The sequence below is a fragment of the Scomber japonicus genome, chromosome 1, assembly GCF_027409825.1.
Source record: "Scomber japonicus isolate fScoJap1 chromosome 1, fScoJap1.pri, whole genome shotgun sequence".
Taxonomy (NCBI): Eukaryota; Metazoa; Chordata; class Actinopteri; order Scombriformes; family Scombridae; genus Scomber; species Scomber japonicus.
In genome coordinates this window covers 41,650,226-41,794,404 of record NC_070578.1, presented here as the reverse complement: position 1 = coordinate 41,794,404, position 144,179 = coordinate 41,650,226, and the positions used below count along the sequence as shown (strand labels likewise).

The following is a 144,179-nucleotide window of genomic DNA, read 5'->3' as shown; positions in this document are numbered from 1 at the left end:
GATACGTCTCAACTGATGAAAACCCAGCAGACCACGCATCAAGGGGCCTGAGGGCAAGTGAGCTGCTGTCATCAAATTGGTTCACAGGACCCAAATTCTTGTGGGCGAAAGACATTGCACCCCCAGCAGAGAATATCCCTCAGTTGTCCATTGGAGACCCAGAAGTAAAAAGGGCCCAAGCACTAAACACTGGAACCTCAAAAAGGTTCAGCCTAGCAGAACGGTTGTCTGCCTTTTCTTCCTGGTCTCTTGCAGTTCGAGCTGTGGCACGCATTCAACGGAGGATTAACAACGACAAGTCAAGCGGCCATACAATAGTAATAGAACGAGAGGAAGCAGAGCGCTTCATAATAAAGGATTTGCAAAGGCACTTTTACAGTGATGATTTGACGGCACTGAGCAGGGGAACCAAACCACAAATCCACAGAGAGTTGTGCAAACTTGACGCCTTCATGGATAAGGATGGTGTGCTGAAGGTGGGAGGAAGGCTGTGTGAGTCGTCCTTTCCTTATGCATTCAAGCATCCCACAATAATTCCAAAAAATCAACACATCACTAAATTAATCATTGCACACTTTCATGAGAAGGTTAAGCACCAAGGAAAGGGACTTACCATCAATGAAATACGGTCAAATGGTTACTGGATTCCTGGGATGAACAGAGCAGTGGCATCCTATATTTGGCATTGTGTCACATGTCGAAAGTTGAGGAGACCTACAGAGATGCAAAGAATGTCTGATCTACCACCGGCGCGCGTTGAGCCATCACCACCCTTTGCATACTCTGGAATGGATTGTTTTGGCCCATTTTTCAGTAAACACGGAAGGAAGGAGCAGAAACGATATGGGCTGCTCTTCACCTGTTTCTGCTCAAGGGCAATCCATATTGAAATGTTGAATGATCTTTCTACAGATTCCTTCATAAATGGTCTAAGGTGTTTCATCGCTATACGTGGTGTAGTCAGACAAATCAAATCAGATCAAGGAACTAATTTTGTCGGAGCGAAAAATGCATTCAACGAAGCTCTAAAAGAAATGGACACAGACCGATTGACTGCCTTTCTTGCTGAAAAACAATGTGACTTCATTATGAATGCCCCACATTCGAGTCATGTTGGTGGAGTATGGGAGAGACAAATAAGAACAGTCAGAAATATTCTCAGCTCCACCCTCTCCCTCTCTTCCAGCAGGTTAGATGATGCTTCTCTGAGAACCTTCTTTTATGAAGCAATGGCAATAGTAAACAGCCGCCCACTGTCTGTGGATAACCTAAATGATCCCAAAAGCCTTCTGCCTCTCACTCCAAACCATTTGCTTACTATGAAGCCTGTCACTGCCCTCCCACCACCTGGCAAGTTCATAAGAGAGGATATGTATGCCCGAAAAAGGTGGCGCCACGTTCAATACCTTGCAGAGCAGTTTTGGAGTCGTTGGCACAAGGAATACCTCTCAAACATAGCCATCAGACAGCGTTGGCATGAAACGAGGAGAAACCTCAAGATTGGTGATATAGTGTTGGAAAGGAGTGATGATCTGCCCAGGAACGAGTGGAAATTAGGAAGAGTCACTGAGACCACTGTTGGCAGAGACGGACTTGTTAGGAAGGTTAAACTGTGTATTGGGGATCGCAACCTTAACGAGAAGGGTAAACGTTGCAACAAGGTTACTGTAATAGAGCGCCCAGTTCAGAAATTGATATTATTGTTGGAGGCCTGTTAAAGTGATTTGGTCTGTATACAAATACTAATGGTGTACAGTATTAATTCATGCATTTCATAGATTGATTCATGTATACTTGTTATTTCATTGAGTCCAACTCTTAAGTTTTATTCAAGGTGTAGAAATCATTCGTAACTAATAGTATTTTGTTGATAACTCATGATTTGGTGGGAGTGTAAATAACAGTGTATATCAATGCACATGATTTAGTTTATTAATATAACACGATTTTCTTATTTTTGCATATAAAGCATAGAAGGTATTTTATTTTGTAATTGAGACTTTTATTTTGAAACTTCCGGCGGAAGTAAACAATGCATTTTTGCGCCAATACAGTCTACCTGACCCACCAGAAACGAGTGAGAAACTTATGATAACTGTCATCAAATAAGCTAAATATGTCGCTGCAATTACTATAGAGATGTCCACACACAAATAAGGATTTAGCACCTCAGTTGGAGAGAGAACAAGGTACATTTTTATGACTTTCTTTGAAGTTTAAATGTTAAACGGCCGCTAGCATGAATACTACTAATTGTAACAAGGATTCAAGGCCAGTTTGTTTTGTTAACATGTATTATGCACTTTTAGTTCCTACATATGTAAATGTGCTGTCATTGTGATTGTGTATATTAGTGCATAAGAAAGCATTTAAAGGACATTCAAGCTGTTTTCTTTAATAGAAATATCGTTGTAAATGCGTAGTGAATTCATGTTTATTTTTGTTTCACTCAGCTCTTACGGTGTGGAATGGATTTGAATAAATTCACAAAACATCAGTCAAAGAGTCCGACCATCTTCTTCCTGGGGATGCTACACCTCTCCTCTCCTCCTCTCCTCTCCCCTCTCTTCCTCCCCCTCTCCTCTCCTTCTCTTCTCCTCCTCTTCTCTCCTCTCCTTTCCTTTCCTCTCCTTCATCCTCTCCTCTCCTTCTCCTCTCCTCCTCCTCTCCTCCTCTCTTCCTTTCCTCTCCTCTCCTCCTTCTCTCATCTGCTCTCCTTCTGTCCTCTCCTCCCCTCCCCTCCCCTCTCCTCCCTCCTTCCTATCCTCCTCTTGTCTCTCCTCTACTCTCTTCTCTTCTCTCGTCCTCCTCTCCTCTCTCCTCTCCTCCTCCTCCTCTCCTCTTTCCTCTCCTTCTCTCCTCTCCTCTCCTCCATCCTCTCCTCTCCTCTCCTCCTTCTCTCATCCTCCTCTCCTCTCTCCTCTTTTCTCCTCTCCTTCCTCTCCTCTCCTCCTCTCCTCTCCTCCTCCTCTCCTCTTTCCTCTCCTTCTCTCCTCTCCTCCTCCTCTCTTCTCCTCTCCTCTCCTCTCTCCTTCCTATCCTTCTCTCCTCTCTCCTTCCTATCCTCTCCTCTCCTCTCCTCTCTCCTTCCTATCCTCCTCCTCTCCTCTCCTCTCATCTCCTCCTCTCCTCTCCTCTCCTCTCCTCTCCTCTCCTCTCCTCTTAATACGTGTGTGTTTTCAGTCACTTTCACCTCAGTAAACATTTGAATGCAGGACTGTTTCTTCCTTCTTCTGAGCAGGAATGTCAATAACGGCAGGCGAGAGTTTTCCCTCTTTACATGTCATTTGTTTTACTTGTGTGTGGTCACAAAGCTCAGAGGGGGGGTGAGAGGGGGGGGTTAGTGGAGGGTGTTCACAAACTGACATTTTTACGGTAACAGTGGCCGTCTCTCAGCAACACACTCAAAGACCTATACGCATTGACCACTCACAATTGTGTTTGGCACCAGGGAAGTGTTAACTGGATAATCCCTTACAGCCGTCCAGACGCTGCCTGCTGCTAATTCACCGCTCGCTCTCCACAAACCGGCCAGTGTTTACACACCAGACCTCCGTCCGTCCTCCGCTGGAAGAATGAAAAGCTCTTCAGATGAGCTTTTTCCTCCCTTCAGGAGAAGAAGAAGAGCTGTCTGTCGTCTTTCAGCGTTTAGAGAGAGAGAAACTGCAGCAGGAGAGAGTCGATTAAACTCAACAGAGACGGACTGCCACACACACACACACACACACGCACGAACACACACACACACACACACACACATGCACGACCACACACACACACACACACACACACACACACACACACACACACACACATTAACCTCTGAAGCTCCTCAGATTAAATTCAGCACTCAACAGGGTCACAAACCTGCTTTAAAATGAGCTGATTCTGATTTTTACAGCTTTTTTCGGCACTTTTCGCTGCTTTACTTCATATATTTATTAAATATTTAATAATAGATTAAAGGACTGTTTGTTAAAAGGTGTTTATAATCATTTTTAGCTCCTAGTTTAGTTTGTTTTTTGGCACATTTCCATCAGTTTCTTTGCTTGTTCACTACAGCAGACACACACAGTTAACAATGTGATTACATGGGATCGATCAACCAATCAATCAATCAATCAGCCGAGCTTTAACTACAGCAGCTTCCATTCAGGTTCATTAAGTTCAAAGTGCTTCACAGTTTGATTGACAAGCTGATAATCAGACAGAAGAAGTGACGACATAAAGAAAAAAGGAACAAAGAACAAATTAAAAGACAAAAAACTGAGACTAATGGTTTATAAATACGATGCGTTCAAGTTTTAACCAAAAATATAAAAGGACCCTGAAGAAGTTTCTTTGTAAACTTATAAAATAGATTCAGCTTGTTGTTTTCCCCCAAAAGTGAATAAAAACCATCAGTAAACTTTAACTGAGTAGTTTAAGTCTAAAGCCTAAACTGAATTAAACCGTTAGCATAGAAGTGTCAGATCAGGAAACACTCATGACAGCAATGGTTTCATATCTTTAAGGGATTTAAAACTTGTCTCCTTTCCTCCCTCCTTTCCTTCCTTCCTTCTTTTCTTAATCCTGTCCTTCCTTCCTTCGTTTTTTCCTTCCTCTCTCCTTTCCTTCCTTCCTCCTTCCTTGACTCAAGGACAACATGAAGGTTAAAACATCTTTATTTTCACTCCCTAAAGATCCTCATGTGTGAGGGCAGCAGTGGAAAATACTAAACCAAACAATCATAGTTCATGAAAGGAGGAGATAATCCTTCATTAATCATAATCCAGGTTAAGAGTTCAATTAATGGTGATTTAGATTTTTGCCATAATCACCCAACCCTACAGCAGCCACAAACACAAAGATGTTCAGTTTATTATGATGGAAAACTGGAAACTAGTATTTTAGTGTTAAATAATGACAACCAATGAATCATTTATATCTAGATGTATGTCTCATACATCAGCTGTTAGGTTCAACCATCGCGGCGGTGCTTTGATTTTTATATTACACCGTTAATAAGAGAAAACATCTTCCTTTAGTACTGTATTAAACTACCTGTGTGTCAGTGTGAGACTGGAGACTTCCTTTACTGGTTACCTTCAGATGACCAACAGCTTGATTAACCCTAACCCCAGCTGGAGGTTCAGCAGGGTTAATAAAGGTGTTGGGCTATCACTTCATACCTTTAATGTATCGACTGAAATAAAGTGATATCAAGTAATATGAAAAAGTTTCCCATCAGTTTTCTTCTAAACACATTAAATAGGTCATAAATGTATTTCTAAAAAAGGTGTAAAAAGCATTTCAACCATTTAGATTTGAATTGTGGAGCTAGGATTAGCATAAACCCGCCCCTGCTGCTGTAGAGGTATAAATACATTCAGCACACACTACTACTACTACAGTCTACAGTTAGCCAGTTAGCTGAGTTAGCACTACTACTACTACAGTCTACAGTTAGCCAGTTAGCTGAGTTAGCACTACTACTACTACAGTCTACAGTTAGCCAGTTAGCTGAGTTAGCACTACTACTACTACAGTCTACACTTAGCCAGTTAGCTGAGTTAGCACTACTACTACTACAGTCTACAGTTAGCCTGTTAGCTGAGTTAGCAGCCGAGCTAGCAGCCGAGCTAGCCACCGAGTTAGCCGCCAAGCTAGCAGCCGAGCTAGCCAACGAGTTAGCCACGGAACTAGCAGCAGAGTTAGCAGCAGAAAGCTCTCAGATGTAGCATCCATGTTTCTGGTAGAGGTGGTGACTTTGATTGACAGGTGACACTTGGTAGGGGGCGGGGCTTCAGCGTTTGGGAGCAGAGAAAGAGGCTGATTTTTACACAACTTTGAAGCCTAATTTCATATATTTGGTGATTTTTTTAATCATTCAAATTTGGCAGGGTGGTTAACAACACACTTTTCTGTGGTATGTCAAACTCAGAACACATATTTATTCTTACTTTACAGACTTTAAGGTTTTATCAAGTATAAAACAACATGTTAGCTACTAGCTATTATACTTTATAAAGTTATAAGACATCAGATGTGTTTATATTAAAGCAGGTTTAAGGTCAAATACAGAGTGTGTGAATAGTTTGAATTAAGAGGAAATGAACTGTGAGTCAGATAAAGTTAAATTCAAACACTGGACTGTGAGGATGAGAACGTGAGGAAGTGGAGAACGTGAGAACGGTTCTCTGATGTGTGAGAAGGAACCTGCTGAAGCTTTAATAATGACTTCAGTTCCAGGTGAGACGAGTCTACAAGAATCTAAGTTAAATAAATATAAAATAAGTCTGTTAATGTTAAAACTGCTCAGTAATAAATATATAAAATGCATCTTTTCTCCATGTTGAATGTGTCGTTGTGTCATTTAAAAACAGATCAGCACATTAAATTAAACTCTTTCAGTTTTTAACTATAGAGATTATATTACACAATCAGTTTTTAAGGTTTTATATAAAATGTATTTCTTTGTGATCTGAAGCTCTAATGTTGATTTTATTAGTTTTCAGCAGCATTTAAAGTCATTGAGTGATTTCTAGTTAATGTATCATCATCCTTAAAATCAGTAAAAAAGCATAAAATAAAGAAATATGTTGAATAATAAATAAATAAAAACTAACATACAGGAAAGATAAAGAGAGTCGACTTCTGCTTTTATCTGTTTGATGCTTTTTACTCTTTTTAAAAAATTGTGATAAATGTATAAATAAATCTTTACGTTTAGTTTTGTGTGATGAATCATTTACTGTAAATTAAACTGAAATATTTATTTATTTATTTAATAAAAGCCGTAGTTTCCTCTCATATCTCTGTTAGTTTGAAGGATTTAAACACATCACATGACGAGCTGCTGCAGATAAAAATGTCTGTTCATGTTTTTAACTCAGAAATATTCAAATATATTTTAATATGTGAGAAATGTTATTAATGTCAACTTTAATTTATAGTCTTTATTTTAATTAATAAACAGGAAGTTAACCATCATTATAAGTAATTTGATTTAAGTGTTGAGCTGAAATGACTTTGATGTTGATTTTATTTCCTTTGTTTCATATTTCTGTAAAATATTTTTAATTATTTTTAATCTCTTTGATTTTCTCTGTTATTCAGAGTTTAGAGGAATTAGCCGACGTCTCTTTAGGAAACTATGAGGAACATCTTTCACACATTTTCTGACATTTTTAAAAAAGATTCTCCTTCAATAAAGAAAATAATCATAAAGTTTCAGATCTGCTTTAATACAACTAAATATTATTTAGTCTAAAAATTTTATTTAAATGATGATTTTAGTCAAATTTCACTTGTTGTCTTCTACTTTTAGAGACGAGCTGCAAACCAACACATATAACTCTGTATTTAGATGTTAAATATTATAAATAATTATAATCTAAATGTTTCTGTTTCATATTGTTTAAATCTCTTTGCTTGTAGTTTGTTCGTCAGACTCAACGAGAGAAACTATATTTAACATTTTTCACAGTTTTCTGACATTTTTGTAGATTTAATAAAAAATAAAAATTAAAGCTGCAACCTGATAAAAACCATGAAAACTCAACTTTTAAACTTTTAAGGCTGATTTTAATATATTATAGAAATTAAAGATTGTTACCCGTGTGTGTGTGTCTCTGTGTGTGTGTGTGCGTGTGTGCATGTGTGTGTGTGTGTGTGTGCGTGTGTCTCTCTGTGTGTGTGTGTGTGTGTGTGTCTCTGTGTGTGTGTGTGTGTGTGTGTGTGTGTGTGTGAGTGTGTGTGTGTGTGTGTGTCTCTCTGTGTGTGTGTGTGTGCGTGTGTCTCTCTGTGTGTGTGTGTGTGTGTCTCTGTGTGTGTGTGTGTCTCTGTGTGTGTGTGTGTGTGTGTGTGTGTGTGTGTGTGTGTGAATAAAAAGCTTCACTGCTGTTTTTTGTTTTTTTTTTAAACTGTATTTTTTCTCCATGAAGGTTTTTTTTTTTTTAGACAGATCAGCTGTTCATGTTCATGCTTTACGCTTTCAGCCCAAATTATAATAATAATAATAATAATAATAAACTTACAAACACTGAATTATATTTCTCTTTTCTTTTCTTCAGACAGGAGAAGCATGCAGCAGATACAAATACAACACACGGTGCTTTTATTTTGACACCACAGCTTAAAAAAAAAAAAAAAAAAAACCCAAAAAACAACCAAACAGGCTTTCAGAATAAAAAACATCTAGATCTCATTATTTTAAAAAGTGCATCAGAGACAGCAGATCGTTGCATTCATGGTCAAATATCTCCAGTAGGGTTTTTATTTTTATTTTTTACTTTTCTGACATAAATATATGATTTCAAGTCTTATTTCTTCTTCTTCTTCTTCTTCTTCTACTTCATCTCTGCGATTGTTCATATCCACAAAAAATAAAAGGTTTTAAAAAATAAGGAGGAAAAAAGACAAAGTGGAAGTGGAATTATTTGGTTTTTCATTTTGACTTTTGTTGTAATAATAATAATAATGTTCTTTTTTTAATTTTAGTTTTCTTTAAAGATAAAAATCCTGCATGTGAGAAAATGAAACTTCCTTTCAGAGGTTTTTTTTTTGAACTGAAGAAACAACAGAGAGGAAAAATAAAAGAAGTTAAAAAGTCATTAATCTGCAGAGTTTTCTTTCAGTTTGAGAAGAAAAGGCTTCAGACACAAAAGATCCTTTTAATTTATCACCAACACATCCGAGCTGCTCGACTCCAGCTCAGACTGGAGGAATGTGGAGGAAAAGGTTCAAATGATTTTTAGTTTCTGGCAGAAATTAAAATTATAAAATTATTCTAACAGGAAAAAGAAAGGAAGGATTTTACTGGAGATAAAATAATGTGTGTTGTGTGGCTAAAGGTCAAAGGTCAACTGGCTGCTTTTTCTGAACATGATGGATGAAAATTGTTTAGCTGAAAATGAGACAAACAAATAAAAAGCTTTAAAACAGGAGCGACTCTAAAGATCAGAGCTCAGTAATAAACATTAACACATAGCAGAGTGGTTTATTATAATGTGTAATAATTATAATAATGATGGTTTCTATATGAGGAGCTTCAGATAGTTAATTAACCCTGAAAGAAAGATTATATATTAATAACTGAATTATCCAAACTACATTAAACCTGTTCAAATAAAACCATTTAAACCTTCAGCTGCAAAATAATTAAATGTGTTTGTTGAAGAAAAAAATATATAATAGTGATTTATTTGATTTTTAGGGGATGAGATCAGATGTCGGGTTGTTGTTTAAAGTCGCTTCTGTTTCAAAATAAAATGACACGCGCATCCTCGCGACGTTTGTCCAGGAGATAAAAGCTTTGGAGGTGATGAAGAAGTCTTTTCCACTCTTTTAGTTTTTTGTTCATTTTTTTTAAATCGAGTTTGTTTGTTTTTTGTTTTAATATAAAAAGATTAAAGTCAGGTTCCGGTCAGTGCACCGCCACCACGGACTGCAGCGTGTTGGAGGCCGAGGAGGGCAGCGCCTCTCCGGGCCCGGCCGGGCTGCTCTGCCCGGTGGCTGTCTGCGGGGATGTGGGGCTCAGAGAGCGGGGAGAGCTGGCCAGGAAAGCCGGGAGGTGTGTGTGGAGCCCCGGCAGGCCCGGCAGCGAGGCGGGGGTGGGTTTGATGGGCACCGGGATGGCGGGAAGAGTCTGGCCGCCGTGGCAGATGGATTTGAACGGCATGCCGTAGGGAGAGTAGTCGCTGGTTGCCATGGAGATGGGGGCCGAGGGGTCCATCATCCCGGAGCCGTACATGTGCGGCCAGGCCGGGGTCAGCTGGTTGTGCAGCGGGTATCCGGCGGTGGAGAAGGCCGCCAGCCCGCCGGGCATCTTGTACTCTCTGGCGATGATGTTCTCGATGGCGAACGGGTGTTTGAAGCTGGAGGGCTGAGACACGGAGCTCAGGTTGTATCCGTGCAGCGCGCTCAGCCGCAGCTTGGCCTGCTGCTGCTGCAGGTAGGACGCTGCGTCCTGAGGCTTGGTGGGAACCAGCGGGTCCGCGGACTGCATGCCGCCCACTTTGAAGCGTTTCCTCCTGCGCAGAAAACTCCCGTTCTCAAACATGTCTCCGCAGCTCGGGTGCAGAGCCCAGAAGCTGCCCTTCCCCGGCTGGTCCGGTCTGCGCGGGATCTTGATGAAGCAGTCGTTGAAGGAGAGATTGTGGCGCAGAGAGTTCTGCCACCGCTGCGTGTTCTCCCGGTAGTACGGGAACCGGTCCATGATGAACTTGTAAATCTCACTGAGGGGAAGCATCTTCTCCGGGCAGCTCTGGATGGCCATGGCCGTGAGGGAGATGTAGGAGTAGGGAGGCTTCTGGTCGCTGTACGTGTTCCTCCCGGGGCGAGGCATTATTCTGCTGAACCGGGTCCGGGACCGGGACCGGGATCAGTTGAGTCTCAGTCTGCAGAGAGCAGCAAAGACTCTCCTCACTCTGTGCAAACTTTGTCGGAGCTGTTCCAACTCTTCAAAGCAGCTTTACGCACGAAAAGAAACTCGCCTGGTGTTTGGCACGCATGGCTCTTTACGCACAAAGCTGGAGCCGAAACTCCGACAGCGAGTTGAGTAAAAGTTTCCTCTCCTGTGAGCGTGCCTGCTGCGCGTCCCCGGCAGGTGCACCGTGCTGTCCCGTCCTCCTGCTCCGATCCTGAGCTGCGTTAAGCGGCTGCTGCCTCCTCCATGTCCCGGTCTGTCCCGTGTGTGAGCTGGACGGTGACAGGAGCAGAAAAGACCCCCGGAGAGGAGCTTCATTAATGGGCCACTTCTTCACTATCACATGATCACATCCAGGGAGGAGGAGGAGGAGGAGGGAGGGAGGAGGGAGGGAGGGAGGGGGGTTCAGAGAGGAGGAGGAGGGGGGGTCGGAGGCATGATGTGGTTTCATTTACACGTATTTACATGGACGCACTGAGCCAACACGAGTCACTTCCATCTGAAGCCGCGGCGGGAAAAAGAGGCGAGAAAAGCCGCGAAGAGGAGCTCGATGGTCGGATGCGTGTGGAGCTGCGAGGCGCTCTGTGTGGAGGTATGTTTGACAAGACTTTACGCACAGTGTGTGTGTGTGTGTGTGTGTGTGTGTGTGTGTGTGTGTGTGTGTGTTTGAGGCTACTTTTGGGGACACATTTCAGACTCTGAACAAGTTAATTGGAGGCAGAAGTTAAGGTTAAGGTCTCCAGAAAATGAATGTAAGTCTATGTAACGTCCCCAAATGTGACCATGGGCTGGTGTGTGTGTGTGTGTGTGTGTGTGTGTGTGTGTGTGTGTGATGAGGGGGGGTGTGTGTGGGGGGGGGGGGGGTCAGGGTGCCCCTCTCCAATTTGCATTGACAAATAGAGCCGCTGAGCTGCTGTTTGAGAAGCTTTAATGGTAATTTGTTTTCTTTCTGTTTTATGTCTTTCTTCTTCTTTTCTTTTTTTTTTCTTTCTGCAGCGCGCGCGAGCCGGAAGCTGCAGACTCCTCTCCTCCATATAAACGACTTCATCATTTAGGATGAGATCAAAGAGATGAAGATGAGGAACATATTGAGGGAAGATAACACATTTAATAAGCTTTAATAACACGATTTTATGATCTTTGATTTTTCGTACATCCGGATTTAAATTTAACGCTTTATCTGATTTTTACGTTTTATTTCCGGTTTTGAATTTTTAAATTGATCCTAAATCATAAATCATAAATGTTAAATGTTAAAGGATTTAATGTCACAAAATATTACAAAACTAGAAAACTTTAAACTGTCATAATTATCTCTTTATTTTTGCGCACGTGCTCGTCTTTTCTTCTCACGCGCTGATTTTATAGATCATGAGATTTTATAACAGATTAATTAATTAAACCTTAAATTTAAAGCTTTAATCACCACGAGGAGCTTTTAAACGATGAAAACACTTTTATATTTATTCTCTTATTATTTATTAATCCTTTAAAAGGTTTATTCAGATTTTGATGGTTTTAAATTACGAAGAACGATTCTGTTAATTCACAAACGACATTTTAAACATTTTAATTGTTTTTTTAATGTTAACAAGCAAAATAAAAATGAGTTTAATGAATTTAGTTTATTGGATTTTTCTGTTGTGGAGATATTTAAATGTTAAAATGTTAAAGTGGACCCCGGTCGTCTGATAATTGATTAAACTGTGACGTCATTCCAATTAATCATTTATAATTAGGCTATTATTACTATTATCATTATTGTTGCATTATTGTTATCATATTTAAAAAAAACAACTTTATTAATATTAACAATTCAACACATTTGAAATTACATCTTTATTTAATTCATTATTATAATACACAGTAATATTAACATTGTCATAATAATGATAATAATATATAATATAATAATAATAATGATAATAATGATAATAACAGTAATAATTAGAATAATAGTAATAATAATAATTTAATTAAAAAAGGTTGTTTCAGTATTTATAATTATGAGTTATTAATTATAATGAAATCTTAAGTATTTTAATTATTATGTGTGAGTCAGTTGATTGTTTAAATGAGTTTTATAGATTTACAATAATCAATAAACTATAATAGATAAAGTGTAACAGACAGAAAGGCTTCATTAAATAAATGAAATGTTGTTTCTGTGTTTTTATCTCAGCTGATTTTCTTTGTCATGTTTTTATCAGATCAGACGAGTCAAAGCACCGAGGGAGGATTTAAAGTGGAGGAGCTGACGGCTTTAATGCTCCCTGAGGAGAGGGGGGGGGGGGCAGAGGGGGAGGGGGGGGGTGAAGGGGGGGTGGGGGGGCTGTGACACCAAACAGCCACTTTCACACGTCTGACCTTTGACCTCAGAGCTGATAATCTGACTGAGAGCGCTCAGGATGCAAAGACACGCTCCGAACACACACACACACACGGAGACACACACACACACACACGGAGACACACACACACACACACACACACACACGGAGACACACACACACACACACACAGAGAGAGAGACACACACACACACACACAGAGAGAGACACACACACACACACACACACTCTGAACACACACACAGAGACACACACACACACACTCTGAACACACACACAAACACACACACACGCAGAGAGAGAGAGAGACACACACACACACACACACACACACAGAGAGAGACACACACACACACACACACACACAGAGAGAGAGACACACACACACACACACACACACACACACACACACACAGAGACAGACACACACACTGTTTAAATATATATATATTGTAATTTTTATTTTAATAATGTTTCATATTTGTCATTTAAAGGTTTTAAACTGATTTATGTTTATTGTTCATTTATATTTATTTATTTTATTGATCTCAACATGATTTTAGATTTTTCTGATAAATAAGAAAACTAAAATAATCAATAATATGAGTTTGTCTTTCAGCACTGATGGGTTAGGGGTTTTATTTAATGTGTAATTTAAGAGTTTAATTTACAGAATGAAAGTATTTACATTTATTTATTTTATATACTCTCTATACTATTTATGTTTTCTGAGGTTTGCAGCTGTTTGGTTTCAGTATTATTATATTATTATTAATTTAGTCTTTATTAGATAATGTGTGATGGAGTCTGGTAAGTTTATTATTATTATTATTATTGTAGTAAAAGTGTTTAATCAGTTTAATGAGATTCAGTTTTATTATTTATTAAGTTTATAAGAGGAATTTGACTCTGGTGTAAATAATGAAACTTTAAATATGTAAAAGCAAGCAGATGAAATATAGAAATCATACATGTACGAGTAGTTAGAATAATATATAATATATGTAATGTTAGTTTATATATAATTATAATATATATATATAAAAGCCTTTACAGACAGACTGGAATAACATTATAATCTTTATTATATAACCTTCATATTAAACTATTATAAATGTATTTATTGTTTGTATTAATAAAGAAATAAGTTTGACTGATGTTAACTCTACTACCACTTCTATTAAAACTATTATTACTTAAAGGTTAAATAAAATAAAACAGCAAACTAATGAAAGACTTAAACAATTAGTATTTAAACATTTAATAAATAACTTATAAAACACTTTAATGGAGTTATGAGGAGATGATTATAATAAAACTCAGCTGTAATAATATAAAATATTATAATTATTTAACTCTCGTGTCGTCCTCCCTCCTCTTATTCTTCTTTCCTCCCTTCCGTCTGTACTTCCTCCATCCCCCTTTCTTCCCTCCTTCTTTCCTTTCCTTTCCTCCCTCCCTTCCTCCCTCCTTTTCTTCCCTCCTTTCCTTCCTTCTTCCTCCTTTTCATTCCTTTCTCCTTTCCTTCCTTATTCCTTCCTCCCTTCCTTTTTTCCTCCCTCCCTCCTTCTATCTTTCTTTCCTCTGTCCTTCTTTCCTACCTTTCTTCCTTCCCTCCTTCCTTCCTCCCTCCTTTCCTTCCCTCCTTCCTTTCCTCCCTCCCTTCCTTCCCTTCTTTCATTCCCTCTTTCCTTTCCTCCCTCCCTCCTTTTCTTCCTTCTTTCCTTCCTCCCTTCCTCCTTCTATCTTTCTTTCCTCTGTCCTTCTTTCCTACCATTCTCCCTTCCCTCCTTCCTTCCCTCTTTCCTTCCCTCCTTTCCTCCCTCCCTTCCTTCCCTTCTTTCATTCCCTCTTTCCTTTCCTCCCTCCCTTCCTTCCTCCCTCCTTTTCTTCCTTCTTTCCTTCCTTATTCCTTCCTCCCTTCCTTTTTTCCTCCCTCTCTCCTCTCTTTCTTTCCTCTGTCCTTCTTTCCTGCCTTTCTTCCTTCCCTCCTTCCTTCCTCCCTCCTTTCCTTCCCTCTTTCCTTTCCTCCCTCTCTTCCTCCCTCCTTTCCTTCCTTCTTACTTCCTCCTTTCCTCCCTCCCTTCCTTCCTCCCTCCCTCCCTCCTTTCCTTCCCTCTTTCCTTTCCTCCCTCCCTTCCTTCCTTTCTTCCTCCCTCCTTTCCTTCCCTCTTTCTTTTCCTCTCTCCCTTCCTTCCTTCCTCCCTCCTTTCCTTCCTTCTTACTTCCTCCCTCCTTTCCTCCCTCCCTCCTTTCCTTCCTCCCTTCCTTTTTCCTCCCTCCCTCTTTCTCTCTTTCTTTCCTCTGTCCTTCTTTCCTAACTTTCTTCCTTCCCTCCTTCCTTCCTCCTTTCCTCCCTCCTTTCCTTCCTCCTTTCCTCCCTCCTTTCCTTCCTTCTTCCTTCCTTCCTCCCTCCCTTCCTTGACTCGAGGACGACAGGAGGGTTAACACATTAAATGTCCTTATATCTGCTTATAACTGTATTACAGTGTGTTATAAACATCTATCAGCTGATTATATATTTATTATTTTAATGTTTTATATTAATTAATAAACAGCAGCATTATAACGATGATAATAATAATCAGCAGGTTGGAACATTAAACTTTAACAGTAATGAATATTTAATAAGCTGTCAATTAATTAGCAGGATTCTCATTAACATGCCGCGTGTGTGTTTCATTCATTAGTCAGCGGCTTTATTAATAAAACAGGAAGTGTGACGTCAGCTCGTTAATGAAGATGAGACTCGTTCTCGTTATCAGGGTTTACGGGGACCTCCAGGGATATCACAGCACAGTGAGGACATCAGAGTTTACAGGGACCTCCAGGAATATAACAGCACTGTGAGGACATCAGGGTTTACAGGACATCAGGGTTTACGGGGACCTCCAGGGAAATGACAGCACTGTGAGGACATCAGAGTTTACGGGGACCTCCAGGGAAATGACAGCACTGTGAGGACATCAGGGTTTATGGGGACATCAGGGTTTACAGCACTGTGAGGACATCAGGGTTTACAGGGACATCAGGGTTTACGGGGACCTCCAGGAATATAACAGCACTGTGAGGACATCAGGGTTTACAGGGACCTCCAGGAATATAACAGCATTATGAGGACATCAGGGTTTACAGCACTGTGAGGACATCAGAGTTTACAGGGACATCAGGTGAGGACATTAGGATTTACGGGGACGTCAGGGTGTACAGGGACATCAGGGTTTACAGGGATGTCAGGGTTTACGGGGACGTCCAGTAATATAACAGCACTGTTAGCCCTTTTCCACCAAAACAGTTCCAGTGCTGGTTCTGGTTTTGGGCCAATGCTTAATTTGGAACCGGTTTTCCTGTTTCGACCGACAAAGAACCAGCTCTCGGCCAGAAAAAACGGTTCCAGAGTGGCACCGGTTCTTTGCTGGACTAGAAGAAAGAACCGCTTACAAGACTGCATAGTGGTGAATAGATAAGGAGTGAATTATCCCTTCAACATTTGACTGATGGTGAAATTCAGACACATTTGCGTTGTGAGTTAGCTGTGCTCTGCCAGCTAACGTTAGCTTACAACAAAGGCTAACGTAACTATCTCAATCATGTCGAGCAGCAGAAACGTATCTGCTGTGTTCGGATGCTAATGAAGCTTCGTAGAGCGAGGAGCAACAGCTGTACAAACGCTAGTCTGCCATCGTTGTTGTTGCTGTTTCTTCTTCTTCTTTGTATTATTGTTGCTTCGATGTTGGCGCTAGTCTTTATGGGAAAGCAGCGACGTAACTGACGTATACGGTGACGTAATGACGTGGCTCCCTAAACACAGAGCCGTGGAAAAGCAAATCAACTGGTTCACAGTTTTAGTGTAATGTTTATATAGTTGTAGTCTTAGTTTTCTTGTTTCAGGTATTAGGAGGAAAACCTTGATTAGTAGAAGCTGTAAAGGATGAAATAATGCTGACACTGTGTTTGTGGTACTAGCCCATTATCTCAACAAGTCACACTGAACACTATACAGTTACCATGGAAACGATGAATAGAAAACTACAACTAACATCATTTTAACTGCTGGTCACTTTAGTTTTAATTTGAAGGAATTGACTAGTTTTAATTTAGTTATATTTTGAAGGAATTGACTAGTTTTAATTTGAACACTATACAGTTACCATGGAGACGATGAAAAGAAAACTACAACTAAGATCATTTTATCTGTTGTTCAGTTTGTTTGAAAGACAGAGAGAGAGAGAGAGAGAGAGAGAGAGAGAGAGAGAGACACACAGAGAGAGAGACAGAGAGAGAGAGAGAGAGAGAGAGACACACAGAGAGAGAGACAGAGAGAGAGAGAGAGAGAGAGACACAGATAGAGAGAGACAGAGACAGAGAGAGAGAGAGAGAGAGAGAGAGAGAGAGACAGAGACAGAGAGAGAGAGAGAGAGAGAGAGAGAAAGAGAGTGTGTGATATGGAGAAATGTTCAAAATTGTACTTTTGTCAGCTTCATTGTTAAACTGAAGCAGAGATTTCTTTAGGAGTGATTCTCTGAGTGATTCTCTGAAGAGCAGCAAACACAGTGAACACGTCGCTGTAGTTAAAATGCAGAGCAGCAGCGACGGTGCTTCAGCACGCTCCTCATCATCCCCCAACACTTCAGCTGCATTCAGAGTGTGAGAGGAGGCAGACCACACACACACACACACACACACACACACACACACTCTCAACACACACACACACACACACACTCAACGCTGCGGAAACACACTTGAGCTGGAGGCAGATGAAGAGCCGATCAGCTGGTAGGTTTGCCGTCGCTCTTTCTCTGAGGACTGGGAATGTAAATGTGACAGTAGAAGAAGAAGAAGAAGAAGAAGAAGAAGAGAACAACATCTCCATTCGTAGATTTATAAATAGAGATTTCTCATTTCACTCGTACAACGCTGTCAGACTCTCGACAGGAAGTATTAAAAAAAAGGATGAAAAATCGATGCAGCAGAAACAAAGATATCAGGAGGTCTCTTTTTTTTATTCCTCACATTCTTTCTTTCTTTCTTTGTCAGAAAACACTGGGCCTACATTACCCACAATGCAACTGGACTGGTGACAGATGAGTGGGAGGTTTGAGTGTGTTATACTCAGGCTGAAGTACATTAAAGTCTTCTTTGACTGACTGACTGACTGATTGACTGACTGATTGACTGATTGATTGATTGATTGATTGATCGTCACCTGATCCTGAAGCAACTAGCAGCTACTCACATTTTTTGTTAAACTCGGATGAAAACAGCTTTGTAATTATTTTAAAATATAAGAGAAGAAATAAAAGTTCAAATTTATACTTATAGGCTGGATTGTTGTTTGTTGGTAACCATTGGCAACCACACACACACCCACACCCACACCCACACCCACACCCACACACACACACAGTGACGATGCGTTCAGGTACCAAACATCAAACTAATTAACCTGTGTGTGTATGCGTGTGTGTGTGTGTGTGTGTTTCCTCTGTTGCTGACATCATCGAGAGCAGCCGAGCCTCCAATTTGTGACGGATTAACTACCAACGCCCCCCCCCGCCCCCATACTAGTCAGACCCTTATGATGAACCAAATGAAAGTGAAATGTTGCCACCTAGCACGCCTCCTCCATCGCCTCCTCCATCGCCTCCTCCGTCGCCTCCACCTGGAGGTGGAGAGAATTCAAACTAGAGTAAATCAGTGCGTTACTCTGTCTGAATACAGAGGAGCAGATTTGGGAAGTTTCTCAGATCATCAGACACAGAAACACTGAGCTGGATTTAACCGCTGTGAGCTTCAGTGCAAAAATCAGATTTAGGTTTTTAACCCTTGTGTCGTCCTCCCGGGTCAATTTGACCACATCCCTTTTGACTTCCTTCCTTGAGTTCCTTCCTTCCTTCCTTCCTTCCTTCTGCCCTCTTTCTTTAATTTTTCCTTCCTTCTTCCCCTCCTCCCCTCTTTCTTTGCTCCTTCCTCCTTCCATCCTTCCTTGCTTGCTTCCTTCCTTCCTTCCTCTTTTCGTCCTCACTCCTTTTCTTCCTTCCTTCCTTCTCTCCTTACTTCCTTCCTCTTTTCCTCCCTACTCCTTTCCTTCCTTCCTTTCTTCGTCCCTTCCTTCTCTCCTTACTTCCTTCCTCTTTTCCTCCTTACTCCTTTCCTTCCTTCCTTCCTTCGTCCCTTCCTTCTCTGCTTACTTCCTTCCTCTTTTCCTCCTTACTCCTTTCCTTCCTTCCTTAACCTGAGGACAACAGGAGGGTTAAGCATTTATCACGAGACAATGGAGCCACATGATGTTTGACTAGTCGTCTTTAAGGCTGCGTTCAGACTGCAGCAAATCTGATTCTAATCTGATTTATAGGCCTGACTCGCCACACTGCTTTTAGCTCTGTTCAGACTGGACCACATTAATGACCAAGCTGACAGGTTGTGGAGTCGGAGTGGAGGATCTAGTGTGTATTGTATGATGTCATATAATTGCGACAGAACCAAGTCATCTCCCCAAAGATTAAGAATATGGTTTGGTCCTCTGTCCATGGACTGATGTTTTCAACGTCCTCTGTTGCCTCCAGTGATGTCACCTAGCAACAACTGGAATAAGCAGGTCTGGTGTCGCATAGAGTGACGTAGCATAGAGATGTAGAGAGACAGAGTGTTTGGAGCTGTTCAGACTCAGACACATCTGTCCAAACTTCCTCCCAAAGCTGGTTTCACTCTGGTTTCATGTGATTTATGACTATTCAGACTTCATAAGAGCATCTGGTTCCAATCTAGATTGGCTAAAACTCGGATTTTGGCTTGCATTTGTTTTTAAAAAAGGTAAAAATATCAGTTCCCAGTCACAGCTGAATGGACTCAGCTTTGTATCACAGAGTAGCATCATTAAAATCTCTGCCATATAAACATATAACCAAGGTTCTAATCAGCTTTTCATAAATATGTGCATATACGTATCATGCATCACATGATATGCAAAGCTGGAAAGCACAGCGAGGTCGTTGGATGAAAGCAGAGGTAATTATGGAGATTCATCCTCGTATTTAAAGAAAGTTCCATCTAAAGTTTACCAGCTGTAAATAACAGACAGACATGTAAATACAGTCCAGACAGTATCTGAGCAGGTTCAATGATTATGGATCCTTCATTGAAGTGTCTCTTTACTTTTCATATTGACAGACAACTCCACTGAGAAGGAAAGGTCAAAGGTTAAACACACACTGCTGACCTCCTGCTGTCTGGAGCCACAGATCAGAGCCGTGTTACTGTGTCCATGTTTAAATGTTAAAGGGTTAAAATGTGAAAATAAACGTATGAATACCTTCACACTCTCCTTCTACTTCTTGTTCTTTCTCCTCTCTCTTTCTTTCTTTCTTTCTCCACTTCTTCCTTTCTTTCTCCTTTCTCCTTTATCTTTCGTTCTTTCTTTCTTCTTTTCTTCCTTCCTTCTTACCTCCTTTATCTTTCTTTCTAGGTGGATCAAATATTTAATATGTATCATTCTTTTGTGGTTACACCATTTGACATTGTCTTACTTTTGGTAAAAAATGGTGCAAATGTCATTTAAATGATATAAAACCAACAAAAATACTAAATGTACATTTTAACAAACCTGATGCTGCTTTTAAATCTACACACACACACACAGAGAGCCTTCACACACATTTAAACACTGCAGCCTTTAAGATGTATTACTTCAATATACTTAGACTACAAACACTGGATGAATTAAACAGAGTGTGGGGTCAAAGGTCAGCTGATCCTCACACACTGACACCAGGAGCTTTGTTGTCTCTGAGCATCGCTGCTCTCGGCTCCCAGCAGGGTTTCCAGGTTCAGCGGGTCTGCGGCTCTGAGCTCTCACGCTCGAGTGGCTCTCCGTTCAGGAGGCGATTACTCCAATTAAACCGCTGATTAAGCTAATTGGAGGCTGATTAGTAAACGAGAGGCGGCCTTTAGGAGCGCTGCTAATTAGCGGGGCGATTAGCGTCTGTGAAGAGCGGCGAATGAAGCGTCAGCACTCGTTAAAGAGCCACTCTGACAGATTATTACTGCAGCAGGCTGCCAATACACAGAGAGGCAGCAGAGAGGCAGCAGGGACACAAGCTCAACCTTAAAGAGGACGGATCTGCTCATCTCAGCTCTATATTAATATTCTGAGTCTCTATATTAATATTCTGAGTCTCTACTGGTATAAAAACTCCTTATTTATCTTCTACTGGTCCTTTATGCAGCTGCTCAGTTAGGGCTGAACGATTTATCGTTTTCTGATCGAAATTGCGATTTCAGACAGCGCGATCATGTGATCGCCAAAGCTGCTGTTTTTGCAGCGCTCCTGACTGACCCAGGATCTGTTGTGTCAACTATTTTACACATACATGCCGTCTCCCTACCATCCTGCCAAGCTCACCAATCAGAAGCGGCATGCTACTCGTGGACAGGTCACGCTAACCAATCAGTATTAACCGGCTCCTTAATTATAATTATTCAGAAATAGCTTCAGCTGGACCTGAAGTGGAGTTAGGGGATATAACCCCCAAGAAAACCAGCACGTCGGTCATTTGGGAGTGTTTCGGGTTTGAGGCTGCAGACGTGCACCTGAAACAGGTACTGTGCAAAACCTGTCGCGCTAAAGTTGCAACATCCAGCGGAAATACAACCAATTTGTACCGGCACTTGAAAAATCAACACAAGCATTTGCATGACGAAAAAGTCCGGTGAAAAGTCCGGTGAAAATGATACTCAGGCCCACTGTAGCAAACACACTACAATTACAGCATGTTCTGCCAGTGTAACTCTGTATGATAAGAGCAGCGGAGACACCGAGAGATTTAAAAACCTCCTCCGCACGCTGGACAGAAGATATATGATTCCCTCCCGCACCTACTTCAACCAGGTTGCCATCCCACAGCTGTACGCAGAGTGTAAATGCTGAGTGATGTAAAGATGTCAGGGAAGCGAGTATTATTGTTGATTTAAGTATTTTTGGGATTTTATTTGTTCTGCACTTCACCCTGACGTGTGGTTTTTTGGAATTGTTTTGTATTCTATTTAGCTTTTTTTTTTTAATTAATACAATTAAGGATTTTTTGCCATACTTTTTTTAAGTACTCTTTTAGTTCTTCATTTGTAATAACTGCCATTGGTCTTTAGTTTTTATCCTTGCATTGGAGTAATAGCATTTAATGTTTTAATGTTACTGTACATTGTGAATATTGCACTGAAGCTTGATTTGAAGGAAATCGTGAATCAAATCGAAATCGCAATATCTGCCAGAAAAATCGCAATTAGATCTTTTCCTAAAATCGTTCAGCCCTACGCTCAGTTCAGCCTCTGTCTATTAACAGGCCGTTTTAGCTCCTGTCTCTTTAAGACCCCCCCCCTCCCCCCACTCTAACTATAGTAGCAGGATTTCACTTCTTTTTCTCCTTCTTTACTCCAAATGTTCAACTTCTCAAATCACATCCGTACATGTTGGAACCACAGACTGTATAGAAGAAATGGACGTAATATCTGTGACGTCACCCATTGGTTTGTGGACTACTGCTCAGAAGCCAATAGTTTCTAATCTAGGCAGCGCCATCTTGAAAATGTCAGGTGCATGCTGGGAAAAATAAAAACACGGATTCTACTTATATGGGCATGAGGCGGGGCCATGGGCGGAGCGGGGAGGTTGCTATGGTTGCGAGGGCTGGATCTCGAGGACATTGGTCAATCAACCTGTCAATCAGGACGTAGCCACGCCCTAATGCATACCCTGCTTTATCGTCACATATAAAATCAGGGAGGCCAAAATGTCCCAAATGAACATCATACTGCATTGAAGAAGGCTTTAAACTAGCGATTGAGACCATAAACACATTTTGAAAACATTTACTGAGGTTAGAAATCAAGTGAGAAGTTGGTGAATTCTCCATTGACTTGTATAGAGACGGTCGCCCCCTGGTGGCCTTTTGATAGAATGCAGCTCTAAGTTACTTCCTGGTTGGCCTCATTTCAGAGGACCAGAACTCCACACCTGAGATTGGAGACACCTTAGCAACAACCACCTTAGCAACCAAAGATTCCGGAACATCCTACTTACGTTCAGCTCTAGTTCCAGACCGTGTTTATTATCTGACATCAGAAAAAAATATAAAATTACTGACTTTAATACAGAAAACAGTCATTTAGCTAAAACTACAATGTTTTACTGACTTTTTGCTTCTGGAATCTGATCGCAGATGGAAATCAAGAAACTCTGGTTTGAAAGTTTTCTCCATTTTTCACACTGTCAGCTCTGTGAACATAAATCCAAATCTTCAAGGTTTTGACCTTTGACACACGTTTAATATCCAACATCAGAACAGAATATAATGAAAAGAAAAGAATTTGTCTCCTTTAAAGGTTTATCAGATATTAACACACTGCAGAGAGATTTATAACACTCAGAGATTTAACAATGATCTCGCAGCAATGTGTGCTTGTAGGTTTCTGATTGGCCGGATGATGATGATGATGATGATGATGTCACATTTTAGCTAGTTTCACATTTTGTACATTGATTACATTTCATTTAAATATGCATCTCCTGTCAGTACTACTGTAATACTTTGATACTGTGAAGCAAATGAAATCAATCTTTGCATCCAAACTCACACAAACATGATTAGTAATAAACTGAGGTAACAAAATAAAGTTTAAATATTGATTAAAATGAAACATGCAACCACCATTAATCACATGAAAACAGAAAAAGAGTTGAGTTTCTATATTTAGACTAAAATAAAAAGGATTGTAATCTATCTTTAGCTTATTTACTCTTCCTTAAAAATGAAGCTGATACCTGGACTTTAACTTACAGGTTTTAAAGGAGAACAATGAGCCTTTAGTCTCAATAATTTAATGCTTTGTAGTTTTATCGGCTGAAGAAATCCACTAAAAACTGAACTAGAGTCTGAAGAGTTTAAAGCCTCTAACGTCTCGTATGTGTCGTCTCTTCGTGTCAGCAGCCGTTTTTATTTCCAGCGTCTCGACTCTAAACTCTAAACTGCTCCCTGCTCGCTCCTGTTATCTGATGCTTCTCTTATAAATTCAACCAATCGAGTGAACATCAGCGGCCTCGCATCACTCGGGGAAAAACACTCCGTAACATTTTAGCCTAATTATTCCATTTGCCCGGACCTGGATGCCATTTAGATGCGAGGTAATTCAGCGTGGTATAACTCAATTAAATTTCTCCTGACTGGGATTTATAGAACATCAATAGCTCCTCAGTGGGACCAATGGGAACGCTGCTTATTTATCCCCAAGTCCTCCTGATATTGCATTTCTGCAGCTCAATTAAATACACGAGCAATGAGAATGTTTCACAAATCGGTAATGAGAAAAAGCAGATCTCCTCCTCCTCCTCCTCCTCCTCCTCCTCCTCCTCCTCCTGGATCTCGGAGCGATGCTGAATTAGCGGGAGCTCAGCACTCATTACCTCCGAAATTAACTTTTAAAAATGGCAGAGGGAGGTTTTTGCTCTGATTGGACCTCCGAGCTTGTGACTCCTGACATCTGACGACACATAATGACCCAAACTAAACACTGCAGAGATCTAAAGCTGCAATAATTAGCTGATTGATTGATTAAAAGGAAATTAATCTGTAATAAATTTAATTAAGGAATCGTTTAAGGTTTTTTTTCTGAGCAAAAAAAAAGCCAAAAATTCTGTGTAGATGTGTTTTAACGTTAAAGCTCAACAGGAAACACTAAGAGGTTCTCCTTGATCTGAAACTAATATGAAGCTTCAGCCGAAAGAATGAAAGGAAATAAAGAAAGAAAGAACATGAAGGAAGAAGAAGGAGGATGAGAAAGAGAGGAAGAAAGAAGGAAGAAAGAAAGAAAGAAAGAAAGAAAGAAAGAAAGAAAGAGAGAAAGAAAGAAAGAACCAGAAGGAAGAGGAAGAAAGAAAGAAAGAAAGAAAGAAAGAAAGAAAGAAAGAACCAGAAGGAAGAGGAAGAAAGAAAGAAAGAAAGAAAGAAAGAAAGAAAGAAAGAAAGAGAGAACCAGAAGGAAGAGGAAGAAAGAAAGAAAGAAAGAAAGAAAGAAAGAAAGAGAGAACCAGAAGGAAGAGGAAGAAAGAAAGAAAGAACATGAAGGAAGAGGAAGGAAGGAAGAAAGAAAGAGAGAACCAGAAGGAAGAGGAAGAAAGAAAGAAAGAAAGAACATGAAGGAAAAGGAAGGAAGGAAGAAAGAAAGAAAGAGAGAACCAGAAGGAAGAGGAAGAAAGAAAGAAAGAAAGAAAGAGAGAACCAGAAGGAAGAGGAAGAAAGAAAGAACATGAAGGAAGAGGAAGGAAGGAAGAAAGAAAGAGAGAACCAGAAGGAAGAGGAAGAAAGAAAGAAAGAAAGAAAGAAAGAAAGAAAGAAAGAAAGGGAACAAGAAGGATGAGAAAGAAAGGAAGAAAGAAAGAAAGAAAGAACCAGAAAGAAGGGAAAGAAAGAAAGAAAAGAAAAGAAAGAGAACAAGAAGTCAAAGAAAGAAAGAACAATGAGGAAAGAAGAAAAGAAAGAAAAATTAGAAATAAAAAAATCAAGCAAAAGGAGGACAATGAGGAAAGAAAGAACTAAAAAGAAAAAAGAAAATGGAGAAAGAAGAAAGAATGAACAAGAAAGAAAGAAAGAAAGGAGGAGAGTAAATGAGTCTTTTCGTTACTATACTTGGACTTCATACTTCATTCTGCTGAACTTTGACCTTATTTGTGCCACCTAGTGGTAGAAAAAGCACATTACATCCTCAACAACAAGAAGAAACAAGAAAGTTAAAGACGTAGAAAATATTCAGCTTTAAATATTAATAATAATTTGTGTTTTATTTGTTTCCTGCACAGTAAAGTTCAGTTGTGACTTTAAAATCCTTAAATCATCGTTTCCTCTGTAAATATTGTTGATTTATTGAAGTTTTGTCTCCTTCACTGTAAAGTTTCAAGTTTCCATATTACACTGTAAAAAACAGGAAATGAGCTGCCAGCGTGAGTTAATCCTCCTGCTTCAGAAGAGTTTGAGTTTAATTTACTTTTACTTTCATTTTATTTTGGTTTGATTCTTGTGAGTTTTGTTATTATGACCCAAACTCAGCAGCACTGTACATTAATAAATAATGATCAGCTCTTCGTCGTGGTGAAGATTTACCAGTCCATCTTGGTTCCTACCCTCACCTCTGGTCATGAGCTTTGGGTTCCTACCCTCACCTCTGGTCATGAGCTTTGGGTTCCTACCCTCACCTCTGGTCATGAGCTTTGGGTTCCTACCCTCACCTCTGGTCATGAGCTTTGGGTTCCTACCCTCACCTCTGGTCATGAGCTTTGGGTTCCTACCCTCACCTATGGTCATGAGCTTTGGGTTCCTACCCTCACCTCTGGTCATGAGCTTTGGGTAGTGACCCAAAGAACAAGATGGCGGGTACAAGCGGCTGAAATGAGCTTCCTCCGTAGGCTGGCTGGGCTCTCCCTTAGAGATAGGGTGAGAAGCTCAGTTATCCGGAGGGAGCTCGGAGTAGACCCGCTGCTCCTCCACGTCGAGAGGAGCCAGATGAGGAGGCTCGGGCATCTAGTCAGGATGCCTCCCGGACGCCTCCCTGGTGAGGTGTTCAGGGCCCGTCCCACCGGTAGGAGACCCAGGACACGCTGGAGAGACTATGTCTCTCGGCTGGCCTGGGAACGCCTCGGGATCCCCCGGGAAGAGCTGGACGAAGTGGCTGGGGAGAGGGAAGTCTGGGCTTCCTGCTTAGGCTGCTGCCCCCGAGACCCGACCCCGGATAAAGTGGAAAAGGACGGTACGGTACGGTACAGCTCTAATATGTTCATTTCTCCTCACATGTCAGGGAAGTTCTTCTTATTGAGTCACTTTATGAATCACACAAATACAAAAAGACTCTTCACATTTGATTTTCTTTGATGAAACATTTCACAGTTTGTATTATTTCACTTAATAAATCACATTTCAAACAGACTGAACGATCAGATGATTTCTGTCTCCTCCTTGAACACAATCAGCAGTCTGCCTCTGACATCACATCGCCACAACGACGACCAATTACAGCCTGTTTTTGTTTTAGGACTCGTTATAATTAATGAAAGCTCCGTTACGATCCTCTCAAGTCCTTCACAGATAAAAGCCGTTTGGCGTCTGAGCTCCGCCGGCGTCGATCGGCTGCTTACAGCGAGACGCTGCCGCCACCGCCGCTGCTCGATACTCGATGCTATGAATATTTAATTAATAATTAGTCATGTAATTCCTCCTCAGGAGTTATTATCCCTCAAACTGGTTTGTGAATTTAATTATTAGCAGCCTTTTTGTTTCCACGTCCCCCTCATTACTGTCAGGATTGATGTAACATAAACTTAATTAAAAATTAAAGTGGGATTCTTTAATTACGAGGCCGCCCTCGCTGAAACCAGAATTAGCCAACTCAGTGATGTGCAAATGAGAGCATTATTTAAGAAACATGCTGGAAGTAGTTATGCTAATTCGACGGGGTTCACAGTGGCAGACCTTTCCACTCGCGCTTGCATATTCATTAAATGCACTATGCAAATTTAATGTAGCAGCTTTAGTAATGCCTTGTTAATTTATTCAGATTTATTGAGTAAGACTTGTAAAAAGTACCAATTTAATTAGCCCATCTCCTCGGATGGAGAGCGGTGATCGCTGAGCTTTCTCTAAAAAAAAAAAAAAAGAAAAAGCAGAAAGGAGACATCACAGAGCTTCATGTTTTACTATTCACAGCCTTTAAAGGAGGAGACGCTCAGAGAGAAATCACTTAAATGGCTCCGCGTCCTCCCAGAAGGAAGCAGGAGGAGGAGACGGAGGCCGAGTCGCAGCGTTTTAATGGCTGATGTGAAGCCGTTACCGCGGCGATCGGGTCGACCCCGGAGGTATTTACTGACGGGAGGATCGTCCCAAAAACACCGCCAGAGGAAACATCAGATACACCGGGGGGGAGGTGATGGGATGGGGGGGGGGGCTTCTTCTCTGAACACGACTCACAGGAGAGAAGAGGTCAGGAGGTCAACAAGAGAAGAAGAAGAAGAAGAAGAAGAAGAAGAAGAAGAAGAAGAAGAAGGAGAAGAAGGAGAAGGGGAAGAAAAAGGATAAGAGGAAGGAGAAGAAGAAGAAGAAGAAGAAGAAGAAGAAGAAGAAGAAGAAGAAGAAGAAGAAGAGTTCAAGTGTCAAGTAAAAACTATCTCCAGTTAGATTCTCATTTAAAACACGTGAAGAAGAAAAAAGAAAGACTGCAGAAATAAAGAGACAGGAGGGGAAGGAAAGAGTGAAAAAGGGAAGTAAATAAAGGGAGGAATGAGGGAAAGAAAAGAGAGGAACACGACTCAGAGGAGAGAAGAGGTCAAGAGGTCAACAAGAGAAGAAGAAGAAGAAGAGTTCAGGTGTCTCCAGTTAGATTCTCATTTAAAACACCTGAAGAAGAGAAAAGAAAGAATGTAGAAATAAAGAGGCAGGAGGAGAAGGAAAGAAAAAGGAAGTAAATAAAGGGAGGAATGAGGGAAAGAAAAGAGTGTACTGTGCAGTACTTTTACTCATATTGGAGTATTGTTACGTTGGTTCTGGTACTTTTACTCTAATCCAGAGGAGTCAAACTCATTTTTATTCAAGGGCCACATACAGACCAGTTTGATCTCATGTGGGCCGGATCAATAAAAAGATGGAGGGAAGGAGGGAAGGAAGGGAGCAAGGAAGGAAGGGAAGACAGATGGAAGGAAGGAAGAAAAAAAGGAAGGAAATAAGAAGGGAAGGAAGGGAGGGAGGAAGGAAGAACAGAAGGAAGAAAGGAAGGAAGGAACAAAGAAAGGAAAAAAGAAAGGACAGAAGGAAGAAAGGAAGGAAGGACAGATGGAAGGAAGGAAGGAAGGAAGAAAGGAAGGAAAGAATGAAGGAAGGAAGGAAGGACAGAAGGAAGAAAGGAAGGAAGGAACAAAGAAAGGAAAAAAGAAAGGACAGAAGGAAGAAAGGAAGGAAGGACAGATGGAAGGAAGAGAAGACGAGAAGGAAGGAAGGGAAGAAGGACAGATGGAAGGAAAAGAGGGAGGAGAAGAACGAGAATACAGGAAGGAAAGATGGAAGGAAGGAAGAAAAGAAAAGAAAAGAAAAGAAGAATGGGGAGGAAGAAAGGTAGGAAGGAAAGAAAAGAGGAAGAAGGAAACTGGGCCAGATTGAACCTCACGGCGGGCCGGATCTGGCCCACGGGCCGCATGTTTGACACCCCTGCTCTAATCGGTAAAGGTTCTGAGCTCTGGGTTTGTTGGCTTTTACTTTATCATGAGGTGGGAACAGACGGGAGGAGGAGGGGGGGGGGGGGGGGGGCTCTAGACTGTGGGGGGGGGGGGGGGGGGGGGGGGGGGGGGGGGGGGGGGGGGGGGTGACTGTAGAAAAACATTTACTTTTCTTTTTTTTTTCCTCTCTCAGAGAAACAAAGACATCTTTTCTATTAGCGTCTCTTCTGGACTCATTCATCAGAGTCGACAGCTGATTAATTAAACTCAGACGCTGAATTATCCTCCTGTCCCTGAACACATCGCTCGTACTGGTGGGAGACTGCAGCTCAGACTGGGAGCTGTGGGACCAGCTGACTACCTGTGTGATGATGATGATGATGAGGAGGAGACTGTAACCTTCCTCACATCAATACATTAAACTTCATATTTAATGATCATAATTCTGGTTTAACTTCAACATCTCTGCTTCTTTATAACCTTCCTGTCATCCTCCCGTCAGTTTTGACTGTTCCTTCCTTCCTTCCTTCCTTTTTCCTTCCATCCTTCTCTCTTTCTTTCCTTCCTCCGTCCCCCTTTCTTCCTTCCTTCCTCCCTCCTTCTTTCCACCCCTCCTTCTCTTTCTCCCCCTTACCTTCCTACCTTCCTCCCTTCCTTCTTTCCTCTGTCCTCCCTCCTTTCCTCCCTTCCTTCCTTCCATCCATCCTTCTTCCCTTCTCTCCCTCCTTCTGTTCATCCTTCCTCCCCTCCCTCCCTCCCTCCATCTCTCTCCCCCCTCCTTCTTTCCTCCCTTCCTTCCTTCTTTCTGTCCACCCTTCCTCCATCCCTCCTTCTCTCTTTCTTCCCCTCTACCTTCCTTCTTTCCTCTGTCCTCCCTCCCTTCCTCTCTCCCTCCTTCTTTCCTCCCTTCCCTCCCTCCATCTCTCTTTCTCCCTCACTACCTTCCTCCCTTCCTTCTTTCCTCTGTCCTCCCTCCCTTCCTCTCTCCCTCCCTTCCCTCCATCCCTCTGTCTCTTTCCCCCCTACCTTCCTCTCTCCCTCCCTCCTTCCTCCTTCTTTCCTTCCTTCCTTCCTTCCTTCCTTCCTTTTTCCTTCCATCCTTCTCTCTTTCTTTCCTTCCTCCGTCCCCCTTTCTTCCTTCCTTCCTCCCTCCTTCTTTCCACCCCTCCTTCTCTTTCTCCCCCTTACCTTCCTACCTTCCTCCCTTCCTTCTTTCCTCTGTCCTCCCTCCTTTCCTCCCTTCCTTCCTTCCATCCATCCTTCTTCCCTTCTCTCCCTCCTTCTGTTCATCCTTCCTCCCCTCCCTCCCTCCCTCCATCTCTCTCCCCCCTCCTTCTTTCCTCCCTTCCTTCCTTCTTTCTGTCCACCCTTCCTCCATCCCTCCTTCTCTCTTTCTTCCCCTCTACCTTCCTTCTTTCCTCTGTCCTCCCTCCCTTCCTCTCTCCCTCCTTCTTTCCTCCCTTCCCTCCCTCCATCTCTCTTTCTCCCTCACTACCTTCCTCCCTTCCTTCTTTCCTCTGTCCTCCCTCCCTTCCTCTCTCCCTCCCTTCCCTCCATCCCTCTGTCTCTTTCCCCCCTACCTTCCTCTCTCCCTCCCTCCTTCCTCCTTCTTTCCTTCCTTCCTTCCTTCCTTCCTTCTCTCTTTGTTCCCCCTACCTTCCTTCTTTCCTTCCATCCATCCTTCCTCCCTTCCCTCCATCCCTCAGTCTCTTTCTCCCCCTCTACCTTCCTTCTTTCCTCAGTCCTCCCTGCCTTCCTCTCTCCCTCCTTCTTTCCTCCCTTCCCTCCCTCCATATCTCTTTCTCCCTCACTACCTTCCTCCCTTCCTTCTTTCCTTCTGTCCAACCTTCCTTCCTTCTCTTCCTCTTTCTGTCCATCCTTCCTCACTTCCCTCCCTCCCTTCCTCCTTCCTTCCTTCCATCCATCCTTCCTCCCTTCATCTCTCTTTCTCCCCCCCCCCCCTTCTGTCCTCCCTAACTCCTTCCTCCCTTTCCTCCCTCCATCCCTTCATATCTCTTTCTCCCCCCTACCTTTCTCCCTCCTTCTTTCCTCCCTTCCTTCCTTCCTTCCTTCTGTCCATCCTTCCTCCCTTCCCTCCTTCCTCCCTCCCTCCATCCCTCCTTCTCTCTTTCTTCCCCTTACCTTCCTTTTTTCCTTCCTTCCTTTCTTCCTTCCGTCCATCCTTCCCTCCTTCCTCCCTCCCTCCTTCTCTCTTTCTTCCCTCTACCTTCCTTCTTTCCTCCCTTCCTCCTTCCTTTTTTCCTTCCTGAAACTGAATGTAACTTTTAAAAGAAGCTCGTCTGCTTCATGTGTTTCTACATATTTGTGTTTTGGATCAGATCCTTCCTGCTGCTGTCTGATCAGACTCTCACTGTGTTTCCATGTTTGATCCACAGTTCACTTTACTCACTTTTTACATTTACCTGAGCAGCTGTGTCTGATCTCTGAGTATTTACTCTGAAAAACAGAAGCTCTGCTGTATCGTATATCAACATGTCAGAGTCTCTTCCTCCCTCCTTCCTTCCATCCATCCATCCTTCCTCCCTTCCCTCCCTCCGTCTCTCTTTCTCCCCCCTACCTTCCTTCTTTCCTCTGTCCTCCCTACCTTCCTCTCTCCCTCCTTCTTTCCTCCCTTCCCTCCTTCTTTCTTTCCTTCCCTCCTTCGCTCCTCCCTCCATCCCTCCTTCTCTCTTTCTTCACCCTACCTTCCTTCCTCCCTTCCCTCCCCTCTTTCCTTCCTCTCTCCATCCCTCCTTCTCTCTTTCTTCCCCCTACCTTCCTTCTTTCCTTCCTCCCTTCCTTCCTTCCTTCCTTCCTCATAAAAGAAACTGAAAGTAACTTTTAAAAGAAGCTCGTCTGCTTCATGTGTTTCTACATATTTGTGTTTTGGATCAAATCCTTCCTGCTGCTGTCTGAAGGTCTGATCAGATCCGTCACACAGAAGACTCTCACTGTGTTTCCATGTTTGATCCACAGTTCACTTTACTCACTTTTTACATTTACCTGAGCAGCTGTGTCTGATCTCTGAGTATTTACTCTGAAAAACAGAAGCTCTGCTGTATCGTATATCAACATGTCAGAGTCTCTTCCTCCCTCCTTCTTCCTTCCTTCCATCCATCCATCCTTCCTCCCTTCCCTCCCTCCGTCTCTCTTTCTCCCCCCTCCCTTCCTCTCTCCCTCCTTCTTTCCTCTCTCCCTCCTTCTTTCCTCCCTCCATCCTTCTCTCTTTCTTCCCCCTACCTCCCTACCTCCCTTCCTTCCTCCCTTCCTTCCCTCCTTCCTTCCTCCATCCCCCCCTTCTCTCTTTCTTCCCCCTACCTCCCTTCCTTCCTTCCTTCCTTCCTTCCTAGTAAAAGAAACTGAAAGTAACTTTTAAAATATGTGTTTTGGATCAGATCATTCCTGCTGCTGTCTGATCAGACTCTCACAGTGTTTCCAGGTCTGATCCACAGTTCACTTTACTCACTTTTTACATTTACCTGAGCAGCTGTGTCTGATCTCTGAGTATTTACTCTGAAAAACAGAAGCTCTGCTGTATCATATATCAACATGTCAGAGTCTCTGCTCGTGTTTCCTCTCCGTGTCTCTGCTGCTCGTCCTCGGCAGCATTAGGAAGGAAACAGATTGGCGAATCAGTGAATTAAACCCACACATAACCTGCAGGAAATCCCCTCCGGGCGCCGCTCTTACGGGGAGTTACTGAGTCGTCTGAAAGAAAAATGGAATGACGTTCTTCTTTAAGGTCAAGATTTGCAGTGGCGGGTCTCGGCTCAGACATAAATGCTCGGTAATACCGCGGCCGCTGATTGCTTTGCTCTCCAGACGGTGTCAATTCTTTTGTGGGAGGAGCGGCGGGTGCGGTTGGTATTAAGGCGGCGGCGTGTGGAGGGCCCTTGTCGGCGGCGATGTGTTGGCTCTATTATCAGCCGAGCCCAGAGGAAGCCGGCTGGCAGCTCACAGACTGATAGCACATTACAGCCTTAATGTCTCTCATACGCCAGACGCTCCTTGTTCAATTCTCTCGTGATCTCTCTACAACCTTTTTGTTTTCTTGCTGTTGTTGTTTTGGTCTTCCAGCTCCCCCCGCACTACAACCCCTCCCATCCCCTCCCCTCCCGCCGGTGCTTCGGCTCGGACTCGCCGCGCCAAGCCGCATTCATCAAACCGGAGCGGCGTGTCGAGGGAGCGGCGGCCGGCGAGGAAGTCATTAGAGAGGATGAATCTGTTGTATTTACTCCTCTGTTATGCAATAATAAAGACAGAATACGGCGCAGGACAAAAGGAAATGATGGTCTTTACACAGCGCAGTCGTTTGGCTTCCAGTCAGAGCCGCTTGTAAAGACATGCTGTTACACTCTCATCTGTTGCCGTCGGTTACCATGGCGAGCAGACGCTGTGAGGCCTCCAGTGTTTGTTTTTAACTTGTTTGTACATTAAAAATACGATTTAACAAACATACTAACCTACATTTACTCTGCTGTACATGCATGTTTGTGCTGGAGAGACAGGAAGCTGGAAATTAATAAAAAGTGCCAGAATTACCTCATGAAATAAACATGCTGAGGAGGAAAGGCCTCTATAAAGAGAGAGAGAAGAAGGCTAAAAAATAAACTCAACTCTACATTGAATGTTTAGTAACGTCATCATTGATAGGGTTTAGGGTTATTGTTCTGCTTGGTTCAGCTCTTCAAAATAAAAGGAACAATCTATACATAATGAGGGAACAAAATCTTCAAAATAAAGGAACTCACTCTTCAAAATAAAGCAACAAACTCTTCAAAATAAATTAACAAAACTCTTCAAAGTAAAGGAACAAAACTCTTCAAAGTAAAGGACAAACTCTTCATGACGAAGAAGCAAACGTTTCAAAATAAAAAGGAATAAACTTGTCATAATGAGAGAACATACTCTTCAAAATAAAGGACAACACTCTACATAATAAAAGAACAAACTCTTCAAAATAAAAGGAACAAACTCTTCATAATGAGAGAACATACTCTTCAAAATAAAGGACAAAATTCTAAATTCTACATAATAAAAGAACAAACTCTTCATAATGAGGGAACATGTCACCCAGTGCAGTTTGGTCCTTTATTTTGAAGAGTTTGGTAATGTAAGTTTGTTTAAAAAGGTAAAAGTATAAATAAATTAGTAAGTATAAAACTTGTGTTTCTAACTTATTAATGAGTTTAGTCACTTCTGGGCCTCCGTACAGCTCGCTCTCTGTCTACTTGTATACTTTCTTTAACTCTTATTGGTTCATTTCCTTTTTAAAGTCAAAGAACATGAGGTTTGATGTTCTTCCTGTCTGCATATATTTGCAGTCGAACTTCATTTCCATTGAAGTGATTAAACAAATAAAAGCCGTCGGATGATAAATAAAGAATTCAATAATGAAAAGATTAGAGTGTGATTTTGTTTAGATATTAACTTTGACTTAAAAAGCAGCACAGCTCCGTCCGCTGATAATTAAATCAAAATCCTCTTCAAACACATCACCGAACCTCTCTGCTGTCACAGATTTGGGAATCTCGAGGTTCGTCCGGCAAAAACTCGGAGACTCCGTGTTTCAAAGTGTTTTTCCAGGGCTTAACCAGCACACAGTTTCAATTAATTCAGAGGGAACTTCAATGGAAACTGCAGCCGGAAAACAATCTGAGCCTCTAATCCATCCATCAGAGAGGGTTTTTTTTTTTTTTCTTTTCTTTAAATGGACCCTGAATGCAGCACGGCTCCCCGGACTAACAGCTTATCAGCCTCCTCGTCTGCTTCACTCTGATTAAAAACTTTACAAAATTTCTCTTCGAGCTTTTTGGTCTTAAAGTCTCTGAGTGGAGCTCCATGTCTGATCGCATCGACCGGGAACAGAGTTTGATAGTTGACGACTTTTTTTTCTAAAGTTTCTTCAAAGAAACAAATAAAAACAGAATAAATACGAAGAAGATATGAAGCTGCTGCAGGTATCTCTAATGTAGAATACCAATGATAGATAGATGGATGGATGGATGGATGGATGGATGGATAGATGGATAGATGATTCTTTCTTTCCTCCCCCCTACCTTCCTCCGTTCCTTATTTTCTGTCCTTCTTTCCTTCCTTCTTCCCTTCCTCCCTCCTTTCCTTCTTTCCATCCTTCCATCCTTCCTTCCTCCCTCCCGTCCTTCTTCCTCCCTTCCTTCCTTGACTCGAGGACAACAGGAGGGTTAATGCAATAACAGCTGTTTTTTGAGAACCTCCAACTGAAGAAATGCTCCTCTATCTATCTATGGTACATCAAGTTGAGCCATTGATGATGTTTTTTGTAGAGATGCAGTAGGAGAAGATAAAACTCTAACTGCTGAATTTAAGATAACAATGGGAAAAGTAGAACTTTGTTCTACAGGGAACTGAAATCTGGAGCATTTAGCATTTAATATATGGAGAGAATGAGATCGTCTATTGCTGCTTGATACTGCAAACTAAACCAAAATGATCTGCATGGAGAGGGAATGTGTTTCTGTTTCAGACCCTTTAAACTGACCAGACAGAGAGACAGTGGTGTAAAAAAAACCCTTACATTTCTGTGTTTCTTAACTAAACAGCAACTCTTGTAGTATATAGAACAACTTTATTGTTTGATTGATTTGTTTCAGCTTGCAGCCTTCATCATTCTTCATCAGGTCAAAGAAAGCAAAGATGTTAAAAAGCCTCCTGAGCTGAAGTTGTTCCTGCTGTCAGTGAAACTTCCTGCAGTTCATCTCTTGATTCTTTGTGTTTGTCTTGAACTGAAACTGTTTGATTTGACGTTATATTCGTGCTGTAAACGTGACAGCCGTGTTTACTGCTCATCAATCCGTCTCTGTTTGATCTGCAGCAGCTCCAAGTTGTGCAGAAATAAAGAGTCAGAAACGACACTTTTATCATCATTATTCATCAGAAAAGCACAAGCAGGTTCTTTCTCTTATAAATCTACAGAAGCTCGGCAGCGTTTGATGTATTTTTGCAGGTGTAAAGCAAAATAAGTGCGAGTCCATGCAGAATCAAGATGAATGTTGAGCGCAGACAGACGGCGGCTGATGAAGGCGCGGCGGGAGGCCACTCCATCTTAACATGGCCGTCCTGTGTCTTATGATATCTTATCATTAGTTTGTGTGACAGTGATGGAGCAGCCGGCGTCGCCCCCCCTCGGCGCCGCGAGCCGTGTATAAAAGTAACCTTCTTTCCATAATAATGGCCATTCGTCACTTCTTTAACTGTCAGAGGACGACAAAGTGGGATTTAACAAGCTGAGTGTGGAGCCGGCGGAGAGGAGGCCATTCAAATGGTCCCGAGCAGTTAGCGACACGATCTGCCAGCATTACTGCTCTGATGTGTTCAGGGAGCGTGGGACCAAAGGGCCCTGCGCCAGTGGAGTCGGACACTGGAGGAAGTTGTTCATTATTGTGCAGCGACGGGACGACGGATCCCTGAAGACCAGTTTGTGACGCTGCAGCACGAAACAGCTTCACATGTTCAAACCAAACCAGTCAAATAAATAAATCAGGCTAATATAAACTAATCCCGTTCATTCTCATCAGTGTTGGGTTACTGTAATCACATTACATTTATCTGTAAGGGTTAGGGTTAATCACATCACAGCTACTAAACAAACAAATATGGCCTTACTTATCTGTAGGTATGTTGGGCGGATAAAAGAAGAATCAAAAGGTGCTTTTCATGCCTGACCGCTCAGACACTTACGGACCCTCAGTGATGCTGAAGCTGAGTGTATGCAGACTCCAACCAAACACCCAAAACACGTTACGCTCTTTTGTACTGAGGAGTCTTTCAGAAACAAACTCAGCAAAATACTGATAATAGTGACTTTATATTATATTTTAAGTTGTTTGTTTTTATGGTATGTCTGTCTGTCTTTTAATGTGAGGACTATGGGTGGAAATTAGCCTTGAGCTAAACCCGCTATATTTACAAGACGTCATTGCACCAATTGTCCATTAATATGTATTGTCACAAACAATATAACTGGACTATATAATATAATATATAATAGTGAATGGACAGCCGTCATCAGCTTTGGTGAGCCATCTGGTTGTTATGTTTGGATGGACACACCATCTAGTGCAGAGGCTCTTTAGCTCGGTCAGTCTGGTGCTGAGAAACAGGTTGTCTACGTATTATTTTAAGGCAGATAATATTTATACAACATGGTGTTATGATGGTGAAGACTCATATTATTTTATCTGTTGATATATTAATTTTACACAACATCATCGGTGTTGCAAAGGAATAACGCAAAAGTAATGTAACTAGTACTGTAATTACTTTCCACAGGGAGGAATTAAGTAACGTGACACATGACTTTTGTAATAATACATGTTTTGAGTGACAACCCCAACACTGATTCTCATTCAGCTAATCTGCTTGTTTTAACCTTCCTGTCGTCCTCCTGGGTCAAATTGACCCGTCTGTTTTCACTCTTCCTTCTTTCCTTCCTTCCTTCCTTCCATCCTTCCTTCCTCGTTCTCTCTTTCTTTCCTACCCATTACATTCCTCCCTTCCTTCTGTCCTTCCTTTCCTCCCTTCCCTTCTTCCCTTTTCTTCCTCCCTTCCATCCTTTCCTTCCTCCCTTCCATCCTTGACTCGAGGACAACAGGAGGGTTAAGGCAGTTTTTTGGTTAATTTGTTCATTTGTGTTTCTATAAAAATGAAAAGTTATTTAAAACATCTCAAAAAGCTGTTTTATTTCTGTAAACCTATTCAAAGAAAATTAGGTTGTGCAGTTCTAATTAATCACATTAGAGTTAGTGGTTATATGATGAATCTCATTAAACTGCCTCATGATCAGGGTCTCTGGTCTTTAACAGTCAGAAATGTCTTCTTACTCAAAGCATCTCAAACTAAATATGGATTGGTTTATCTGTTATAATACATCATCTTCAAACCCACAATCAGCCAGCCAGTCAGTCTTCTCCACTCGACTGGCCCCAAACTGCTGACCTTTAACCTGCAGTGGTGCAAGGGCTTCTGGGAAATGGTGTTTTATAAAAGCTACTGAAACCTGAAACCGGATATTATATTACTACGTTTTTAAAAAGGTTTGACTTCGACTGTTCAGGTCAAAAATAAACGGAGATCAGCTCCAGATGGATCCTGGGATCAAGTGTCTGCATCCCACACACACTCAGCCTGTGTGTGTGTGTGTGTGTGTGTGTGTGTGTGTGTGTGTGTGTGTGTGTGTGTGTGTGTGTGTGTGTGTGTGTGTGTGTGTGTGTGTGTGTGTGTGTGTGTGGCAGACAGATGGCAGGTTAATGAAAGCCTCGGTGTGGCTGACACTTCAGTCGATACAGTATTGGCGTTCCAGTTAAGCCGACAGACGAGCAGATTATTGTGTCGCCTCGTGTTAGTGAACAGATCGTTCAACGCTGCGTCCGTCCATCCATCAACACACACACACACACACACACACACACACACACACACACACACACACACTCAGCCCGACACTCAGCATGTTTACCTTGTTAGTCTTCTGTTAAGTTTCTCTGTTTTCTAATGTGAGTAATGAGTTAAACACACTTATGTAGGATGGACTGAGACAGATATATGGACTACACACACACACATACACACACACACGCACACACACACACACACACACGTATTTACTTTAGTTTCTTAATTTAATCTGGAAGGATCTACTTTTTTCCTCAGATGTGGTGGAAATGCAAACAGATTAGTTCCTCTGGTTCAGAAGTCAGTAGATTTTATTCACCATGCTAACATTAGCACAGCACCTAATAATTAACTCCTTATCAAACCCTTTGACGAGCTTCAGCTGCTTTCAGTTCAAGTTCATTATTAGGATCATCGAATGTCAACTTTCACCAGAACACAGTCAGGAGAAAAGCAGCACTCCATTATTTTAAAGAGAAAGAAAAAAAGGAATTACATCATATAAAAGTAAATTCATCCAAAAGATACATGAGTAGTACGACTCGGCCTCGGGGGGAAACCCTGGGGCGACACGAAAATGAGACTCTCCTCCTCCCAGCTCAGACAAACTACCACCAGCAACAGTAGTAGCAGTAGGAGGGATTACAGCCTTTAAATGTTGGTTTCATATGTTTGGCTTCAGCATTGATTAAACAGCAAAGGAAGTAAAGCTAAATCAACCTGAACTGAACTTACTCAAACAGAAAGTAACCACTGACTGAACAGAAACACGAGAAAACAGATTAAACAATAAAAAACGATTATATTATATTGTGTACTTGCCGGTGAGAAGTGAGTCTGCTGGAGCTGAAGTTTAGACTACCAGCTGTTAGGCTCGGACCAATCAGCTTCCAATCAGAGAAGCTCACCTGCAGCCAATTTTACCCACACAGCTTCAGAGAGAGAGAGAGAGCGATTCACAAGCATGCACTCAGGGGGGTATTCCAGAGGTTCAACAAACTCTGAGTCTAACCCTGAACTCTGAGTTGACTTACTCTGAGATGGAAACTGAGTATCCGGTTCAAGAACAGCTGATCTGAATTAGTTCAATGAATTCTGAGTATGTCAACTTTGAGTTTGGCGCGTGGGCGACCGCTACAAAAAGCCAACATCAATGGAGCCCCGATACCTTGATTCACCATAGCAACTACTGAGAAAACAAGCTCAAGTTATGTAACCTCACTGTAACTGGAGCTCCCCCTGCAGGCCTGTGGTGAATATGATCATATATTTAGCAAAAAGTAACACCGCTGCAGACGCTAAGGAGAGAGAAGCAGCTGCTGCCCGAGTCGATGCTTAAGTTTTAATGCACTTACGTCACTTAAAAATTGTAGAATACAGGTGAAAAAGTGGCGTAACGTATTTGGAAGCAGCTAAAAATGAAATAAAAAAAACATAATTCAGAAAAGTAATGCACATTTTGCTGGGCCATGATTGTACCTCACTTTGGTTTTATTCATAGTTGACGTCGGCTATTAAACAACAAGTAAATATTAATTCAGTGGCTATTTCAACATGTAGTCATTTAACACATATGTCCTCTCATCTAATATCCTGCTTAGTAGATTAACATTTCACACTATTCTGCCTCGATATCTATCAGATTGCGAAGAAACAGATCATCCATGTCTGGTAGCTTGCTTCAGTGGGAGGAGACAGGTAGAAACTCAGAGTTTCTTATAGAAAACCTGCCAGTGAGCAGGTTATGTTCACAGAGTCAGTTATCAATATGAAGTGATTCTTTGTGCTGCTGATCTTCTCCTGGAGATAATAGACTCTGTTTCTTCTAAAGTCAGAGCAGATGAAGACCCTCTGTTTCTTCTCATGAAACTGAAATGAACCCAACTAATACAGTCAGAGCTGCGTGGAGTTATTGTTTATATTACATTCAGACTTCTTTCTGGGTTTGTTTATTCTGAAAACACCTTCATGCCCATCAGGTTGGGTGCAGGTGTTTCTCTCTCCGCTCTATTTCGGGACCTTGTGAAGACCTCCACCATCAGCCTTCAGTCGGTCTGCAGTCAGCAACCAATCAGATGTTTCCTGTTCCTCAGATGAGTGTGATCCCGGCGGGGTTCGCTCGGAGCTCGTCTCCTCCGCTCGATGAAAGATGAGCGGGGCTTTAGATAAAGACGGATAGTGTGAGGCTGATGACATGTCTGCCGCAGCCCACAGTTCAATGAGAGCACTCGCTCAACACGACAGGCGTGACAGAGGCCGCCGCCGCCGCCGCCATCATCACACTCTGACTGCTGATGATACCTGAGAGCCATTTAAATAAAGAGCAGGTTTCAGATCAGACAGCTGAGTGTTGGACAAACATGATGAGTGTTTGTGAGAGTTAACTGAGAGGAAGATGTGTGTTTATGTGATGGGAGTCATTTACTGTCTCTGGGAGGTTTGGAAAAGCTGCAGCTGCATTTAAAATGACTGTTCCTACCTACCTCCCTTCTTTACTTCCTTCCTTCCTTCTTTATTTCCTTCCTTCCTTCTCCCTTCCTCCCTTCCTTCCATCCTTATGTCCTTCTTTCCTCTCTCCCTCCCTCCTTCCTCCTTTCCTCCCTCCCTCCTTCCTTACACCTTTCTTTTTCTTTCTTTCCTTCCTTCCTTCCTTCCTTCCTTCCTTCCTTCCTTCCTTCCATCCAGACTGTCAAACACTAAAAATGCAGAGCAGGTTAAGACTCAAAGCTGCAGAACAATGTGTTTATTACTGGGAAACGTACAGAGACCAAACTTGAACTAAAACTTGACAAAGACTGAAGAGAAAACCAAAGCTTGCTTATCAACAGAGATGATGAGGGAATGGAGAGCAGGAGACCAGACAGCAGGGCTAACGAGGAAGATGCAGGACAAGTGAGGAGGGAAAAGCAGAAAAGACAGAAACAAACCCACCAGATCAACCAACAAAAACCAAAGTAATAATTCAGTACTTCAGTGAATAGAAACCTGAAACATGCAGGACGGTAGATCTACAGGAGCTTATTGGGTCAAACTAACAGAGAAGTCTACTCTGTGTCCTAAGATGCATTTCTGTCAGACACATCCAAACATTTCCTCTCACACAGCTGACAGCAGGTCAAAGGTTACAGTGCTGACCAAACTGGCAGTACAAACAGTCTACTGGTAATATTTTGGGTACCTAAAGTCTTTCTTTAAAAGGAGCTGTTAAAGCAGGAGAAGCTCAGCTGTCATTAATGACATTAACGATGGCTGAAATCAGGTGAGTCAGCTGCAGCTCATTCAGTGACTGAACACACATAGCCGGATCTGGAGAAACGGATATACTGTCATGGGTTTTTGTCTTTCATCCACATGAAAACTCAGCTTTATGTCACTGAAAATGATTATTTCTGAAAAACTTTGGCTAAAATGGAGATTTGTTTTCGTGCTTATGTGTGTTCAGCTGAGGTGAGCTTTTAGGTTCCCGAACGTCACAGTATGAGACAGAAAATTGGTGGAGATGAAGGTGTGTACATGGCCTCAGTACTTTACATTTACCCTCAAATATTCCACAATGCAACAAAAACATTAGAGTCCATGTTATAACACTTTTTTTACTGGACTATCAAAGCTGTTACTGCTGCTTGACTTTTAACTAAAAACATGAAGAGTGATGGTATTACTCCAGTTTTAGCAGCACTTCACTGGCTCAGTATCTTTTAGAATAGATTTTAAGCTGCTGACTACTGAATTAACTATTTAGTGTTTATTATACGAGGAGTTATGATGTCGTCATGTTTTCACACGCAGGTCATGAATCAAGCTGCAAAAAGTCAGAAATGAGATGATTATGTGGATTTACGTTGCTGATCTTAAACAGAAACACACATCTTTGTAAAGTGGAGGCTCGGCTGAGTTATACGATGTGTGTTTGATGTGTGTGTTCTGGTTTGATTTGAGTTCAACATCAACTCCTTAAACTCCAGCAACTGTTTTAACCCTCCTGGAAGGAAGGGAGGGAGAGAGGAAGAAGGAAGGAAGGAAGGAAGGTAGGAAGGTAGGAGGGGGGGAGGGAAGAAGGAAGGAAGGAGGGAGAAAGGGAGGAAAGAAGGAAGGAAGGACGGAGGGAGGAAAGAAGGAAAGAAGGTAGGGAGGGAGGAAGGACAGAAGGAAGGAAGGAAGGAAAGCAGGAAGAGTCAAAACAGACGGGGTCAATTTGACCCTTTAGGACGACACGAAGGGTTAAAAGACCCAAAATGAACTCAGTATTTTAGATGTTAGTAACTTTATAAACTGCTGTACTGAAATATGTTTTTTCCTCCACTGATTCCCAGAATATTAAAGGAATATTATCACATTTTTCCTTGTTGGGAGCTTATTGCTTTCAGCTGGGTAACCTTTCTTGCAAATGGGTTCTAAGTTGAAATAGCGATGTAATTTTTGAGCTGAATGATTGGTCTCTCTGCTCAACACTGACTGAGCAGTGACAGAGGAGATTAATCCCTCACGCTGGCGGAGTAAAGCTCAGTTTGCTCTTTCATTAGTCTTTAGGGCCATTTAACTCCAAACTGAGAGGATGAGCGCAGGCCTCGCCGCCTCGCCGTGATTGATGCGTCTGATTACTTTCATAAAATACTTTGAGGGGAGGTCGGTCGTGTCATGTACGGAGGAAGAAATGACTGGTTATCTTTTTTAAAGAGGAAGTCTGACTGCCGCCGTGAAGTCCGTGCAATTACGGAGACAAAAGGCGAGCGTAGTGGAAAAGAAAGTTAATATGTAATTTGCTGCGGTTTGTTAGGTGACCAGATCGATGACAGCAGAGAGATACAGTCACTGTGTCCTTTAAACCTGAGATCATATTTACAGATCCATCATGTCAGGGGCTGAAAACACATTAAACTATTGATTACTGATGTTAAACTCATATTTGACTGATTTTAAACTGGTTTTATGGCATTTTCACCAATTTCTCATGAATCTAGAGTCTATTTTAAACATATATTTTTGAGCGCTGGACAAAAGTCTAAATTTCAAACATCACATTGACTATCTCTCAAAGAAATTCAAACTTTCTGTACAGGCTTACTGTGTCAAAAAAGCAAACCAAACCAACCAAACCAGAACAGTCTTCTATCAGCTTAAGAACATATCCAGAGTGAAGGGTTTCATGTCTCAAACAGACCAAGAGAAGTTGGTTCATGCTTTCATCTCAAGTAGACTCGACTACTGTAACGGTCTTCTGACTGGACTCCCACAAAAAAGCATTAAACAGCTGCAGCTCGAGTTTTAACCAGGTGGGGAGCTTCGGTCCTCTGAAATGAGGCCAACGTGGAAGTAACTTAGAGCTGCAGTCTATCAAAAGGCCACCAGGGGGCGACCGTCTCTATACAAGTCAATGGAGAATTCACCAACTTCTCACTTGATTTCTAACCTCAGTAAACGTTTTCAAAATGTGTTTATGGTCTCAATCGCTAGTTTAAAGCCTTCTTCAATGCAGTATGATGTTCATTTGGGACATTTTGGCCTCCCTGATTTTATATGTGACGATAAAGCAGGGTATGCATTAGGGCGTGGCTACGTCCTGATTGACAGGTTGATTGTCCTCCAGATCCAGCCCTCGCAACCATAGCAACCTCCCCGCCCCGCCCATGGCTCGGCCTCATGCCCATATAAGTAGAATCCGTGTTTTTATTTTTCCCAGCATGCACCTGAAATTTTCAAGATGGCGCTGCCTAGATTAGAAACTATTGGCTTCTGAGCAGCAGTCCACAAACCAATGGGTGACGTCACGGATGTTACGTCTGTTTCTTCTATACAGTCTATGATTCTCACCAGAACAAAGAGATCAGAGCACATTACTCCAGTTCTAAAGTCTTTACACTGGCTCCCAGTCAGCTATAGAGTAGATTTTAAAGTTCTGCTACTGGTCTATAAATCACTGAATGGTTGTTGTATGTTTTAATGTTCCTCAAATTACATGTTTTTCTGTTTTATATAAAGCACATTGAGTTGCCATTGTGTATGAAATGCGCTATATAAATAAAACTGCCTTGCCTTATTTCTGCATTCAGAAATAAACAGTACAAGAACATCTGGAGATTCTGACACACTACTGACTGTGTACTATAACGAAGGAAATGCATAAAGATAAGAGGATGCTTTATTCGCTTTACACAAACATAAAAATATGAGAAATAAGAGAATAACCTGCAGGATTTACCCAACAATAACAAAATTAGTGAAAACAGGAAAAGGCTAACACTCATTTGGCTGCCGTGTGTGTGTGTGTGTGTGTGTGTGTGTGTGTTCCTTCCATCCATCACGCTTTTTATGTTTTAACTCTCAAGGTCGCTCGGCTGCAAATTTAATTATGTCTCAGCTTTTATTAACAGACACGTTTTAACAAAACTGGATCACTGTAATTAATTTTTTTTTGGACACCTGCTCTCTGCTAGTATCAGAGCACCGGGCGGATGGATACGTGGTGGTTGTTTGTCAAGAAGTAGTTCCAGCTCCTCACATTGTGTTTAACTTCAGATTACTGTTGGATAATTAACAGTAAAGCTGCTAATTAGAGTCCCGATGTTTGTTCTGTGAGATCAGAGAGACACATGATTAAAGGAGTAATCCACCAAAATTACATAGACTCCAGTCTGTTTGTCTTCCTCTGAGGAAATATTGGAGGTTTCTGTCAGTAAACACACGTTCAGCGAGGTGGAAAACATCTCAACTCACACACACATCAGTCATTTTTAATTATTCAGCAGGTTTAGGGACGACGGGCATCACAGCGAAGACTAAAGAGGGAGAGATTTACATTATTAGCTCAAATAATATCTAAATCATCAGGATGCTGTTTGTTCTGTAGCTGTAAAGTTCATTTTGGGATTTCTGCAGTTTGAAAATGTTCAGTTAGCGACTCGGCTAACTATCACACATCATGCCCTGTGTGTCAGGTCACACCTACATCATGCTTGAAACACCAGTGAAGCTGAACCACTGACCATGGAGCAGTGGGTGAGCACTGTGGAAGAAATATTTGTAATGGAAAAAATTACTGCGATTACAAGAGACACAATTTCAGGATAAATGGGAGAAATGGACAAATGATAGAACACAGCAAGAGGACGGCACCATCACCACTGGACAACAAGGACACTGATGTGAGAATAATTGCTTTGTGAAGTAAAACCTGACACTGTAGTTGTTGAAAGAAAATTTCAATAAAATAAATAAAATGAGTTTAAAAAAAAAAACACGAGTGAAGCTGAAATAAGTTCATTTACATGACACACTATCCTGGTTTTTGAAGCACTTCCTGTCTCCTAGAAATGATGTTTAATTACAACAGAAACTATAATGCTGCTGAATGATGTTTTCTTTTAACATACAGTAAGGAGAAAAGGTTCATTCATGCTTTCTGCATCTACATGGCTGCGAGGGTCCATGTTATAATAATAATAATTAAAGCTGCAAGCAGCGATGAACGGGCCCTAGCCACCCCATGCATGTGGGTTACAGATACAATAGGTCAGCACTCGGGCCCTAATAATAATAATAATGCATTTTATTTAAAGGCGCCTTTCAAAGCACTCAAGGACTCCTTACAAGGCACATAACACAACAACAGTACATCAAACTATATAAATCAGGTGACATTTAGAGCAAAGATAAAGAATAAATATGAATGTGACTATAAAGTGAATTAGTACAATAAATAAACAAGAATGAAGATTACATAGTTAGTGTGAGACAGAGTAGGCCACTCTGAATAGATGCGTTTACAGGCGGGATTTAAAGGTGGAGACAGAGTCTAAAGTGCGAATGTCTGGTGGGAGAGAGTTCCATGGGGGGGGCAGATCGGCTGAAGGCTCTTGACCCCCATGGTGGTTAAGTTGGCAGATGGGGCAAAGAGCTGGTTGGTAGAGGAGGATCGGAGAGTTCGAGAAGTTAGGGTTGGGGGGCTGCTGCAGGAGTGATGTGTTCAATAGAGGGAGTTCCTGAGGCGGGGGGTGGGGGGGCAGTTAGGGTTAGAGTTGGGGGGGGCTGCTGCAGGAGTGATGTGTTCAATAAAGGGAGTTCTGGTTATGATACGAGCAGCTGCGTTCTGGACCAGTTGGAGTTTGTGGAAAGATTTCAGAGGAAGACCAAAGAGGAGAGAGTTACAGTAGTCCAGACGGGAGGGTTAGGGTTAGGGTAGGGTTAACTCTAACCCCCGCCCCCCCCAACCCTAACCCTGATCAGGGTGTTTACCAGGATAGTAGTGAGGGATGGAGACGATTGATTTTACGAAGATGGAAGTATATGTTGCTCTGTATGATGTAAATGTCATCATCTTATGCCTACGATGGTCCATGTGGAGCCTAGTTTTAGTTTTAGTTTTTCAGGTATTAAGAGAAAGTCTTGACTTGTAGAAGCTGAATAGGATGAAAGAATGAGTGACACCAAATATGTTTTATCATCAAGTCCTTTTAATTCATTCTTTAACCACGGCTGCTGCAGGACAGGAAGTAACCGTTTATCTGCAATTCAGTTTAGTTTTACATTGTTCATTGTAGTTTTTATTTTAATTTCAGTTAACTAAATTATTTTTTCATTGCTAGTTTTAGTTTTAGTGAACTATAATAACCCTGATCTGGACGCACAGAGATGAAACTGAAACACTCTGCAGAACATTTACATGTTTACATGTACATGAGTGTTTTGTTGCTGCGTCACATGATCAGATGTTACATTACTTGTGCAGCAGGTTTGGTTACATAACACACACACACACACACACACACACAAATCATGTAGCATTGACATTTTCTAAATCTCCAAATTAAATCCGCAAACAAATAATTACTCGAGTCAATGAGAACAATTAATTCTTCGGCCTCTGAGGACTGAATCTGCATATTGAATGAGCTCATTATCATAACGCTGAGAGACGAGCCGAGCTGCAGGAAGGAGCTGCACGCTTCTTAGTCTCGTGTTAGAGTAGAATAGATCCTTTATTGTCATCGTCACCAGTACAACGACATTTAAAGTGCTCAGCAGTCAGAGCGTCGTTCATTATTACTCAGCAGTTTAACATCCTGCACAATGACACACAGAAAAAGACTCTGGACTGTCTGACATCCGTCCTACCTGTGAAGTCTGGAAGGTTTTACTGGTCAAAAGTTTGTCTGCTTTGATTCACATTTGCACACACACACACAAACACACAGACACACACTCACTCACTCACATATACACAGTGCTTAATTTGTAAATCATAAACACCGGAACATATACAGACAACGTGCTGAGAACAACATGAAGATGCCCACTCACCACGCTGTGGGACTTACAAGCCTCAATTTCAAATAATATCCATGATATAAATGTTATGACGATAATTTACAATTATTTTAGGCTATACTCCTCACAGCACAGGCCAATGCCCACATCACCACAGGTGGGACTTACAGTAGTATACAGTCAACAGGTCTAACGTGTAAAACAAAGCTTTTACTAAATCACACATAATAATATCTTCCATTATTATTATTCAAAGATTGGCACGGCGGCCTATTAATAGACAGTGTACTCACCATATTTAGTTGTCCAAAACACCCCACTTCACGAGCATGTCGCTGGACGTCCCACACTCCTCTCCGTTCAATGCCTCCCTTCCCCTTCTCAATCTTCCTGCTGTAAGCCAGCTGATGTCGCGGTTCCCGCCTCTTGCTCCGGTTGTTGTACCGGGCTAGCTGATGCCAGGGTACCCGCCTGTTGCTCCGGCTGTTGTACCGGGCTAGCTGTTGCCACGGTGCCAGCCTCCTGCCCCGGCTTGGCTAGCTGTCGGTGAACCGGGCTAGCTGTTGCCACGGTGCCAGCCTCCTGCCCCGGCTTGGCTAGCTGTCGGTGAACCGGGCTAGCTGTTGCCATGGTGCCAGCCTCCTGCCCCGGCTTGGCTAGCTGTCGGTGAACCGGGCTAGCTGTTGCCATGGTGCCAGCCTCCTGCCCCGGCTTGGCTAGCCGTTGGTGAACCCGGCGAGCTGTTGCCACGGTGCCAGCCTCCTGCCCCGGCTTGGCTAGCTGTCGGTGAACCGGGCTAGCTGTTGCCACGGTGCCAGCCTCCTGCCCCGGCTTGGCTAGCTGTCGGTGAACCGGGCTACCTGTTGCCATGGTGCCAGCCTCTTGCCCCGGCTTGGCTAGCCGTTGGTGAACCCGGCTAGCCGTAGGTGAACCCGGCTAGCTGTTGCGGCGCTAGCCTCCTGCTGCAGCCGGTTTTGACCATCTACATGACCGCCGCTTGTGGAGGCTTTTCTGACTCGTTTTGAAGTGTCATGCAACTCTTCCTTCTTTTTGAAAAAAGACAGTAAATTTAACCTCTTAATTCACGCTGTTCCGCCTACGGGACGGGAGGAGGTAGCGACACGTTCTTCTGAATGTCTTTTTGACATGTTTGCGTTGAAATGGCAACAGTTTTTTCCTCTCTGCTTGCTCTAGTGTTGTGTCGTTCGAACGAACGAATCTTTTGAGTGAACGAAGTGAACCGAATCACTTCATGAACTGATTCGTTCCTTTCTCAGTTCAGTTCAGTTTTGAGCTCAGCCGCGAGCATGGCTGCCGGTCGGGAGTGGAACTGCCGCGACTCACTCACTCGTTCACTGCGAACTGCGAACGAATCACTCAGTGAACGACAACACTGACACAGCGCCACTTTCAGCACAGTACGTGAACGAGATTCACGTCCTCAGCATGTCGTTCAATGAATCGTTCGCGAACGAATCACGTTCGCAAACTGCTGAAAGTGGCGCTGTGTCAGTCACTCACTGACTCAGGGCACTGAGGGCTGAGGAGTTGATTCACGTTCAGTACATGTACTGCTAACATTAGCGCTGTGTTGCTAACATCAGTGTAGCATTACGTTATGTTATTTTACTGTGCACAGAGGACACTTTCACTGTGTAATATGTTTAGTGCATGTATAAGCAGCGCTGCGTCTCCCGCGAATGATTGTATAATATAGTCCTTGAACGCACCGTCCCTCAGTAAGTGAACGTGAACCTCAGGGCTGAATCATGAACTGAATGACGGATTATCTGGCTGTTTATCAGTTCAGGGAGTTGGAGAGCACTGAACGATTCGGTGAACGAATCTTTTGAACGAATCATTTTAATGAACGGATTCTAAAGATTCAGTACAGCAAAAAGAACTGCCGTTCCCATCACTAGCTTGCTCCTCAGATGCAGCTAATTTCATTTTTTTTTTTTTGTGTGTCAGGGGCGTTGAGTTTGTTGGCCCAGCTTTTCAGTGCGTCAACAGATCTCCGACTCTTTCTTGGGATTTGTTCTGTAAATTAATGTATGCATATTATTATTTTATTTTAAACATTTTTATATGTGTTTTTTTTTTTTTTTTTTTTTTTTTTTTAATGAGAGGTATCGGATCTGCCCAAATAAGTACCGGAACACAGGGAGGCCAAAATTGAGACACACACACACACACATCTACACTCACTCACTCACTCACTCACTCACACACATACTTTTCATCCCTACCTTCGGTCCGTCTTTCCTTCCTTCCTTCCTTCCTTCTTTCCTCCCTCCCCTCTCTCCCTCCCTCCTGCCTTCCTTCCTTCCTTCTTTCCTCTGTCCTTCTTTCCTTCCTTCCTCCCTTTCTTCTTACCTTTCCTCCCTCCCTCCTTCTTTCCTTCCTTCCTCCCTTTCTTCTTACCTTTCCTCCCTCCCTCCTTCTTTCCTTCTTTCCTTCCTCCCTCCCTTTCTTCTTACCTTTCCTCCCTCCTTCCTTCCTTCCTTCCTTCCTTCCTTCCAGGACAACAGGAGGGTTACTAAGCAGATTCAGAATTCTGAAGAAAAATGTTTATGTTGTGTGTTTATTATAAGAAATGAAATGTTGATTATGGAACTCAAAAATTCATCTGGTTAGACAACAATCTGCAAATCCAGTTTAAGGAAGACAGGAAGACAAAAAGAGGAGGAAGAGCAAAAGAAAAAGAAGGAAAAGAGAAGTCACAGAAATGAAGAAGGAAAGGAAGAATAATATGTGTAAATGAAGCTGATTGGTTGTTTTTCTTCTTGCTGTAATTCAGACTCTGATTAAGTGGAGGAAGCACTTCCTGTTTGGTGCATCCATCATCATCAGTCCTTCCTGTTCTCCTCACTTTTTCTTCCTCCAACGCTCCAAATCCCTGAATCATTTTTAATCATTTCTCTTTCTGTCGAGCCGACACTCCTCCCCAATAATTGCGTTTTTCTCCAGCTCGTCCATATTTACCGAGCCGATGTTTGCCTTCAGCGTGGAGGCTGAGCGGGGGGTCAGAGGTCAGAGGAGCGGCTGGCTAAACAGATCTGTTCATTAGCAAACAGCCGTTCACAACGCTCAGCGACATCATCCATCACACAGAAACGCTTACAGCAGCAGCAACGAGAGCAGAGCCTTCAGACACACTAAGACACGCTGTTTAAAATCATCTTTAAATGAATCACACAATTTAAAACACAATTAACTAATTCAAATTGAAATTAAGTAGATTAATAACTGTAACAAACTGTTGTAATAAAGGAGAGTCTTCAGTTAAAGCAGAAACAACACGATATAAAAATACTCTATTATTTAAAATCCTACAGGAACATTTGCACACACGTATATAATCTGAGGGAATTTCTGCATATTGCACCATATTTATTTACACAGAGATTGTTATATTTCTGTATATAGTGATTTATTTTATTTATTTTATCATTACGGTGCTACTTTTCCCCCACTGTATATATTAAGGTACATCTTATCTCATCTTAGAAGATAAGATAGAAGATAAGATATGATAAGATAAGATATCTTATCTTAAGTACATAAGCAAGATCAATGTTTTTGTACTGTGCATCAGATTATTGGAAGATTCTTTAATTTATATATTATTCTTTATATTTCAACAAATCTCATAGCTCAGAGTCTGATATATCTTATTCCTCTGTGCTGTAGACATGTTGTCCAAAAACTACTAAAGACTTGTCGAAAGAAAGAAAGGTTTTAATTTCTGAAATCAACCTTGTGCTGTCAAATCTTCTTCTGAAGATCAAGAAAGATTAAGATCAGATTAATGACGCGCGTACAAAGGTTTGACAGAGGCCAAAAAAGAAAAAAACTTACTCTCAATAAGCTGGAAAGTCTTATTTAGTGTATTTATGTATTAATTTATTTATTTGTCCATCCAACTTCTTCCTCCATGAGCTGCTGTAAAAACAGAAACATCAGTGAAGAAGAAGCTGAGAGGAACTTGTGTAAAGGAGGATTTAGAGGTGATGGAGCTTTTATTGCGTGTTGTTATTCTGCCATCTAGTGGAGATTATTTATTTCATGACATTTCTCATCAACTGCAGATTATGTGTGAATTTAATGAATAGATGAGGAAGAGATGAGGTATCCATGGAAACTGTTTGGAAAAAGGCAGGTTGTTTAAAAAAGTGCTTGGCAGATGATTGTATTAACCTTATCATTATCTCACCTTGTGAAGCAGCAGCATTTATGACAATGAGTGGTCTGAACCATTGGTGGTTTGGACACAAGAACATAACTTAAAACCTGACACGATGGACTCTCATGTGATGTTGGGATCTTGCAAATCCTGCTGCCTCACAAGATAAAGAAAGTCTGATTGATACTAACAGCAGCTGATGATGCTGAGCTGATCTTTAGCTCATTAGATGTTCAGTTGGCTCCATCTAGCGGACAGATGGTAGAACTACATCATGTGTTATATATCTGACACTGACTGGGTTTCTGCTACAGGTTAGACTGGTTTTGACGTCACTGATGTTGTTTAGATGTGGACTCTGAAGTTATGAGGATGTGACAGCGTCTTCAGATAAAAGGAGAGCAGTTTGAGAATGATTTCCGTGTTTTACTGTTAGTGGTTCTCAGGTTGAATCAACAGCATTGTGCCATAATTAAAAAATGCAGGAAGTGTAAAAACTGGTTAAACAACTATGATCAACTGGGCAGTGGTACATTTTAATCCAAAACAACCATCTTCTAACACTGAGACAGACTTGGTTCAACTTAAAGCTCTTTTACAGTCCATGTTGTGAACTGTCCCAGAGGCTGCAGAGTCCAAAGCTCAGAGGTGAAATGAGGATCTCTAACTGTCCATCATTGTTCTCACTGGTTTCTGGTTTCTCATCCGTGTAAAGTAAGAATAAATATGTGTTCTGAGTTTGACAAACAACAGAAAAGTGTGTTGTTAACCACCCTGCCAAATTTGAATGATTAAAAAAATCACCAAATATATGAAATTAGGCTTCAAAGTAAAAATCAGCCTATGGCTGTGTTCGAAACCACATACCCCATACTACATCCTACACACTAAAGGACCAGATAGTAAGCAGACCGTTTACACTGTAGTAAACTACAAGATAACCCACAATGCATTTGGTTCCTACCCGAGCTGAAATCATCAGGCTGAAGCTGATTTCATTTTAGCTTTTAACTTTATCCACATTTCTAAGCTTTTTAGGAAGAAAGTAAAGTAGCCCTTTAGATCCACAATGTGACGCTAATTTGTCCAAATAACACCTGTTTAAAGTTTTGTTCCTGAGAATTAGCCATAGCGAGTAACGTACTTCCGGTCGTTTTCACAAAATAAAACACCTGTTACCTTTTATTATAAAGAAAACCATAACGATAGAATTGGTGCTTTTATTTTGAAAACAAGAAGGGAACATACCCTTGCTGTAGCTAACTTGAAACCACTGTTTTTTTTTCAGAAGTTGCGTTGCATCTTGGGTAATGTGAGTGTGAGTCGTCAGCTCTTGATGCATACTCTGCATTTCTGGAGAATCTAGTAAACCATCCAGGAACTTCTCACATACTCTAAATCACTACGCAGTTAAACACACTACATACTTCAAATGATGTCAGAGTTAGTACGAGTAGTAGGAAAGTATGAGGTTTAGAACAGACCTTTTGGCTCTGCTCCCAAATGCTGAAACCCCGCCCCCTACCAAGTGTCACCTGTCAATCAAGGTCAGCCACCTCTACCAAAAACTTGGACGCTACGTCTGAGAGCTTTCTGCAGGTTCTACAGGTTAGACTGGTTTTCACGTCACTCTGATGGTTTTTTTAGATGTGGACTCTAAAGTTATGAGGATGTGACAGCGTCTTCAGATCAAATGAACACAGACAGCGGGACTGACGAGGGAGAATGAGCAGCTTCTTCTCTCCTGATGTTTCTCTACACATGAAGGTGGAAAGTGTCTGTAAGTTGACCTGAAGAGACTTCAGCAGGTGAGAATCCTACCAGAGAAATTTGTAAATGTCAGTTTGATCACATTGTGTTGAATCACTGTTTGACTGGACAGTAGAAATGTTTCTGATGATGATTGTCTGTTTCACTATATTTATTTAATCCCTCAGGTTTAACAGAAATTTATATTCATGATGATTTGTTTCTTTATGAGTTAAAGGAGAGCAGTTTGAGAATGATTTCCGTGTTTTACTGTTAGTGATTCTCAGGTTGAATCAACAGCATCATGCCATAATTAAAAAATGCAGGGAGTGTCAAAACTGGTCGGACAGCTCTGATCAACTTGGCAGTGGTACATTTTAATCCAAAACACAACCATCCTCCAACACTGAGACAGACTTGGTTTGACTGAAAGCTCTTTTACAGTCCATGTTGTGAACTGTCCCAGAGGCTGCAGAGTCCTCAGATGGACCTGCTCAGTGTGTCTGATGGGAAGAGCTGCTGCTTCTCTGTTTTCTACAGTATTTGTGAAATGTTAGAGCGATGAATGAGAACTAATGTGTCCTGTGATGAAACCTTGTTGTAGTGAGTGAGTGCAGCTCTCCCACCAGCTGTTTCTCTGCTATGGATCAGTGTGAGGACAGAGAGGAGGGAGTCCCTCCCTCTAAAAGCTCTCTGTGTGGGGAACATGACAGCCAGACCAAAGCTCAGAGGTGAGATGAGGATCTCTAACTGTCCATCACTGTTCTCCACTCACATCACTCCACTGCAGACTTTTGAGCAGACTGCTGACTCAAAATTCATCTTTTTAAACTCTTTGATTTGTTAACTATTTGTGTGTATCAGGATGCAGCAGCAGAGAGCAGACTCTCCTGAACCCAGCTGTGTGTCCATGAAGAGTGACTGGTCTATGGGTCATCCTTTTAAGTTTAAAGATGGACAACCTGCTGATGGAAGGTAAGAATTTAAAAGTTTCTAGAACGCAGGCCCGATAATTGCAGTGTCTCTGGTTTGAATCTCTCCCTGTTTCTATATAAATAAAAACCCAAAAATAAATTGTTAAAAAAAGAGAAGTATTATTGTTCCATTTTTAGTTATTGAGGTTAACACAGATTGTTACTGAGCCATAGAACTCCTGTTGAACATCCTCACTTCTTTCTTCTTCTGTTGACTCATGACCAAGTCGCTGCCATCCTCTTTTCATCACTGGAGGAATTTGAACTCATCAGTCACTCTGTTCTGAAACATTTCTGTTTAATTCTGGGATTTAAACTGATGATTAATCCTTAATATAAATGGTTTTAACTTCATGATTTTTGTCACTCTTGTATTTGTATCAGGTTTTGGCTGAAGAGAGCAGACTCTCCTGAACCCAGCTGTGTGTCCATGAAGAGTGACTGGTCTATGGGTCATCCTTTTAAGTTTAATATTGGACAACCTGCTGATCACAGGTAAGACATCCACTAATTCATAACAGAACATCTTTAACATGACAGAAATTATATAATAAGATGCAGATTCGAGTCATTAAATGTCCTTAAACGTGATGTTTTCTCCACAGAGTTCAACAGCAGAGCTCAAAGGTTCCCAGTGATCAGTCTGCACAGCAGCATCAAACACAGCTGGACTCCATATTTATGGTGTGTACATGTACAAACACACCTTTTACTGTTAACTCCATCAACCACAGATGAAATACTAAAGTAGCATTCAGGTCCTAACAGTGTCCATGCTGCTCTGTTTAGACCAGCAGGCCTTCAGACTGACACATGACTCACATGTTGTGTTCTACCAGTTCAAATGAAATGTTCACTTTATCTTTCTGTTCCAGCTGCTGGAGGAGAACATCTTCACTTTTGTGAAGAACGAGCTGAAGAGAGTCCAGAGGGGTCTGAGCCCAGATGACCCAGAATGCTTAGAGAGTCAGAGTGAGGATGAGGAGGTGTTGGACGGTGAGGAGGAAGAGCAGAGGAGGAGCAGCAGAGAGGCATTTCTGAAGATCACAGTGCACTTCCTGAGGAGAATGAAGCAGGAGGAGCTGGCTGAGCGTCTGCAGAGCAGTAAGAGGATTTTAACAGATTTAACATGATGGAGAGGAAATGGAGGCAACATGGGAGAGGTTTATATTTCAAACTCTGCTGTAAATATGCTGCACACATCTGCATCAGATCAGACGCTGTTTGTCGTCCACTGATGAGCTGAATAAAACTGATGGAGGAGGAAAAACTACACAGACACACTTACATGTTCAGATTTCTAGACTTTCTGTAGGATCCACTCACTGATTTCATTTGTTGTTTGTTCATTCAGGAGCTCGTGCTGCAAAGTGTCGACATGAACTCAAGTCTAACCTGGAGAAGAAGTTCCAGTGTCTGTTTGAGGGGATCGCTAAAGCAGGAAACCCAACCCTTCTGAATCAGATCTACACACCGCTCTACATCACAGAGGGAGGGACTGCAGAGGTCAATGATGAACATGAGGTCAGACAGATTGAAACAGCATCCAGGAAACCAGTCAGACCAGAAACAACAATCAGACAAGAAGACATCTTTAAAGCCTCACCTGGAAGAGATGAACCAATCAGAACAGTGATGACAAAGGGAGTGGCTGGCATTGGGAAAACAGTCTTAACACAGAAGTTCACTCTGGACTGGGCTGAAGACAAAGCCAACCAGGACATACACTTCACATTTCCATTCACTTTCAGAGAGCTGAATGTGCTGAAAGAGAAAAAGTACAGCTTGGTGGAACTTGTTCATCACTTCTTTACTGAAACCAAAGAAGCAGGAATCTGCAGGTTTGAAGAGTTCCAGGTTGTGTTCATCTTTGACGGTCTGGATGAGTGTCGACTTCCTCTGGACTTCCACAACACTGAGATCCTGACGGATGTTACAGAGTCCACCTCAGTGGATGTGCTGCTGACAAACCTCATCAGGGGGAAACTGCTTCCCTCTGCTCACCTCTGGATAACCACACGACCTGCAGCAGCCAATCAGATCCCTCCTGAGTGTGTCGGCATGGTGACAGAGGTCAGAGGGTTCACTGACCCACAGAAGGAGGAGTACTTCAGGAAGAGATTCAGAGATGAGGAGCAGGCCAGCACCATCATCTCCCACATCAAGACATCACGAAGCCTCCACATCATGTGCCACATCCCAGTCTTCTGCTGGATCACTGCCACAGTTCTGGAGGATGTGTTGAAAAGCAGAGAGGGAGGAGAGCTGCCCAAGACCCTGACTGAGATGTACATCCACTTCCTGGTGGTTCAGTCCAAACTGAAGAACGTCAAATATGATGGAGGAGCTGGGACAGATCCACACTGGAGTCCAGAGAACAGGAAGATGATTGAGTCTCTGGGAAAACTGGCTTTTGAGCAGCTGCAGAAAGGCAACCTGATCTTCTATGAATCAGACCTGACAGAGTGTGGCATCGATATCAGAGCAGCCTCAGTGTACTCAGGAGTGTTGACACAAGTCTTTAAAGAGGAGAGAGGGCTGGACCAGGACAAGGTGTTCTGCTTCGTCCATCTGAGCGTTCAGGAGTTTCTGGCTGCTCTTCATGTCCATCTGACATTCATCAAGTCTGGAGTCAATCTGCTGGCAGAAGAACAAACAACATCCAGATGGTCTAAAGTGATCAGAGACAAATCCACCCATTTCTACCAGAGTGCTGTAGACGAGGCCTTAAAGAGTCCAAATGGACACCTGGACTTGTTCCTCCGCTTCTTCCTGGGTCTTTCACTCCAGACCAATCAGACTCTCCTACAAGGTCTGCTGACACAGACAGGAAGACAATCACAGACCAATCAGAAAACAGTTGAGTACATCAAGAAGAAGATCAGTGAGAATGTGTCTGCAGAGAGAAGCATCAATCTGTTCCACTGTCTGAATGAACTGAATGATCGGTCTCTAGTGGAGGAGATCCAACAGTCCCTGAGATCAGGAAGTCTCTCCACAGATAAACTGTCTCCTGCTCAGTGGTCAGCTCTGGGCTTCATCTTACTGTCATCAGAAAAAGATCTGGACGTGTTTGACCTGAAGAAATACTCTGCTTCAGAGGAGGCTCTTCTGAGGCTGCTGCCAGTGGTCAAAATCTCCAACAAAGCTCTGTAGGTGCACACAGAACTATCCAGATTAATGTAGTTTAATTTATGCTCAAAGAAGAAAACTAATGTTTCAAATTGTTTTCCTGTGTTCTGCTGATTCTTCTTAAGGTTGGGTGACTGTAACCTCGCAGAGAGAAGCTGTACAGCTCTGTCCTCAGTTCTCAGCTCCCAGTCCTCTAGTCTGAGAGATCTGGACCTGAGTAACAACAACCTGCAGGATTCAGGAGTTAAGCAACTGTCTGCTGGACTGGAGAATCTACATTGCACACTGGAAACTCTCAGGTTCTCATTTCTATGACTGTATTTAAAGTAATATTTTGGCTTCCCCATATGTTCTACTTTTTGATATAGATTGTTTTAGTATTGAGTTTTGTGTGATAAATATATTTTGTGTGCTATCTGACCTGAAGTATTATAATATCATGTATATAGTAAAGTAAGTAAAACTGCCAACTTGTGAGTGAGAATATCTGCATCATTCAAATGTAAATATATTATATATTTAAGTTATTTCAAGTCTCAGTGTGCATGAAGTCAAGGAATTATAGCACAAATAATTACTATCATGTCTTCTACAATGAGAGGAAAATCCAAAGTAGAAATACTACTAAGAACTGATTTAACTGTTGTTTAGTCTGTCAGGATGTCTGATCACAGAGGAAGGCTGTGCTTCTCTGGCCTCAGCTCTGAACGCCAACCCCTCCCATCTGAGAGAGCTGGACCTGAGCTACAATCATCCAGGAGACTCAGGAGAGAAGCTTCTATCTGCTGGACTGAAGGATCCACACTGGAGACTGGACACTCTCAGGTATGGACAGACAGATGGACACTCTCAGGTATGGACAGACAGGTGGGCACTCCCAGATATGAACAGACAGGTGCACACTCTCAGTTATGGACAGACAGGTGGACACTCTCAGGTATGGACAGACTGGTAGACACTCTCAGGTATGGACAGACTGGTAGACACTCTCAGGTATGGACAGATGGACAGACACTCCGACTAACTGAGGGACTCTGGTTCATGTTTAATGGTGGATATGAGTGAAGGTGTATAAAGCTGATTGTCTCTTTGTCTCTTCCTTCAGGATGGACCATGGTGGACTGCACACACTGAAACCTGGTGTGAGGAAGTGTGAGTGTGTTTTCAGTTTGATTCATGAGAACTTTGAGAAAAACTGGATGAAATATGTAAAAGAAGTGAAAAAAGTTCAAAATGATGGAAAATGTGTTTTGGCAGACATGGGCGTGGCCTAAACGGACATTTATCTTGAACCAATGAATCTATGAAACAGAAATTTCCTTCTGTTCGTCACAGTTCAGGAGTTAAAAGAGAAATGTTTTATAAATGTCCACATGGTGGCGCTACCTGCTCCAAAATGTCCCTCATGTCTCTCCTGCAGATAAAGTTCATTCATTCATACTGACTTCAGCTGTTTGGACAAAAAACCTTGATGTGCAAAGACCTTCACTTTACACCAAATTTCATGAGAAAACATGAATATTACTGAATCTCACTGTCATGTTGACTGTTAATGTTCAAACCGAACTGTTGAAATTACATTCAGACAAATATCAGACAGCTGGAATGAAGGTCCACATACTCTGTATCTCCAAAGTTTTCAATCACATCTCATGATCTTCCTCAGTGATGGAGTGTCTCAGTTGTCATGGAGACAGTTTAAGTTTGAATAGTTTAATTTCAGTGATTGTCAGTAAAGTTGTTAATAAATCAACAGATGATAAATTGCAGCTGTATTGTGTCTCGTTCTCTCCATCAGATGCCTGTGAACTGGAACTGGATCCAAACACAATGTACAGAGAACTCAAACTGTCTGACAACAACAGGAAGGTGACATGTGTGTGGGAGGATCAGTCATATCTTGATCATCCAGACAGATTTGATCACTGGCCTCAGCTGCTGTGTAGAAATGTTCTGACTGGTTGCTGTTACTGGGAGGTCGAGTGGAAAGGAACAGTTTATATATCAGTGAGTTACAGAGGAATCAGCAGGAAAGGAGGCAGAGATGACTGTTGGTTTGGATGGAATGATCAGTCCTGGAGTCTGAGGTGCTCTGATAATGGTTACTATGTCTGGCACAATAACAGAGAAATATCCATCTCCTCCTCTGTCTCTAACAGAGTAGCAGTGTATGTGGACTGTCCCGCTGGCACTCTGTCCTTCTACAGAGTCTCCTCTGACACACTGATCCACCTCCACACCTTCAACACCACATTCACTGAACCTCTGTATGCTGGGTTTGCAGTATGGTCTGGTTCAGTCTCTCTGTGTCCTCTGTAGGAGGGAGAGTCTCTCTGTACCCTAACCCTAACCCTAACCCATCAATAAAAAGTATTTATGGCATTATAGTTGAAAGCATTCTCACTTTACTGACACAATGGATAATATAACAAGCTTTTAAAATACAACACATTGTTAAAGATGAAACCACTTTCAATCTATTTGGCTTCATGTTTTGTGTCAATTTAAGGATAAAATAAAAAATTATGATTTGTAAAAATTATGAATATTTTCTGGTCTCTCCTGGATCATATCAGCTGTCACTAATTCAATCTGTGACTTGATGACTAAATGAAATTCGTCTGTTGTTATTTTGTCTCTGTACTCGACCAAAGATCATCTGTGAAGGAAGACGCTCCACTTTGTAACATCACTTTACAATCAGAGTGTTTCTATAGTCCCAACACGTCCAACAGAGTGAGTCATTTTCTCTCTGACAGAGCTCTCTGTGACACGGCTGCAGTGTGTTTTATCTGCTTTATTTATACCTCAATCAGATATTTAATTTTAATCTTTTCTTTATTCATTTTATACTGCATTGGTTTGTGTTAAGACATTAGGTACTGGTGCATGTAAGATTCTGGCTTATTATTTCAAATTGAATATAAACTTAATTGTTATTCTAAATTATTTTGAGGCACATTTGATTAAACTCTTAAGCTGCTATTGTTATGGTGTGCTAAATTACTTTTGGGATATTTGTAAGAAACACTTTATTTTATACAGGGATAATTTGGGATATTATTTTGATTTCTATCAATAAAAATGTTTAATGTAGAAAGTGTGTCTGTTTGGTCTTTTAACAGTGGAATTATTTTTTGTTGGTATGAAAAGAAATTCACTCATACACCATCTAATGTAACTGAAGCGAGGAATGAAATAAAGAAGGAGAAAAAGAAAAGACAGCAGAAAGGTTGGAAACAAGATAAAACACAAAGTATAAAAATCTATAATGAATATTACAGTAAACTACAATTGAGTAACATATTGAAGTTTAATTTCAGCTCTCCAAACGTCAAACACCCGATACTAACAGCAGCTGATGATGCTGAGCTGATCTTGAGCTCATTAGATGTTCAGTTGGCTCCATCTAGTGGACAGATATTAGAACTACATCATGTGAAGTGTGATATCTGACACTGACTGGGTTTCTGCTGGTGTTAATTGTGTCAGCTATTTTTTAAATGTAGTATTAGTATTGTGTCAAATGCCCTCGTTAGTTTTGTGATATTTAATCCACCTTATACTATTTTTTTGTCACACTTTAGTCGACTAAAAGTCTTGGTATTTTAGTCTGATATTAGTCAAAACGAAACCCAAAGTGTTTTAGTCCATGAAACTTATTTTAGTCTTTGATAGTCTTTTTTAGTATTTGAAAGCATATTAATTTTAATTAACATTTAATTCAATCTATTCTAACCACAGGACGTCATTTTAGTCTTTTCCTCACTCATCTAACAAGATTAATGTTATCATTACCTGATGAAGTACACATGATGAATGATTAGGAATGCAACAGGTTCCTAGAGCTATGGGTGGCAGAGTGGAAGTAGGCTTAGTGGAAAGGTAGAGTTGGGTATCATCAGCGTAACAGTGGAATTATATCAAATTTCCTGAGAATGTGACCAAGAGGAAGAAGATAAATAATGAACAGGAGGGGGACAAGGACAGTGAACGGATGTTAAATAACCCAAGGGTTAGATTGCTGATGTGAGGTTTGGTGTTAGCTGACCTGGCTGGATTAACTAGGACACTATGATCAACAGTTCGTCCACACCTGTGCCTGTGCATTGATTTGCAATGTGAAATAAAAACAGGAATTGGGAACCAGTTAATCACATCAATGGAAGTAGCTTTATGACAGCCATTAGGAGACAGTGGACCATGGTAAGGGCGATGGACCAGGGAAAGTGTCAGTACCTGGGTTGGTCACCAGGGGGAGCTTGTGAGAGACACGGTACTGTGTGATACCGGAGTAGAAGGAGAAGAAGAAGGTTCTAGGTGGGGAGCAATCTGAATTCCTCCCAAGTGGGATCACTAAAGGTACATCATATCTTATCTTATCTTATGTACATAAGCAATATCAATGTTCTTGTACCGTGCATCAGTGTATTGGAAGATTCTTTTATATATGTTTCTTTATATTTCAACAAATCTCATGTTTAGATCCAAACCAACAATGTGTATCAGAGTCTGATATATCTTATTCCTCTGTGCTGTAGACATGTTGTCCAAAAACTACTAAGAACTTGTCACAACAAAGAAAGAAAGAAAGGCTTTAATTTCTGAAATCAACCTTGTGTAGTCAAATCTTCTTCTGAAGATTAAGAAAGAATGATAGCCAGATTAATGACATGTGTACAAAGGTTTGAAGACAGAAGCCAAAGAAGAAAAAAAACTTACTCTCAATGAGCTGGAGTGTTTTATTTAGTGTATTGATGTATTTGTTCATCCAGAATTTGAACACAACTCATTCAATCCTAAAACACAATGTGAGCTGCTGTAAAAACAGAAACATCAGTGAAGAAGAAACTGAGAGGAACTTGTGTAAAGGAGGATTTAGAGAGGTGATGGAGATTTTAATATGTGCTGTTGTGATGCCATCTAGTGGAGATTATGTTCATGTGATGTGTGATATCTGATACTGACTGTGTTTCTGCTACAGGTTAGACTGGTTTTCACGTCACTCTGATGTGTTTTTTAGATGTGGACTCTGAAGTTATGAGGATGTGACAGCGTCTTCAGATCAAATGAACACAGACAGCAGGACTGATGAGGGAGAATGAGCAGCTTCTTCTCTCCTCATGTTTCTCTACACATGAAGGTGGAAAGTGTCTGTAAATTGACTTGAAGAGACTTCAGCAGGTGAGAATCCTACCAGAGAAATCTGTAAATGTCTGATGAACCATCAGTTTGATCACATTGTGTTGAATCACTGTTTGACTGGATAGTAGAAATGTTTCTGATGATGATTATCTGTTTCACTAGATTTATATTTATACTTCAGATTTGACAGAGGATTTGATTCTTGATTATGTGTGTCTTTATGAGTAAAAGGAGAGCAGTTTAACAATGATTTCCTTGTTTTATTGTTAGTGGCTCTCAGGTTGAATCAACAGCATTGTGCCATAATTAAAAAATGCAGGGAGTGTCAGAACTGGTTCAACAGCTTTGATCAACTTGGCAGTGGTACATTTTAATCCAAAACAACCATCCTCCAACATTGAGACAGACTTGGTTTGACTGAAAGCTCTTTTACAGTCCATGTTGTGAACTGTCCCAGAGGCTGAGGGTGGGGGTGGGATTCAATAAGTTTTTACTTCTTCCCACTCCATTTCGAATGTAGTTGACAGTGCATTATATTTTCTGTCGGATGTAGGTTCGCTATTTTCGGTGAGAACACTGTGCTTTCATTTTTTATGTGCTGTTTTTGTTTTGTTTTTTGTCACGCATTCGAAATAAAAATAATCTAATCTAATCTAATCTAAAGGCTGCAGAGTCCAAAGCTCAGAGGTGAGATGAGGATCTCTAACTCTCCATCATTGTTCTCACTGGTTTCTCATGCACTTGTCTTAAAGTATGTGTAAAGTAAGAATAAATAAGTGTTCTGAGTTTGACATACAACAGAAAAGTGTGTTGTTAACCACCCTGCCAAATTTGAATGATTAAAATTATTTAAATGATTTAAAAAATCGCCAAATATATGAAATTAGGCTTCAAAGTAAAAATCAGCCTATGACTGTGTTCGAAACCACATACCTCATACTACATTCTACACACTAAAGAACCAAATAGTAAGCAGACCGTTTACACTGTAGTAAACTACAAGATAACCCACAATGCATTTGGTTCCTACCCGAGCTGAAATCATCAGGCTGAAGCTGATTTAATTTTAGCTCTAACTCTGTAAATATACCACTTTATCCACATTTCTAAGCTTTTTAGGAAGAAAGTAAAGTAGCCCTTTAGATCCACAATGTGACGCTAATTTTTTCAAATAACACCTGTTTAAAGTTTTGTTCCTGAGAATTCGCCGTAGCGAGTAACGCACTTCCGGTCATTTTCACAAAATAAAACACCCGTTACCTTTTATTATAAAGAAAACCATAACGATAGAATTGGTGCTTTTATTTTGAAAACAAGAAGGGAACATACCCTCTCTGTAGCTAACTTCAAACCACTGTTTTTTTTTCAGAACATTGCGTTGCATCTTGGGTAATGTGAGTGTGAGTAGTCAGCTCTTGATGCATACTCTGCATTTCTGGAGAATCTAGTAAACCATCCAGGAACTTCTCACATACTCTAAATCACTACGCAGTTAAACACCCTACATACTTCAAATGATGTCAGAGTTAGTACGAGTAGTAGGAAAGTATGCGGTTTAGAACAGACCTTTTGTCTCTGCTCCCAAATGCTGAAACCCCGCCCCCTACCACGTGTCACCTGTCAATCAAGGTCAGCCACCTCTACCAAAAACTTGGACGCTACATCTGAGCTTTCTGTAGGTTCTACAGGTTAGACTGGTTTTCACGTCACTCTGATGTTTTTTTTTAGATGTGGACTTTATAGTTTTGAGGATGTGACAGCGTCTTCAGATCAAATGAACACAGACAGCAGGACTGACGAGGGAGAATGAGCAGCTTCTTCTCTCCTGATGTTTCCTCTACACATGAAGGTGGAAAGTGTCTGTAAGTTGACCTGAAGAGACTTCAGCAGGTGAGAATCCTACCAGAGAAATCTGTAAATGTCTGATGAACCATCAGTTTGATCACATTGTGTTGAATCACTGTTTGTCTGGGCAGTAGAAATGTTTCTGATGATGATTGTCTGTTTTACTATATTTAAAGGAGAGCAGTTTGACAATGATTTCCTTCTTTTATTGTTAGTGGTTCTCAGGTTGAATCAACAGCACTTTGATTGTAATCTAAGATCATCAGTGAAAAATGCAGGGAGTGTCAGAACTGGTTCAACAGCTATGATCAACTTGGCAGTGGTGCATTTTAATCCAAAACACACCCATCCTCCAACACTGAAACAGACTTGGTTTGACTGAAAGCTCTTTTACAGTCCATGTTGTGAACTGTCCCAGAGGCTGCAGAGTCCTCAGATGGACCTGCTCAGTGTGTCTGATGGGAAGAGCTCCTGCTTCTCCGTTTTCTACAGTATTTGTGACATGTTAGAGAGATGAATGAGAACTAATGTGTCCTGTGATGAAACCTTGTTGTAGTGAGTGAGTGCAGCTCTCCCAGCAGCTGTTTCTCTGCTATGGATCAGTGTGAGGACAGAGAGGAGGGAGTCCCTCCCTCTAAAAGCTCTCTGTGTGGGGAACATGACAGCCAGACCAAAGCTCAGAGGTGAGATGAGGATCTCTAACTGTCCATCACTATTCTCCACTCACATCACTCCACCATCATTATTCACACTCACTGTCACATCTGACACTCAACTACTGAATAATAAGTCACAATAACTCAGAATGAACTACTAACTTTGTGAGTTAACAAAGAGCTCAACCACTGATTAGTCAACTAATCAACTAAGATGAGACAGCATCTTTCATCAGATGACATTTTGATGAACAGGAGAACGTTTCTCATCCACTGTCTTCTTACTGATTTTCATTCTGCTTCTAAAACTTCAGCTGCTGACAGTCTGCTCAAAATTCATCTTTTTAAACTCTTTGATTTGTTAATTGTTTGTTTCTATCAGGATGCAGCAGCAGAGAGCAGACTCTCCTGAACCCAGCTGTGTGTCAATGAAGAGTGACGACTCTATGGGTCGTCCTTTTCACTTTAAAGATGGACAACCTGCTGATGGAAGGTAAGAATTTAAAAGTGAAGTTTGTTATTATCTGACTCTCCTGAGAAGAGGAATCAATATATAGTTTCAGCAGTGACATCACAGTGTACACCTGTGCAACAGTCACATGTCAAAGAGTTCAGTGTTATAAGACACCAACATGGTCACTATATCAATATGTGTGTGTAACTTTGAAAACATCACATCAATAATCAGAGCAGCAGCTAACTTGGATGTGTCTGTCTTGAGCTAACTTCAAAGATGGACCCTGCTGAGCAAAGGTGAGAATATTGATCTCAGGATTGATAAACTGACTGAACACATTTATAATCAACAGAAAGGATTTTTAAAAAGGTTGTTTTTAACGTCAAACATAGTAAATTAACATGCGGTTCTCACACTGATGTTGTCCATTTTTATATAAACATCAATCCTTGAAATTTGATTGATGGTTGGTAAACCAGCTTAAGGTGCATTACCACCGCGTACCGGACTAGAGTGTAGGTGTCGCAAAAACTTAGGGTCTTAGAAATGTGGTCCTGGAACTGCAGCCTCCAGTATTTCATGAATCCTCTATGTGTTTTCTGTGGTGTGATTTATTTTTTATGTTTTCATGTATTTAATCTACATTTAACAAACAATGCATTAATATAATTTCAAATAGCAAGTTCAATCATGTAGATCCATCTTTAGTTATTGAGCTTAATACAGTTACTGAGCCATGAACATCCTCACTTCCTTCTTCTCCTGTTGACTCATGACCAAGTCGCTGCCATCCTCTTTTCATCACTGGAGGAATTTGAACTCATCAGTCACTGAGAGGAAATGGAGGCAACATGGGAGAGGTTTATATTTCAAACTCTGCTGTAAATATGCTCCACACATCTGCATCAGATCAGAGGCTGTTTGTCCTCCACTGATGAGCTGAATAAAACTGATGGAGGAGGAAAAACTACACAGACACACTTACATGTTCAGATTTCTAGACTTTAAACTGATTTCTTTGGTTTGTCACTGTTTTATTAGTATCAGGATGCAGCAGCAGAGAGGACAACCTGCTGATGGAAGGTAAGAGTTTGATTACCAGTAAACAGACCAACATCTACAGGAGTTCATTTTGTCATTGTGACAGAACATCTTTAATAAGCTGAGTGCAGATTTTAGTCATTAAATGTCCTTAAACGTGATGTTTTCTCCACAGAGTTCAGCAGCAGAGCTCAGAGGTTCCCAGTGATCAGTCTGCACAGCAGCATCAAACACAGCTGGACTCCATATTTATGGTGTGTACATGTACAAACACACCTTTTACTATTAACTCCATCAACCACAGATGAAATAGTAAAGTAGCATTCAGGTCCTAACAGTGTCCATGCTGCTCTGTTTAGACCAGCAGGCCTTCAGACTGACACATGAATCACATGTTGTGTTCTACCAGTATAAATGAAATGTTCACTTTATCTTTCTGTTCCAGCTGCTGGAGGAGAACATCGTCACTTTTATGAAGAACGAGCTGAAGAGAGTCCAGAGGGGTCTTAGTCCAGATTATCCAGAATGCTTAGAGAGTCAGAGTGAGGATGAGGAGGTGTTGGACATTGAGGAGAAAGAGCAGAGGAGGAGCAGCAGAGACGCATTTCTGAAGATCACAGTGCACTTCCTGAGGAGAATGAAGCAGGAGGAGCTGGCTGAGCGTCTGCAGAGCAGTAAGAGGATTTTAACAGATTTAACATGATGGAGAGGAAATGGAGGCAACATGGGAGAGGTTTATATTTCAAACTCTGCTGTAAATATGCTGCACACATCTGCATCAGATCAGAGGCTGTTTGTCCTCCACTGATGAGCTGAATAAAACTGATGGAGGAGGAAAAAACACACAGACACACTTACATGTTCAGATTTCTAGACTTTCTGTAGGATCCACTCACTGATTTCATTTGTTGTTTGTTCATTCAGGAGCTCGTACTGCAAAGTGTCGACGTAAACTCAAGTCTAACCTGGAGAAGAAGTTCCAGTGTCTGTTTGAGGGGATCGCTAAAGCAGGAAACCCAACCCTTCTGAATCAGATCTACACACCGCTCTACATCACAGAGGGAGGGACTGCAGAGGTCAATGATGAACATGAGGTCAGACAGATTGAAACAGCATCCAGGAAACCAGACAGACCAGAAACAACAATCAGACAAGAAGACATCTTTAAAGCCTCACCTGGAAGAGATGAACCAATCAGAACAGTGATGACAAAGGGAGTGGCTGGCATTGGGAAAACAGTCTTAACACAGAAGTTCACTCTGGACTGGGCTGAAGACAAAGCCAACCAGGACATACACTTCACATTTCCATTCACTTTCAGAGAGCTGAATGTGCTGAAAGGGAAAAGGTACAGCTTGGTGGAACTTGTTCATCACTTCTTTACTGAAACCAAAGAAGCAGGAATCTGCAGGTTTGAAGAGTTCCAGGTTGTGTTCATCTTTGACGGTCTGGATGAGTGTCGACTTCCTCTGGACTTCCACAACACTGAGATCCTGACTGATGTTACAGAGTCCACCTCAGTGGATGTGCTGCTGACAAACCTCATCAGGGGGAAACTGCTTCCCTCTGCTCGCCTCTGGATAACCACACGACCTGCAGCAGCCAATCAGATCCCTCCTGAGTGTGTCGGCATGTTGACAGAGGTCAGAGGGTTCACTGACCCACAGAAGGAGGAGTACTTCAGGAAGAGATTCAGAGATGAGGAGCAGGCCAGCACCATCATCTCCCACATCAAGACATCACGAAGCCTCCACATCATGTGCCACATCCCAGTGTTCTGCTGGATCACTGCTACAGTTCTGGAGGATGTGTTGAAAAGCAGAGAGGGAGGAGAGCTGCCCAAGTCCCTGACTGAGATGTACATCCACTTCCTGGTGGTTCAGTCCAAGCTGAAGAACATCAAGTATGATGGAGGAGCTGAGACAGATCCACACTGGAGTCCAGAGAGCAGGACGATGATTGAGTCTCTGGGAAAACTGGCTTTTGAGCAGCTGCAGAAAGGAAACCTGATCTTCTATGAATCAGACCTGACAGAGTGTGGCATCGATATCAGAGCAGCCTCAGTGTGCTCAGGAGTGTTCACACAGGTCTTTAAAGAGGAGAGAGGGCTGTATCAGGACAAGGTGTTCTGCTTCGTCCATCTGAGTGTTCAGGAGTTTCTAGCTGCTCTTCATGTCCATCTGACATTCATCAAGTCTGGAGTCAATCTGCTGGCAGACGAACAAACAACATCCTGGTGGTATGAAGTGATCAGAGGCAAATCAACATGTTTCTACCAGAGTGCTGTGGACGAGGCCTTAAAGAGTCCAAATGGACACTTGGACTTGTTCCTCCGCTTCCTCCTGGGTCTTTCACTGCAGACCAATCAGACTCTCCTACGAGGTCTTCTGACACAGACAGGAAGTAGCTCACAGACCAATCAGAAAACAGTTGAGTACATCAAGAAGAAGATCAGTGAGAATGTGTCTGCAGAGAGAAGCATCAATCTGTTCCACTGTCTGAATGAACTGAATGATCGTTCTCTGGTGGAGGAGATCCAACGGTACCTGAGATCAGGAAGTCTCTCCACAGATAAACTGTCTCCTGCTCAGTGGTCTGCTCTGGTCTTCATCTTACTGTCATCAGAAAAAGATCTGGACGTGTTTGACCTGAAGAAATACTCTGCTTCAGAGGAGGCCCTTCTGAGGCTGCTGCCAGTGGTCAAAGCCTCCAACAAAGCTCTGTAGGTGCACACAGAACTATCCAGATTAATGTAGTTTAATATTTGCTCAGTTAAGAAAAGTAATGTTTGGAATTTGCTTCTTTTTTTGCTGTTTCTTATTCAGGTTGACTGACTGTAACCTCTCAGAGAGAAGCTGTGCAGCTCTGTCCTCAGTTCTCAGCTCCCAGTCCTCTAGTCTGAGAGATCTGGACCTGAGTAACAACAACTTGCAGGATTCAGGAGTGAAGCAGCTTTCTGCTGGACTGGAGAACCTACATTGCACACTGGAAACTCTAAGGTCATTTTTATTACTGTGTATTTAAAGTAATATGTTGACTTCCACCCAGTTTATAGGTTACATGAAGAATTTTTGATAATAAAAATATTTGCATATTCCCTGGGCTGATTATATAAACAGAAATTAGAACTGAAATACTAAATAACTAAATACTGAGTGATATGAAATCAGAAATATGATGAAAGTAAATTTATAATAAATCTTTTTTTTCATATATGCCATAACAATAAAGCTTTAAAGATATTTCTTCTTTCAAAGTAAAAACAGAATGGTATCAGATTAAACTCCGAGCTTCAGCAGTTGCAGCTTCCAGCATGAACATGTGCTTTCTCTCCAACATACAACAGGGGGCGCTGAGTGTATCCATTAAGGCCTGAAGCTAATTAGATTAGGTGTTATGTGTGTTCAGTCTGTCAGGATGTCTGATCACAGAGGAAGGCTGTGCTTCTCTGGCCTCAGCTCTGAGCTCCAACCCCTCCCATCTGAGAGAGCTGGACCTGAGCTACAATCATCCAGGAGACTCAGGAGAGAAGCTGTCTGCTAGACTGAAGGATCCACACTGGAGACTGGACACTCTCAGGTATGGACAGACAGGTGGACACTCTCAGGTATGGACAGATAGATGGACACTCTCAGGTATGGACAGACAGGTGGACACTCAGGTATGGACAGATGGACACTTTCAGGTAATACAGACAGGTGGAGATCCTCAGGTATGTACAGACAGATGGACACTCTCAGCTACCGACAGATGAACAGACACTCACCTGACTAACTGAGGGACTCTGGTTCATGTTTAATGGTGGATATGAGTAAAGGTCTATGAAATGATTGTGTCTTTGTCTCTTCCTCCAGGATGGACCATGGTGGACTGCAGAGACTGAAACCTGGTCTGAGGAAGTGTGAGTGTGTTTTCAGTTTGATTCATGAGAACTTTGAGAAAAACTGGATGAAATATGTAAAAGAAGTGAAAAAAGTTCAAAATAATGGAAAATGTGTTTTGGCAGAAATGGGCGTGGCCTAAACTGACATTTATCTTGAACCAATGAATCCATGAAACAGGAATTTCCTTCTGTTCGTCACAGTTCAGGAGTTAAAAGAGAAATGTTTTATTAATGTCCACATGGTGGCGCTACCTACTCCAAAATGTCCCTCATGTCTCTCCTGCAGATAAAGTTCATTCATTCATACTGACTTCAGCTGTTTGGAGCATTTGGACAAAAATGTGCTTCTAACTGAACTGTTGAATGTACATTGAGACAAATATCAGATGCAGCTGGGATTAAATTCAATTTTGAATTTGGCAAAATAAAATACATCCAAACGTCCACTTACTCTGTAAGTTACTCTACTCTCCAAAGCTTTCAGTCACATCTCATGGTCTTCCTCAGTGATGGAGGGTCTCCGTTGTCATGGAGATGGTTTAAGTTTGAATGGTTTAATTTCAGTGATTGTCAGTAAAGTAGTTAATAAATCAACAGATGATAAACTGCAGCTGTATTGTGTCTCGTTCTCTCCATCAGATGCCTGTGAACTGAAACTGGATCCAAACACAATGTACAGAAAACTCGAACTGTCTGATAACAACAGGAAGGTGACATGTGTGAAGGAGGATCAGTCATATCCTGATCATCCAGACAGATTTGACTACTGGCGTCAGCTGTTGTGTAGAAATGTTCTGACTGGTCGCTGTTACTGGGAGGTTGAGTGGAGAGGAAGAGTTGATATATCAGTGAGTTACAGAAGAATCAGCAGGAAAGGAGGCAGAGATGACTGTGTGTTTGGATGGAATGATCAGTCCTGGAGTCTGAGGTGCACTGAGGATGATGGTTACTATGTCTGGCACAATAACAGAGAAATATCCATCTCCTCCTCCTCCTCCTCCTCCTCCTCCTCCTCCTCTGTCTCTAACAGAGTAGCAGTGTATGTGGACTGTCCCGCTGGCACTCTGTCCTTCTACAGAGTCTCCTCTGACACACTGATCCACCTCCACACCTTCAACACCACATTCACTGAACCTCTGTATGCTGGGTTTGCAGTATGGTCTGGTTCAGTCTCTCTGTGTCCTCTGTAGGAGGGAGAGTCTCTGGTTCCTCTGTAGGAGGGAGAGTCTCTCTGGTTCCTCTGTAGGAGGGAGTCTCTCTGGTTTCTCTGTAGGAGGGAGAGACTCTCTGGTTCCTCTGTAGGAGGGAGTCTCTCTGGTTTCTCTGTAGGAGGGAGAGTCTCTCTGGTTCCTCTGTAGGAGGGAGTCTCTCTGTGTCCTCTGTAGGAGGGAGAGTCTCTCCTGTGGACAGAAACTCTGCTGACTGAAGTTCAGCTGCTGAAATCAAACATCACACACACTCTGCACTGTGAAGCAGATCTGTCTCAGACTCAAACACTCAGTTATTTTTCCTTCTACATGATTCATTGATTAGTCTCAGTTGACTCCGCTGTTGTTTTTGTCAGGATCCCATGAGCAACATGCAGCTCTATCCATGTTTTAATCAAATTAATCTGTCCAGCTGTGGAAGCCCACAGTGATTTTGTGTTTCTCACATGTATTTTATCTGATCATCAATAATTATTCATGTTGACATAATGGATAATATAACAAGCTTTTAAAATACAGCACATTGTTTAAGATAAAGATCAGTTTCAACCTTTTTGTCTTAATGTTTTGAGTCAATTTAAGGAGAAAACTCCAAATTCCCTGATTCTAGCTTCTTAAATGTGAAGATTTTCTGGTTTCTTCTGGCTCATATCAGCTGTCACTAATCAATTCAGTGACTTGATGACTAAATGAAAGCCGTCTGTTGTTATTTTGTTTCTGCTTTCTGTGACATGGCTGCTGTGGGTTCTGTCTGTTTTATTTATACCTGAATCGTATATCTGATTGGAATCTTTATTCATTTTATACTGTGTTTGTTTGTGTTAAGACATTAGACATTGGTACATTTAAAAAGTCTGGCTTATTCTTTCAAAGTGAATATAAACTGAATTGTTATTCTTTTAAAAGATTTATTTTTGTTTTTGCCTTTATTTCCATGGCAGAGAGGCTGATAGGAAACAGGGAGAGGGGGGGATGACCTGCAGCATATCAAACCAGAGACGCTCCCATTATGTGGCATGTGCAGTAACTGTTGTGGTATTTGGCTACCAAGGCGATATGTGATATTTTAGAGAAACTATTTATTATATGCAGGGATCATTTGTGATTTAATTGTATGTTACTTGGGTTTTTATTGTTTAAATAAAAATAATTGTAAAATGTAGAACATGTGTCTGTCTGTCTGGGTCTTTTAACAGTAGAGTTGATACTTTGCTGGAATTAAAAGGAACTCACTCACACACGAGCTGGTCTAACACAAGGTGAGTAATGAAATAAAGAAGGAGAAATAGCAAAGGAAGCGGAGAGGTTGGAAACAAGACAAAACACAAAACATAAATGCTATAACCAACGTTACAGTAAACTACAATGAGTAACATATCATTGTTCATTTTCAGCTGTCCAAGGATCAAACACCACAATCAAAGACACCTGCAATGGAAGAAAATCTGAAGCTGAAAATAAACTCAGATGATTGTGTGTTGGATAAAAGGCGTAACACATTGTGAGAGATAGAGATACTAACAGCAACTGATGATGCTGAGCTGATCTTTAGCTCATTAGATGTTCAGTTGGCTCCATCTAGTGGACAGATAGTAGAACTACATCATGTGATGTGTGATATCTGACACTGACTGGTTTTCTGTTACAGGTTAGACTGGTTTTGACTTCAGTTACAGTCCAATATGGTAAACTGCAAAAACAAGGGCTGTCAGAATGATGTGTTTGTAATATGTCTGACACATAATTAGAACTTCAACATTGTAATAACATGATGCATCAATTTATTTTGCTTGTTTTTTGTTTGATTTGAGGTTTGGTGTCTTCGTGTTGGATCATTTCGCCAGTTTCACAAACATATGAAACAGGCAAAGTTCCTCTTCACTTCACTTCCCCTTTGAAGGAATTGTTCCTTTTTGGTTGTGCCAGTTTCTTACTTCACTTCTCCTGTTCTGCTCTGCATGACGTTTGGTAAGTGACAATTTTCAGATATTTCACAGTAAAAAGTGTAAAAAGCATAAAGTGAGGCTGCTGTTTGTATTGAGACACACATCCTGACTCAGCTAATGTGTACTTATGTATTTAGTGATTTGTGTCATGACTTTTTCTCTGATTGTTACATTATTAAATGAATGCTAACCTGTAGGTAATGTACTGTTTAAAATACCTGCTGTGAGGTTTTCAGAGCTCACCTGAGATTCTGCAGCTCTGTGCTGCTTTCAACTCAGAATCACAGCGATCCTCAAACCTCCTTCAACACTGCGATCAAGCCAGCCGTGTCTTTTCAGTACGTTACCGTAACGATGCTTGTAACAACCAAAAGGGGGGAAGAAAAGGATATGTTTAATAAGCTTCAATGAATTGTTACAATTAACATCCATGATAAAGGGAAATTATATTAACAATCATAAACAGAATAAGAAAAGGTGGCGTCACCAATTTCACTCTGACGTGATAAAAAAAACCTCACTAAGTAACTTTTCTGTCAATCTCATAATATTTCTCTTCACAATGTTCTTGATTGAGTCTTATGAAAAGATAACAAATTTAAAGCTACTTTGCTGAAAATTAAAGGGGAAATCCATTCAAATTGAAAAATACATTGTAACATGTTGACTAAGTCCTAAAGTTTGCTCTTTTCTTTTCATTTTTCATTAAGCAGTTTGCTGAAAAATTCAATGTAATCCACGATGACCCTGAATACATTCAACTGAAATTTGAAATCATTTTACAGTTGGGGAGAAACTTAAATGGAAAGTCTCCCATAATAATTTACTGACATTTTTCTTTCAGTTCAAAATAAGATATTATTAATATTTAAAACGTAAATTCATGAACATTCTGCTAAACTTAAATAAAGCTTAACCCTAACCCTTTATTTGTCCTAAAGACCAGCTGGTTGTGCAGCAGTGAAACATCATTTAAATACAAACTAGAAATATGTGAAACCATTAAAAACAAGTGAAACTCTACTCTAAAACTCTAAAATCATCAAATAATGTGTGGTCTGACTGTGTTGATGTGCTAATGTCAGCTGAGAAAGAAAGAGGAACATGTGGCTGTCATGTGCAGGTCATTTGACATGCAGACGTGGTGCCAACTGTCTGGACCACAAATTTCATTGTACTGCTGTGCAATGACAATAAAGGCATTAAATTGAACAACCATTGAAACAAAGTTGATGTTTTGATCAAAGTCTTTCATATGTTCTTATTGAAATTATTCTTTTCAAATACTTAAAGAGGTTTGGTGTCCAACACACTCAGAGGTGTTGTATCACCGTTGTCTGATTTATGTTTCAGTCAGTTTGTGAGGTCCAATGAACTCAGACTGCTGCAGCATGATTAAACAGTCCTGCAGTAAATCCTCCCTTCATGAAGCTTTTTCAGAGATGTGTTGATTCAACTTGTTGCTCATATTGGAGTCAGTTGTTTGTGCTGCTGTTGAATTATAATGTGTTATACTGAGAGGTGTTTCTCATATTTAGTCAATTTCTATTGATGAGGGTTTGACTAAATCTTAGAAGCAGCTGATGTTCAAACAATCAGAGAACACTAGAGTGTCAATGATGCAGGAACCTGAAGCTGTTCACCTGTTCCACCTCTGCTCTTTTCATGTAGACAGACTCATGTGTCTTCACCTCCCGTCTCCTAAAATGTATCAGCTGATTGTTTTTTCTGATGTTGAGCGCAACCTGTCAGATGACTGGAGTTTCTCTCCATATGAAATCTCCTGGCTGTTTGTAATAAATGATGTTGGTGCCGTTCCTCCAGCTGCCAGTAGAGGGCAGTGAAGTGAAGTGAAGAGAAGTGATGATGAAGTGACAGCAGCCTCACATCAGATGGACTGATGAAGATAACCAGCAGCATCTTCTCTCTCTGTGTTTCCTCCACAGCTGAAGCTACAAAGTCTCTGTGACTGGATGTGAATTCAACATCTTCCTTGTTGTAGTGAGTGAGTGCAGCTCTCCCAGCAGCTGGTTCTCTGCTATGGATCAGTGTGAGGACAGAGAGGAGGGAGTCCCTCCCTCTAAAAGCTCTCTGTGTGGGGAACATGACAGCCAGACCAAAGCTCAGAGGTGAGATGAGCATCTCTAACTGTCCATCACTGTTCTCCACTCACATCACTCCACCATCATTATTCACACTCACTGTCACATCTGACACTCAACTACTGAATAATAAGTCACAATAACTCAGAATGAACTACTAACTTTGTGAGTTAACAAAGAGCTCAACCACTGATTAGTTAACTAATCAACTAAGATGAGACAGCATCTTTCATCATATGACATTTTGATGAACAGGAGAACGTTTCTCATCCACTGTCTTCTTACTGATTTTCATTCTGCTTCTAAAACTTCAGCTGCTGACAGTCTGCTCAAAATTCATCTTTTTAAACTCTTTGATTTGTCAATTGTTTGTTTGCATCAGGATGCAGCAGCAGAGAGCAGACTCTCCTGAACCCAGCTGTGTGTCCATGAAGAGTGATTACTCTATGGATCGTCCTATTGACATTAAAGATGGACAACCTGCTGCTGGACGGTAAGAATTTAAAACTGTTTGTTATTATCTGACTCTCCTGAAAAGAGGAATCAATAAAACAAGACAAAATAACATGAAACAAGCCAGGAAGGGTACAATGAAGAAAAAATATATTTTCCTTTATTTCTCTCACAAATCAAGAATCAGAAAATGTTTATTTTATCAGGATCTCTATGGATCTGATGGGGAAATGGACAAGAGATTATTCTCATAATTTACAGGATATCATACTCAAAATTCAAAGAAGATTCAAAACAATGGATGGATGAAAAGAAAAAGAAGTAGCCCTTGACATATCTAATAAAAACACATGAAGCAACAGGGCCAGTCTTTTTAAAAATGTATGGCTCACTTTGTACTTCCTCTAAAAGAATCTGTACAGAGTAAAAGCTGCTTGATGTTGTATTCATCCATCTGAAGATGAACTGGGATGTTTATATTTCCATCTATAGTTATTGAGGTTAACACAGATTGTTACTGAGTCATAGAACTCCTGTTGAACATCCTCACTTCCTTCTTCTTCTTTTGACTCGTGACCAAGTCGCTGCCATCCTCTTTTCATCACTGGAGGAATTTGAACTCATCAGTCACTCTGTTCTGAAAGATTTCTGTTTAATTCTGGGATTTAAACTGATGATTAATCCTTCATTTCTTTGGATTTTAACTTCATGACTTTTGTCACTCTTGTATTTGTATCAGGATGCAGCAGCAGAGAGCATACTCTCCTGAACCCAGCTGTGTGTCCATTAAAAGTGACGAGTCTATGGATCGTCCTATTGACATTAAAGATGGACAACTTGCTGATGGAAAATTTGACATCCAGTAATCCAATCTTCATTTATATATAATTCTGTCATCATGACAGAAATTATTTAATAAGATGCAGATTTAAGTCATTAAATGTCCTTAAACGTGATGTTTTCTCCACAGAGTTCAGCAGCAGAACTCAGAGGTTCTCAGTGATCAGTCTGCACAGCAGCATCAAACACAGCTGGACTCCATATTTATGGTGTGTACATGTACAAATACACCTTTTACTATTAACTCCATCAACCACAGATGAAATAGTAAAGTAGCATTCAGGTCCTAACAGTGTCCATGCTGCTCTGTTTAGACCAGCAGGCCTTCAGACTGACACATGAATCACATGTTGTGTTCTACCAGTTTAAATTAAATGTTCACTTTATCTTTCTGTTCCAGCTGCTGGAGGAGAACATTGTCACTTTTGTGAAGAATGAGCTGAAGAGAGTCCAGAGGGGTCTGAGTCCAGATGACCCAGAATGCTTAGAGAGTCAGAGTGAGGATGAGGAGGTCTTGGACAGTGAGGAGGAAGAGCAGAGGAGCAGCAGCAGAGAGGCATTTCTGAAGATCACAGTGCACTTCCTGAGGAGAATGAAGCAGGAGGAGCTGGCTGAGCGTCTGCAGAGCAGTAAGAGGATTTTAACAGATTTAACATGATGGAGAGGAAATGGAGTCAACATGGGAGAGGTTTATATTTCAGACTCTGCTGTAAATATGCTGCACACATCTGCATCAGATCAGAGGCTGTTTGTCCTCCACTGATGAGCTGAATAAAACTGATGGAGGACGAAAAACCACACAGACACACTTACATGTTCAGATTTATAGACTCTCTGTAGGATCCACTCACTGATTTAATATGTTGTTTGTTCATTCAGGAGCTCGTGCTGCAAAGTGTCGACGTAAACTCAAGTCTAACCTGGAGAAGAAGTTCCAGTGTCTGTTTGAGGGGATCACTAAAGCAGGAAACCCAACCCTTCTGAATCAGATCTACACATCGCTCTACATCACAGAGGGAGGAACTGCAGAGGTCAATGATGAACATGAGGTCAGACAGATTGAAACAGCATCCAGAAAATCAGTCAGACCAGAAACAACAATCAGACAAGAAGACATCTTTAAAGCCTCACCTGGAAGAGATGAACCAATCAGAACAGTGATGACAAAGGGAGTGGCTGGCATTGGGAAAACCGTCTTAACACAGAAGTTCACTCTGGACTGGGCTGAAGACAAAGCCAACCAGGACATATACTTCACATTTCCATTCACTTTCAGAGAGCTGAATGTGCTGAAAGAGAAAAAGTACAGCTTGGTGGAACTTGTTCATCACTTCTTTACTGAAACCAAAGAAGCAGGAATCTGCAGGTTTGAAGAATTCCAGGTTGTGTTCATATTTGACGGTCTGGATGAGTGTCGACTTCCTTTGGACTTCCACAACACTGAGATCCTGACTGATGTGACAGAGTCCACCTCAGTGGATGTGCTGCTGACAAACCTCATCAGGGGGAAACTGCTTCCCTCTGCTCGCCTCTGGATAACCACACGACCTGCAGCAGCCAATCAGATCCCTCCTGAGTGTGTCGGCATGGTGACAGAGGTCAGAGGGTTCACTGACCCACAGAAGGAGGAGTACTTCAGGAAGAGATTCAGAGATGAGAAGCAGGCCAGCACCATCATCTCCCACATCAAGACATCACGAAGCCTCCACATCATGTGCCACATCCCAGTGTTCTGCTGGATCACTGCTACAGTTCTGGAGGATGTGTTGAAAAGCAGAGAGAGAGGAGAGCTGCCCAAGACCCTGACTGAGATGTACATCCACTTCCTGGTGCTTCATTTCAAACTGAAGAACGTCAAGTATGATGGAGGAGCTGAGACAGATCCACACTGGAGTCCAGAGAGCAGGAAGATGATTGAGTCTCTGGGAAAACTGGCTTTTGAGCAGCTGCAGAAAGGCAACCTGATCTTCTATGAATCAGACCTGACAGAGTGTGGTATCGATATCAGAGCAGCCTCAGTGTACTCAGGAGTGTTCACACAGGTCTTTAAAGAGGAGAGAGGGCTGTACCAGGACAAGGTGTTCTGCTTCGTCCATCTGAGTGTTCAGGAGTTTCTGGCTGCTCTTCATGTCCATCTGACATTCATCAAGTCTGGAGTCAATCTGCTGACAGAAGAACAAACAACATACAGGTGGCCTGAAGTGTTCAGAGACAAATCAACCCATTTCTACCAGAGTGCTGTGGACGAGGCCTTAAAGAGTCCAAATGGACACCTGGACTTGTCCCTCCGCTTCCTCCTGGGTCTTTCACTGCAGACCAATCAGACTCTCCTACGAGGTCTGCTGACACAGACAGGAAGTAGCTCTCAGACCAATCATAAAACAGCGGAGTACATCAAAAAGAAGATCAGTGAGAATGTGTCTGCAGAGAGAAGCATCAATCTGTTCCACTGTCTGAATGAACTGAATGATCGTTCTCTAGTGGAGGAGATCCAACAGTACCTGAGATCAGGAAGTCTCTCCACAGATAAACTGTCTCCTGCTCAGTGGTCAGCTCTGGTCTTCATCTTACTGTCATCAGAAAAAGATCTGGACGTGTTTGACCTGAAGAAATACTCTGCTTCAGAGGAGGCTCTTCTGAGGCTGCTGCCAGTGGTCAAAGCCTCCAACAAAGCTCTGTAAGTGAACACACAACTATTCATTAATGTAGTTTAATCTTTGCTCAAAGATTGTAACCAATATTTCTGCTGATTTCCTTAAGGCTGGATGGCTGTAACCTCTCAGAGAGAAGCTGTGCAGCTCTGTCCTCAGTTCTCAGCTCCCAGTCCTCTCATCTCACAGAGCTGGACCTGACTAACAACAATCTGCAGGATTCAGGAGTTAAGCAACTGTCTGTTGGACTCGAGAATCTACATTGCACACTGAAAACTCTCAGGTTCTCATTTCTATGACTTTATTTAAAGTAATATTTTGGCTTCCCCATATGAAATAGTTTTTGATATCAATTGTTTTAGTATTGAGTTTTGTGTGATAAATATATTTTGTGTGCTATCTGACCTCAAGTATTATAATATCATGTATATAGTAAGTGAAACTACTTTTATGCCAACATGTGAGTGAGAATATCTGCATCATTCAGATATAAATATATGATATATTAAATTAATTTCAATAACGTCCCAATGTGCATGAAGTCAAGGAATTATAGCACAAATAATTACTGTCATGTCTTCTACAATCATGTGAAAATCCAAAGTAGAAGTACTACTCAGAACTGATTTAACTGTTGTGTTCAGTCTGTCAGGATGTCTGATCACAGAGGAAGGCTGTGCTTCTCTGGCCTCAGCCCTGAGCTACAACCCCTCCCATCTGAGAGAGCTGGACCTGAGATACAATCATCCAGGAGACTCAGGAGAGAAGCTTCTGTCTGCTGGACTGGAGGATCCACACTGGAGAATGGACACTCTCAGGTATGGACAGATAGGTGGACACTCTCAGATATGGACAGACAGGTGGACACTCTCAGGTATGGACAGATAGGTGGACACTCTCAGTTATGGACAGACAGATGGACACACTCAGGTATGGACAGGTGGACACTCTCAGGTATGGACAGAAAGATGGACACTCTCAGGTATGGACAGACAGATGGACACACTCAGGTATGGACAGGTGGACACTCTCAGGTATGGACAGACAGATGGACACACTCAGGTATGGACAGGTGGACACTCTCAGGTATAGACAGGCAGGTGGACACTCTCAGGTATGGACAGAAAGATGGACACTCTCAGGTATGGACAGATGGACAGACACTCCGACTAACTGAGGGACTCCGATTCATGTTTAATGGTGGATATGAGTGAAGGTGTATGAAGCTGATTGTGTCTTTGTCTCTTCCTCCAGGATGGACCATGGTGGACTGCACACACTGAAACCTGGTCTGAGGAAGCGTGAGTATGTTTTCAGTTTGATTCATGAGAACTTTGAGAAAAACTGGATGGAGTATGTAAAGAAGTGAAAAAAGTTAAAAATGATGGAAAATGTGTTTTAGCAGAAATGGGCGTGGCCTAAACTGACATTTATCTTGAACCAATGAATCCATGAAACAGAAATTTCCTTCTGTTCATCACAGTTCAGGAGTTAAAAGAGAAATGTTTTATAAATGTCCACATGGTGGCGCTACCTGCTCCAAAATGTCCCCCATCATTCAGACAAACATCAGAAGCAGCTGGAATTGGTGATGGAGTATCTCAATTGTCATGGAGATGGTTTAAGTTTGAATGGTTTAATTTCAGTGATTGTCAGTAAAGTTGTTAATAAATCAACAGATGATAAACTGCAGCTGTATTGTGTCTCGTTCTCTCCATCAGATGCCTGTGAACTGGAACTGGATCCAAACACAATGCACAGAAAACTCAAACTGTCTGATAACAACAGGACGGTGACACATGTGAAGGAGGATCAGTCATATCCTGATCATCCAGACAGATTTGATCACTGGCCTCAGCTGCTGTGTAGAAATGTTCTGACAGGTTGCTGTTACTGGGAGGTCGAGTGGAGAGGAACAGTTTATATATCAGTGAGTTACAGAAGAATCAGCAGGAAAGGAGACACAGATGACTGTTGGTTTGGATGGAATGATCAGTCCTGGAGTCTGAGGTGCTCTGATGATGGTTACTATGTCTGGCACAATAACAGAGAAATATTCATCTCCTCCTCTGTCTCTAACAGAGTAGCAGTGTATGTGGACTGTCCTGCTGGCACTCTGTCCTTCTACAGAGTCTCCTCTGACACACTGATCCACCTCCACACCTTCAACACCACATTCACTGAACCTCTGTGTGCTGGGTTTGCAGTATGGTCTGGTTCAGTCTCTCTGTGTCCTCTGTAGGAGGGAGAGTCTCTCTGTACCCTGACCCTAACCCTAACCCATCAATAAAAAGTATTTGTGGCATTATAGTTGAAAGCATTCTCACTTTACTGACACAATGGATAATATAACAATCTTTTAAAATACAACACATTGTTAAAGATGAAACCACTTTCAATCTATTTGGCTTCATGTTTTGTGTCAATTTAAGGATAAAATTAAAAATTCTGATTTGTAAAAATTCATCTTCTGGATCATATCAACTCTCACTAATTCATTCTGTGACTTGATGACTAAATGAAATTCGTCTGTTGTTATTTTGTCTCTGTACTCGACCAAAGATCATCTGTGAAGGAAGACGCTCCACTTTGTAACATCACTTTAAAATCAGAGTGTTTCTATAGTCCCAACAAGTCCAACAGAGTGAGTCATTTTCTCTCTGACAGAGCTCTCTGTGACACGGCTGCAGTGTGTTTTATCTGCTTTATTTATACCTCAATCAGATATTTAATTTTAATCTTTTCTTTATTCATTTTATACTGCATTGGTTTGTGTTAAGACATTAGGTACTGGTGCATGTAAAAAGTCTGGCTTATTATTTCAAATTGAATATAAACTTAATTGTTATTCTAAATCATTTTGAGGCACATTTGATTAAACTCATTAAGCTGCTATTGTTATGGTGTGCTAAATTACTTTTGGGATATTTGTAAGAAACACTTTATTCTATACAGGGATAATTTGGGATATTATTTTGATTTCTATCAATAAAAATGTTTAATGTAGAAAGTGTGTCTGTTTGGTCTTTTAAAAGTGGAATCATTTTTTGTTGGTATGAAAAGAAATTCACTGTACACCATCTAATGTAACTGAAGACAAGGAATTAAATAAAGAAGAAGAAAATGCAAAGGCAGCACAAAGGTTGGAAACAAGATAAAACACAAAGTATAAAAAACTATAATGAATATTACAGTAAACTACAATTGAGTAACATATTGTAGTTTAGTTTCAGCTCTCCAAAGGTCTAACACCAGATTTAAAGATGCATGTAATGGAAGAGTTTAGTAGAACAACCTAAAAAATGAACTCAGAGATGTCAGATGTTCGTGTTTTGGATAAAAAAAAGCATCACAGTCAAGTTGATCCAAACTGCTGAGTGATGTTGTTGATCAGAGATACTAACAGCATTGGCTCATTAGCTGTTCAGTTGGTTCCATCTAGTGGACAGAAAGTAGAACTACATCATGCGAAGTGAGATATCTGACACTGACTGGGTTTCTGCTGGTGTTAATTATGTCAGCTATTTTTTAATTTAGTTTTAGTTTTGTGTAAAATGCCCTTGTTAGTTTTTGTGATTAATCACGTATACTATTTTTTATTTGTCACACTTCAGTAGACCTTTAGTCAAAGGGAAACCCAAAGTATTTCAGTCTAGTTTTAGTCCTTCAAAACTCATTTTAAATCAGTAATCTAGTAATGTATGTAGTACTATGTGTGTAGTATATATGTGGCCTGTAGTTCTAACTCTGGAGCAGCAGGTGGCGGTAATATGTGTAGTTTATGTGTAGTCATGTGTGTAGTACTATGTATGTAGTATCTGAAAATGTTATTTCTTAATAAATTTGCTTTTTATTTCTGGCAAAGTTTTATATGCATAAGAGTAAATTTAACAAGAAAGAAACTTGTTTTGTTGTTTTTCAGAAAGAAATCGAGCATTTTTTTAAGTTACTTAATAATTTGACTAATCAAAAGGCTATGTAGTATGTAGTACTATGTGTGTGTAGTATATATCTGGTCTGTAGTTCTCCCTCCGGAACAGCAGGTGGCGGTAATGTGTGTAGTTTATTTGTAGTACAATCTGTAGTAGTTAATGTGTAGTACTATGTGTGTAATATATATCTGGCCTGTAGTTCTCCCTCCGGAGCAGCAGGTGGTATTCTAGTTTAGAATGCAGCAGCTCGGCTTCATACTGGTTTTAACATACAACATCACATCACCACGTTTCTGGCCTCTCTCCACTGGCTCCCTGTTTGTGTTAGTTTAAGATTTTACTGATCATCATCATAGCTACATAGCGAAAAATGTTGACCCCATAGGAGCCGGCCCACTGTCATAGATCCTCGGTCGGGGCCCTTTAAAGTCAAGGCTGAAATCTAAAGGTGACTCCTCGGCTTTGGAACAACCCACCTGAGGAAATAAGACTTAAGTAATCAGTTACTTCTTTTAAATCAATTTTTAAAACTCTACATATTGACTTACATTTATGTGTTGTTTGCTTGTTGTTTGTTCATTGTTATTGCCATACGCAGCTGCAGAATAAACACCCAGTCTTGTGAACTTGACTTGTTTTATCACGAGCTCACAAGCTACATTATTTAGCTACATTACAAATCACTATCTCTTTATTGTATTTCATTGTTTTCTACTTTCATCTTGTAAATGTCTGCCTTGTTACTGCTCTCTGTGTTGTATGTATTTGACATATTTGTCAAAGTACTTTATAAACTCTGCTTTTAAAAGGTGCAATAGAAATTAATAAATGTATTATTATTGTTATTAGGGATCTATGAGTTGTTAACAGCTCCATCAAATAGTGATTTTTCCCTCCAAACTTCTCACATGCTTTTATTTCAATAAATGTTCAAATGATCCAATATTTCAGCAAAAATCAAAGATTAGAGAAAAAGTCCAAAAACTGAAAACACATTTGTGTATCAGAACTTTGTTTTTTCTTCTTTCCTCTCCCATTAATCATCTCAGCAGCCCTCACATTTATCTGCTGACCCTTTGGAGGGGCCCCACCCCTAGGTTGGGAACCACTGGACTAAACTAGCTAACTGTATATAAAGTAGTGTAAACTAGCTAACTGTATATAAAGTAGTATAAACTAGCTAACCGTATATAAAGTAGTGTAAACTAGCTAACTGTATATAAAGTAGTATAAGCTAGCTAACTGTATATAAAGTAGTATAAACTAGCTAACTGTATAAAGTAGTATAAGCTAGCTAATTGTATATAAAGTAGTATAAACTAGCTAACTGTATATAAAGTAGTGTAAACTAGCTAACTTTATATAAAGTAGTATAAACTAGCTAACTTTATATAAAGTAGTATAAACTAGCTAACTGTATATAAAGTAGTATAAACTAGCTAACTATATATAAAGAAGTGTAAACTAGCTAACTGTATATAAAGTATTATAAACTAGCTAACTGTATATAAAGTAGTATAAACTAGCTAACTGTATATAAAGTAGTATAAACTAGCTAACTGTATATAAAGTAGTATAAACTAGCTAACTGTATATAAAGTAGTGTAAACTAGCTAACTGTATATAAAGTAGTATAAACTAGCTAACTGTATATAAAGTAGTGTAAACTAGCTAACTGTATATAAAGTAGTATAAACTAGCTAACTGTATATAACAGTGACGTGCGGTCTGGTGAGGCACTGACTTCATCACAATCAGATTTACAAACATATGAACCCTACAGAGTAGCTTATTCACCATTTGATTGGCAGCAGTTAACAGGTTATGTTTAAAATCTCATATCAGTTTTCTTTACACATACAAACTGTAGCACACAAAAAAACACATTTAATTTAAAAAACGTTATTATGGTCTTACCTTTACTTATAAATGAAGTCCATGTGGCGCTCACTGTAGTTGTAGCTTACTGTCACTTATTCTGCAGCTAATGAGTCGTAATAAGAATCACTGGGATCAGGAGCGCCCCCTGCCATGAGGCCGGAGAACTGCGTGCCTCACTAAGTGACTTTTTGCAGCCGTTTTATGGGTTAGGCAGAGGCTCAGCACACGAAACACGCTACAAACACTGTACATTATATCATCAGCTAAACTATGGAAATTTAGTTCATATAGTCAAAGTGTTTGAACATGTTAATAGCGACATACAGAGAGACAGCTGTACAGCTGTACTGTCTCACTGCATAGCATGCCAGCGCAGTAAGCCGAGTCATTGCGCAATCCATGGTGAGGCTTAAATATTAAAAAAAAACATTAAAAAACATTTTACTGGAAGCCAGTACAGGGGACTCCTACATAAAGAGGGTTGCAGTGAAGTGACAAATCATGTAAGACAATGGAAGATCTCAAAGTAAGAAAGGAAGAAATTGATTAATTATTGAAATCAAACTTGTGTCGACACAGCTACTGCTGATGAAAGAATTGATTTATTAATTTTAACAAAGAATGACACCCAGATTTATGACATGTAAACAGAGATTTGAAGAAAGATGCCAGAAATAACCTTTAGTAACTGGAGGGATGTTGTTGGTCAGAGATACTAACAGCAGCTGATGATGCTGATACTGATCTCAGATTCAGATTCATTTTATTCTTTGTCCCAAAAGGACATTTAGTTTGCAGCAGGAATACAGAAAAAACAATACAGAAAAAAAACATTAGCTCATTAGATGTTCAGTTGGCTCCATCTAGATGACAAATAGTAGAACTACATCATGTGATGTGTGATATCTGGCACTGACTGGGTTTCTGCTACAGGTTAGACTGGTTTTGATGTCTGTTTGCTTTAGGAGTGGACTCCTAAAGCAGTATGAGGATGTGACAGCGTCTTCAGATCAAATGAACACAGACAGCAGGACTGACGAGGGAGAATGAGCAGCTTCTTCTCTCCTCATGTTTCCTCTACACATGAAGGTGGAAAGTGTCTGTAAGTTGACCTGAAGAGACGTCAGCAGGTGAGAATCCTACCAGAGAAAACTGTAAATGTCTGATGAACCATCAGTTTGATCACATTGTGTTGAATCACTGTTTGACTGGACAGTAGAAATTTTTCTGATGATGATTGTCTGTTTCACTAGATTTATTTAATATTTCAGATTTTACAGAGGATTTGATTCTTGATTATGTTTTTCTTTATGAGTTAAAGGAGAGCAGTTTGAGAATGATTTCCTTGTTTTAATGTTAGTGGTTCTCAGGTTGAAACAACAGCATTGTGCCATAATTAAAAAATGCAGGGAGTGTCAGAACTGGTTCAACAGCTCTGATCAACTTGGCAGTGGTGCATTTTAATCTAAAAAACAACCATCCTCCAACACTGAGACAGACTTGGTTTGACTGAAAGCTCTTTTACAGTCCATGTTGTGAACTGTCCCAGAGGCTGCAGAGTCCTCAGATGGACCTGCTCAGTGTGTCTGATGGGAAGAGCTGCTGCTTCTCTGTTTTCTACAGTATTTGTGACATGTTAGAGAGATGAATGAGAACTAATGTGTCCTGTGATGAAACCTTGTTGTAGTGAGTGAGTGCAGCTCTCCCAGCAGCTGTTTCTCTGCTATGGATCAGTGTGAGGACAGAGAGGAGGGAGTCCCTCCCTCTAAAAGCTCTCTGTGTGGGGAACATGACAGCCAGACCAAAGCTCAGAGGTGAGATGAGGATCTCTAACTGTCCATCACTGTTCTCCACTCACATCACTCCATCATCATTATTCACACTCACTGTCACATCTGACACTCAACTACTGAATAATAAGTCATAATAACTCAGAATGAACTACTAACTTTGTGAGTTAACAAAGAGCTCAACCACTGATTAGTCAACTAATCAACTAAGATGAGACAGCATCTTTCATTCTGCTTCTAAAACTTCAGCTGCTGACAGTCTGCTCAAAATTCATCTTTTTAAACTCTTTGATTTGTTAATTGTTTTTTTGTGTCAGGATGCAGCAGCAGAAAGCAGACTCTCTTGAACCCAGCTGTGTGTCCATGAAGAGTGACCGGTCTATGGGTCGTCTCATTGACTTTAAAGATGGACAACCTGCTGATGGAAGGTAAGAATTTTAAAGTGAAGTTTGTTATTGTCTGACTCTCCTGAGAAGATGAATAAATATATAGTTTCAGCAGTGACATCACAATGAACACATGTGCAACAGTCACATGTCAAAGAGTTCAGTGTTATATTATATACTATGTTTAGTTGTAGTAAAACATCTGCTAATGAGTCAGCTCCACCATGTTGTCCAAATATGATCAGTTCTGGCTCCAAAAATCAAAGATGGCGACATTCAAATCCAAGATAGTGATGTTAAATTGCCAAACTCGATGCTTCAAATACCACAAACCACTGGGTGACGTCACAGTGACTACGTGCAATGATTGTTTTTTTCAGTCTATGTTTATACCAGTTTAATATCATATCAACTTTTCTTTCTATTTCTTATTCTCCCCCCTCCTCTCTTCTATACAATCCAAACAAAATGTTTATGATGCCATTCAAATCAAAACATGTTATGAAATTTATGAATGAACTGTTTTATTTGTATCAGGATGCAGCAGCAGAGAGCAGACTCTCCTGAGCCCAGCTGTGTGTCCATGAAGACTGACCGGTCTATGGGTCGTCTTATTGACTTTAAAGATGGACAACCTGCTGATGGAAGGTAAGAATTTAAAAGTGAAGTTTGTTATTATCTGACTCTCCTGAGAAGAGGAATCAATATATAGTTTCAGCAGTGACATCACAGTGTACACCTGTACAACAGTCACATGTCAAAGAGTTCAGTGTTATAAGACACCAACATGGTCACTATATCAATATGTGTGTGTAACTTTGAAAACATCACATCAATAATCAGAGCAGCAGCTAACTTGGATGTGTCTGTCTTGAGCTAACTTCAAAGATGGACCCTGCTGAGCAAAGGTCAGAATATTGATCTCAGGATTGATAAACTGACTGAACACATTTATAAATGACAGAAAGGATTGTTAGACACAAGAATGTTTTTCAATTTTAGAAGAAGAGAAAGAAAATCTAAATGTCCCATCATGACAGAACAACTTTACTAAGCTGAGTGCAGATTTGAGACATTAAATGTCCTTAAATGTGATGTTTTCTCCACAGAGTTCAGCAGCAGAGCTCAGACGTTCCCAGTGATCAGTCTGCACAGCATCATCAAACACAGCTGGACTCCATATTTATGGTGTGTGTACATGTATAGAAATACCACTATTACCATTATTATTATAATATATTATCATTTACAATGTGGACAGTATATTCAAAGAACAATATTTAACTTCCCTCCATGTTGCTTACACCTAGAGTTCCCCACTCAGTTATTGCTAAAAGTTGTCACCTAGCGGACTTTAGAGATGTGCATTAGACAACAAACTACGTTCTGTATTGGTGCCTTCAAGGACAGTAAAATGTGGGTTTTCTAATACAGTCCATGTAACACTAGTGGTAGGAAAAAGCATACTGTAAAATGTCATACTAATAGAAATACTTCAAAATATCAGTATACTTTGGAAGAAAACTATCAATGATCAATCAATTAATCAATCCGACTTTATTTGTATAGCACTTCTCATACAAATGTGATGTAAAAGAAAGTGCTTTACACAAAAAAATACAATCACCCCTATCTATGCATAAACAGTAAATGACCATGTTAAAAAAACAAAAACAAAAACAGAAACTCAAGAAATACTCATCATCACAAGTCTAAAAAATCTACTCATAGGAAAGACCAGAGGTAGATTAAAATTTAAAAAAAAATCAAAATCTGCAACTAATAAAAGACAATAGAAGATGTAAAAGATAGAATGTAAAGTTAGTTAAACCAGAAATATAAGGTAGAAAAACAAAGATAAAGTTAAAATAAGGAATAAATAAAATAATATATCTACTCCCCTCCCTGAGCTACTACCTTATCGTGGTGGAGGGGTTTGCGCGTCCCAATGACCCCAGGAGCTCAGTTGTCGGGGGCTTTTATGCCCCTGGTAGGGTCTCCCATGGCAAACAGGTCCGGGGGGAGGGGCCAGACAAAGGTAGCTCAGAAGACCCTAATGATGAACGAGATATATGGTTTTTCGTGTCCCTTGCCCGGATGCGGGTCACTGGGCCCCCCCCCCCCCCCCCGGAGTCAGGCCTGGGGGTGGGGCTCGGGGGCGAGTGCCTGGTGGCCGGGCCTTCGTCCATGGGCCCCGGCTGGGCACAGCCTGAAGAGGGGACATGGAGCTCTAGGGATGTGGAACGTCACCTCTCTGGTGGGGAAGGAGCCTGAGCTAGTGCGCGAGGTTGAGAAGTTCCGGCTAGATATAGTCAGCCTCACCTCAACGCACAGCAAGGGCTCTGGAACCAGTCTTCTCGAGAGGGGTTGGACTCTCGTCCACTCTGGACTTGCCACTGGTGAGAGGCGCCGGGCAGGGTTGGCTATACTTATTGCCCCCCGGCTTGGTGCCTGTATGTTTGAATTTTCCCCGGTAGACGAGAGGGTAGTCTCCATCCACCTTCGGGTGGGGGGACGGATCCTGACTGTTGTTTGTGCCTATGGTCCAAACAGCAGCTCAGAGTATCCACCCTTCTTGGACTCCTTGGAGGGGGTGCTGGAAAGCACTCCCTCTGGGCATTCCGTGTTGGAGGTAACAGTGAGACCTGGAAGGGGGTGATTGGGAGGAACGCCCCCCCCCGATTTGAACTTGAGCGGTGTTCTGTTATTGGACTTCTGTGCTCGTCACAGATTGTCCATAACGAACACCATGTTCAAGCATAAGGGTGTCCATATGTGCACTTGGCACCAGGACACCCTAGGCCGCAGTTCGATGATTGACCTTGTCGTTGGACTTTTGGCAGCATGTCTTGGACACTCGGGTGAAGAGAGGGGCGGAGCTGTCAACTGATCACCACCTGGTGGTGAGTTGGCTACGATGGTGGGGGAGGATGCCGGTCAGACCTGGCAAACCCAAACGTATTGTGAGGGTCTGCTGGGAACGTCTGGCAGAGTCTCCTGTCAGAGAGAGTTTCAACTCCCACATCGGGAGAGCTTCGACCACGTACCGGGGGAGGTGAGGGACATTGAGTCTGAGTAGGCCATGTTTCCGGGCCTCCATTGTTAAGGCGGCCAACCGGAGCTGCAGCCGCAAGGTGGTCGGTGCCTGTCGTGGCGGCAATCCCCGAACCCGCTGGTGGACACCGGCGGTGAGGGATGCCATCAAGCTGAAGAAGGAGTCCTATAGGGCCTTTTTGGCCTGTGGGACTCCAGAGGCAGCAGGCAGGTACCGGCAGTGGCTGAGGCAATAACCCGGACATGGGAGGAGTTCGGCGAGGCCATGGAAAAAGACTTCCGGATGGCTTCGAAGAGATTGTGGACCACCATCCTGCATCTCAGGAGGGGGAAGCAGTGCGCCGTCAACACTGTGTACGGTGGGGACGGTGCGCTGCTGACCTCAGGATCGGTGGAAGGAATACTTCGAAGACCTGAACGGCGTGATCATATCAGTCCTGTCCTTGCATCTTTGCAATGGCTGCCTGTTAATTTTAGGATCCAGTTCAAGGTTTTATTAATTGTTTTTAAGTGTTTAAATGGTCTGGCACCATCTAATTTATCAGAGCTCGTACAGCCTCACAGTACTTCCAGAGCACTTAGGTTAACAAACCAGCTGCTCCTGGCAGTACCTCGGTCCAGAGTCTGTGGAACAGCCTACCTTTCCAGGTTAGAGCTGCACAGTCTGTTGAGCACTTTAAAACACTACTAATGTGCTTTATAAATAAAACTTGACTTGACTTGACTTGACTTGACCTCCTCAATCCCACTGACACGCCTTCCGGTAAGGAAGCAGAGCCAGGGGGCTCGGTGTGGGCTCTCCTATCTTTGGGGTGGAGGTCACTGAGGTGGTAAAAAAGCTCCTCGGTGGGAGGTCCTCAAGGCCCTGGATGCTGTGGGGCTGTCATGGTTGACACGACTCTGCAGCATCGTGTGGACATCGGGGGCAGTGCCTCTGGATTGGCAGACTTGGGTGATGGTCCCTCTTTTTAAGAAGGGGGAACGGAGGCTGTGTTCCAACTATAGGGGGATCACAGTCCTCAGCCTCCCTGGTAAGGTCTATTCGGGGGTGCTGGAGAGGAGGGTCCATCGGATAGTCGAACCTCGGATTCAGGAGGAGCAGTGTGGTTTTCGTCCAGGCTGTGGAACTGTGGACCAGCTCTACACCCTCTGCAGGATCCTTGAGGGTGCATGGGAGTTTGCCCAACCAGTCCACATGTGTTTTGTGGACTTGGAGAAGGCATTCGACCGTGTCCCTCGGGGAGTCCTGTGGTGGGTTCTCCGGGAATACGGGGTACCGGACCCCCTGATAAGGGCCGTCCATTCCCTGTATGACCGGTGTCAGAGCTTGGTTCGCATTGCCAGTAATTGTTTCCAGTGAGGGTTGGACTCCGCCAGGGCTGCCCTTTGTCACCGATCCTGTTCATAATTTTTATGGACAGGATTTCTAGGTGCAGCCAGGGTGTGGAGGGGGTCCGGTTTGGTGATCTCAGGATTGGGTCACTGCTTTTTGCGGATGATGTGGTCCTGTTGGCTTCATCAGACCGTGACCTCCAACTCTCACTGGATCGGTTCGCAGCTGAGTGTGAAGCGACCGGGATGAGAATCAGCACCTCCAAATCCGAGTCCATGGTCCTCAACCGGAAAAGGATGGAGTGAGTTCAAGTACCTCGGGGGCTTGTTAACGAGTGAGGGAAGGATGGAGTGTGAGATTGACAGGCGCATTACTGCAGACGCCGCACCGATCCGTTGTGGTGAAGAGGGTTAGGGTTAGCTGAGCCAAAAGGCAAAGCTCTCGATTTACCAGTCGATCGTCGTTCCTACCGTCACCTACAGTCATGAACTTTGGGTAGTGACTGAAAGAACAAGATCGCAGGTACAAGCGGCCGAAATGAGCTTCCTCCGTACGCGTGCAGCCCTCATAAGTTGTTTTATGATCCGAAAACACCAGCGCTATATATCCAGATTCAATGAGGAAAAACATTTTAAAAATGAAAATAAGACCAGCCTGCCTTCAGACTGACACATGAATCACATCTTGTGTTCTACCAGTTTAAATTAAATGTTCACTTTATCTTTCTGTTCCAGCTGCTGGAGGAAAACATTGTCACTTTTATGAAGAACGAGCTGAAGAGAGTCCAGAGGGGTCTGAGTCCAGATTACCCAGAATGCTTAGAGAGTCAGAGTGAGGATGAGGAGGTTTTGGACGATGAGGAGGAAGAGCAAAGGAGGAGCAGCAGAGAGGCATTTCTGAAGATCACAGTGCACTTCCTGAGGAGAATAAAGCAGGAGGAGCTGGCTGAGCGTCTGCAAATCAGTAAGAGGATTTTAACAGATTTAACATGATGGAGAGGAAATGGAGGCAACATGGGAGAGGTTTATATTTCAAACTCTGCTGTAAATATGCTGCACACATCTGCATCAGATCAGAGGCTGTTTGTCCTCCACTGATGAATAAAATAAAACTGATGGAGGAGGAAAAACTACACAGACACACTTACTATTTCTAGATTTCTAGACTTTCTGTAGGATCCACTCACTGATTTCATTTGTTGTTTGTTCATTCAGGAACTCGTGCTGCAAAGTGTCGACGTAAACTCAAGTCTAACCTGCAGAAGAAGTTCCAGTGTCTCTTTGAGGGGATCGCTAAAGCAGGAAACCCAACCCTTCTGAATCAAATCTACACACCGCTCTACGTCACAGAGGGAGGGACTGCAGAGGTCAATGATGAACATGAGATCAGACAGATTGAAACAGCATCCAGGAAACCAGACAGACCAGAAACAACAATCAGACAAGAAGACATCTTTAAAGCCTCACCTGGAAGAGATGAACCAATCAGAACAGTGATGACAAAGGGAGTGGCTGGCATTGGGAAAACAGTCTTAACACAGAAGTTCACTCTGGACTGGGCTGAAGAGAAAGCCAACCAGGACATACACTTCACGTTTCCATTCACTTTCAGAGACCTGAATGTGCTGAAAGAGAAAAAGTACAGCTTGGTGGAACTTGTTCATCACTTCTTTACTGAAACCAAAGAAGCAGGAATCTGCAGATTTGAAGAGTTCCAGGTTGTGTTCATCTTTGACGGTCTGGATGAGTGTCGACTTCCTCTGGACTTCCACAACACTGAGATCCTGACTGATGTTACAGAGTCCACATCAGTGGATGTGCTGCTGACAAACCTCATCAGGGGGAAACTGCTTCCCTCTGCTCGCCTCTGGATAACCACACGACCTGCAGCAGCCAATCAGATCCCTCCTGAGTGTGTCGGCATGGTGACAGAGATCAGAGGGTTCACTGACCCACAGAAGGAGGAGTACTTCATGAAGAGATTCAGAGATGAGGATCAGGCCAGCACCATCATCTCCCACATCAAGACATCACGAAGCCTCCACATCATGTGCCACATCCCAGTCTTCTGCTGGATCACTGCTACAGTTCTGGAGGATGTGTTGAAAAGCAGAGATGGAGGAGAGCTGCCCAAGTCTCTGACTGAGATGTACATCCACTTCCTGGTGCTTCAGTCCAAACTGAAAAATGTCAAGTATGATGGAGGAGCTGAGACAGATCCACACTGGAGTCCAGAGAGCAGGAAGATGATTGAGTCTCTGGGAAAAGTGGCTTTTGTGCAGCTGCAGAAAGGCAACCTGATCTTCTATGAATCAGACCTGACAGAGTGTGGCATCGATATCAGAGCAGCCTCAGTGTGCTCAGGAGTGTTCACACAGGTCTTTAAAGAGGAGAGAGGGCTGTACCAGGACAAGGTGTTCTGCTTCGTCCATCTGAGTGTTCAGGAGTTTCTGGCTGCTCTTCATGTCCATCTGACATTCATCAAGTCTGGAGTCAATCTGCTGGCAGAAAAACAAACAACATCATGGTGGTCTGAAGCGTTCGGAGACAAATCAACATGTTTCTACCAGAGTGCTGTGGACGAGGCCTTAAAGAGTCCAAATGGACACCTGGACTTATTCCTCCGCTTCCTCCTGGGTCTTTCACTGCAGACCAATCAGACTCTCCTACGAGGTCTGCTGACACAGACAGGAAGCAGCTCACAGACCAATCAGAAAACAGTCAAATACATCAAGAAGAAGATCAGTGAGAATGTGTCTGCAGAGAAAAGCATCAATCTGTTCCACTGTCTGAATGAACTGAATGATCGTTCTCTAGTGGAGGAGATCCAACAGTCCCTGAGATCAGGAAGTCTCTCCACAGATAAACTGTCTCCTGCTCAGTGGTCAGCTCTGGTCTTCATCTTACTGTCATCAGAAAATGATCTGGATGTGTTTGACCTGAAGAAATACTCTGCTTCAGAGGAGGCTCTTCTGAGGCTGCTGCCAGTGGTCAAAGCCTCCAACAAAGCTCTGTAGGTGCACACAGAACTATCCAGATTAATGGAATTAATTCTTTGCTCAATTAAGTAAAGTAATATTTGCAATTGTTTTATTTTGCTCTTCTTAAGGCTGAGTGTCTGTAACCTCTCAAGGAGAAGCTGTGCAGCTCTGTCCTCAGTTCTCAGCTCCCAGTCTTCTAGTCTGAGAGATCTGGACCTGAGTAACAACGATCTGCAGGATTCAGGATTGAAGCAGTTTTCTGCTGGACTGGAGAGTCCACACTGCAGACTGGAAACTCTCAGGTCATTTAATTACTGTGTATATGATTTATTATTTTATTTTTATTATATATATTTTATTTATTTTTCCCCCCAGTATCTAGTGTACAGGAAGTTTGATTAAAAAAAAAAGTGTGTGTGTGCTATCTAAGCTCAATTGTTTTAATATGAAATATACAGTAAATTAAATGACTTTCATACCTACAGTTGAGTCAGGATATATGCTTTTGTCATTTAATATTCAATGAGGAGTCACTGTGCAAAACAGCCTTTTAAATCTAGTATAATGCACAGAATATCTGTCATGCCACTTAAAGCAGGAGGCTTTTCTTTATGTTTAAGTTTTTTGTTGTTGTTGAAAATTCTAATATATATATATATATATATATATATATATATATAATGAAATTAAATCATAAATATGATGGAAGATACTAGGCTGGTTAATTGAATGACTGCAATCATACAGTGAACATCATTTTTCTCAAACAATATTTAACTTTAAAGGAATTTCTTCTGCCAAAGTAAAAACAGAATGGCATCAGATTAAACCATGAGCTTCAGCAGTTGCGGCCTCCATAAGCAACATGTGCTTTCTCTCTAAAATGTATCAGCATGACACCAACTTACAGCAGGAGGCGCTGAGTGTAAACATGAAGGCCTGAAGGACAAAATACTGTTTATTGAGTTGTGAATCATTTAAACTTCATTAGATGAACTGTTGTGTGTGTTCAGTCTGTCAGGATGTCTGATCACAGAGGAAGGCTGTGCTTCTCTGGCCTCAGCTCTGAGCTGCAACCCCTCCCATCTGAGAGAGCTGGACCTGAGATACAATCATCCAGGAGACTCAGGAGAGAAGCTTCTGTCTGCTGGACTGAAGGATCCACACTGGAGACTGGACACTCTCAGGTATGGACAGACAGGTGGACACTCTCAGGTATGGACAGACAGGTGGACACTCTCAGGTATGGACAGACAGGTGGACACTCTCAGGTATGGACAGACAGGGGGACACTCTCAGGTATGGACAGACACTCTGACTAACTGAGGGACTCTGGTTCATGTTTAATGGTGGATATGAGTGAAGGTGTATGAAGCTGATTGTGTCTTTGTCTCTTCCTCCAGGATGGACCATGGTGGACTGCCAAGACTGAAACCTGGTCTGTGGAAGTGTGAGTGTGTTTTCAGTTTGATTCATGAGAACTTTGAGAAAAACTGGATGAAATATGTAAAAGAAGTGAAAAAAGTTCAAAATGATGGAAAATGTGTTTTGGCATAAATGGGCGTGGCCTAAACTGACATTTATCTTGAACCAATGAATCCATGAAACAGAAATTTCTTTCTGTTTGTCACAGTTCAGGAGTTAAAAGAGAAATGTTTTATAAATGTCCACATGGTGGTGCTACTTGCTCCAGAATATCCCTCATGTCTCTCCTGCAGATAAAGTTCATTCATTCATACTGACTTCTGCTGTTTGGAGCATTTGGACAAAAATGTGCTTCTAACTGAACTGTTGAATGTACATTGAGACAAATATCAGATGCAGCTGGGATTAAATTTACGTTTGAATTCGGCAAAATAAAATACATCAAAATGTCCACTTACTCTGTATCTCCAAAGCTTTCAGTCACATCTCATGGTCTTCCTCAGTGATGGAGTGTCTCAGTTGTCATGGAGATGGTTTAAGTTTGAATGGTTTCAGTAAAGTTGTTAATAAATCAACAGATGATGAACTGCAGCTGTATTGTGTCTCGTTCTCTCCATCAGATGCCTGTGAACTGGAACTGGATCCAAACACAATGTACAGAAAACTCAAACTGTCTGACAACAACAGGAAGGTGACATATGTGAAGGAGTATCAGTCATATCCTGATCATCCAGACAGATTTGACTTCTGGCCTCAGCTGCTCTGTGGAAATGTTCTGACTGGTCGCTGTTACTGGGAGGTCGAGTGGAGAGGAGAAGTTAATATATCAGTGAGTTACAAAGGAATCAGAAGGAAAAAAGACAGTGTTGACTGTGAGTTTGGAAGGAATGATCAGTCCTGGAGACTGAGGTGCTTTGATGATGGTCGCTACTCTGTCTGTTACGATAAGAGCGAAACACCAATCTCCCGCCCCTCCTTCTCCTCTGTCTCTAACAGAGTAGCAGTGTATGTGGACTGTCCTGCTGGCACTCTGTCCTTCTACAAAGTCTCCTTTGACACACTGATCCACCTCCACACCTTCAGCACCACATTCACTGAACCTCTGTATGCTGGGTTTGGGCTCTACTGGTCTGGTTCCTCAGTGTCTCTGTGTTCACTGTAGGAGGGAGAGTCTCTGCGGTTCCTCTGTAGGAGGGAGAGTCTCTCTGGTTCCTCTGTAGGAGGGAGAGTATCTCTGGTTCCTCTGTAGGAGGGAGAGTCTCTCTGTGTCCTCTGTAGGAGGGAGAGTCTCTCCTGTGGACACTGTGAAACTCTGCTGACTGAAGATCAGCTGCTGAAATCAAACATCACATACTCTCTGCACTGTGAAGCAGATCTGTCTCAGACTCAAACACTCAGTTATTTTTCCTTCTACATGATTCATTGATTAGTCTCAGTTGAGTCTGCTGTTGATACTGTCAGGATGCAGCTCTATTCATGTTTTAATCAAATAACATCTGTCCAGCTGTGGAAGCCCATGGTGTTTTTGTGTTTCTCACATGTATTTTATCTGATCATCAATAACTATTCATGGCATTTTTGTTGACATAATGGATAATATAACAAGCTTTTAAACTACAGCACATTGTTTAAGATAAAAAAAACTGTTTCAACCTTTTTGGCTTGATGTTTTGAGTCAATTTAAGGAAAAAATTCAAAATTCCCTGATTCTAGCTTCTTAAATGTGAATATTTTCTGGTTTCTTCTGGCTCATATCAGCTGTCACTAATTCATTCTGTGACTTGATTACTAAATGAAAGCCGTCTGTTGTTATTTTGTTTCTGCTTTCTGTGACATGGCTGCTGTGGGCTTTGTCTGTTTTATTTATACCTGAATCGTATATCTGATTGGAATCTTTATTTATTTTATACTGCGTTTGTTTGTGTTAAGACATTAGACACTGGTACATTTAAAAAGTCTGGTTTATTCTTTCAAAGTGAATATAAAGTGAATTGTTATTCTTTTAAAAGATTTATTTTTGTTTTTGCCTTTACTTTCATGGTAGAGAGGCTGATAGGAAACAGGGAGAGGGGGGGATGACCTGCAGCATATCAAACCAGGGATGCTCCCATTATGTGACATGTGCAATAACTGTTGTGGTACTCGGCTACCAAGGCGATATGTGATATTTTAAAGAAACAATTTATTATATGCAGGGATAATTTGGGATTTAATTGTATGTTACTTGGGTTTTTATCGTTTCAATAAAAAATGAAGGGTTATAAAATGTGTCTGTCTGTCTGGGTCTTTTAACAGTGGAGTTGATATTTTGCTGGAATTAAAAGGAACTCCCACAAGGTGAGGAATGAAATAAAGAAGGAGAAATAGCAAAGGAAGTGGAAAGGGTGGAAACAAGATAAAACACAAAGTATAAATGCTATAACCAACATTAAAGTAAACTACAAATGAGTAACATATAGTTTAGTTTCAGCTGTCCAAGGGTCAAACACCACAATCAAAGACACCTGCAATGGAAGAAAATTTGAAGCTGAAAATAAACTCAGATGATGCTGTGTTGGATAAAACACATTATTGGTCAGAGATACTAACAGCAGCTGATGATGCTGAGCTGATCTTTAGCTCATTAGATGTTCAGTTGGCTCTATCTAGCGAACAGATAGTAGAACTACATCATGTGATGTGTGATATCTGACGCTGGCTGTTTTTCTGCTACAGGTTAGACTGGTTTTGACTTCAGTTACAGTCAGATATGGTTAACTGCAAAAACAAAGGCTGCTAGAATGATGTGTTACCACTGTTTGTAAGATGTCTGACACATAATTAGAGTTTCAACATTGTAATAACATGATGCACCAATTTCTTTTGCTTGTTTTTTGTTTGATTTGAGGTTTGGTGTCTTCATGTTGGATTCTTTTGCTTTTTACAAACATATGAAGCAGGCGAAGTTCCTCTTCACTTCACTTCCCCTTTGAAGGAATTGTTCCTTTTTGGTTGTGCCAGTTTTTTACTTCACTTCTCCTGTTCTGCTCTGCATGACGTTTGGTAAGTGACAATTTTCAGTTATTTTACAATTAAAAGTGTAAAAAGCATAAAGTGAGGCTGCTGATTGTATTGAGAAACACACATCCTGACTCAGCTAATGTGTACTTATGTATTTACTGATTTGTGTCATGACGTTTTCTCTGATTGTTACATTATTAAATGAATGCTAACCTGTAGGTAATGTACTGTTTAAAATACCTGCTGTGAGGTTTTCAGAGCTCACCTGAGATTCTGCAGCTCTGTGCTGCTTTCAACTCAGAATCACAGTGATCCTCAAACCTCCTTCAATACTGCGATCAAGCCAGCCGTGTCTTTTCAGTATGTTACCATAACGGTGCTTGTAACAACCAAAAGGGAGGAAGAAAAGGATATGTTTAAAAAGCTTCAATGAATTGTTACAATTAACATCCATGATAAAGGAAAATTATATTAAAAATCATAAACTGAACAAGAAAAGGTGGCGTCACCAATTAAACTTAAAACCTCCCAAAGTAACTTTTCTGTCAATCTCATAATATTTCTCCTCACAATGTTCTTGATTGAGTCTTATTAAAAGATAACAAATTTAAAGCAACTTTGCTGAAAATTAAAGGGAAAATCCATTCAAATTGAGAAATAAATTGTAACATGTTGACTAAGTCCTAAAGTTTGCTCTTTTCTTTTCATTTTTCATTAAGCGGTTTGCTGTAAAATTCAATGTAATCCACAATGACCCTGAATAAATCCAACTGAAATTTGAAATCATTTTACAGTTGGGGAGAAACTTAAATGGAAAGTCTCCCATAATAAATTACTGACATTTTTCTTTCAGCTCACAATAAGATATTATTAATATTTAAAGCATAACTTCATGAACATTCTGCTAAACTTAAATAAAACTTAACCCTAACCCTTTATTTGTCCTAAAGAGCAGCTGGTTGTGCAGCAGTCAAATATCATTTAAATACAAACTAGAAATATGTGAAACCATGAAAAAGAAGTGAAACTCTACTCTAAAACTCTAAAATCATCAAATAATGTGTGGTCTGACTGTGTTGATGTGCTAATGTCAGCTGAGAAAGAAAGAGGAACAGGTGGCTATTTTCTGTCATGTGCAGGTCATTTGACACGCAGACGTGGTGCCAACTGTCTGGACCACACAATTTCATTGTACTGCTGTGCAATGACAATAAAGGCATTAAATTGAACAAAGATTGAAACAAAGTTGATGTTTTGATCAAAGTATTTCATATGTTCTTATTGAAATGATTATTTTCAAATACTTAAAGAGGTTTGGTGTCCAACACACTCGGAGGTGTTGTATCACTGTCTGATTTCTGATATAGTTAATGTGTGTGTGTGTGTGTGAGAGAGAGAGAGAGAGAGAGAGAGAGAGAGCTCAAAGTTCAAGCTTCTGCAGGACAATACAGGACTGTACACTGAAAAGCAGCTGTAGATGCTCTGTACAAACATTCAGAGACACAAACACAACATTTCATTAGAATCATAGTTGAATCAGAGAAGTGAATTAAAGCTGTTTCTGTTTGTGAGGTCCAGTGAGCTCAGACTACTGCAGCATGATTTAACAGTCCTGCAGTAAATCCTCCCTTCATGAAGCTTTTTCAGAGATGTGTTGATTCAACTTGTTGCTCATATTGGAGTCAGTTGTTTGTGCTGTTGTTGAATTATAATGTGTTATACTTCTCATATTTAGTCAATTTCTATTGATGAGGGTTTGACTAAATCTTAGAAGCAGCTGATGTTCAAACAATCAGAGAACACTATAGTGTCAATGATGCAGGAACCTGAAGCTGTTCACTTGTTCCACCTCAGCTCCTTTCATGAAGACGGACTCATGTGTCTTCACCCCCCGTCTCCTAAAATGGATCAGCTGATTGGTTTTTCTGATGTTGAGCGAACCTGTCAGATGAATGGAGTTTCTCTCCATATGAAGTCTCCTGGCTGTTTGTAATAAATGATGGTGGTGTCGTTCCTCCAGCTGCCAGTAGAGGGCAGTGAAGTGAAGTGAAGTGATGATGAAGTGACAGCAGCCTCACATCAGATGGACTGATCAAGATAACCAGCAGCATCTTCTCTCTCTGTGTTTCCTCCACAGCTGAAGCTACAAAGTCTCTGTGACTGGATGTGAATTCAACATTTTCCATGTTGTAGTGAGTGAGTGCAGCTCTCCCAGCAGCTGTTTCTCTGCTATGGATCAGTGTAAGGACAGAGAGGAGGGAGTCCCTCCCTCTAAAAGCTCTCTGTGTGGGGAACATGACAGCCAGACCAAAGCTCAGAGGTGAGATGAGGATCTCTAACTGTCCATCACTGTTCTCCACTCACATCACTCCACCATCATTATTCACACTCACTGTCACATCTGACACTCAACTACTGAATAATAAGTCACAATAACTCAGAATGAACTACTAACTGTGTGAGTTAACAAAGAGCTCAACCACTGATTAGTCAACTAATCAACTAAGATGAGACAGCATCTTTCATCAGATGACATTTTGATGAACAGGAGAACGTTTCTCATCCACTGTCTTCTTATTGATTTTCATTCTGCTTCTAAAACTTCAGCTGCTGACAGTCTGCTCAAAATTCATCTTTTTAAACTCTTTGATTTGTTAATTGTTTGTTTGTATCAGGATGCAGCAGCAGAGAGCAGACTCTCCTGAACCCAGTTGTGTGTCCATGAAAAGTGACGACTCTATGGATCGTCCTATTGACATTAAAGATGGACAACTTGCTGATGGAAAATTTGACATCCAGTAATCCAACCTTCATTCATATATAATTCTGTCATCATGACAGAAATTATTTAATAATATGCAGATTTAAGTCATTAAATGTCCTTAAACGTGATGTTTTCTCCACAGAGTTCAGCAGCAGAGCTCAGAGGTTCCCAGTGGTCAGTCTGCACAGCAGCATCAAACACAGCTGGACTCCATATTTATGGTGTGTACATGTACAAACACACCTTTTACTATTAACTCCATCAACCACAGATGAAATACTAAAGTAGCATTCAGGTCCTAACAGTGTCCATGCTGCTCTGTTTAGACCAGCAGGCCTTCAGACTGACACATGAATCACATGTTTTGTTCTACCAGTATAAATGAAATGTTCACTTTATCTTTCTGTTCCAGCTGCTGGAGGAGAACATTGTCACTTTTGTGAAGAACGAGCTGAAGAGAGTCCAGAGGGGTCTGAGTCCAGATGACCCAGAATGCTTAGAGAGTCAGAGTGAGGATGAGGAGGTGTTGGAAGGTGAGGAGGAAGAGCAGAGGAGGAGCAGCAGAGAGGCATTTCTGAAGATCACAGTGCACTTCCTGAAGAGAATGAAGCAGGAGGAGCTGGCTGAGCGTCTGCAGAGCAGTAAGAGGATTTTAACAGATTTAACATGATGGAGAGGAAATGGAGGCAACATGGGAGAGGTTTATATTTCAAACTCTGCTGTAAATATGCTGCACACATCTGCATCAGATCAGAGGCTGTTTGTCCTCCACTGATGAGCTGAATAAAACTGATGGAGGAGGAAAAACTACACAGACACACTTACATGTTCAGATTTCTAGACTTTCTGTAGGATCCACTCACTGATTTCATTTGTTGTTTGTTCATTCAGGAGCTTGTGCTGCAAAGTGTCGACGTAAACTCAAGTCTAACCTGGAGAAGAAGTTCCAGTGTCTGTTTGAGGGGATCGCTAAAGCAGGAAACCCAACCCTTCTGAATCAGATCTACACACCGCTCTACATCACAGAGGGAGGGACTGCAGAGGTCAATGATGAACATGAGGTCAGACAGATTGAAAGAGCATCCAGGAAACCAGACAGACCAGAAACAACAATCAGACAAGAAGACATTTTTAAAGCCTCACCTGGAAGAGATGAACCAATCAGAACAGTGATGACAAAGGGAGTGGCTGGCATTGGGAAAACAGTGTTAACACAGAAGTTCACTCTGGACTGGGCTGAATACAAAGCCAACCAGGACATACACTTCACATTTCCATTCACTTTCAGAGAGCTGAATGTGCTGAAAGAGAAAAAGTACAGCTTGGTGGAACTTGTTCATCACTTCTTTACTGAAACCAAAGAAGCAGGAATCTGTAGGTTTGAAGAGTTCCAGGTTGTGTTCATCTTTGACGGTCTGGATGAGTGTCGACTTCCTCTGGACTTCCACAACAATGAGATCCTGACTGATGTTACAGAGTCCACCTCAGTGGATGTGCTGCTGACAAACCTCATCAGGGGGAAACTGCTTCCCTCTGCTCGCCTCTGGATAACCACACGACCTGCAGCAGCCAATCAGATCCCTCCTGAGTGTGTCGGCATGGTGACAGAGGTCAGAGGGTTCACTGACCCACAGAAGGAGGAGTACTTCAGGAAGAGATTCAGAGATGAGGAGCAGGCCAGAACCATCATCTCCCACATCAAGACATCACGAAGCCTCCACATCATGTGCCACATCCCAGTCTTCTGCTGGATCACTGCTACAGTTCTGGAGGATGTGTTGAAAAGCAGAAAGAGAGGAGAGCTGCCCAAGACCCTGACTGAGATGTACATCCACTTCCTGGTGGTTCATTTCAAACTGAAGAACGTCAAGTATGATGGAGGAGCTGAGACAGATCCACACTGGAGTCCAGAGAGCAGGAAGATGATTGAGTCTCTGGGAAAACTGGCTTTTGAGCAGCTGCAGAAAGGCAACCTGATCTTCTATGAATCAGACCTGACAGAGTGTGGCATCGATATCAGAGCAGCCTTAGTGTACTCAGGAGTGTTGACACAGGTCTTTAAAGAGGAGAGAGGGCTGTACCAGGACAAGGTGTTCTGCTTCGTCCATCTGAGTGTTCAGGAGTTTCTGGCTGCTCTTCATGTCCATCTGACATTCATCAAGTCTGGAGTCAATCTGCTGGAACAACAAACAACATCCAGGTGGCCTGAAGTGTTCAGAGACAAATCAACCCATTTCTACCAGAGTGCTGTGGACGAGGTCTTAAAGAGTTCAAATGGACACCTGGACTTGCTCCTCCGCTTCCTCCTGGGTCTTTCTCTGCAGACCAATCAGAGTCTCCTACGAGGTGTGATACATACAGGAAGTAGCTCACAGACCAATCAGAAAACAGTTGAGTATATCAAGATGCAGATCAGTGAGAATGTGTCTGCAGAGAGAAGCATCAATCTGTTCCACTGTCTGAATGAACTGAATGATCGTTCTCTAGTGGAGGAGATCCAACAGTACCTGAGATCAGGAAGTCTCTCCACAGATAAACTGTCTCCTGCTCAGTGGTCAGCTCTGGTCTTCATCTTACTCTCATCAGAAAAAGATCTGGATGTGTTTGACCTGAAGAAATACTCTGCTTCAGAGGAGGCTCTTCTGAGGCTGCTGCCAGTGGTCAAAGCCTCCAACAAAGCTCTGTAAGTGCACACAGAACTATCCAGATTAATGTAGTTTTTTCTTTGCTCGAAGATTGTAACCAATATCTCTGCTGATTTCCTTAAGGCTGGATGGCTGTAACCTCTCAGAGAGAAGTTGTGTAGCTCTGTCCTCAGTCCTCAGCTCCCAGTCCTCCAGCCTGAGAGAGCTGGATCTGAGTAACAACAACCTGCAGGATTCAGGAGTGACGCAACTGTCTGCTGGACTGGAGAATCTACATTGCACACTGGAAACTCTCAGGTTCTCATTTCTATGACTGTATTTAAAGTAATATTTTGGCTTCCCCATATGAAATAGTTTTTGATATCAATTGTTTTAGTATTGAGATTTGTGTGATAAATATATTTTGTGTGCTATCTGACCTGAAGTATAATAATATCATGTGTATATAGTAAGTAAAACTCCTTTTATGCCAACATGTGAGTGAGAATATCTGCATAATTCAGATATAAATATATGATATATTAAATTAATTTCAATAAAGTCCCAATGTGCATGAAGTCAAGGAATTACTGCACAAATAATTACTGTCATGTCTTCTACAATCATGTGAAAATCCAAAGTAGATGTACTACTCAGAACTGATTTAACCCTTGTGTGTTCAGTCTGTCAGGATGTCTGATCACAGAGGAAGGCTGTGCTTCTCTGGCCTCAGCCCTGAGCTCCAACCCCTCCCATCTGAGAGAGTTGGACCTGAGCTACAATCACCCAGGAGACTCAGGAGAGAAGCTTCTGTCTGCTGGACTGGAGGATCCACACTGGAGACTGGACACTCTCAGGTATGGACAGACAGATGGACACTCTCAGGTATGGACAGACAGGTGGACACTCTCAGGTATGGACAGACAGATGGACACTATCAGGTATGGACAGATGGACAGACACTCCGACTGAGGGACTCTGGTTCATGTTTAATGGTGGATATGAATGAAGGTGTATGAAGCTGATTGTGTCTTTGTCTCTTCCTCCAGGATGGACCATGGTGGACTGCACACACTGAAACCTGGTCTGAGGAAATGTGAGTGTGTTTTCAGTTTGATTCACAAGAACTTTGAGCGTGGCCTAAACTGACATTTATCTTGAACCAATTAATCCATGAAACAGAAATTTCCTTCTGTTCGTCACAGTTCAGGAGTTAAAAGAGAAATGTTTTATAAATGTCCACATGGTGGCACTACCTGCTCCAAAATGTCCCTCATGTCTCTCCTGCAGATAAAGTTCATTCATTCATGCTGACTTCAGCTGTTTGGACAAAAAAAAACTTGATGTACAAAGACCTTCACTTTACCCCAAATTTCATGAGAAAACATGAATATTACTCAATATCACTGTCATGTTGACTGTTAATGTTCAAACCGAACTGTTGAAATTACATTCAGACAAATATCAGACAGCTGGAATGAAGGTCCACTTACTCTGTATGTCCAAAGTTTTCAGTCACATCTCATGATCTTCCTCAGTGATGGAGTGTCTCAGTTGTCATGTAGACAGTTTAAGTTTGAATAGTTTAATTTCAGTAATTGTCAGTAAAGTTGTTAATAAATCAACAGATGATAAACTGCAGCTGTATTGTGTCTCGTTCTCTCCATCAGATGCCTGTGAACTGGAACTGGATCCAAACACAATGAACAGAAGACTCAAACTGTCTGACAACAACAGGAAGGTGACAAATGTGAAGAAGGATCAGGCATATCCTGATCATCCAGACAGATTTGATCACTGGCCTCAGCTGCTGTGTAGAAATGTTCTGACAGGGTGCTGTTACTGGGAGGTCGAGTGGAGAGGAACAGTTTATATATCAGTGAGTTACAGAGGAATCAGCAGGAAAGGAGACAGAGATGACTATTGGTTTGGATGGAATGATCAGTCCTGGAGTCTGAGGTGCTCTGATGATGGTTACTATGTCTGGCACAAGAACAAAGAAACATCCATCTCCTCCTCCTCCTCCTCCTCTGTCTCTAACAGAGTAGCAGTGTATGTGGACTGTTCTGCTGGCACTCTGTCCTTCTACAGAGTCTCCTCTGACACACTGATCCACCTCCACACCTTCAACACCACATTCACTGAACCTCTGTATGCCGGGTTTGCAGTCTGGTCTGGTTCAGTCTCTCTGTGTCCTCTGTAGGAGGGAGAGTCTCTCTGTACCCTGACCCTAACCCTAACCCATCAATAAAAAGTATTTATGGCATTATAGTTGAAAGCATCCTCACTTTACTGACACAATGGATAATATAACAAGCTTTTAAAATACAACACATTGTTAAAGATGAAACCACTTTCAATCTGTTTGGCTTCATGTTTTGTGTCAATTTAAGGATAAAATTAAAAATTCTGATTTGTAAAAATTATGAATATTTTCTGGTTTCTTCTGGATCATATCAGCTCTCACTAATTCATACTGTCACCTGATGACTAAATGAAACCCATCTGTTGTCAGTTTGTATTTCTGTACTTGACCAAAGATCATCTGTGAAGCAAGATGCTCCACTCTGTAACACCACTCTACAATCAGAGTGTTTCTGTAGTCCAAAGAAGTCCAACAGAGTGAGTCATCGTCTCTCTGACAGAGCTCTCTGTGACATGGCTGCTGTGTGTTTTATCTGCTTTATTTATACCTCATTCAGATATTTCATTTGAATCTTTATTCATTTTATACTGCATTTGTTTGTGTTAAGACATTAGGTACTGGTGCATGTAAAAAGTCTGGCTTATTATTTCAAATTGAATATAAACTTAATTGTTATTCTAAATTATTTTGAGGCACATTTGATTTCACTCATTAAGCTGCTATTGTTATGATGTGCTAAATTACTTTTGGGATATTTGTAAGAAACACTTTATTCTATGCAGGGATAATTTTGGATGTTATTTTGATTTCTATCAATAAAAATGTTTAATGTAGAAAGTGTGTCTGTTTGGTCTTTTAACAGTGGAATCATTTTTTGTTGGTATGAAAAGAAATTAAGTCGTACACCATCTAATGTAACTGAAGACGAGGAAATAAAGAAGGAGAAAAAGCAAAGACAGCAGAAAGATTGGAAACAAGATAAAACACAAAGTATAAAAAACTATGTTGAATATTACAGTAAACTACAATTGAGTAACATATCGTGGTTTAATTTCAGCTCTCCAAAGGTCAAACACCAGATTCAAAGATGCATGTAATGGAAGAGTTTAGTAGAAAATCTAAAAAATAAACTCAGAGATGTCAGATGTTTGTGTTTTGGATAAAAAAAAACATCACTGCTAAGTTGATCCAAGCTGCTGAGTGATGTTGTTGGTCAGAGACACTAACAGCAGCTGATGATGCTGAGCCGATCTTTAGCTCATTAGATGTTCAGTTGCCTCCATCTAGTGGACAGATAGTAGAACTACATCATGTGAAGTGTGATATCTGACACTGACTGGGTTTCTGCTGGTGTTAATTTTGTCAACTATTTTTTAATTTAGTATTAGTATTGTGTCAAATGCCCTCGTTAGTTTTGTGATATTTAATCCACCTTATACTATTTTTTGTCACACTTTAGTCGCCTAAAAGTCTTGGTATTTTAGTCTGATTTTAGTCAAAGAGAAACCCAAAGTGTTTTAGTCCATGAAACTTATTTTAGTCTTTGATAGTATTTGAAAGCATATTAATTTTAATTAACATTTCATTCAATCTAGTCTAACCACGAGACATCATTTTAGTTTTTTTCATCTAACAAGATTAATATTATCATTACCTGATGAAGTACACATGTTGAATGATTAGGAATGCAATAGATGCCTTGTCTGATAGTCACAGAAATACATCCAGATATTGAACCTGTTCTGATTTGCATATTTATAAAATGTGACTTAGTTTCACACTTGAGGCTGCTAGGACTCTGTTGGATGGTGAAGTTAGTGAAAACATCCTCTGGGTTGTCAAGTGGTTTCCCTCCTTCCTCCATGTTTCACTGATAGATCCAATCCCAACGATTCCAGAGACATAGCAATAATTAATTAAATGTATTTTATTCAGTTCGTCCACACTTGTGCCTGTGCATTGATTTGTAATGTGAAATAAAAACAGGAATTGATAACCAGTGTTACGACCCCGATTGTGTCTAGGGGTAGGGACGTAACAAATAAAACAACACAACAAAAATATACCAAAACACAGGAGATCCAAAACAAAAACTCAATTTATTAACTAGCAAACTAAAGACGAGCTTCCAAAAAAACAAGGGAAACCGATCGATGAGTGGCAGACAAACCACACCGCTGGTCAGGAACACCAGGAACACCAGGAACACCAGGAACTAGCACACAGCTCAGTTCAGCACACAGCCAGAAGTCAACTGCCAGGGCCTGGCATCAGCTCCACAGGGTTCTTAAGGTGTTAGCCTGATGAGCCACAGCTGATGCCAATCACTAATCAGTGGTGAGAAAAGGGGGCGGTACCTGCAGAAAAGGGAAGCAAGAAACCACAGAAACAACACGGCACGTAACAACCAGTTAATCACATCAGTGGAAGTAGCTTTATGACAGCCATTAGGAGACAGTGGACCATGGTAAGGGCGATGGACCAGGGAAAGTGTCAGTACCTGCCTGGGTTGGTCACCAGGGGGAGCTTGTGAGAGACACAGTACTGTGTGCTACCGGAATAGGCGGAGAAGAAGAAGGTTCCTAGAGGGATCTGAATTCCTCCCAAGTGGGATCACTAAAGGTACATCATATCTTATCTTATCTCCTATCTTATTTTATGTACATAAGCAATATCAATGTTTTTGTACTGTGCATCAGTGTATTGGAAGATTCATTAATTTATATGTTTATTTATATTTCAACAAATCTCATGTTTAGATCCAAACCAACAATGTGTAGCAGAGTCTGATATATCTTATTCATCTGTGCTGTAGACATGTTGTCCAAAAACTACTAAAAACTTGTCACAACAAAGAAAGAAAGAAAGAAAGAAAGAAAGAAAGAAAGAAAGAAAGAAAGAAAGAAAGAAAGAAAGAAAGAAAGACGAAAAGGCTTTAATTTCTGAAATCAACCTTGTGTAGTCAAATCTTCTTCTGAAGATCAAGAAAGAATGATAGTCAGATTAATGACATGTGTAGAAAGGTTTGAAGACAGAGGCCAAAGAAAAAAAAACTTACTCTCAATGAGCTGGAGTGTTTTATTTAGTGTATTTATTTATTTGTCCATCCAGAATTTGAACACAACTCATTCAATCCTAAAACACTATGTGAGCTGCTGTAAAAACAGAAACATCAGTGAAGAAGAAGGAGGAGGATTAAGAGGTGATGGAGCTTTTATTGTGTGTTGTTGTGCTGCCATCTAGTGGAGATTATGTTCATGTGATGTGTTATATATCTGACACTGACTGTGTTTCTGCCACAAGTTAGACTGGTTTTGACATCACTGTAATGTTTTTTAGATGTGGACTCTGAAGTTATGAGGATGTGACAGCGTCTTCAGATCAAATGAACACAGACAGCAGGACTGACGAGGGAGAATGAGCAGCTTCTTCTCTCCTGATGTTTCCTCTATTCATGAAGGTGGGAAGTGTCTGTAAGTTGACCTGAAGAGACTTCAGCAGGTGAGAATCCTACCAGAGAAATCTGTAAATGTCTGATGAACCATCAGTTTGATCACATTGTGTTGAATCACTGTTTGACTGGACAGTAGAAATGTTTCTGATGATGATTGTCTGTTTCACTAGATTTATTTAATACTTCAGGTTTTACAGAGAATTTGATTCTTGATTATGTGTTTCTTTATGAGTTAAATGAGAGCAGTTTGAGAATGATTTCCTTGTTCTATTATTAGTGGTTCTCAGGTTGAACCAACAGCATTGTGCCATAGTTAAAAAATGCAGGGAGTGTCAAAACTGGTCGGACAGCTCTGATCAACTTGGCTGTGGTGCATTTTAATCCAAAACACAACCATCCTCCAACACTGAGACAGGCTTGGTTTGACTGAAAGCTCTTTTACAGTCGATGTTGTGAACTGTCCCAGAGGCTGCAGAGTCCAAAGCTCAGAGGTGAGATGAGGATCTCTAACTGTCCGTCACTGTTCTCCACTCACATCACTCCACCATCATTATTCACACTCACTGTCACATCTGACACTCAGCTACTGAATAATAAGTCACAATAACTCAGAATGAACTACTAACTTTGTGATTTAACAAAGAGTTTAACCACTGTTTAGTCCACTAATCAACTAAGATGAGACAGCATCTTTCATCAGATGACATTATGATGAACAGGAGAACGTTTCTCATCTAATGTCTTCTTACTGATTTTCATTCTGCTTCTAAAACTTCAACTGCTGACAGTCTGCTCAAAATTCATCTTTTTAAACTCTTTGATTTGTTTGTTTGTATCAGGATGCAGCAGCAGAGAGCAGACTCTCCTGAACCCAGCTGTGTGTCCATGAAGAGTGACCAGTCTATGGGTCAACCTATCAGCTTTAATATTGGACAATCTGCTGATCTCAGGTCAGAATTTGACATCCAGTAATCTGAGCATCATTTACAGGAGTTCATGTTGTCATGATGACAGACCATCTTTAATAAGCTGTGTGCAGATTTGAGTGATTAAATGTCCTTAAACGTGATGTTTTCTCCAGAGTTCAGCAGCAGAGCTCAGAGGTTCCCAGTGATCAGTCTGCACAGCAGCATCAAACACAGCTGGACTCCATATTTATGGTGTGTACATGTACAAACACACCTTTTACTACTAACTCCATCAACCACAGATGAAATACTAAAGTAGCATTCAGGTCCTAACAGTGTCCATGCTGCTCTGTTTAGACCAGCAGGCCTTCAGACTGACACATGAAGCACATGTTGTGTTCTACCACTTTAAATTAAATGTTCACTTTATCTTTCTGTTCCAGCTGCTGGAGGAGAACATCGTCACTTTTATGAAGAAGGAGCTGAAGAGAGTCCAGAGGGATCTGAGGCAAGGTCACCCAGAATGCTTAGAGAGTCAGAGTGAGGATGAGGAGGTGTTGGACGGTGAGGAGGAAGAGCAGAGGAGGAGCAGCAGAGAGGCATTTCTGAAGATCACACTGCACTTCCTGAGGAGAATGAAGCAGGAGGAGCTGGCTGAGCGTCTGCAGATCAGTAAGAGGATTTTAAGAGATTTAACATGATGGAGAGGAAATGGAGGCAACATGGGAGAGGTTTATATTTCAAACTCTGCTGTAAATATGCTGCACACATCTGCATCAGATCAGAGGCTGTTTGTCCTCCACTGATGAGCTGAATAAAACTGATGGAGCAGGAAAAACTACACAGACACACTTACATGTTCAGATTTCTAGACTTTCTGTAGGATCCACTCACTGATTTCATTTGTTGTATGTTCAGGAGCTCGTGCTGCAAAGTGTCGACGTAAACTGAAGTCTAACCTGGAGAAGAAGTTCCAGTGTCTGTTTGAGGGGATCGCTAAAGCAGGAAACCCAACCCTTCTGAATCAGATCTACACACCGCTCTATATCACAGAGGGAGGGACTGCACAGGTCAATGATGAACATGAGATCAGACAGATTGAAACAGCATCCAGGAAACCAGACAGACCAGAAACAACAATCAGACAAGAAGACATCTTTAAAGCCTCACCTGGAAGAGATGAACCCATCAGAACAGTGATGACAAAGGGAGTGGCTGGCATTGGAAAAACAGTCTTAACACAGAAGTTCACTCTGGACTGGGCTGAAGACAAAGCCAACCAGGACATAGACTTCACATTTCCATTCACTTTCAGACAGCTGAATGTGGTGAAAGAGAAAAAGTACAGCTTGGTGGAACTTGTTCATCACTTCTTTACTGAAACCAAAGAAGCAGGAATCTGCAGGTTTGAAGAGTTCCAGGTTGTGTTCATCTTTGACGGTCTGGATGAGTGTCGACTTCCTCTGGACTTCCACAACACTGAGATCCTGACTGATGTTACAGAGTCCACCTCAGTGGATGTGCTGCTGACAAACCTCATCAGGGGGAAACTGCTTCCCTCTGCTCGCCTCTGGATAACCACAAGACCTGCAGCAGCCAATCAGATCCCTTCTGAGTGTGTCGGCATGGTGACAGAGGTCAGAGGGTTCAATGACCCACAGAAGGAGGAATACTTCAGGAAGAGATTCAGAGATGAGGAGCAGGCCAGCACCATCATCTCCCACATCAAGACATCACGAAGCCTCCACATCATGTGCCACATCCCAGTCTTCTGCTGGATCACTGCTACAGTTCTGGAGGATATGTTGAAAAGCAGAGAGGGAGGAGAGCTGCCCAAGACCCTGACTGAGATGTACATTCACTTCCTGGTGGTACAGACCAAACTGAAGAACATCAAGTATGATGGAAGAGCTGAGACAGATCCACCCTGGAATAAAAAAAGTAGGAAGATGATTGAGTCTCTGGGAAAACTGGCTTTCAAGCAGCTGCAGAAAGACAACCTGATCTTCTATGAATCAGACCTGACAGAGTGTGGCATTAATATCAGAGCAGCATCAGTGTACTCAGGAGTGTTCACACATGTCTTTAAAGAGGTGAAAGGGCTGTACCAGGACAAGGTGTTCTGCTTCGTCCATCTGAGTGTTCAGGAGTTTCTGGCTGCTCTTCATGTCCATCTGACATTCATCAAGTCTGGAGTCAATCTGCTGGCAGAAGAACAAACAACATCCTGGTGGTCTAAAGTCTTTAAAGACAAACCTGAACCAACATGTTTCTACCAGAGTGCTGTGGACGAGGCCTTAAAGAGTCCAAATGGACACCTGGACTTGTTCCTCCGCTTCCTCCTGGGTCTTTCACTGCAGACCAATCAGACTCTCCTACGAGGTCTGCTGACACAGACAGGAAGTAGCTCACAGATCAATCAGAAAACCGTCAAGTACATTAAGAAGAAGATCAGCGAAAATCTGTCTGCAGAGAGAAGCATCAATCTGTTCCACTGTCTGAATGAACTGAATGATCGTTCTCTAGTGGAGGAGATCCAACAGTCCATGAGATCAGGAAGTCTCTCCACAGATGAATTGTCTCCTGCTCAGTGGTCAGCTCTGGGCTTCATCTTACTATCAACAGAAAAAGATCTGGATGTGTTTGACCTGAAGAAATACTCTGCTTCAGAGGAGGTTCTTCTGAGGCTGCTGCCAGTGGTCAAAGCCTCCAACAAAGCTCTGTAGGTGCACACAGAACTATCCAGATTCATGTAGTTTAATCTTTGCTAAGTGAAGAAAATTAATGTTTACAATTCTTGTGTTCTGCTGATTCTTCTTCAGGTTGAGTGGCTGTAACCTCTCAGAGAGAAGCTGTGCAGCTCTGTCCTCAGCTCTCAGCTCCCAGTCCTCTAGTCTGAGAGATCTGGACCTGAGTAACAACAACCTGCAGGATTCAGGAGTGAAGCAGCTTTCTGCTGGACTGGAGAGTTCACACTGCAGACTGGAAACTCTCAGGTCATTTTTAATACTGTTTATTTAAAGTAATATTTTGGCCTCTGTCTGTCTGTTTACATGAAGAGTTGTTGATGTAAAGAATAACAGAATATTTGAAACAAAGTATTATTGTTGTGTCCAGCTCCACGTAAAAACATAAAATCTTGAATTTCTATTAAATCCTTTTACTGTCTTTAGACATGCTGTCTGACAAAATTTAACTTGAAAGGCATTTCTGCAGTCAAAAGACAAACAGAAATGCATCATATTAAGGGGTTTAGGGGGAGAAAGAAAGGAGAGGAGAGAAAGAGCCACATTGTAAAATCATTAGGTTCTGGAAGGGAACCTGTGAGAAGAAGAGAGAGCACAGAGAACTGCATTGATAGCACATGAATGTAAACACAGATAGAGAGAGGGAGGAGGAGAGAGGACCTCAGTGCATCAGGGGAGTCCCCCGGCATCTAAGCCTATAGCAGCATAAACTAAATACATACATACAACAGGGGGTGCCGAGTGTAACGCATACAACAAATGTAAAGGCATGAAGAACAAAATACAGTTTGAGCTGAGAATCTATTTAGGCTCATTAAATGAACTGTTGTGTGTCTTCAGTCTGTCAGGATGTCTGATCACAGAGGAAGGCTGTGCTTCTCTGGCCTCAGCTCTGAGCCACAACCCCTCCCATCTGAGAGAGCTGGACCTGAGCTACAATCATCCAGGAGACTCAGGAGAGAAGCTTCTGACTGCTGGACTGAAGGATCCACACTGGAGACTGGACACTCTCAGGTATGGACAGGCAGGTGGACACTCTCAAGTATGGACAGACAGTTGGACACTCTCAGGTATGGACAGACTGGTGGACACTCTCAGGCATGGACAGACAGATGGACACTCTCAGGTATGGACAGACAGGTGGACACTCTCAGGTATGGACAGACTGGTGGAAACTCTCAGGTATGGACAGACAGGCGGACACTCTCAGTTTTGGACAGACTTGCGGAAACTCTCAGGTATGGACAGACAGGTGGACACTCTCAGGTATGGACAGGTGGACACTCTCAGGTATGGACAGACAGGTGGATACTCTCAGGTATGGAGAGACAGTTGGACACTCTCAGGTATAGATGGATGGACAGACACTCTGACTAACTGAGGGACTCATGGGGTTCATATTTAATGGTGGATATGAGTGAAGGTGTATGAAGCTGATTGTGTCTTTGTCTCTTCCTCCAGGATGGACCATGGTGGACCGCAGAGACTAAAACCTGGTCTGAGAAAGTGTGAGTGTGTTTTCAGTTTGATTCATGAGAACTGGAAAAAAAGTGGATGAAATATGTAAAAGAAGTGAAAAAAGTTCAAAATGATGGTAAATGTGTTTTGGCAGAAATGGGCGTGGCCTAAACTGTTTAAGTTTTAATTTGGCAAAAAAAAAATAATAATAATAATAATACTCTGTATCTCAAAAGTTTTCAGTCACATCTCATGATCTTCCTCAGTGATGGAGTTGTCATGGAGATGGTTTAAGTTTGAATGGTTTCTTTTCAGTGATCGTCAGTAAAGTTGTTAATAAATCAACAGATGATAAACTGCAGCTGTATTGTGTCTTGTTCTCTCCATCAGATGCCTGTGAACTGGAACTGGATCTAAACACAATGAACAGAAACCTCAAACTGTCTGATAACAACAGGAAGGTGACACATGTGAAGGAGGATCAGCCATATCCTGATCATCCAGACAGATTTGACTTCTGGCCTCAGCTGCTGTGTAGAAATGTTCTGACTGGTCGCTGTTACTGGGAGGTCGAGAGGAGAGGAAATGTTTTTATATCAGTGAGTTACAGAGGAATCAGAAGGAAAGGAGACAGTGCTGACTGTGTGTTTGGAAGGAATGATCAGTCCTGGAGTCTGGACTTCTCTGATGATGGTAGTCACTCCGCCTATCAAAGTAAAGGACCATCCAGGTCTTTCTCTTCCTTGTCCTCCTTGTGCTCCTTCTCCTCCTCCTCCTCCTCCTCCTCCTCCTCTTCTTCCTCCGCCTCCTCTGTCTCTGACAGAGTAGCAGTGTATGTGGACTGTCCTGCTGGCACTCTGTCCTTCTACAGAGTCTCCTCTGACACACCGATCCACCTCCACACCTTCAACACCACATTCACTGAACCTCTGTATGCTGGGTTTCGGGTGTGGTCTGGTTCAGTCTCTCTGTGTCCTCTGTAGGAGGGAGAGTCTCTCTTGTTGACAGAAACTCTGCTGACTGAAGATCAGCTGCTGAAATCAACACTGTTGTTACTTTTCCTTCTACATGATTCATTGATTAGTCTCAGTTGACTCTGCTGTTGTTACTATCAAGATCCAATGAGCAGCATGCAGCTCTATTCATGTTTGAATCAAATAACATTTGTCCAGCTGTGGAAGCTCAGAGTGTTTTTGCATTTCTAAGATGTATTTAATCACACAATCAGAGCATCTGAGTTATGACTAAGGACATCGGCTGGCTAAAAACACCCGTAGCCCCGTATGCGATAAAAGAAATTGCCAGGTACGGAGATAGGACACCAGGCCCTCTCCTGAATAAACAACAAAACCATTGACATCCACTGAATAAAAATAAATGATCTGGTGGGAAGGCAGAAAGGACAGGACACAGATGATAGTGAAATAAACCAGATCCACTGGACATAGCCGAGTCTTCTCAGGATAACAGAACTGTCCTTCATACATACCACAAGGAATACGAAGGAGTAGATTAACCTTTTAACCCCCCAGACTCAGAATCTTCCCTTCCTCTGGACTCCAAATGGCAGAGGAACCGAGTAACCAAGTGCCATAAATCACAACACATACCATGTTCCCGTACCATCTTCTTCCGCTTTATCCGGGGTCGGGTCGCGGGGGCAGCAGCCTAAGCAGAGAAGTCCAGACTTCCCTCTCCCCAGCCACTTCGTCCAGGATCCCGAGGCGTTCCCAGGCCATAGTCTGTCCAGCGTGTCCTGGGTCTCCTACCGGTGGGACGGGCCCTGAACACCTCACCAGGGAAGCATCCAGGAGGCATCCTGACTAGATGCCCGAGCCACCTCATCTGGCTCCTCTCAATGCGGAGGAGCAGCGGGTCTACTCCGAGCTCCTCCCGGATAACTGATTCCCTTTTCCCTCTATTGATTAAATTAAGTACTGTCTAAATGCAAAAATGTTGATGTTAATTGTTAATTAAACTGATATGTACTTTACTAGTCTCAGAATTTGGTACTATTCTTGATACAAGTTTAAGTTTCACGAGATGAAAAACTTCTATTACATACAGCTATCACGCATTAATGAACGCATCCTGTGACTTAATGTAACGATGATTTATTGGTAAGTGGTATGATATATGTATCTGTGTAGTAATAATTAACTACAACTATAGGATACAGTGATTCATTTTTGTATAATCATGTTAATTATTCATGTGATGTTGATTTTACTGAATGAGGTCAGAATGTGACATCCAGTTATGCCAATCAAATGAATGGGCAATGATAAAATGCCTAGGCGACTTTTACAAGGTAAAAAAATAGAAATTCAGATCATTTAATGAAATCAGATCCTTGTCAGTGAGATATGAGAGAGAAAACCTGATTGGCTGGGACATGTCACCATGCCGCAGTCTGCAGGTCTTTTCTCTCTCTCTATCGCTTTCTTTTGATGTAGTGTATTCACTTTTTATTCTATCCTCACGATTGAGTGACTGTGCAAGGCTAGACAGATAACAAACAAAAACCATGTTCTTTGGTGTGGCTTTACTAATGTTCGTTTCTGTAAAACTAAAAAAAATACAGTAGAAAGCATGTATCAATGTACTGCACAGATGTACATATGAAATCAGTGTAAATAGATTGATGTACAAAATGATTAATAAACATGAAATAAACTACTTTTTAAACTATAAATTTTAATCTTTCTCTTTTCTCAGGTGATATGATAGATTAATATTTTAACTTATGATGAACATACAGGACAATAAACAGCTCAGATAATTGTAACCACATCAACTGTAAATGTAACAGATGTTAGCAATGAGCTAATTAGCTGAAAGTAACATGAAGTAGCAGATATTCATTTATCAACTAAAAATGACATTTTCCCATCACAGAACAATTTCACAGTGAATGTAATTTGTTAAACAATATTTTCCATCTTTACTCATGGACATATCATCTTATAGGCTCAAACAAAGGAGGAGGACTGTTTCTACCTGCATGCTGCTCACTGATCTTTGCTCAACTGAATACAAAACATGGAGGATGGAAAACGAAACTTAAGAAGAAACACTACCCAAAATGTCCACAAGGGGTCAGTAATGCTCAGTAACTGAATCTGAGGAGTGATCAGAATATTTCTTGATGTTTCTTTTCTTTACTTCTTATAATTCCATTTAGCATGCTCAGGCTTTACTTAGTTTATCTTCCTTTTTGTTCTTGTTAGCTGTGTATGTACCAAGCTCAGTAAACACTCACAATTAGCATAATAATTGAAGCCAAGCTGAAGGCAGAACAGCCTAAGGGCCTCTTAATGATGTTTTTTTATGGTATCTTAGTCTGTTTTGTGAGTGAAGTAATTAGACTGTTTTCCTCACTTGCCATCTTTTCCATATTATACAAATTTACATATTTGCTTTACATTTGTTCTAGTCTTCGTTTTTGTAAAATTGCAGATTCCTCTTAGTTCATACTTAGATTCATTTGAATTGGGAACAGTCTGGAAGCATCATATGTTTAATGTTATATATTACTTATGCAAGTTTGAGAACATGTGAATTTATAAACAATATGTTGGTTCATAATGTGTTTCACCAGAACTCCTCACAGTAGGTAGTATATATAGAACTATTACAGAACGATACAATATGTGTAATGAATTTGGACTGAGGAAATATTTTGTTTTGTACAATATTGCTTAATATTTTTGTCTTTACATAAATTACATGTTGTTTCCAGCATAGTCTGTCGGCTATGACACCTCCCAAAAAATGTGCTTTCAAAAAACATTATTCATCATGAGTTGTACATATCATGTGATGTGTGATAGCTGACACTGACACTGGGTTTCTGCTGCAGGTCAGACTCATTTTAATGTCACTCTGATGTTTTTGTTGACATGGTCTCCGAACTTAGCACCGTGTCATCAGATCAAATGCACACAGGCAGCAGGACCGACAGCACTTTGATTATAATCTGAGTTTATATTATCAATGAACACATAGGGGGCAGTGTCAAAACCGATAACCTTGGCAGTGGTGCATTTCAATCCAAAACACAAACATCTTCCAGTTAGTCAACGATGCCAGTAATATGAGACAGCACATTTCATCAAACGACCTTCTGATTATTATGTTGACGACATAACTGTGAATTAAGGCATTTTGACAGCATGGGAAGTGGATGTGACGAAGAAATAGAACTTAAGAAAATAGATCTTCCTCATTGAACTCAAGACAAAGCTTAATGTCAGTAAAATATCATGGTTACTTTCAGGTCTCCAAAGGCCGAACACCTGATACAAAGACACCTGTAACTGTTTAATTTAGTAGAAAATCTGAAGGTGTAAATGAAGTCAGGTGTTCATATTTTGGATGAAATGCTCCAAGCAGTTGAATGATATTGAGTTTATGATACTGACATGATCTTTAGCTCATTAGATGTTCAGTGGGCAACATCATGTGATCTGTGATATCTGACACTGACGGTGTTTCTGCTACAGGTTAGACTGGGCTTGACGTCACTCTGATGTGTTTTGACATTTGGACTCTGAAGTTATGAGGATGTGACAGCGTCTTCAGATCAAATGAACACAGACAGCAGGACTGACGAGGGAGAATGAGCAGCTTGTACATGTTTCCTCTACACATGAAGGTGGAAAGTGTCTGTAAGTTGACCTGAAGAGACTTCAGCAGGTGAGAATCCTACCAGAGAAATCTGTAAATGTCTGATGAACCATCAGTTTGATCACATTGTGTTGAATCACTGTTTGACTGGACAGTAGAAATGTTTCTGATGCTGATTGTCTGTTTCACTATATTTGTGTAATCCTTCAGGTTTTACAGAAGATTTAGATTCTTGATTATTTGTTTCTTTATGAGTTAAATGAGAGCAGTTTGAGAATGATTTCCTTGTTTTACTGTTAGTGGTTCTCAGGTTGAACCAACAACACTTTGATTGTAATTTGAGCTCATATCATTAGTAATAACATGCAGGCCATGTTAGAACTGGTCAGAAAGTTCGGATAACCTTGGCAGTGGTGCATTTTAAGCCAAAACACAACAATCTTCTATTTAGTCAACAAAGCCACTAAATTGAGGCATTATGCTTCATCAGATGATATTTTGATGAACAGGAGAGGTATGGTGACAACAGAACTGTGAATGAAGGCATTTTGACAGCATGGAAAGTGGAAGTGATGGAGAAATAGAACAAACAAAAACAGTAATGTTCACCCATAATATCTGAAGGCAGAATATCACGACTGAGATCTTCCTTATTGAACTTGCACCAAAACTTAATTTGAGTTAAATGTCATTAATTTGACCAAAATGTCATGGTTACCTGTCGGCTCTCCAAAGACCAAACACCTGATTCAAAGACACCTGCAATGGTTTTATTTAGTAGAAAATATGAGCTACAACATGAAGTCACATGCTATATGTTTGTATTTAGGATAAAATGAAACACAGCCAAGTTGCTGAGTGATGTTGTTGGTCAGAGATACTAACTGCAGCTTTAGCTCATTAGATGTTAGGTTCACTCCATCTAGTGGACAGATAGTAGAACTACTTCATGTGATGTGTTACATCTCTGACACTGACTGGGTTTCTGCTACAGGTTAGACTGGTTTTGACGTCACTGATGTTGTTTAGATGTGGACTCTGAAATTATGAGGATGTGACAGCGTCCTCAGATCAAATGAACACAGACAGCAGGACTGACGAGGGAGAATGAGCAGCTTCTTCTCTCCTCATGTTTCTCTACACATGAAGGTGGAAAGTGTCTGTAAGTTGACCTGAAGAGACTTCAGCAGGTGAGAATCCTACCAGAGAAATCTATACATGTCTGATGAACCATCAGTTTGATCACATTGTGTTGAATCACTGTTTGACTGGACAATAGAAATGTTTCTGGATGAAACGAAAGTGATGGAGAAATGGAACAAACGAAAATAACAATGTTCACCCATGATATCTGAAGGTAGACTTGACAGAGATCTTCCTCACTGAACATACACCAAAACTTAATTTGAGTAAAATATCTTTAATTTTAGCTAAATAACATTGTTAGTTTTCAGCTCTCCAAAGTGTTTTGGAAAAAATGCATTACAACCAGGTTGATCCAAGCTGCTGAGTGATGTTGTTGAAAACCATCTTCCAACACTGAGACAGACTTGGTTTGACTGAAAGCTCTTTTACAGTCCATGTTGTGAACTGTCCCAGAGGCTGCAGAGTCCTCAGATGGACCTGCTCAGTGGGTCTGATGGGAAGAGCTGCTGCTTCTCTGTTTCCTACAGTATTTGTGACATGTTAGAGAAATTAATGAGAACTAATGTGTCGTGTCCTGTGATGAAACCTTGCTGTAGTGAGTGAGTTCAGCTCTCCCAGCAGCTGTTTCTCTGCTATGGATCAGTGTGAGGACAGAGAGGAGGAAGTCTCTCCCTTTAAAAGCTCTCTGTGTGGGGAACATGACAGCCAGACCAAAGCTCAGAGGTGAGATGAGGATCTCTAACTGTCCATCACTGTTCTCCACTCACATCACTCCACCATCATTATTCACACTCACTGTCACATCTGACACTCAACTACTGAATAATAAGTCACAATAACTCAGAATGAACTACTAACTTTGTGAGTTAACAAAGAGCTCAACCACTGATTAGTCAACTAATCAACTAAGATGAGACAGCATCTTTCATCAGATGACATTTTGATGAACAGGAGAACGTTTCTCATCCACTGTCTTCTTACTGATTTTCATTCTGCTTCTAAAACTTCAGCTGCTGACAGTCTGCCTCAAAATTCATCTTTTCAAACTCTTTGATTTTTTTTATTGTTTATTTGTATCAGGATGCAGCAGCAGAGAGCAGACTCTCCTGAACCCAGCTGTGTGTCCATGAAGAGTGACCGGTCTATGGGTCATCCTTTTACATTTAAAGATGCACAACCTGCTGATGGAAGGTAAGAATTTGAAAGTGAAGTTTGTTATTGTCTGAGTCTCCTGAGAAGAGGAATCAATATATAAATTAGTTTCAGTTGTTCAATCTTTATTTATTGAGGGTGGCACAGATTGTTACTGAGCCATAGAACTCCTGTTGAACATCCTCACTTCCTTCTTCTTCTGCATGTTTTTATCACTGTTTTATTTGTATCAGGATGCAGCAGCAGAGAGCAGACTCTCCTGAACCCAGCTGTGATGGACAACCTGCTGATGGAAAGTAAGAAGTTTGATTACCAGTAGATAGAGCAGCATACCCGATTTAATGTTGTCATCATGACAGAACATCTTTAATAAGCTGAGTGCAGATTTGAGTCATTAAATGTCCTTAAACATGATGTTTTCTCCACAGAGTTCAGCAGCAGAGCTCAGAGGTTCCCAGTGATCAGTCTGCACAGCAGCATCAAACACAGCTGGACTCCATATTTATGGTGTGTACATGTACAAACACACCTTTTACTATTAACTCCATCAACCACAGATGAAACACTAAAGTAGCATTCAGGTCCTAACAGTGTCCATGCTGCTCTGTTTAGACCAGCAGGCCTTCAGACTGACACATGAATCACATGTTGTGTTCTACCAGTTTAATTGAAATGTTCACTTTATATTTCTGTTGCAGCTGCTGGAGGAGAACATCGTCACTTTTGTGAAGAACGAGCTGAAGAGAGTCCAGAGGGGTCTGAGTCAAGATTACCTAGAATGCTTAGAGAGTCAGAGTGAGGATGAGGAGGTGTTGGACGGTGAGGAGGAAGAGCAGAGGAGGAGCAGCAGAGAGGCATTTCTGAAGATCACAGTGCACTTCCTGAGGAGAATGAAGCAGGAGGAGCTGGCTGAGCGTCTGCAGAGCAGTAAGAGGATTTTAACAGATTTAACATGATGGAGAGGAAATGGAGGCAACATGGGAGAGGTTTATATTTCAAACTCTGCTGTAAATATGCTCCAAACATCTGCATCAGATCAGAGGCTGTTTGTCCTCCACTGATGAGCTGAATAAAACTGATGGAGGAGGAAAAACTACACAGACACACTTACATGTTCAGATTTCTAGACTTTCTGTAAGATCCACTCACTGATTTCATTTGTTGTTTGTTCATTCAGGAACGCGTGCTGCCAAGTGTCGACGTAAACTCAAGTCTAACCTGGAGAAGAAGTTCCAGTGTCTGTTTGAGGGGGTCGCTAAAGCAGGAAATCCAACCCTTCTGAATCAGATCTACACACCGCTCTACATCACAGAGGGAGGGACTGCAGAGGTCAATGATGAACATGAGGTCAGACAGATTGAAACAGCATCCAGGAAACCAGACAGACCAGAAACAACAATCAGACAAGAAGACATCTTTAAAGCCGCACCTGGAAGAGATGAACCAATCAGAACAGTGATGACAAAGGGAGTGGCTGGCATTGGGAAAACAGTCTTAACACAGAAGTTCACTCTGGACTGGGCTGAAGACAAAGCCAACCAGGACATACACTTCACATTTCCATTCACTTTCAGAGAGCTGAATGTGCTGAAAGAGAAAAAGTACAGCTTGGTGGAACTTGTTCATCACTTCTTTACTGAAACCAAAGAAGCAGGAATCTGCAGGTTTGAAGAGTTCCAGGTTGTGTTCATCTTTGATGGTCTGGATGAGTGTCGACTTCCTCTGGACCTGCACAACACTGAGATCCTGACTGATGTTACAGAGTCCACGTCAGTGGATGTGCTGCTGACAAACCTCATCAGGGGGAAACTGCTTCCCTCTGCTCGCCTCTGGATAACCACACGACCTGCAGCAGCCAATCAGATCCCTCCTGAGTGTGTTGGCATGGTGACAGAGGTCAGAGGGTTCACTGACCCACAGAAGGAGGAGTACTTCAGGAAGAGATTCAGAGATGAGGAGCAGGCCAGCACCATCATCTCCCACATCAAAACATCACGAAGCCTCCACATCATGTGCCACATCCCAGTCTTCTGCTGGATCACTGCTTCAGTTCTGAAGGATGTGTTGAAAAGCAGAGAGAGAGGACAGAGAGGAGAGCTGCCCAAGACCCTGACTGAGATGTACATCCACTTCCTGGTGGTTCAGTCCAAACTGAAGAACGTCAAGTATCATGGAGGAGATGAGACGGATCCACACTGGAGTCCAGAGAGCAGGAAGATGATTGAGTCTCTGGGAAAACTGGCTTTTGAGCAGCTGCAGAAAGGCAACCTGATCTTCTATGAATCAGACCTGACAGATTGTGGCATCGATATCAGAGCAGCCTCAGTGTACTCAGGAGTGTTCACACAGGTCTTTAAAGAGGAGAGAGGGCTGTACCAGGACAAGGTATTCTGCTTCGTCCATCTGAGCCTTCAGGAGTTTCTGGCTGCTCTTCATGTCCATCTGACATTCATCAAGTCTGGAGTCAATCTGCTGGCAGAAGAACAAACAACATCCTGGTGGTCTAAGGTATTTAAAGACAAACCTGAACCAACATATTTCTACCAGAGTGCTGTGGACGAGGCCTTAAAGAGTCCAAATGGACACCTGGACTTGTTCCTCCGCTTCCTCCTGGGTCTTTCACTGCAGACCAATCAGACTCTCCTACGAGGTCTGCTGACACAGACAGGAAATCGCTCACAGACCAATCAGGAAACAGTCAAGTTCATCAAGAAGAAGATCAGTGAGAATGTGTCTGCACAGAGAAGCATCAATCTGTTCCACTGTCTGAATGAACTGAATGATCGTTCTCTAGTGGAGGAGATCCAACAGTCCCTGAGATCAGGAAGTCTCTCCACAGATAAACTGTCTCCTGCTCAGTGGTCAGCTCTGGTCTTCATCTTACTGTCATCAGATAAAGATCTGGACGTGTTTGACCTGAAGAAATACTCTGCTTCAGAGGAGGCTCTTCTGAGGCTGCTGCCACTGGTCAAAGCCTCCAACAGAGCTCTGTAGGTGCACACATAACTATCCAGATTAATGTAGTTTAATCTTTGCTCAGTGAAGAAAACTAATGTTTGCAATTTTCTTCTTTGTTCTGCTTATTCTTCATCAGGCTGGGTGGCTGTAACCTCTCAGAGAGAAGCTGTGCAGCTCTGTCCTCAGTTCTCAGCTCCCAGTCCTCCAGTCTGAGAGATCTGGACCTGAATAACAACAACCTGCAGGATTCAGGAGTGGAGCAGCTTTCTGCTGGACTGGAGAGTCCACACTGCAGACTGAAAACTCTCAAGTAATATTTTGGCTTTGATATAGATCGTTTTAGTATTGAGTTTTATGTCATCAATATATCTTGTGTGCTATGTGACCTGAAGTATTATAATATCATGTATATAGTAAGTAAACTCCCGATATGCCAACATGTGAGTGAGAATATCTGCATCATTCAAATATACATATATTAGAAATTAAGTAATTTCAAAAAAGTCCCAATGTGCATGAAGTCAAGGGATTATAACACAAATAATAACTATCATGTCTTCTACAATCAGGGGAAAATCCAAAGTAGAAGTACTACTCAGAACTGATTTAACTGTTATGTGTGTTCAGTCTGTCAGGATGTCTGATCACAGAGGAAGGCTGTGCTTCTCTGGCCTCAGCTCTGAGCGCCAACCCCTCCCATCTGAGAGAGCTGGACCTGAGATACAATCATCCAGGAGACTCAGGAGAGAAGATCCTGTCTGCTGGACTGGAGGATCCACACTGGAGACTGGACACTCTCAGGTATGGACAGACACTCCGACTAACTGAGGGACTCTGGTTCATGTTTAATGGTGGATATGAGTGAAGGTGTATGAAGCTGATTGTGTCTTTGTCTCTTCCTCCAGGATGGACCATGGTGGGCCGCAGAGACTGAAACCTGGTGTGAGGAAGTGTGAGTGTGTTTTCTCTTTTTTTTACCAATATAAAGAACACCCCCTTCCCCCACCTTCAATAACATATATATTCCGGGAAAAAGAAAAAATTACACAAGACATTAAAAAAATATGATAATAATAATAATAATATATATATATATATATATATATATATATATATATATATATATATATATATATATATATATATAATGAAACCTACATGAAATAATCATCAATCATTATTGGTCATATATATTGATAAGAGGCATGTTAGTTTCCATAGATATTGTCAATCACATTTCACTCATCTAGTTTATATTAATTATTATTCATTATTTCCAGTCTGATCACTTTCCAGGAATTGCATAAAGGTGTCCCACATTTCCCTGAACTTATTTAGTTTCCCTCTGGCCATGTAGGTTAATTTTTCCATAGCCAAGCAAGACGCCATTTCCCGTAACCACATTGCAGGTGTAAGGCCGTCCATACATTTCCACTTCAGCGCAATCACTCTCCTAGCCTAAAGCAGGGAGAAATCAATCCTGGGTGCTGTTTTGCGGTTCGGTACAAAGTGATCAGTAAAGATACCTAGTAAGCAAAGCTTCGCCTCAAGAGGGACCTCTATATTAGTCATACCTGAAAGCATATTGATTTCCAAAATTACTGTATTAGTTGGCATTCCCACATGCAGTGTCGTAGAGTACCAACATTATCACTGCATTTAGTACAGTTGTCAGGATGTTAGGATTGTACTGAAGGAGTTTTACAGGTGTCACATAGGTTCTGAATAGCCACTTGTATTGTGTCAGTTTTAGTGCTGTGCTGATGTTTTTGTGTTTTTAAGCAAGCATTTTTCCACTCATTCTCAGTAATATCTACTTTTAGATCATTTCTCCAAGCATTAAGTCTTGAGTGGGAATTGTCCTTTGGTTTGGACCGCAACATACTATACAGTACTGACACCTGGCCTTGAGCATCCTTATTATTTACAGTAATCCTATCTATAGATGAAATGGGGGGCGCATCCAAGGAGTGGGTCTGTGATTTTATGAAGCTCCTTAACTGCAAATATTTGAACAAAAAATGGATTCTAAGGATTGTGTATTTAGAGACCAGTTGATCAAAGGACATTAGTTTCCCCTCTATATAAGGGTCATTTATTTTACTCAAATTTTTGCTAGCCCATTGTCTTAATCCACCATCAGCTCTACCAGGTACAACCCCCATATCGGGGAAAACTGTGAGAGTGTGGGCGCATCCCTTGTATGGGCACGTGTCTCATGCCAAACAAAGAGGGTGTTTTTAACAAATGGGTTTTTTGGGCAGAATTGACATTTTAAGAACATTAATGCGGCCTAACATGGAGATGTGCATAGGCATCCATCTATTCAGAGATTCAGTTACGGGCTGCACTAAAGGATCATAATTGAGGGAGACAATATTTTCAACTTCCAGAGCAATTTTGCTTCTTAAGTATATAAAACCTTCTTGGGAAGCTGAGAAAGGCATGATAATCTGCAGATTCTGTCTCTCATTCTTATTCAAAAACATAATGGTGGATTTGGAATGGTTTACCTTATATCCGGAGAATTTTCCAAAGGATTCTATTCGACTAACAAGTGATGGTATAGATGATGTCAGATTGGATAAATAAATAACAATATTATCTGCAAAGAGCAAGATTATATTATTTTCAAACCTAGGATAAGCCAATGGCTCAAAAGCATACAAAAATAAGAGAGGAGACAAGGGGCAGCCTTGTCGCGTGCCTCTGTGTAGACTAAATGGTTGCGATATCTGAATATTTGTTAATATCTTGGCTGTTGGATCTGTATACAGGAGTGTCAGCCATTTGAGATATTTGTCACCCAACCCAAATATTGCCAAGACCTCCATCTTCACTTTACACCAAACTTGATGAAAAAACATGAATATTACTGAATATCACTGTCGTTCATGTTGACTGTTCATGTTCTAGCTGAACTGTTGAATTTACATTCAGACAAACATGAATTTGAATTTGGCGAAACAAAATTCAGTCACATCTCATGTTCTTCCTCAGTGATTTAGTATCTCAGTTGTCACGGAGATGGTTTAAGTAGCAGTTTTAAGTTTAATGTGAGTGATTGTCAGTAAAGTTGTTAATAAATCAACAGATGATAAACTGCAGCTGTATTGTGTCTCATTCTCTCCATCAGATGTCTGTGAACTGGAACTGGATCCAAACACAATGAACAAAAAACTCAAACTGTCTGATAACAACAGGAAGGTGACATGTGTGAAGGAGGATCAGTCATATCCTGATCATCCAGACAGATTTGACTACTGGCCTCAGCTGCTGTGTAGAAATGTTCTGACTGGTCGCTGTTACTGGGAGGTCGAGTGGAGAGGAAGAGTTGATATATCAGTGAGTTACAGAGAAATCAGCAGGAAAGGAACCAGTGATGACTGTATGTTTGGAAGAAATGATCAGTCCTGGAGACTGGACTGCTCTGATAATGGCCATTACTCTGTTTGGTACAATAAGAGACAAACATCCTCCTCCTCCTCCTCCTCCTCCTCTGTCTCTAACAGAGTAGCAGTGTATGTGGACTGTCCTGCTGGCACTCTGTCCTTCTACAGAGTCTCCTCTGACACACTGATCCACCTCCACACCTTCAACACCACATTCACTGAACCACTGTATGCTGGGTTTGCAGCCTGGTCTGGTTCCTCAGTGTCTGTGGTTCCTCTGTAGGAGGGAGAGTCTCTCTGTGTCTTCTGTAGGAGGGAGAGTCTCTCTGTGTCTTCTGTAGGAGGGAGAGTCTCTCTGGTTCCTCTGTAGGAGGGAGAGTCTCTGGTTCCTCTGTAGGAGGGAGAGTCTCTGTGTCTTCTGTAGGAGGGAGAGTCTCTCTGGTTCCTCTGTAGGAGGGAGAGTCTCTCTGGTTCCTCTGTAGGAGGGAGAGTCTCTCCTGTGGACAGAAACTCTGCTGACTGAAGATCAGCTGCTGAAATCAAACATCACACACACTCTGCACTGTAAAGCAGATCTGTCTCAGACTCCAACACTCAGTTATTTTTCCTTCTACATGATTCATTGATTAGTCTCAGTTGACTCTGCTGTTGTTATTGCCAGGATCCAATGAGCAGCATGCAGCTCTATTCATGTTTAAATCAAATAACATCTGTCCAGATGTGGAAACCCTCACCCTCATGTATTTTATCTCACCATCATCAATAAATGAATGGCATTATTGCTGAACGTATCCTCACTTTACTGACATAATGAATAATATAACAAGCTTTGAAAATACAACACATTGTTAAAGATAAAAACCAGTTTCAACCTTTTTGGCTTAATGTTATGAGTCAGGAGAAAATTACAAATTCTCTGATTCTAGCTTCTTAAATGTGAATATTTTCTGGTTTCTCCTGGATCATATCAGCTGTCACTAATTCATTCTGTCACCTGATGACTAAAGGAAACTCGTCTGTTATTGGCTTGTGTGTCTCATCCAAAGATCATGTGAGGGAAGATGCTCCACTCTCTAACATCACTGTACAATCAGAGTGTTTCTATAGTCCTAACAAGTCAAACAGAGTGAGTCATTTTCTCTCTGACAGAGCTCTCTGTGACACGGCTGCAGTGTGTTGTATCTGCTACATTTATACCTCAATCAGATATTTCATTTTAATCTTTTTTTTATTCATTTTATACTGCGTTTGTTTGTTTTAAGACATTAGGTACTGGTGCATGTAAAGATTCCGGCTTATTAATTGAATATAAACTTAATTGTTATTCTAAATTATTTTGAGGCACATTTGATTAAACTCATTAAGCTGCTATTGTTATGGTGTGCTAAATTACTTTTGGGATATTTGTAAGAAACACTTTATTCTATACAGGGATAATTTGGGATATTATTTTGATTTCTATCAATAAAAATGTTTAATGTAGAAAGTGTGTCTGTTTGGTCTTTTAAAAGTGGAATAATGTTTTGTTGGTATGAAAAGAAATTAACTCGTACACCATCTAATGTAACTGAAGACAAGGAATTCAATAAAGAAAGAGAAAAAGCAAAGGCAGCACAAAGGTTGGAAACAAGATGAAACACAAAGTATAAAAAACTATAATTAATATTACAGTAAACTACAATTGAGTAACATTTTGTAGTTTACGTTCAGCTCTCCAAAGGTCAAACCCCCGATACTAACAGCAGCTGATGATGTTGAGCTGATCTTTAGCTCATTAGATGTTCAGTTGGCTCCATCGAGTGGACAGATAATAGAACTACATCATGTGACACTGGGTTTCTGCTGGTGTTAATTATGTGAGCTATTTTTAAATTTAGTATTAGTATTGTACCCTTGTTAGTTTTTGTGATATTTAATCCACCGTATACTATTTTTTTGGTCACATTTTACTCGACTAAAAGTACTTTAGTCTGATTTTAGTCAAAGGGAAACCCAAAGTATTTTAGTCTAGTTTTAGTCCATGAAACTCATTTTAAATCAGTAATGTAGTAATGTGTGTAGTACTATGTGTGTAATATATGTCTGGCCTGTAGTTCTCCCTCCGGAGCAGAAGATGGTATTCTAGTTTAGAATGCAGCAGCTCGGCTGCAGCTTCTTACTGGTTTTAACATATAACATCTGCAGAATAAACATTAGCTGCAGAATAAACAACCAGTCTTGTGAACTTGTTTTATCACGAGCTCACAAGCTACATTATTTAGCTACATTACAAATCACTATCTCAATATTGTATTTCATTGTTTTCTACTTTCATCTTGTAAATGTCTGCCTTGTTACTGCTCTCTGTGTTGTATGTATTTGTTATATCTGTCAAAGTACTTTATAAACTCTGCTTTTAAAAGGTGCAATAGAAATAAATAAATGTACTATTATTTTTATTAGGGGTCTATGAGTTGTTAACAGCTCCACCAAATACTGATTTTTCCCTCTAAACTTCTCACATGCTTTCATTTCAATAAATGTTCAAATGATCCAATATTTCAGCAGAAATCAAAGATTAGAGAAAAAGTCCAAAAACTGAAAACACATTTGTGTATCAGAGCTTTGTTTTATCTTCTTTCCCATTAATCATCTCACCAGCCCTCACATTTAAACTGTGTAAACTATCCATCCATCCATCCATCTTCTTCCGCTTATCCGGGGTCGGGTCGCGGGGCCAGCAGCCTAAGCAGGGAAGTCCAGACTTCCCTCTCCCCAGTCACTTCGTCCAGCTCTTCCCAGGGGACGCCGAGGCGTTCCCAGGCCAGCCGAGAGACATAGTCTCTCCAGCGTGTCCTGGGTCTTCCTCGGGGTCTCGTACCGGTGGGACGTGCCCTGAACACCTCACCAGGGAGGCGTGCGGGAGGCATCCTGACTAGATGCCCGAGCCACCTCATCTGGCTCCTCTCAACGCGGAGGAGCAGCGGGTCTACTCCGAGCTCCCTCCGGATAACTGAGCTTCTCACCCTATCTCTAAGGGAGAGCCCAGCCACCCTGCGGAGGAAGCTCATTTCGGCCGCTTGTACCCGCCATCTTGTTCTTTTGGTCACGACCCAAAGCTCATGGCCAGAGGTGAGGGTAGGAACCGAGACCGACTGCTAAATCCAGAGCTTTGCCTTTTGGCTCAGCTCTATCTTCACCACGACGGATCTGTGCAGAGTCCACATTACTGCAGACGCTGCACCGTCCGCCTGTCGATCTCCCGTTCCATCCTTCCCTCACTCATGAACAAGACCCCGAGGTACTTGAACTCCTCCACTTGAGGCAGAATCTCATCCCCGACCCGGAGAGTGCACTCCACCCTTTTCCGGTTGAGGACCATGGCCTCAGATTTGGAGGTGCTGATTTTCATCCCGGCCGCTTCACACTCGGCTGCGAACCGATCCAGCGAGAGTTGGAGGTCACGGTCTGATGAAGCCAACAGGACCACATCATCTGCAAAAAGCTGTGTAAACTAGCTAACTGTATATAAAGTAGTGTAAACTAGCTAACTGTATATAAAGTAGTATAAACTAGCTAACCGTATACAAAGTAGTGTAAACTAGCTAACTGTATATAAAGTAGTGTAAACTAGCTAACTGTATATAAAGTAATGTAAACTAGCTAACTGTATATACAGTAGTATAAACTAGCTAACTGTATATAAAGTAGTATAAACTAGCTAACTGTATATAAAGTAGTGTAAACTAGCTAACTGTATATAAAGTAGTGTAAACTAGCTAACTGTATATAAAGTAGTATAAACTAGCTAACTGTATATAAAGTAGTGTAAACTAGCTAACTGTATATAAAGTAGTGTAAACTAGCTAACTGTATATAAAGTAGTATAAACTAGCTAACTGTATATAAAGTAGTATAAACTAGCTAACTGTATATAAAGTAGTATAAACTAGCTAACTGTATATAAAGTAGTATAAACTAGCTAACTGTATATAAAGTAGTATAAACTAGCTAACTATATAAAGTAGTGTAAACTAGCTAACTGTATATAAAGTAGTATAAACTAGCTAACTGTATATAAAGTAGTGTAAACTAGCTAACTGTATATAAAGTAGTATAAACTAGCTAACTGTATATAAAGTAGTGTAAACTAGCTAACTGTATATAAAGTAGTATAAACTAGCTAACCGTATATAAAGTAGTGTAAACTAGCTCCACCTCCAGCAGCTACAACAGTAACATGCTGCTCTAACACTGATGCTTCACTATTAATAATCTAATGATGTCATATATAATAATACATCACTACTTTTACTGTAATACTGCATACTACATCACTATAATACTGCAGTACTTTTACTGTAATACTGCTGTATTTTGATCCAGCTGCAGGTGACTCCTACATAAAGAGAGTTACAGTGAAGTGACAAATCATGTAAGACAATGAAAAGAAAGAAAGAAATTGTTTGAATTATTGAAATCAAACTTGTGTTGACAAAGCTACTGCTGATGATAGAATTGATTTATCAACTTTAACAAAGAATGACACCCAGATTTATGACATGTGTACAGAGATTTGAAGAAAGAGGCCAAAAATAACCTTTAGTAACTGGAGGGATGTTGTTGGTTAGAGATACTAACAGCAGCTGATGATGCTGAGCTGATCTTTAGCTCATTAGATGGTCAGTTGGCTCCATCTAGTGGACAGACAGTAGAACTACATCATGTGTTATATATCTGACACTGACTGGGTTTCTACCACAGGTTAGACTGGTTTTGACGTCTGTTTGCTTTAGGAGTGGACTCTGAAGTTATGAGAGTGTGACAGCGTCCTCAGATCAAATGAACACAGACAGCAGGACTGACGAGGGAGAATGAACAGCTTCTTCTCTCCTGATGTTTCCTCTACATATGAAGGTGGAAAGTGTCTGTAAGTTGACCTGAAGAGACTTCAGCAGGTGAGAATCCTACCAGAGAAATCTGTAAATGTCTGATGAACCATCAGTTTGATCACATTGTGTTGAATCACTGTTTGACTGGACAGTAGAAATGTTTCTGGATGATGATTGTCTGTTTCACTAGATTTATTTAATCCTTCAGGTTTTACAGAAGATTTTGATTCTTGATTATTTGTTTCTTTATGAGTTAAATGAGAGCAGTTTGAGAATGATTTCCTTGTTTTACTGTTAGTGATTCTCATATAGAACCAACAACGTTTTGATTCTAGTTTGAGCTCATATCATCAGTAATAGCATGCAGACAGTGTTAGAACTGGTCAGACAACTTGGATAACTTTGGCATTGGTGCATTTAATCCAAAACACAACAATCTTCTATTTAGTCAACAAATTTCACTAAGGTGAGACATTATGTTTCATCAGATGACATTCTGATGAACAGGAGAGGTATTATGACAACAAAACTGTGAATGAAGGCATTTTTACAGTGTGGAAAGTGGAAGTGATGGAGAAATAGTACAAACGAAAATAGTAATGTTCACCCATAATATCTGAAGACAGAATATCACGTCTGAGATCTTCCTTATTGAACTTGCACCAAAGCTTAATTTGAGTTAAATATCATTAATTTGACCAAAATATCATGGTTACCTTTCGGCTCTCCAAAGGCCAAACACCTCATTCAAAGACACCTGCAATGGTTTAATTTAGTACAGAATCTGAGCTATAAAATGAAGTCACATGCAATATGTTTGTATTTATAATATAAATAAAACAATCCTACCAGAGAAATCTGTAATCTGTAAATGTCTGATGAACCATCAGTTTGATCACATTGTGTTGAATCACTGTTTGACTGGACAGTAGAAATGTTTCTGATGATGATTGTCTGTTTCACTAGATTTATTTAATACTTCAGGTTTTACAGAACATTTAGATGATTTGTTTCTTTATGAGTTAAATGAGAGCAGTTTGAGAATGATTTCCTTGTTGTACTGTTAGAAGTGCTCAGTTTGAACCAACAGCACTTTGATTGCAATTTGAGATCATATCATCAGTGAAAACATGGGGGCAGTGTCAGAAGTGGTCAGACAGCTTGGATAACCTTGGCTGTGGTGCATTTTAATCCAAAACACAACAATCTTGACAGCACTGAGACAGACTTGGTTTGACTGAAAGCTCTTTTACAGTCCATGTTGTGAACTGTCCCAGAGGCTGCATAGTCCTCAGATGGACCTGCTCAGTGTGTCTGATGGGAAGAGCTGCTGCTTCTCTGTTTTCTACAGTATTTGTGACATGTTAGAGAGACGAATGAGAACTAATGTGTCCTGAGATGAAACCTTGTTGTAGTGAGTGAGTGCAGCTCTCCCAGCAGCTGTTTCTCTGCTATGGATCAGTGTGAGGACAGAGAGGAGGGGTGGGCCCTGTCTTTTTACTGATTTTCATTCTGGTGGTCTCTTTGATTTGTTAATTGTTTATTAGTATCAGGATGCAGCAGCAGAGAGCAGACTCTACTGAACCCAGCTGTGTGTCCATGAAGAGTGACCGGTCTATGGGTCATCCTATTAAGTTTAAAGATGGACAACCTGCTGATGGAAGGTAAGAATTTGAAAATGAAATTGCTCTTAATTTGATTAGCAGTGTAGTTCCATCTTTATTTATTGATGTTAACACAGATTGTTACTGAGCCATAGAACTCCTGTTGAACATCCTCACTTCCTTCTTCTGTTGACTCATGACCAAGTCACTGCAATCCTCTTTTTATCACTGGAGGAATTTGAACTGATGTTTAATCCTTAATTTCTTTGGTCTAAACTGTATGGTTTTGTTGCTCTTTTATTAGTATCAGGATGCAGCAGCAGAGAGCAGACTCTCCTGAACCCAGCTGTGTGTCCATGAAGAGTGACCGCTCTATGGGTCATCCTATTAAGTTTAATATTGGACAACCTGCTGATGGAAGGTAAGAATTTAAAAGTGAAGTTTCTAGAGCACACGCCACATAATCACAGCGTCTCTGGTTTGAATCTGGCCGGGGACCTATGCTGTGAGAAATTCCCCAATTTCTCTCCCTGTTTCCTGTCAGCCTTTCTGGCAGTTACTATGTAAATAAAAACCCAAAAATAAATCGTTAAAACAAGAAGAAGATTTGATTAGCAGTGTAGTTCCATCTCTAGTTATTGAGGTTAACACAGATTGTTACTGAGCCATAGAACTCCTGTTGAACATCCTCACTTCCTTCTTCTTCTGTTGACTCATGACCAAGTTGCTGCCATCCTCTTTTCATCACTGGAGGAATTTGAACTGGTGTTTAATCCTTTATGTCTTTGGTTATAATGCTTTTGTTGCTCTTTTATTAGTATCAGGATGCAGCAGCAGAGAGCAGACTCTCCTGAACCCAGCTGTGTGTCCATGAAGAGTGACCGGTCTATGTATCTTCCTATTTTCTTTAAAGATGGACGACCTGCTGATGGAAGGTAAGAATTTAAAAGTGAAGTTTGTTATTATCTGACTCTCCTGAGAAGAGGAATCAATATATAGTTTCAGCAGTTACATCACAGTGTACACCTGTGCAACAGTCACATGTCAAAGAGTTCAGTGTTATCCTTTTTTCATTACTGAACTCATCAGTCACTCTGTTCTGAAAGGCTTCTTTTTATTTCTGGGATTTAAACTGATGACTCTCCTGAACCCAGCTGTGTGTCTATGAAGAGTAACCGTTCTATGGGTCATCCTTTTGACTTTAAAGATGGACAATCTGCTGATGGGCGGTAAGAATTTGACATGCAGTAATCAGAGCAGCATTTACAGGAGTTAATTTTGTATTAATGACAGAACATCTTTAATAAGCTCAGTGCAGATTTGAGTCATTAAATGTCCTTAAACGTGATGTTTTCTCCACAGAGTTCAGCAGCAGAGCTCAGAGGTTCCCAGTGATCAGTCTGCACAGCAGCATCAAACACAGCTGGACTCCATATTTATGGTGTGTACATGTACAAACACACCTTTTACTATTAACTCCATCAACCACAAATGAAATACTAAAGTAGTATTCAGGTCCTAACAGTGGCCATGCTGCTCTGTTTAGACCAGCAGGCCTTCAGACTGACACATGAATCACATGTTGTGTTCTACCAGTTTAAATGAAATGTTCACTTTATCTTTCTGTTTCTAGCTGCTGGAGGAGAACATCCTCACTTTTGTGAAGAACGAGCTGAAGAGAGTCCAGAGGGGTCTGAGTCCAGATGACCCAGAATGCTTAGAGAGTCAGAGTGAGGATGAGGAGGTGTTGGACGGTGAGGAGGAAGAGCAGAGGAGGAGCAGCAGAGAGGCATTTCTGAAGATCACACTGCACTTCCTGAGGAGAATGAAGCAGGAGGAGCTGGCTGAGCGTCTGCAGAGCAGTAAGAGGATTTTAACAGATTTAACATGATGGAGAGGAAATGGAGGCAACATGGGAGAGGTTTATATTTCAAACTCTGCTGTAAATATGCTGCACACATCTGCATCAGATCAGAGGCTGTTTGTCCTCCACTGATGAGCTGAATAAAACTGATGGAGGAGGAACATCTACACAGACACACTTACATGTTCAGATTTCTAAACTTTCTGTAGGGTCCACTCACTGATTTCATTTGTTGTTTGTTCATTCAGGAGCTTGTGCTGCAAAGTGTCGACGTAAACTCAAGTCTAACCTGGAGAAGAAGTTCCAGTGTCTGTTTGAGGGGATCGCTAAAGCAGGAAACCCAACCCTTCTGAATCAGATCTACACACCGCTTTACATCACAGAGGGAGGGACTGCAGAGGTCAATGATGAACATGAGGTCAGACAGATTGAAACAGCATCCAGGAAACCAGTCAGACCAGAAACAACAATCAGACATGAAGACATCTTTAAAGCCTCACCTGGAAGAGATGAACCAATCAGAACAGTGATGACAAAGGGAGTGGCTGGCATTGGGAAAACAGTCTTAACACAGAAGTTCACTCTGGACTGGGCTGAAGACAAAGCCAACCAGGACATACACTTCACATTTCCATTCACTTTCAGAGAGCTGAATGTGGTGAAAGAGAAAAAGTACAGCTTGATGGAACTTGTTCATCACTTCTTTACTGAAACCAAAGAAGCAGGAATCTGCAGGTTTGAAGAGTTCCAGGTTGTGTTCATCTTTGATGGTCTGGATGAGTGTCGACTTCCTCTGGACTTCCACAACAATGAGATCCTGACCGATGTTACAGAGTCCACCTCAGTGGATGTGCTGCTGACAAACCTCATCAGGGGGAAACTGCTTCCCTCTGCTCGCCTCTGGATAACCACACGACCTGCAGCAGCCAATCAGATCCCTCCTGAGTGTGTCGGCATGGTGACAGAGGTCAGAGGGTTCACTGATGCACAGAAGGAGGAGTACTTCAGGAAGAGATTCAGAGATAAGGAGCAGGCCAGCACCATCGTCTCCCACATCAAGACATCACGAAGCCTCCACATCATGTGCCACATCCCAGTCTTCTGCTGGATCACTGCTACAGTTCTGGAGGATGTGTTGAAAAGCAGAAAGAGAGGAGAGCTGCCCAAGTCCCTGACTGAGATGTACATCCACTTCCTGGTGATTCAATCCAAACTGAAGAACATCAAATATGATGGAAGAGCTCAGACAGATCCACACTGGAGTCCAGAGAGCAGGAAGATGATTGAGTCTCTGGGAAAACTGGCTTTTGAGCAGCTGCAGAAAGGCAACCTGATCTTCTATGAATCAGACCTGACAGAGTGTGGCATCGATATCAGAGCAGCCTCAGTGTACTCAGGAGTGTTCACACAGGTCTTTAAAGAGGAGAGAGGGCTGTACCAGGACATGGTGTTCTGCTTCGTCCATCTGAGTGTTCAGGAGTTTCTGGCTGCTCTTCATGTTCATCTGACATTCATCAAGTCTGGAGTTAATCTACTGACAGAAAATCCAAGAACATCCAGGTGGTCTCAAGTGTGTAAAGACAAACCTGAATCAACACGTTTCTACCAGAGTGCTGTGGACGAGGCCTTAAAGAGTCCAAATGGACACCTGGACTTGTTCCTCCGCTTCCTCCTGGGTCTTTCACGGCAGACCAATCAGACTCTCCTACGAGGTCTGCTGACACAGACAGGAAGTAACTCAAAGACGAATCACAGTACAGTCGAGTACATCAAGAAGAAGATCAGTGAGAATGTGTCTGCAGAGAGAAGCATCAATCTGTTCCACTGTCTGAATGAACTGAATGATCGTTCTCTAGTGGAGGAGATCCAACAGTACCTGAGATCAGGAAGTCTCTCCACAGATAAACTGTCTCCTGCTCAGTGGTCAGCTCTGGTCTTCATCTTACTGTCATCAGAAAAAGATCTGGACGTGTTTGACCTGAAGAAATACTCTGCTTCAGAGGAGGCTCTTCTGAGGCTGCTGCCAGTGGTCAAAGCCTCCAACAAAGCTCTGTAGGTGCACACAGAACTATCCAGATTAATGTAATTTAATCTTTTCTCAAAGATTGTAACCAGTATTTCTGCTGATTTCCTTAAGGCTGCATGGCTGTAACCTCACAGAGGCAAGCTGCGCAGCTCTGTCCTCAGTTCTCAGCTCCCAGTCCTCCAGTCTGAGAGATCTGGACCTGAGTAACAACAACCTGCAGGATTCAGGAGTGAAGCAACTGTCTGCTGGATTGGAGAATCTACATTGCACACTGGAAACTCTCAGGTTCTCATTTCTATGACTGTATTTAAAGTAATATTTTGGCTTCCCCATATGTTCCAGTTTTTGATATAGAGTCTTGTGTGATAAATATATGTTGTGTGCTATCTGACCTTAAGTATTATAATATCTATCTGTATATAGTAAGTAAAACTCCTTTTATGCCAGAATGTGAGTGAGAATATCTGCATAATTCATATATATATGCATATAAATGTATTATATATTTGATTAATTTCAATAAAGTCCCAATGTGTGTAAAGTAAAGAAATTATAGCACAAATAATTACTGTCATGTCTTCTACAATCCGGCGAAAATCCAAAGTAGATGTACTCGTCAGAACTGATTTAACTGTTGTGTGTGTTCAGTCTGTCAGGATGTGTGATCACAGAGGAAGGCTGTGCTTCTCTGGCCTCAGCTCTGAGCGCCAACCCCTCCCATCTGAGAGAGCTGGACCTGAGCTACAATCATCCAGGAGACTCAGGAGAGAAGCTTCTGTCTACTGGACTGAAGGATCCACACTGGAGACTGGACACTCTCAGGTATGGACAGACAGGTGGACACTCTCAGGTATGGACAAACAGATGGACACTCTCAGGTACAGACAGACAGGTGGACACTATCAGGTATGGACAGACAGGTAGACACTCTCAGGTACGGACAGACAGATGGACTCTCAGGTATGGACAGATAGATGGACACTCTGACTAACTGAGGGACTGTGGTTCATGTTTAATGATGGATATGAGTGAAGGTGTATGAAGCTGATTGTGTCTTTGTCTCTTCCTCCAGGATGGACCATGGTGGACCGCAGAGACTGAAACGTGGTCTGAGGAAGTGTGAGTGTGTTTTCAGTTTGATTCACGAGAACTTAGAGAAAAACTGGATGAAATAGTTAAGAGAAGTGAAAAAAGTTCAAAATGATGGAAAATTTGTTTTGGCAGAAATGGGCGTGGCCTGAATTGACATTTATCTTGAACCAATGAATCAATGAAACAGAAATTTCTTCTGTTCGTCACAGTTCAGGAGTTAAAAGAGAAATGTTTTATAAATGTCCACATGGTGGCGCTACCTGCTCCAAAATGTCCCTCATGTCTCTCCTGCAGATAAAGTTCATTCATTCATACTGACTTCAGCTGTTTGGAGCATTTGGACTAAAATGTGTTTGTAACAGACGACAGTTTGAGATGAAAATAACAGACTTGATGTACAAAGACCTTCACTTTACACCAAACCTGATGAACAAACATGAATATTACTGAATATCACTGTCATATTGACTGTTCATGTTCTAACTGAACTGTTGAATTTACATTCAAACAAACATCAGATGCAGCTGGAATCAAGTTTAAGTTTGTATTTGGTAAAACTTTTTCATCTAAAGGTTCACTTACTCTGAATGTCCAAAGCTTTCAGTCACATCTCACAGTCTTCCTCAGTGATGGAGTGTCTCATGGAGACAGTTTAAGTTTGAATGGTTTAATTTCAGTAATGTCAGTAAAGTTGATAATAAATCAACAGATGATAAACTGCAGCTGTATTGTGTCTCGTTCTCTCCATCAGATGCCTGTGAATTGGAACTGGATCCAAACACAATGAACAGACACCTCAAACTGTCTGACAACAACAGGAAGGTGACATATGTGAAGAAGTATCATTCATATCCTGATCATCCAGACAGATTTGACTGCTGGCCTCAGCTGCTGTGTAGAAATGTTCTGACAGGTCGCTGTTACTGGGAGGTTGAGTGGAGAGGACATGTTTCTATATCAGTGAGTTACAGAGGAATCAGCAGGAAAGGATACAGTGATGACTGTTGGTTTGGAGGGAACGATCAGTCCTGGAGTCTGAGCTGCTCTGAGGATGGTTGTGGTTACTCTGTCTGTCACAATAACAGAGAAATATTCATCTCCTCCTCCTCCTCCTCTGTCTCTAACAGAGTAGCAGTGTATGTGGACTGTCCTGCTGGCACTCTGTCCTTCTACAGAGTCTCCTCTGACACGCTGATCCACCTCCACACCTTCAACACCACATTCACTGAACCTCTGTATGCTGGATTTGCAGTATGGTCTGGTTCAGTGTCTCTGTGTCCTCTGTAGGAGGGAGAGTCTCTCTGTACCCTAACCCATCAATAAAAATTATTTATGGCATTATAGTTGAAAGCATCCTCACTTTACTGACACAATGGATAATATAACAAGCTTTTAAAAAACAACATATTGTTAAAGATGAAACCACTTTCAACCTGTTTGGCTTCATGTTTTGTGTCAATTTAAGGATAAAATTAAAAATTCAGATTTTTAAAAATTATGAATATTTTCTGGTTTCTCCTGGCTCATATCAGCTCTCACTAATTCATTCTGTGACTTGATGACTAAATGACACTCGTCTGTTGTCAATTTGTATTTCTGTACTTGACCAAAGATCATCTGTGAAGGAAGACACTCCACTTTGTAACATCACTGTACAATCAGAGTGTTTCTATAGTCCCAACAAGTCCAACAGAGTGAGTCATCTTCTCTCTGACAGAGCTCTCTATGACAAGGCTGCTATGTGTTTTATCTGCTTTATTTATACCTCAATCAGATATTTCATTTTAATCTTTTCTTTATTCATTTTATACTGCATTGGTTTGTTTTAAGACATTAGGTACTGGTGCATGTAAAAAGTCTGGCTTATTATTTCAAATTGAATATAAACTTAATTGTTATTATTATAAATTATTTTGAGTCACATTTGATTAAACTCATTAAGCTGCTATTGTTATGGTGTGCTAAATTACTTTTGTGATATTTGTAAGAAGCACTTTATTCTATGCAGGGATAATTTGGGATATTATTTTCATTTTTTTTATTATTCCAATAAAACTGTTTAATGTAGAAAATGTGTCTGTTTGGTCTTTTAACAGTGGAATTATTTTTTGTTGGTATGAAAAGAAATTCACTCGTACACCATCTAATGAAACTAAAGCGAGGAATTAAATAAAGAAGGAGAAAAAGCAAAGGCAGCACAAAGGTAAGATAAAACACAAAGTATAAAAATCTATAATGAATATTACAGTAAACTACAATTGAATAACATGTCGTAGTTTAGTTTCAGCTCTCCAAAGGTCTAACACCCGATAACACCCCGAAAGATGCATGTAATGGAAGAGTTTAGTAGAAAATCTAAAAAATAATCTCAGAGATGTCAGATATTCATGTTTTGGATAAAAAACATCAAAGTCAGTTGATTCTAATTGTTGAATGATGTTGTTGGTCAGAGACACTAACAGCAGCTGATGATGCTGAGCTGATCTTTAGCTCATTAGATGTTCAGTTGGCTCCATCTAGTGGACATATATTAAAACTACATCATGTGAAGTGTGATATCTGACCCTGACTGGGTTTCTACTGATGTTAATTTTGTCAACTATTTTTTAATTTAGTATTAGTATTGTGTCAAATGCCCTTGTTAGTTTTGTGATATTTAATCCACTTTATACTATTTGTTTGTCACACTTTAGTCGACTAAAGGTCTTGGTATTTTAGTCTGATTTTAGTCAAAAGGAAACCCAAAGTGTTTTAGTCCATGAAACTTATTTCAGTCTTTGATAGTCTTTTTTAGTATTTGAAAGCAGAATAATTTTAATTAACATTTCTTTCAATCTATTCTAACCACGGGACGTCATTTTAGTCTTTTTCTCACTCATCTAACAAGATTAATGTTATCATTACCTGATGAAGTACACATGATGAATGATTAGAAATGCAACAGGTGCCTAGAGCTATGGGTGGCAGAGTGAAAGTAGGCTTAGTGGAAAGGTAGAGCTGGGTATCATCAGTGTAACAGTGGAATTATATCAAATTTCCTGAGAATGTGACCAAGAGGAAGAAGATAAATAATGAACAGGAGGGGGCCAAGGACAGTGAACGGATGTTAAATAACCCAAGGGTTAGATTGCTGATGTGAGGTTTGGTGTTAGCTGACCTGGCTGGATTAACTAGGACACCATGATTAACAGTTTGTCCACACCTGTACCTGTGCATTGATTTGTAATGTGAAATAAAAACAGGAATTGGGAACCAGTTAATCACATCAGTGGAAGTAGCTTAATGACAGCCATTTGGAGACAGTGGACCATGGTAAGGGCGATGGACCAGGGGATGTGTCAGTACCTGAGTTGGTCACCAGGGGGAGCTTGTGAGAGCCACAGTACTGTGTGCTACTGGAGTAGGCGGAGAAGAAGAGGGAGCACTCTGAATTCCTCCCAAGTGGGATCACTAAAGGTTCATCATATTTTATCTGATCTGATCTTATTTTAACTTATGTACATAAGCAATATCAATGTTTTTGCACTGTGCATCAGTGTATTGGAAAATTCTTTAATTTATATGTTTATTTATATTTCAACAAATCTCATATTT

At 41.3% G+C, this 144,179-nt stretch overlaps 2 protein-coding genes across 2 annotated transcripts; one reads left to right on the top strand and one right to left on the bottom strand.

Annotated features, from left to right (window-relative positions):
- Positions 1 to 9,311: 9,311 nt before the first annotated feature.
- Positions 9,312 to 10,327, bottom strand: LOC128359672 (forkhead box protein B1-like). The gene has a single exon (XM_053320079.1). The coding sequence runs from the start codon at positions 10,325 to 10,327 to the stop codon at positions 9,407 to 9,409; it is 921 nt and encodes a 306-aa protein (XP_053176054.1). The 3' UTR covers positions 9,312 to 9,406.
- Positions 10,328 to 67,328: 57,001 nt separating this feature from the next.
- LOC128371134 (uncharacterized) lies at positions 67,329 to 141,872 on the top strand (the record flags this gene model as incomplete). The annotated part of the gene is given in 33 exon segments (XM_053331402.1): positions 67,329 to 67,550; positions 67,825 to 68,729; positions 72,180 to 72,201; positions 79,079 to 79,995; positions 80,079 to 80,252; positions 80,614 to 80,779; positions 89,090 to 89,146; positions 93,080 to 93,308; positions 93,560 to 95,357; positions 95,454 to 95,627; positions 96,339 to 96,597; positions 105,844 to 105,948; positions 114,485 to 114,642; positions 115,234 to 115,407; positions 115,855 to 115,899; positions 122,080 to 122,152; positions 122,267 to 122,349; positions 122,707 to 122,817; positions 123,012 to 123,074; positions 123,207 to 123,285; positions 123,477 to 123,705; positions 123,956 to 125,767; positions 125,770 to 126,046; positions 126,364 to 126,537; positions 126,642 to 126,688; positions 128,873 to 129,399; positions 136,979 to 137,044; positions 137,237 to 137,465; positions 137,716 to 139,519; positions 139,605 to 139,778; positions 140,142 to 140,315; positions 140,566 to 140,612; positions 141,337 to 141,872. Coding segments are annotated over 33 exon segments (11,910 nt in total), but the record flags the coding sequence as incomplete, so codon positions are not given.
- Positions 141,873 to 144,179: the final 2,307 nt, after the last annotated feature.

Excerpts from the sequence above, each read along its gene's own strand:
- LOC128359672 (XM_053320079.1), bottom strand. The coding sequence starts at position 10,327 with ATGCCTCGCCCCGGGAGGAACACGTACAGCGACCAGAAGCCTCCCTAC.